Source organism: Pagrus major, chromosome 24, assembly GCF_040436345.1.
Source record: "Pagrus major chromosome 24, Pma_NU_1.0".
NCBI lineage: Eukaryota > Metazoa > Chordata > Actinopteri > Spariformes > Sparidae > Pagrus > Pagrus major.
This window is the reverse complement of record NC_133238.1, coordinates 16,882,738-17,026,916: the sequence shown is the minus strand read 5'-3', so window position 1 is coordinate 17,026,916 and position 144,179 is coordinate 16,882,738. Positions and strand designations below refer to the sequence as shown.

Here is a 144,179-nt window from a genome sequence, read left to right as displayed (position 1 = left end):
GCAGCTGATGTAATTTCCTGGGTGTGAGTACTTGAATTATAAATTGAATAAATTATTTATTCATTCTGGTCTCATGTTTAGATTTTCTGAGAGGTGGAGACCCCTGGTGTGTCTGTATTTGTGTCTATGTTGATGTAAAAGCAAAATTAAGCCATTTTTTTCTTTAAATATGGATTTTATTGTGTTTATTTATTAAAAAACGTGTTTTTCATTGCATTATTTCTCTGTTTTCAACATGCTCATTTAATTTTTAGCTAATGCATTAAAAAAATGTATGCATCTGTGTGTCAGTGCTCATGTTGTCACTTGTTGGCGGACACAGCATGAGCCTATTGCATGTTGTCTCCTTTACTCTCCTGTTAGTGTGTCCGGGTGTGATTGCCTCCGCTGGGGTCCCGGTGGCGTGGGGAGGCTACGGCGTCCCCGCCCACCCCGGGCCGGTTCCAGCCAATCAGGTGTTAATGTGCGGGGGGAACAGGAGAAGGGCTGCCTGACAGATGGCGGGCTGACCTGGAAAACCTGCCCCCTTTTCAGGGTTCAGCAGTCGGCAGATGACAGGTATTTATTTCATAACCCAAAGACTGGAGAGGGTCACGCACATAAACACACACACACACACTTTCACTATCAGTCTGAGTCGTTAACGAGCTGCTGAGTGATTTCCTGTTATTTTGCCATTTATTTCCATTTTTGTGAGCTCTTAAATTCTCAATCACACGCAGCAGAAATCTTAAAATGTGTTTATTTGAAGCAGATTCCCTGAATTCAAGCGCAGAAAACACACACACACACACACACAGTACACATAATTTCACACTTAGCCATCGACACACACACACACACATCTATCTGAGGCTCCAACCAGCCATGTAACTCTGATGTCAGGGCAAATCTGTCTGGCAGAAAGTGCTTTTTGATGAAGTCGTTCATAAATTTTAATACAACATGTCAGCTAACATGATGTATGGACTGGCTGCTCATTCATATTTCAAACAGCGTGCTGTTGAGAGAAACAGCAGGGGTTGTACCTTTGCTCTACCTTAAAGTGCTGTGTGGTGACAGCGAGCAGAGAAACGCGACCGGCATGTCTGTCACACTTCTGATTTTCAGGTACAGAGATTTCATTACAGCTCGATGTCAGGCTGCATCACACAGAGAGCTAGCTGCAAAAAAATCTGCAATAAGATAAGAAAACCTGATACATGTTGTTGTGTAACATGTCTTTTAAGGTTTATATCTTCTAATTTGTTGTAGGTTTCATTTTAAGAGCTAATGTTTTATACCACAGGACACACAATGTGGCAAAATGCTACATGTTAGCTAAAGGGGTAGGACTACAGTTAGTTTTTTGAGAAATTTTGCAACAAAAGTGTAAAAATGACGACTTATGTAAAAAAGTCAAATTATATTTGTTGTGAGCTTTAGATGTGCTAGTAGGCAGATTTTGTTACTTGTAGGCAGAGCCAAGCTAGCTATTTCCCCTGTTTCCTACTTTTTATGCTAGGCTAAGCTAACTAGCTGCAGGCGGTAGCTTGATGTTGAGCATATTTACCGCTAATCACATTAGCAGCAAGATAGTGATTTTTAGCTTTGAATTATACAAGTGACGCTTATCCTGTCTTATGTGTATAGCTAGTGCTAATCTGATTAACAGCAAGATAGTGATTGTTAGCTGTGAATTACACAGGTTAGGCCAATGCTAGCCTGTATGTATTAGCTATCAGATTAGCAGCAAGATAGTGACAGTGAGCATACATTAGGCTGTAGCTAGCTTCATATGTGTGAGCTACTGTACTATTCAAATAACAGCATGATAGTGATTGTTAGCTTGTCTTTAGCTCTCAAATACACAGATTCAGCCGATGCTAACTCCTACATGTTACGTGTTATCGGATACTACGAGCTACATGTTAGCTAATGTATCAGTTGTGTTAACATATATGTGTTTGTGTGTATATATATATATATATATATATATTTATGTGTATATATACTGAAAAAATGTATCTTTGGTCGTTTGGTCGCCCGAAAACATATTTTTTCCCTTGAAATTTTTCCAACCGAAGCGATGTAGCAATGAATTTTTTAATTCCTAAAGATGTCAAACATTGAGTTTTATAAACGTTGAGCATCAGAAAGAAAAATACGAGTGAGACAAATAATATTCACTGGGCGCTGCCGCTCTGACCGGCCGAGCTTCATATCGAATTCCCCTCCACATGGCTGCAGTGATTCTCGCTTTGCTGAGTCGAAGGTGGCCGATATCTGATTTTTTCCCCAACCTAAGTCTCTCGCCTTGTATGAAAATGAGACACATTACCGGTCCATTAATTGATCCGGGCGGCCCTTTGAAATGTGGACCTCCTTGAGAATCAGGAATTAGGGGCCGACTCTGGGGCCAATTAGGTGAGTCCTCGCCGCGTCTCCACCGGCTCCTCCGACGCATCTCAATCAGTCCAGACCGGCCGCAGGTGAAATGCCAGACGGAGTCGCCGGTCGCCGTCGTGAATGCTAAAGGCCGGTCCGAGGCGGTAATGCTATTCATGTCCGAATCATGCCATGCATACAGCACATGGGGCAGAGGCTAATAGTCTCTGATTGGCTGGTTTTTACCTTTGATGATCCTCATGATGTTCTTCACTCAGCGTGTGATACCTCCTCTTACCTTCCCTGTTTCATCTCCGCCAATAATAGCAGCAGCAGCACGTCTATGAATAGCAAAGAAGAAGAGATGGAGAGGTAATTATCCCTCTGGGAGGATCTTCCTCTTTCTCTCACATTTGAACATGTTATACAGAATTGATAGGAGTTATGTAATGTTTTAGTGAGTCCTGCAGGGGTACTTGTCTCTTTTTCTATCTTCTGCAGAGACGTCGGGCTCAGAGGTTTAACAGAGAACATATCAGGATATCAGGATAATAAATTGCCGTTATTAGCGGCGTCGGTGTTGTTGGTGTGCGTCCACGGCTCCGTCTGTCCTCGTCGTTGGACAGACGTGTTCGCCAGATGTCACGTCGTGCAGAAACGTTATTTAAATGATGAAACAGACATTCAGAAGATAGTTTGTGGTGGAGGAAGGACTCCCTAAAAACTTGGTATCTCGCCCGGATGGGTGTGGTTCTGCAGGACCGTGACCGTCTCAGCCCGCGCTCCGAGTTGTTGTTCGATAATTTGTGTATTTGACCTCATTTGTGAGCGTGGACGGTGATTTTCTGCCGTGTTTGAGACGTTTTCTGCTGGAAAACATTTTGGAAAGGTAGGTCTTCGGGTGAAACACGATAAAAAAAGAAAAAGTTGTATCATTATCAGTTAGATAAATGGACCGTGGACACTTTTTTGTTCTGTTTGATGGCTTTTATGTCAGACTTCAGGTATTTAAAAAGACTATTTCCACACAGTTCAGCCAATAAAAGTACTACGTTAGACTTGTTCTTGATTTAAATGAATAAATTAGCGGGGGAGGAGCAGCAAGAAGTGAAAATCATCTCTGTTTGACGTTACAAGTGAAATACCAGGTTTCCAGGGAGTCCCGGCAAAGAAATGTCACAATCTATAACACAAATATGTGTTTTTCCAATATAATAACACATTGTTCAGTCACAGAGGAGGAACATATTCACATTTAAGAGGCTGCAATCAGAGAATTCTGCCTTATTTTACTCTTACTTAACTTTTTCTGACAGTAAAATTTAAAAAAAAAAATCAAATATATACAAATAATTGTTTAAAAAATAGGTGTGAAATATCAACTTAACAGCTAATCGGGACAAATTAAAGGTGCTTATTCGGACTCTGATCAAATTAAAAGCAGTTTATTAAAGAAATACATTTAAAATAACTTTTCTGTGCACTTCTTACTAATCTAAATGAAGTGATCTATCTCCTTACAGACGCTGCCTCCTCCTCCTCGTCTCTGCATGGACCCTCACTGTCCGCCTGTCTGTCATATCTCAGCCATATAATTCTGCCGGGCCGACCATGTGCTGTGTTCAGATGTGTCCTGCCACTCTAAACCCTGTTGTAATCCCGCGTTCAGCCAGCGTGAGCCTTAATTGAAATAATCCCTGCCGTCGGAGCGGGGCGGTGCTGCTCGGGACCTGCAGCCGGAGCCAGTTTCATGATGGGTCCAGTTTAACCCACTGTGTGACTCTGACCTTTCCCTCGCTGCTCGCTGGGACCATCTGAACCCGGCCCAGTAAGGACATCTGGTCGGATACTGGGGAGGTCGTTTGATCCGCCTGGCTGGTCCCAGAGGCCTTTCAGAGGCTGTCAGACTTACTGTACGACGCTGAGTGCTGCTGGAGGGGGACGTGACACCAGCACAGATTAATACCAGCGAAGAAAAGAGGACGCCTTTCTCTCAAATAACCGAGGGGTGGCGGGGTCAGCCATCTATGACAAATTCAGAACTGCAGAACTGAGCTTTCAGTCACAGTTTAACAACAGAACAACAACGTCGTGCAACTTATTTATGTTTTTTATCTCCAGATCTCATATAAAATCTGTTTTTTATATTATATTCTAGCATTTTAATTAGCATTTTGCTGCAAATTAGCAACATAATAATAATTAATTATTATTAATATAATTATATAATAAAAACTGATTTTCCAGAGAATAGTAGTAGTCTGCATAGCCTGTCGATCAAGTGTACTTGTGTCACGATTATATTTATTTATTTATTGTTGTTTTGTTGGTTTGTAACCATGGTTACACAAAAACTACCGAAGAGATTTCCACTAAACTCGGATGGAGGATGAGTCTCAACCCAGAATAGACCCGGTTAACTTTTCATGTGGATCCGGATAAATGGACGGGACCAGGACTTTCTTTTCGTCTTCCTTCGATAATGTCAGCTAAGATGTTTTTTTAACATTTTTAATCAATTTCTTAGGGAATAATGTTTGGATCTGAATTAAAACATCACGTGTATTTAATTAATCAATCAAACTTTATTTGACCGGTGTACAATTAAATGCAGATCCTAATAAAAATCTGGATTTAACAGATTTAATTGTTATATCTGATATAAATCAATCAAACTATAGATACAGATGTGATATCTTGAGTAAAACACATAAATAAAACATAAGTCATCAGTAAATTAAAGGGACAAGACACTGTCATTAATTAAATTAATTACTTAATTCAAACGCTTTAATTAATGAAAATAATTATTAAGCTTGAATTAACAGGGACTGTAGGGCCTTGGCGGAGGTATGCGCTCTACTTTGTGTCGTTCTAGTTTTTATTTATTTGATTTTGTTTGTTTATTTTTATTTCAGCTAGCATAAATGCTTGTAAATTTAGCTAGCACAGGAAAAACTCATCACCAAAGCAGCAGTTTGATGTTATTTTATTAATTTATTTTTTTCATTTTTATTTTTTTTTAATCTATATTTGACCTTTATTACCTTTATATGTAAATATAATTAGTCCTGGTCGTCCATGTGTGTGAATAAAACTTAACAAAGGTGAGTAATTTCACTTATAGGTGGTGAAAAAGCTTCTGCATGGTTAGAAACATTTAATATTACAGGATATTTTGGGTACTACGACATTTTTGGATGCTTTCCCTTCACTTTAATTATGTCGAGAGAGCTCCCAACGACATCTTAGTTAGTTATTCTGTCTAAAAATACTCAAAACAATGAGAAAATCCGTCTTATTTAAAAGGGAAATCAGCCGTTTTTAACAATTATGTAATGAAGAGACACAATCCTCAAAACACTGAAATGATTTGTGAAATTTTCAAGATTTTGTCAAAACGGTTAAAAACAAAATACCTCAAACTGCATTCAGTCACACAGACGGTACATTTATTTACATTACTATACTGAATAACTCAAAACACAAATAAAATGCAGACGTTTCCAGATTATTTCATGCATGAGGACACTTTGTTTGTAGCATTGTGAAGCTAACCTGTGGATTCAGCTAACAGCACCGAGGCAGAGACATGAAGTTATCCAACAAACATGTATTAAATACTCTGACTTCTAACTTCTTTTTAACCTTCCACGGTCAATTAAACAAAAACCAAAAAACACAAGAGGAGAATTAATTCATGACATTTTGCTCGACTGGAGGAGACTTCAGGTCAGACGTTTAACCTCGGCAAAGTCAGAAAAGCACATTTCTCCATCTCTTTAACAACCAGTGTGATACATCGGGTCCCACTCAGGTTATTCTGCCTCAAAACCAAACAACACGCAGAGGAAAGTCCAGCTGAGACACGATCCGAGATGATTTGTGATATTTTGAAGACATTGTCAGCGGCGGTTTACACAAAACACCCCGAAGTGAATTCAAACATACAGAAAAAGACGTTAAAAACCCTCAATCTCCAGATTTATTCACGCATGCGTCGGTAGCGTTCGGATACTATGTTTAATATAAATAAAGGTCAGCGCTCTCGTCTCTGACTGAACGTTTCAAACACACATCTCAGCTCATAAACTGAGATAAGTCACAGCTACACGGTGTGTGTTTTTAAACACGCCGCGGCTTCTGTTTATAAAGCATCACCTCTGAATTATTATCCGGCGAGTGTTTCTGCACTAATGAATGTGTTTCTGGTGATTCTGCGTCTGAATGGCTCCGTCTCTGCCTCTTTTCCCTGCCACTGTATCTAAAACAGTGCATTAACATCTGCAGCCCATTTAGTGCTGCTGACACCGGGCTAATAACAGTGTGTGTGTGTGAGTGTGTGTGTGTGTGTGTGTGTGTGTGTGTGTGTGTGTGTGTGTGTGTGTGTGGCTTAAGCACCAGCCAACAAGCACAGCTGAAAGGTGTCACCGAGGCTCCTACGCCTCCTCTAACAGTTACTGATTCAGGGGGCGCTTGTTTTGTTTTTTTCCTCCTCTTCTTCTTTAAAGGAACATCCTTCAGTAAAACGCCGCATGTGTTCCACATCCAGTTCGCGGCGGCTGTAGCGAACGAGTTATTAGAGGTAATCAAACACCTCGGAGGGTCGACGCCCGCCTGCCGCCGAACACCTGAGGGACTAGTTTTTCACATGTGGAGGTGGAGAAAGAAAGGGAGTGATGGAGCTGGAAACAAACACATTTTTTTTAAAAACCCTGCTCCGCACCCCTCGCTCGCTTATTCTTCCTCGCTCCTTTTTCTCCGCATTGTTATTTGTCCATTTCGAATTATTGATCTTTTACAAATATTTTTCAAGGTATCTTAATTACTCGCAAAAGAAGCGGCGCCTTGGCCGGCGGACAACACAAATAAGTTAATTTGCATTTCTGTGTTGTGAGTGTTTTGGCAGGCGCCGCGCCGGTCCAGATTGTAACCCCTATTTCTGCCTCCAAAAACCTGCCTTGGAGGAGCGTCCACGGAGGGATTAGGGATTTAGTGGGGAAGGTAAGTGTGACTACAAGCTTTGGCTCGCCATCTGCTCCCCAGCAGAGTTGAGGCCAACCTGTGCAGCCTGCAGCAAAGACCTGGGCACTGTGCTAACTCTGGTTTGAGCCAACCTGGCGCCCGCGGCCCCAATCACCAACAGTCTGCTGATTAGTTGTAAGAAGCACTCCATATGTAGCAAAGTTTTTTTTCCCTGTCTGTCTCCTTCCCTTCCTTCCTTCTCCTCCTTATGTATTCTCCCGCCGCATTAAATAAATATGGATGTATGGAAGGTTTTTTTAGCGAATGGCGCCTCGCCTTCGCTTGAAAACCAGCCTGTTCTTCCTCCTTCTCACCTCTGACAGAACACCAAGCCAGGGAGGAGAAAAGAAGATGAAGAAGAAGAAATCCTGGCCGTCCTCCTCTTCTTCTTCTCCTTCCCTCCCCTTGCTCTCGTTTGCCTGGCAGCGCCCGGGAGACAGATGACAAGGGTTTGTGGCCGTCTGATCACCCCTGGGTGGGTATTTTTCTAATTTATTTAACGGCAGCTTATTAAAGGAGGGAGAGGGAAAAAACAAGATGAAGAAGAAGGAGAGGAGGAAGAATGACGAACGCAGGCGGGGAGGCAGGTCTCTCGCCCCGGTGGCCAGGGGAGCCAACCCAAGCCAAGGAAGAACCAACGAAGAAGAAGAAGAAGAAGAAGAAGAAGAAGAAGAAGAAGAAGAAGAAGAAGAGGATGCTCCGACTCCCCTGGTAGAGATATCCGAGAAGATCAAACGACACCGGAGGAGGAGGAGGAGGAGGAGGAGAGAAAACACAAGAAACATAATGCTCATTATTAAATTGCAGCCATTCCTGTTGCCAGGAACCTATTTCTCAGTATTAATTATTCATATTTTATTTCAGTAATCCAATACTCAGGTGAGAGCCGCTGCTCTTGATAGAACATGTAATTTCGAAGCTTAATGGCAGCAGGGCGGCCCGAGCAGAGGGATTAGAAACAGAGTATAAATCACTAATGGCTGCACGAGCGCACGGCGGCTTGAATCCGTCTTGCTTTGTGTTTACTTGTATTTTATTGCGCTACGTTGCTCCGAGGGAAACGCTCTGCCGTGACCTTTCAACACGACTTGAGCAACTGCAAGAGAAGGAGGGAGGGAGGGAGGTAAAAAATCACCCGGCAGAATGAGACGGTGTAATCTCCTGATTTGTCCAAACAAAGAGTTCATCAGCATCTTTCTCTCGCTGACAGTGAATATACAAAAAGCAGCGAGCAGAGGAGGCCTGATTCATACAAATTGTGTTTTTCAAGCAGAATAGCACCATCACTTACTTTTTGATCCGATTAGCTCCGGTCTCAACACCTCCATTTGTCTGCTCCATCAAACACTTCATAATAACAATTTATGGACTTGCAGGAATTTTTTTGGTCAAGATTATAAACAGGCGGCTAAACCGTAGAGCCCGAGGACGTTGCCTTTTTTGTTTTACGATCCCACATAAATGTCTCTGTCACCCCCCGTCACCATCGCTCTCAGACGGGCTGACAGTGCAGCAGCCGGTCGCTCCTTCATATTATCTGCTGTGGACATCACGAGGGGCGGCGACATGTTGTGATTTTACATAATGTCCCTTTAAATCCGCACAAATGGATCATTCATTATTCCTGTTCGCTTAAAATGAGAGTGGAACACGTTTACGTCATTTTCTAGTGAAAACAAATGTGGTTTAAAAGCAGTAATCAATGTTTTACACGTTAAAGTTGCATTGTGGGTAATGTAGGCGCCAGGTTTTGAAAAGCAGAACAAGAAATATCACCTTTCTTTTTCGCCTACATCACCCACAATGCAACTGAGCCACTGAGTGACATCACTGGAGGCAGTTTAAGAGTTTAAAAGCTATTAAAGGAATTTTTTGACATTTTGGAAAATAATTTGATACCACTCTCATGTTTATACATTAAAATATGAAGCTACAGCCAGCAGCGGGTTAGCTTAGCTTAGCATAAATACTGGAAACAGCTAGCGTGGCTTCGTCCAACGCTACAAGCGCCTCTAAAGAAAATCCTTACAAAAACCAAAGTGTCAAAACGTTTTCACACCTCACACTCTGTATGGACAAACACTTGGATGGGAGCAAGGCTAACGGTTTCCCTCTGTTTCCAGTCTTTGTGCTAAGCTAAGCTAACTGTCTGGTGGCTGTAGCTTCATATTTATCGTACAGACACGTGAGTGGTGTCAATCTTCTCGTCCCACTTTGAGCAAGAAAGCTGATAAATAGTGGAATGTAAGAATACATTTTGGGTTGCCAGGTTGTAAGAAATCCTTTTTATCAAAAGCATTAATGTGCTCATTACGTAAATATTGAATGTTGTAAGGGTTTCTTACTTTATTATCTAATGATAGACTCGATGTTAGAGTTTTTAATAATGTTTCATTTTACAATAATCCAACCTGAAAGCATTAAAAAGTCCAACCAAGTTTCATTCTGGAGGACAAACACGAGCTAAACGGTTTATTCATGACTTGGCAACCCGAAACGTACTCTCATTAATTGCTACAACTGATGTATGGAGGTCAGGTCAGGCCCTTTCAATATAAAATACATGCTATAAATATGTATATATGTATGTAGCTGTTTCCCTCTGTTTCCAGTCTTTATGCTAAGCTAAGCTAACTTTTTTTACTTTCTAATATAACTGCAGTCTTGATGTTAAAGTCATTGATCACAGTTTTTTTTTTAAAGAAGTTAAAGGAGGTTTTCATGACCTGGCAACCCCAACGTTATTTTTACTAATGGCTTCAAAGTGATCTGTAAAGTGTTGGTGAGCGAGTCAGAGGTCACCAGTGAGACGAGGAGGAGATGAAGAAAGTGTTGAAATGCTCTTCATCCTCATTTAACAAGCTGAAAACGCCTCCGCCCACGTCTGACAGTGTAAACATACTGTACATGTGCCGCTGCGTCGACTGTAAGACGCTTTAAAATGCACATTTCTGACATCCTGCGTCCACCGGGGTAAAGGGAAAGGTGCTGCGCAGCATTTAGCCACGCGAGAAAAAAGGCAATTAGGTCATAGAGTATGCACACATCTTGCATGCTCTCTGGTCTCCCGCAATTTGGGCTAAAAAAAGTAAAGGTCAGCCACGTTAGTCAGATTGCGCTCGACAAATTCTAAAAAGGCTCGCTGGTCACGCCGAATGTATTCCCTGCAACATAATTAGCCCCCTCAATTCCCTGTCGTGCCAGGCTACCGGGTGTCTCCAAAGCCCCACCCCTTCCCCCAAAATGCCTTTCACCTCTGCTTGCTCTGTGCCGATGCCCTCCCCTCCCCTCCTCTCCCCTCTCACCGCTCTATCACACATTGTTGCTACCCTAAACTTGCTGCAGATGCGGCCGGCTGATGCATAAATTAGTCATCAACATTAGCATTAGCCGGCGCGTGGCACCCGGTGCCAACTGCTCTCCGAACGGCCATAAAAGGTCATGTTTTGATGACTGAATGCCACACAGGCACCTTGGCTCCCCGGAGGAGGGTTCCCCAGGTGCACGTGAAAGGTTAAAAATTACCTACCCGCCACCGCCTGTCTCTGGCGAAGGAAATAATTAGGGGGTTTTTAGGGAGCGGCAGAATGCCTCGCTGTCAGATGACAGAGCGTTACCTAATGGTCGTATCTGGGGAAGAGTCAAGCGGCCTGTCATTCTCTTGACAGGACAAATGAGCATAATGGTGGCAGGGAAATGGGCGCCTGTTCCCCCCTTTTTTCCAGCCAGGGAAGAGGAGGAGGAGGTGGAGGAGGAGGAGGAGGAGGAGGAGGGTGAAATGGCAGCGCCTGAGCAGAATAACACAAGGACGTTAACCTTTTACATAAATCTGTTAACACGTGTATGAGTGCTGTTTAAAAGTGAGGCTTGATGCTCTCCTCCTCCTCCTCCGACGACGACCATGGTGGGCTCAGCCTGCTGCTGCTCTCTGACTGAATGTGTTGGCAGTTATTTTTATTTTACAGCTGCAACAAACTGAAATGAATTTGTGGAGAAAATGACTTGATACTGGAGAGATTATCTGCCCTCGCAGCAAGATCATGTTACCTGAGAAGAAGTCTTAAAATAAGTGGGTGTATAAGTGTTTAAATGAGTAAACAACTGCATGAATTAATAATTCATTTCATATTTTCTTTAAATCTTTGCAAGAACAGAACTTTTTACAGTAATAAAGAGTTTATATTTGTTCCATTTGAGCAACATAATAAGAAAATTGTAAGAAAAATCAGAGCGTTTTCAAAATAGAGCTACACACAGAAAACCAGACTCCATAAGGAAAATAACGATTTTTTAAAAAAATTCAAAATAATGGCTGCTTTCCTCTGTTTACTCTCCAAACCTCTCATCAATTTCTGTAAGGATGTACAAACTAAACACTTCCTGTAGATCCTTCACATTAAAAGCCTGACAAAAACAAAAATGATGACAGGTTTTAGTGTGAAGAGTCAAAGTGAGTGTGAAGGTCATAAACCAGACAGGATTCAGTCTCCGAAGCAGAAGGTGGCGACAGCGCGCCTCAAATGTTGGAAACCATCTGTGCATTAAAGTGACAGAAGAAGAAGAAGAAGAGGCGGAAGGAGCTGAAACTTGGACTGTTTTGGTGGATTTGCTTCAGTGAACTCCTGCAGGTGCTTCTGACAACATCATGGAGGTACGTAACACCTCCAGCACCAACACAGAGGTGATGCTCGACCTTGAAAACACACAGAGGCAAACAAGCAGCAGCTGTGAACTCACCTGTACACACACCTGGTCTCTGTCAGGAGGTGGTGAAGACACTGATAATATTAAGATGCAGATCCTTAAGAATAACTGTACACATGAAGCGAGGCACTGACGCAGCCTGCAGGGTTGAGGGATGCATTCCTCAGAGCAAGGCACCGTTGCAAGGTTCATTTCCAGGGTTTTAGCTCCTCTCTTAAAGGCCCCGCCTCTCAAAAAGCCAAATCTGCTCTGATTGGTCAGCTCTTGCAAACCACAGCCATGTTGTTGTGACATCACAACCTCCCAGACGTCCTGACGGCTCGTTTAAAGCCACAGTTTCTGAGTACGAGCGGTGTGATGGAGCATTTTGATCCTTTGACATTAGATATTGAGCCTGAACCTGCTTTATGATCACAAAAGACAAGAAATCTCACTTTCTGTGATACGAGACCTTTAATGTGCAGGTGTGTCGGCCTGGTAAGGACTCTTACCTGCTGCCTGTCTCAACTGGACCTTTGGACTTTTTATATTTTGACCTGAACATGAATATGAGTCTATCTTTCTTCACTGCAGTTCTCTGAAACAACCAGCAGGGCGTCACTTGTATCCGGCCTTAAAATGTGTGTAAAAAATCAGACTTTCCTTGTCGAGTCAAAATGAATTTAGAAATAAAGAGCGTCAGCGTGTTCTGCGGTGGCGAGCGGAGCTCAGGTGGATGTTGGATCAGACTCAGCTGTGCCGCTCTCCAGCCTGCTGTGCTGCGCCTCATCTAAACTCCTGTCAGCTTCACACCTCTGATCAGCCTCAGAGGTTTCAGCGAGGCTCCGAGGTGCAGTTTAACTCGGTGCCGCAGAGCAGTTTAATTCTTCCTGTGCCACATCCTGCATGCTAACAGAGGGGTTATTAACATAACAAACTTAAATGCCCTATATAAATAATATGTTCGCAGAAATGCAAACCGGCTCAGCTGACACTGTTTAGGCAGCGCCTCCAACATCTGTTTATGAGCACTTTGCCTAATGATATCATCCGATATCATTAACTGTGGCAGTGTGCGCCGCAGCAGCAGGTGCAGCTGTTTATGCCCCCCCAACACCTCCCCAACACACACACACACTTGAAGAGAAAAGACTTTCACAGTCTCCTCCAGCACCAGCACCAACCCTTCCCTCCCCTCCACCCCACGAATCGTCCAAACCGCTCATTAGGACAATTTTCCTCAACAAAAAAAGCGGCCCCTATGATTTCAATCTGTATATCACCTGTAATTGTAGTTTTTAGCGAGAGCCTGATTCCATACATTTAGCGGGAGTAAACTGCGACTGCGGGTGCGAGCGCTGAAAGCACGCCTCTCGCTGCGGCCGCCAGCTGCAGAGGCTGTTTTTAGATGGCAGCCGCTTGCCGTGGGGAGGCTCTCATAGGCCTCCTGGTTCTTCTGGTGGGAGGTGGAGGCGGCGCTTGGCGGGGGCCCCTGCTTTGTTTCCTGACTTGGTTTCGCTCTGTTTAGATGCTGGAAATTATAGAAAATTATTATTTCTGGCAGCAACAATGGAGGCTGCTTCCTCTTCCTGACCGGAAGGCCACGGTCGGGGTCTTCACAGGTTTCTCCGGAGCCGGATTTGATGGTACCGCTGCTGTAATTAGTCAGATGGTCGATTCAAATGTTGTGCGACACAGAAGCTATCTGTTGCGTTAGCGGTGCACCCGAGGCGGCGGCAGTATTTATAGATCCAAAACAAACAATGCATATGGCAAAATGTTATCTGGCTCCGTCTTCTGTTTTATTTCAGGGAAAGGAGGCAGAAGAAGAAGCGTCGGCTCTCTGATGACAACACGTCACAACATTAAAGGGCTAGTGCAGGGATTTTACCTCAAGTCACACATCTGACAGCTTAGTGTAATTCAAGAATCAACCGAGGCGACAAGTTAGGGGTCGACTACAGGTCTCATACCTGAGTGGATCCGAGTGCGCTCAGCTCTCAGAATGACATGTGGAGCATCCTGCCGCCATGTGGGTCTGTTGGGTCGGCTGGATTTGGGCCAAGTCCACAGGTGTTTTTTAAAACGTAGGTTCTTATTAAGCTTTTTGGCCTTTCGTACACCAGGGTGACGACACTCCCAGACTCGCCCAGTGCACGTGACTGATCATGAGATGTGTGTTTTCAGGTGTGTTTTATGGACGGAGCTCGTCCACCGATGTTTTCCATCGATCTGAAATTTGATTCACGGGTTCTCGAATGTTACGAATCAGCTGCATTTAAGTTTGGCAAACATACGATGACGAGGGAGAGTTGCACAGACCTGCTAAATGATATTCACACTGTAGGCCAGTGAATGGAAAGTACTCTTTATTACAAATGTCAGTGTAATAATTTTGTTTTCAGTATAAATGCTCACGATCCTCTGACTGAAATAGAGTCAATGTCACTTAATTTTAGGTATTTTAACTTTATAAAAGCGACGTGTCTGTAAACATCCACTTAATGGTCACGATTAATACAGAATCTATGGTATATTTGCTGATTGCTGCAGTTATCGTGCACATAAACCCTTTGACTTAAAATCAAATACTCACTTATACTTTATATATTGAAATTAAGGAGAAATGTGCAGATTGAGTCGCTCTGACAGGTTTAACAAGAGAACTTCCTCCAACCTGAGGCCTTAAATGAAGCCTTTTGCTCCTCATATCATTAATTCAGAGTTCGTAGGTTATGAAACAAAATAATCCAGATGTAATGTCACTGCTTTACTTTTAAAAGCACCTGTTTCTGCATGTTTTAGGATGAATCATTCAGGAGAAGTATGACAATGAGCCCTGAGGTCAGAGACCCAAACAATTGAGCTGTTTTTCGGGTCTTCTTCATAAAATATCATTAATATGTAACAATAAGTACATTTTCATTTTCTTTTGATACTTTGAAAGTGTAACTATCTCCGTCCGTCTCGTGCGTTGGTGAGGTTTCCTCGCTCTGACAGCTCCACCCGAAGACGAGCATGTTGGCACCCAGAGGAGGAGTTTTATTTGCAGGCGGAGACCCCGACACTGAACCCGCTCTGAGCGCTGAGGCCCGGCGGGGAATACAGGCCGACCACACACACACTCACACACACACACACACACACACGGGACGACGATGATGATGATGATGATGATGATGATGGAGTTCACGGGCTCGTATCTGCACTCGGCGTTTTACATGTGCGCACGAAAACACACAAAAGACAGATCAAATGTATCCGAACGTGAGAAACAACACATGTGCACAACAAACACACACTCCTCCTCCTCCTCCTGCTCCTCGTCCTCCTCCTCCTTCCAGCTGTTCTCTAAATGTTGATTACACAAGACACCGGGGGGAGGCCCTCCTCCTCCTCCTCCCTCCTTCCTCCTCCTCAATCCGGTAGCCGGGCGATTCCCCCACGAGGAGGCTGAGCGGGACCGGCTGACCCGAGGTGCTCGGTGACCCGGGGTTGGGGGTCCAGAGAGGGCCGCGGCCCCGGGGCCTCTTGGCTGGGCTCCTCTTCCCCCCATCTTCCCCTTCCTTCCCTCAGCTGTGTGTGAGCAGCACATCTCGGGATGGGCAGAGACAGCAACGGCCCGGGGACAACCGGCCGACGAGCCGGGCAGGAAAATAAGAAACTGATAAAACTCCTCGGCTGTCGAGACGCTCGGCTAACTTTGTGTCAAGTGAAACGGAGACGGGGGATTAAGGCGGGATGATTTTTATCCGACGTGAACATTTTCGAGCGTTGGAGGCTCTTAAGATTAAAGTGCAGGAGGCAACATGTTTATATGAAAACACTTTTTATCAGACTGAATCAGCAAGTGAAGACCGACTTTTTTTGGCTTTAAGTTATCTGCAGCAGGCGACTACAAATGATAAAATTAGAAGATTGAATCATCAGCTCTGGTCGTGGCCACGTTCCAGGGGCGCTACATGCTAACTCTACCTAATTAGTATGCAGAAGATTGGTTCTGCACTTGGTGGATTCATGTTTCTGTTTCCTCTGACAAACACTGGATAGTTAAGGATGGCAGAAAAGAGAAAGACATCATGGTTTGGGTCAGAATAACATATTCTGTGCATGACCCATCCGACCTCTTCCCGAATTCACTGGTACTTACACGCCTGTACGTAACTTACGTTTTTACACATTTTTATACTTTCTTAACCAGAACCATGATGTTTTCCGAAACCTAACCATACCGTTTTTCCACAAGCGGTGCTGATTTGCTTTTCCATCACCAGTTTTACTGCGCCGAGCTGAGCCAAACCGCGGTGTCGACTCAGAACTGTGACCAACCCGTAACAAACACCGTCTGCCCCTCAAATCAATACTCAGCTTGTGTCTGTACAGGAAACCTGAGAGAAAGACGACTGTTAAGTACTTTTGTAGCTCTTTAGTTTCTCTGTTCTTCTTTCAAACATCTGCTGTGTTTTTTGTGTTCAGTTACTGCTGCTGAAAACACGTTTCCTGTGAGGCTGCTTCATAATAAAAGCTTTTAAATGACTAAATAACGGGAGGCTTTTATTGTGAAGAAGTTACAGGAAATGAAATGTGTTTGTAGCTGAATTAGAGGAGCCACTTTGATAGTGCTGTGGGGATTGATACAAGCGCCGTCATCGGTTTCAGACACACCTTTATAGCAGGTAGTCTAGTTGGGGTGGAAATGCAAAATCCCAAAAAATGTGTTTTGAGTACATTATTGTGTTGAATCTGAACTTCACTGGATAGTTTGAATACAAAGAGAAGGTGGACAAAGATCCAAAACATCACACACCTGCATTATGTCCAGAAACAGTCCATTAAGAAACATTAAATCCAGTACAAAATGACGACATTGTTCATAATTTGCCATAAATCAGAATTCTGACCCGTCAACACTCAGTACTTTGTGTCAGTACGTATATTTATCGTGACGTTTTCAACCATTTCATGCCAGAATCAGACAACCTGACATTTACGTCTCCTCAGATTGTCACCTTGTCAAATTAGGCGATAATGACGCTTCAGAGGGAAACTGTCAGACGATGAACCCGTCGTCCACGAGCTGCGAGACGTAGAAAAGGTAAAGGAGGGTTCAGGAGCGTCAGAAGTGATGGCGTCTGAAGAGGAGACAAGGATCACGTCTTCTGTGACGCGCTGCTTTGAATAAAACTGTCCGGCTTGATGCTCCTCCTGATTCTTCGAGTCAGATCAGGTCGTTATTGGGCCGATATTGGGATTTTTATATGAAGCCGACCTTTACTTTGGCGGTACAGAAAGGCCAGAGTGGGCTTGAGTTTGTTCAGGAACAGGATCATTTCAGTTTTTATCCTAAATATTGATATTACATCATCATTTATTTGTTAATTATATTTTGTATTATCAAACTAAACATGTAAAGTAACTAGTAACTAATGTTTTGCATTACATGGCAGAAGTATGAAGTAGCAGAAAATGGAAAAGTAACAACAAGCAGCTAATAATTGTACTAACGTAAAGTAGAGTAAATGTACTTAGTTACTTTGCACTACTGGATACATAAGTACATAAGTACTCATCTACTGTACTGTACTTGCATTACACCTCTACTCCAACGTTTCAGAGGACTTTTTACTCAACGACAGCTTTAGTTACAAGTTACTTTGCAGATTATTTTACATCAGTGATTATTTTCATGAGTCATTTGGTTGATAAAATGTCAAAAATGGTGAAAAATGCGGCGCACAGTTACCCAGAAGCCCCGAAGTGAAGTGAAGACTCACATTTAAGAAGCTGGAAGCAGACGATGTTTGTCCAAGGAGACACTTTCCCTCTAAACATCTCACATAGTTTCATTTAAATAAAAAGAAAATAAAGCAGTTTGAGGCCGAATGAAACAAATTAATAACAGATAAAATCATTAAAGCCAGTTGACGCTCGGTGAACCTGGAGCTTTGTGGTATTTTCTGTGCGTAACAAGTAAAAAAACAGAAGTTAAAGTAGTTTTTTGAGAGGACAGGATTTACATTCATTCAGCATTCAGTTCCTGCATCAGCTGTCTGTCGGGCTGAACTTCCTGCTGGTTAATGTATGCTCACTGTGCGTTTGCACGACCTGTCTGAAGTGATTTCTGACGGCCTTGTTTAATTAGCCGTACGCCTGTGTACTTTTATACATATTCATCGGGGCGCAGATTTCAGGCCGATTGATGTTGTAATTGATTCAGACGGTTTTATAATTCCTGCAAAAAGCAGACCGAGAATTTCAATGACTTTGCAATTTGGGGGGAACAGGAGGAGGAGGAGGAGGAGGAGGAGATGTGAAGGCGTCTACACCTGAGGAAACGTCTCGCTCGGTGTGATTTCTATCATTTTTACAGAAGAAGACACAGGCAGAGGGATGTCAGCTGCTTTGTTGTTCGTCTTTCACGAGTAAATTACACATTTAGGATTTATTAAGACAAGAAACAATTTTCAAATAGTGAATCCGTGAAGCCTCCGTGGAGATGTGCTCATTACTCTGTAGCCCCGGGCCATGTTCACCGCCTCGAATGCATCCTTTTTTTTTCTCTCTCTCTCCTCCTTCTCCTCTTCCCCCCTCGGTCTGTGTTTGGCGGCGCTGCGTTGCCATGCCTGATGCCGTAATGTCACAGCGGTTTGTTCAAAGCTGCGACGATGATTTGGGCTCCCAGCAGGTGCCGCCCCGATGTCTGTTCAATTATTAAAGTGAGGGCCGCGTGGATGCATTACAGCCGCCGCACCCATTAGATAAAAAGACGACGTTTTTTTATTTTGACACGGCACATATTTCCTCTCTCGCTGCTGCCGCGGCCTCTTTCTTGTTGCTTCTTTTTGTTTTATTCATCACCATTCTTATGAGTTTTTTTTTTTTTTTTGTCTTTTGGTATGCATGGAAATATTAAAGAGCCCATTTGTTCCCTCTCAGTGTTGTGGGCACAAGAGCTATCGTGATCTTTTTTGATTCCCTCTCGTCAAAACCGAGGTCACGCCGGCTCCTCGCGGCTCCCTCCACTCGTTTTAACTTCCCAGCAGCCCCCCCGTCGGCCCCAATCTGAGCATGAAAACGGCCGCCGTGTTGATAAATAAATCATGCGGTGGACACAAAGTTGAACCTCGACACAATCGCTTCCAGCAGCCGTCTTTCCGTTCTCTTGTTCTTCTTCCTCGGGCGCTCAGATGTTCTGACTTTGATGGCGCCGTAATGACCGATCGATGGCTGAACAAAGTTGTCAGTCGATGTCATCGGAGCCTTTTGTGGGCGCAACGCTAAAAGATGTAACCTATGAATTGTTTATCTGTTATTTTTTTCTGATCTCCTCGTTCAAAAAAATCCCCTTCATCGGGGTGGCGGCACAAAATGAAACGCAGGGTCTGACAAACACGAGAGGAAGTGTGTTTTTTTTAAGCGGCGTGGTTTAAGTGGAAACCTGCGGCGTGCTTTCAGAGGAAGGTCGACAGGCTGAACCGATCCTGTGTGACGCAGAAGAGGAAGCTTCAGCAGCCTCTGTGTTGTCGCTTTGTGCCGCGTATGTTCGTCTTTTTCATTAAATCCGGTTAGATGAGCGGATTGTCTGACAGGAGCACAGATGAACACATTTAAAATAAACACTCCTCCAACATCCCGTTTCGTTTTAATCAGTCTGTACGACATAAATCAAGAAATTTACCAGGATTCAAATCTGTTTTTCTAACATTTCCACTGACGTCACTAAACATTCAGATATTCCAGATGTTCTGATCTTTAGTTGAGTCACATCTGGCTGTCACATGTCACAGAAACCACTTTTTAAAGGTAAAAATAAGCTGTAAATAAAGGATTTATAAGGGTTAGTAAGCGTAATGAATGCTTTATAGGTCGGTTATAAGACATTAACGAAATCAGCTTTTGGGTTGCCAGGTTTCACTTTGTATTTAACAGCTGTTGTTCCAGTTTTTAAGACAACAGCAGGTGAGAAGGAGCCCTGGACCCTTTGAGAAACTGGAGGCCAACATCCATTTATGAACAACACTTTAACATTTACAAACAGACTTCATAGATTGTTGTAAGAATTTGTTTACTTACAAACATTTCTGCAGACGATGACGAACTTTTAATGTCGAATTATTAGAAAATAAGAAACTAACAGCAGCTCCCCTTGCTCTGTAGCCTCTAGAGTAAAAAGCTTTGAATGTTTCCTAAGACGAGAAAAGCGATAATTAAGTAATCCATGTACGATTTACAGTTACTAGCATTTAGCAGTTAGCTTAATTTAGCAACATCCCTAAATCACCTTGGTGTTTATTCCTCATCATCAAACTTTACAACGTTTAATGACGTCTTAAGAGATGTCTGTCGAGAAAAAAATAAATGATGCAATTATAAAGGCAGCCGCCTTCAACACCAACCACACGAGACAGGTTATGTTGTCTTGGTTAAAGGTGCATTATGTAGAAATTTTAAGATCTTCATTGACTGATTTAACAAACTAAATAATCAAACTCTCTTTGTTTCATGGCTGAATAAACTGAATAAACACACTGACCTTAAAGGTTTTATTAAAACCTTTAAGGTTATAAAGGAAAGTTTCCCAAAGTTTAAATGGACTTCATGTTTTACCACCATTTCATGATCGATGGTGAGTATAAGCGAAGTCTATATGAGGCTACAGCCTGCAGCCAGTTAGCTTAGCTTAGCATAAAGACTGACATAGTTATTTCACGTTACATCGATATCAAAAACAATTGCCTTATTGCAGTTTGCTGATTGTTTTTAATGTTTACATGTGCTGTTATTTTCTCTAGTGCGTTACCGGCGACGTTATAAGAGACGAGACAAAAAACACTTAAAGCATTTTGAATAAAACAATCGACCTATTGCAGTTTGCTGATTTTAGCTACTAACAGTTTGATTCAGGTGACGCAAATAGTTTTTATTTCTCTGCTCTGCACTGTTCTTTGTTAGAAAAATGAAATTTCAGCACAAAGCACAAAAAAAAATGAAGGTGGAGGTTGTTTTAATATTAACGAAAACGCTTCTGTGCCATCTTTCAAAGTGAAGCAGAAAAAAAAAGTAGCGGAGTAGCATCAGGCCACACATGCAACTCTCGACTCCCACACCAACACACCCAACCTCTCCTCCTCTTCCTCCTCCTCCTCCTCCTCCTCCTCGTTTGATTCTTCACTGTGTTCTGTACATGCCAACAAATCCTAATTGCACCCCACACTCTTTTCTTCCCACCGATGCTGCGCGCTTCGTGCCACCAAATTCCTTGTGTGCTAATTAGGCACGCAACCACGGTGGATACACTCCTGACAGGTGCTGCTGGCCTGCCGGGGTCACACACACACACACACACACACACACAGACACACACATGGAGAGAGAGAGAGAGAGAGAGAGCGACGCTCGTGCTCACAGCATTAAAAATAAATGGAGAGAGGAGAATAACGAGAGAGGCAAGACGTGTTAATTTCTAGCTTCCATCTGTTATTACATAAGCACTGCCAACAACGACGCATCTCTGGAAGAACGGTGAACAGAGAAGAGGAGAGAGGAGGAGAGGAAGACGAAACAGCCATCGCCGAAAGTCCTCCTGCATGGAAGGAGAATTCCTCGGGGAGGCCGGCGGAGCACAAATCAGATTGATCGAAGCGAAACGCAAAAAAAAAACTTGAAGATGCATTTGAAGGTTTTTTCGCTTTCCAAAACAGTTTGAACGCATAACCTGGTGTTCCTTCGCCGAAAAATGTGGCAAGACAACAAAAAAATGTGTGTGTGCCGTCTGAAAATGTTTGGTGTTTCGTGAAAAGTGAAGGCCTCCAGAGAGCTGGTGTCTTCAGAAATGTTTAAAAGTGAGTTTTTTTGACAACTTTTACAGACAAGTTTGTGAAAGAGAGGAGCAAGAAGGCACGAGAAGTGTCGGTTATGGATTTAGAAGAAGAAGAAGATGGAAAAGTTTCTGGAGCAAATGTTTCATTAAACGGGAACAATTTTGATCTAACGAGCTTCAGGATGCTTTAACTTCATTTTCTGGCGGTTGTACAGTGTGTTCAACCTCATTTTAATGGCTTTTGTGGTTTTAAATGTTGAAAATGGCCACAGTTTGTGCAGCGATGGTATAAAAATTGATTATTATCATAATGTTATTATCATAATTCTACTGTATTAGTGCCATTAAAAATATAGTTTCTCAAGTTTTTAACAAGTTTCATGTCTGTCAGGATGTAATATTTTGTGAAGTTATGATAAAACATATGTTTATCCAAAAACAAAAGCTGGTTTTTGACATTTACTGAAAAATATAGTTTTATTGCTTCAAGAATATATAAGAAGATATGATGAATAAACGTTTTTAGGATAAATTGGTAATATATGGAGATGCGTTTAAAATATATGTTGCAGATATATTAAAACATATCATCTAGTAATTTTTACAATATATGAAAATGGCAATAATTGGTACATTTGCCGATATTTATGTAAAAGGGCGTATTGATATCAGATTTTCATGATTATCGTGGCCTAAAGAATCCCTGATTACGATATTATCACGATTTCTACGGAGAGGTGAAGTCCCTCGACCTCATGGGAAACCTTTTCCAGAAAAACATGTACAGTAGTGAAAAGTTTAAAAGATGATTTTCCAACTTCAGGAAGTCGAACTTTGTCGTAAGACTGTGAAAATACAAAGACGTACACTCATACTCACAGTATACGTTGATGACTGACTGCTGTTCCCGTGGGGCGCACTAGACGGGACTTCACCTCTCGATAGAGAATTAAAAACAAAGTGATGTTGCTTTGAGAAGATTAAACCACTCTTGTGTCTGTACTGTAAATAGAGCTGACACTATTTTCATCATCGATTGCTCTGCTACTATGGATGATATCACAATTAATCGATAAAAATACTCATCACGATCTCCCAGAGCCCAAAGTGACGTCATCAAGTCGCTTCTTTTGTTCGACCAACAGTCCAAAACCTAAAAACTCTTCATTTCCTGTCAGAAATGATGAAGAAAAGCAGCAAATCTTCATATTTAAGAAGCTGGAACCAAACAATTCCTGATGTTTTTTACTTGAAACAATTTATAGATTATCAAAATAGTTGTCCAGTAGTTTTCTTTTGATTTGATAATAGTTTAACCGACTAAACGTTGCAGCCCAGTTCATATGAACCCAGAGCTGGCAGACTGTTTCTCTCAGCTACAAATCCACCTACAAGCTCCTCTAACGCCTGGAAATGGATCCAACGAAGACACAGTGCAGAAACGAATACTGAGGCCTTCGTTTTGACATACGGACCTCTGTATTTATATTCATAATAACTATTATTTCAGTATTTGCAGAGACCAACAGTGATCCTCTCTCTGCTGAGACTCGCTGGTGTTTTCTCAAAGCTCAACATTTTCCAGCAGCTCTCTTCCCGCTCGAGCCGTCCTGTCAAAATAACCCAGTGACAGTGAAGACGTACAGTTTGTCATCTGAACAAAAACATTTCCCCGTCTGAGGAACAATGGGACGAGCTGAAAACAAAGAGCGCCGAGGAGTGACGAGCGCCGGGTCTCTCCGCTGAGTGTTTGGGTTGGGGATCTTTTTTTTCCACCGACGAGGCGCTGAGGGCCCGAGACGTGTTGATGTCCTGAGGTGGCGCTTGTTTCCTGTCAGCGCCGGTAGGACGAGGTGCGGCGGACGGGAACTCTGCCTTTTTTGTTTTTGTGGACGGAAAGACACCAGGAGAGGCGTGTTTGCAGGGACGGTGCAGATTCTTTCCCAGGGCGGAGGGACGGTACTGTCAAGACGCTCGCTGCCAGAATACACACCAGTCACCCATAGATCTCTGCAGCATTTCAACACTCCTACAGTGGAAGCTAAACAGCACAAAGCCTGTAGCTGCTCTGTGTCTGAGCGGCAGTGTGGGAACGCACATTATAATTGTTTGTTCAATTATTTTTCTTGGACGCCGCACCTGCACTTCACCAAGTGAACTCCTGAGACCGAAGCGCAATTAAGGCCCACAGAGCAGCGCTGACGCCTGTTTAAACAGCGAGGAGGGAGTCAGATAAATACCTTTTTAGCGCTCAAGGTAACAAGCAGAGGGTGACAGTGAGAAGGCTCGCAGGGAGCAATTTCCTATTTATTTGTCTTGTGATCTGACCTCTCTCTTGACAAGGTTTCCGGGGCTTATTACCGTATCTGTCCTGCGCTCTAATCGAGGCCCATTACAAATGTTCAGCAGGCTGGAAGTGCCAGATGTGGTGCGCGAAGGTTCGAAAATTTCACGGATAAGTAGCTCAGATGTTTGCAGGAATTGGAAATTGTGTTTTCTGACCCCCCGCCGGCCGTTTTAATGAGAAATTTGTGCAAAGTGAAGTGCAGAGGTGTGAAGTAGTTTCACGGGAAAGAGGAAAAAAGTTTTGTTGTGCTTTTTTTTTTGCTTCTGTGAGGAGAAAGTTCCTGCAGAGTAAAGAAAACATGATGTTACATTCAGAACTTCATTAGAAATTCAGTTAATTTTACAGATGTTTGTGAAATGAGACCAAAAAGATTAACTGAAATTAACTCGTCTAGTTTTATCTTTTCTGCTAAACGGCACCTGATGCTACCGCTCTTGTAAATTAAAGCAACAGTTCACCCAAAAATGAAAATTCAGTCATTATCTCCTCGCGTTGCAGCGTTCTCCTCCCAGATAACGACAGAATTTTCATTTTAGGGTGAACTTTTCCTTTAAGGGTGCAACATGTAAGAACTGACCACCTGTTAGCTGCTGCTAACGGTAGCTGACATCCGGTGGTTTGCTCTGTTAGCCTTGCAGCTAGCAGTCTGGAGTTTTGGACTTTGATGTGTCAGGGCTAGCTGGTTAGCATGCTAACTCCAGTAGATTCCTCTGCAACAATTCATAGAAGTCATGACATCAAAACAGTTTTTTGTTGACAACTGAAAATCTTACATATTGCAGCTTTAAGTGCCGTGTATCCAACCTTTCCCCTTTTTAATGTGCATCGTTTACATGTGCTGTTCTTTTCTCCTGTGCATTAGCGGCGATGTTATAAGAGAGGAGACAAACCACTTAAAATGTCCACTGAGTATCAGTTGATCGTGAGTCTCTAATATTCTCCTGTATGAGTGATTGTGCTGATAGTTTTGGCTTTCAGGTTGTTGGTCAGACAAAATAAGCAGTTCCAACATTTCCCCTTGGGCTCAATTTATAATTTTTTCACTTTTTAGAGACTAAACGGTCGTTCGGATAATACAGAAACTATTCTATGATCAAAACTGGTTTGTTTACGCTGTTGAGTTGAAGCCTTTGACCTTCTGCATTAAAAGCAGTCGCTTCCCTTTTATTTTGGCGATCAGTCGGCCTCACGGGGGGACGTCTAAACTCTCCCAGTGAAACTCTCCGTCACACTGATGTCTGCTGGTGTCTCTGGGAGTGACCATTTACATTCACAGCATATTTCCTGCTGGCAGTGGGCTCATTCTGCACATAGATGCCAGTCAGTGTTTTACAGCGCTGACTCTGTCTTCAGTTACACAGCTATCATCCCAGCCATGCATACCTCCCTCTATGCTTTCCATGCTCGCAGCCCTCCATGCATTATTCACAGCCAAATTAAAATACCGGGCCGAGAGTGAGAGTTGCATGTTAAGGCAGCTGAATCGGGGAGGTGCCGTCACAACAGCTGAAAGTGTCTGTCACAGAGTTATAACTTTTTTTTTTTTTTCCCATAGTTCCCCGGCAGTGCAGCTGCCTAAATGAGAGGGATTAAGTTAACTCCCTGCTTAGAGGAAGAGCAGGCCCTGGATTAGGGCACTGGGCATGGACACAGAGAGCATTCAAGCAGGAGCCACAGCTTTTTAAAAAAGAGACGTGGGGGAGAGAGGAGGCAGCGGTGCGCGGCCCTCGCAGGGACCCACGGCCGAGTTGCTTCGACAAATACATTGACAAGTGTAACGCCGCGCCCGCGACATGGAAAAGTGTGTCGGGGCAAAGAGGGGGAACACTGGCAGACACGCCGACAATCACAAATGCTGTTTTTTTCCCTCTCGCCTCCCTCTTCCACCTCCACCATCTTCTGCAATAACCTGCAAGACAAGAGATGTCTGCTCTCGTCCAGAGCGGGGAAATAATGACTCAGATCCAGGACTAATTTGGGGGTTTTACGAAATCAGATTAGAAAATTTCAGGACAGACTTTGACAAACCACAGATTCAGACTGAACATTTGTAAATGCTACAACGCTGTGCTTATGCTCTGGTTGGGTTTAGGCACAAAAAGCACTTGGTTAGGGTGAGAAGGACGTCATGGTTTGGTTTAAAATGGCTGGAAAATGTCCCAAGACCTCCTTAAAATACCAAACTACAGGTCTTAACTGCAGTAACTTGCTATGAAGCCTCATCACCTGCAACTCAACCACCATCCCATCACCATAAGGCTGAATTTATCGTGTTTTCTGCTTTGTACCTGACGGGTAACTAAAGGGCAACAGGATGTAAACACAGTGATCTGAGAGGGAACTAAGGTGCCATTTTGGCCCTGGGCCCTTGTGGTAGGTTAATGCGGCCCTGGGGAACAAGGAAGTAGCAAAAGATCTGCAGTTTTCACATTTGCAGCACACCTGGATGTCCTTGAATGCGTCACAGCATCCCATCTTATATTTAGGCTTCAAAAATTAGACATAAATCAGCTGTTTTAGGAAGATTTTACCGTCAAGACACAAGAAAATGATCTTGAAAAGGACAAAACGACACGTCTTCTCTCACCGTTTCACCTGACGGAGTAATATCAGGGCTGACTGTGTGCACACCCTGCTGTCTGAGGTCTGTAAAGCTCCTCACAGAGAGAGAAGAAAAAAAAAAAAAAACCTGGGATGGAGTAGAGATGAGAACAGGTGGTGAAACAGTGTGAGAAACACAAGGGAGAAAAACAACAGACACCTGCTCATGAAACCCAACCTGGTTCCTCCATCACATTCCAGCAGAGTTCAGCTGACTGAGCGCCGCAGACAGACAGACAGACAGACAGACAGACAGCGGCTGTATATCTATATATCTGCACACTAAGCACCTCTTTTAAAGTGGCATTCGGGCGATCACTGGACACTAAAACCTGCAGGAATCTGCTTTCTAAGGTCTTCAGATGCCTTTTTACTTTTTTAAAAGAAGCACGTTCACTCAGTAGCTTGAGTGTTATCTCCAGGTGTCTGTGAGCTTGAAGCCGTCGCCGTCGTCTTCTTCCTGTTCGTTTGTTGGCAGGTTCCTCTCCATCTCTTGGCGCGTCACCGCCGCCAACTGTCGGTGAAACCGTCGGCAGAAATGTGCAGGTGACATCTGAGTCCTCGTTGGCAAACGACACAAGGACACGCTCAGTAAAAACATTGCTCCACAGCGCTGCTAGTGGTCAAAACCTCCATGTTGGACCTTTAAGGTTAAAAAGTGTAGACCATAAACTAGTTTTCTGTGTTTATTAAGATAAAGGAATATGTCACAGAGCCACTTTACGGTTCTTACAAAGACTTTTGGATTTTTGTCCTCAAACTTTAGGGAAGCTTCTCCCCAAAGGATTCTTAAATTGGCCACTTTTCTTAAGGAGTTTTGAATAAGGAAGTAGCTCTGGAGCCGTTTTTCATTTTCACTTGCAGATCCAGTGATACAATATTCATTATTACGTTTTAATTGGTTTGTAATCACCTAAAACTAAGAATCGTTGACATCATTACCTTAAATTGGTCTGACTGTGTTGTGCTGAGCGGCTACTGTTGGGGGAGGGTGAGACGAGGGGTGTTCAGTTGGTTGCAATCTGCAACCTCACCGCTATGCCACCAAATACTGAACACTGGATGTTTTTAAAGGCATTTTGGATACGAAATATGAAAATAAAAGCCATTTTTGTAATCTGTTGTTCCTGGAAAAACAGGAAACATGAATATCAGTTAATGTCTACTTAATTTATTTAAGTTTTTTATTTAACATAAATGTTGTTGGTCCAATTGTTTGGAGACAGAGAACAGGGTCTTTTTCATCTAGTAAATATATATATATATATGTATATATGTATATATATATATATATATATATATATATTGGGAATTAGGTTGTAATATCTTCCATATCTATTTTTTGTATTTATAACAATTTATATTTACTATAAATTACTAAGACCAGATGATGAAACCAAAGGGCCCTGCACGCTGTCAATCACTTGTTTCACTCATTTTCTTAAAGGATAAGCTCCCTGAAAAAGTTAAATTTACTTATCATCTCCTCACCACCAGGCTGATGTAAAGTCATGTGAAGTGTTGTAGTCCACAAAACATTTCTGGAGCTCCACAACAAAACAGCTGCTGCAGCGTTCTCCTAAACGACTGAAGTTGCTGGAGACTTGTTGTGAAATGTCTCCATACAGCTCGTCCAGTGTAATCCAGGTCTCCAGACGCCCGGAGATCCCAAATCGATTTGAACAGACGTTATTTACCCCCTTTTTAAAGCTGAACTCTTCACTGTAGCTGCTAAGCTAAATGTGTTAGCATGGGTGCACGAGCTCGACGGCGTGTCGAGGGTGTAAAAACCAAAAGTTAAATACGTTTTTCCAGTTGTAAAATGTCACCGGATAAAATAAGTGGGTAAATATCAAACAGTAGAAAAATTAAAGGATTATGCTGCTAAAAACTCCAAATTAAGTAAAGTAACATAACTGATTACATTTTGTGAGAGCGTTACTAAAGAATCAGAGAAAACAGGCCACTGAAGGAGAACCGAGGCGTCGTGTGACTCGAGACAAGTAGATGATGTCGGTGTCACTCTCCCTAAACCTCGGCTGTGTTGTCGGCCTCGGCGTGATCAACCTGGATATGTGAGTAAATAATTAACGTCCTCTGATATTCTCTGTCTTGTTCCCGCCGCAGGGAGAAGAACCAGGCCTCGCTCACGTCAGCTCCGTGACATCAAAGCGACCGTGACACCGGAGCGGAGCGCCGATGACGGATGCCTTTTTGTCTTCTGCAGTCAGGCGGCGTCGCGTGGCCGCCGGACGACTGTAATCGCTCCGACAGGTGACACATCTGTGGAAACCAGAAGATGATGGGGCAGACTACTCGGATCATGTGACCTGCACCTCACATGCCTCCTCCGAGTACTGTGAGCGTCTGAAGGGCTGCAGTGTGACGGTAGGTGACATTTAGGAAACAAAAGGGCGTCCTTTAAAAACTGCCCAAATTTACACTGGAAGGCTGCGTATGAAGACGTTTAATCATATCAGAATTTAGTTAAAATAAGTAATAACTGTGCAGGATTTAGTCTTTAAAAACATGTTAAACTTCTCAAACAGTGACACCGTACATGTGGATAAACCAACCAACACAGCGTTTGCCTCTTAAAACTTAAACCAGTAACGTGACAGAGATTATTAAAGATAACCAGTGAACTTCAGAACTGAGCCGTCAGAAACGGGTCGAGCTGCCGTACAAAGAGTCACTTTGTTATTAAAACAGCCGTCCAGTCTCTTTGGTTTCACATGAAGCAGACTTAGTTTTGTTCGTACTCTCAATATTTCATTCTTATCATTGTTTTTATTTAAAAATACAACAATGTGGCTTTAAATGCAGCTAATAATGGATTATAGAAAACGGAGAGCGAGTCGCACTTACTGTCAGTTTACCTCATGAGTTAATAATGCGTCGGCCTCTACATGTTCCTGGATGAGCGAGGCGTTGTTTCAGCAGCTTAAACGAGGTTAAAAAGGACCTCAGACAATCACAGACAGCAGCGACACTACTTGTAAAACATCATCGGTGTGTTTTCTTGCCTGTTTCGCTCGCCGGACACGGAGCTCGCTCGGTGGGGCGCTCCAGAAGAGTACCAGGAACTGTGGGAATGAATGAAGCTGTGTACCGGTCAGCGCGGGCCGGCTGCTGCAGTGAGATTTCCCTTCGCATCACTTATCTTCAGCAGACTCCGCTGCTGTAACGCCGTCTTTACAGGCCTCTCTGAAGAAATCCATCAGACGGCTGCAGCTGACTCAGAACGCTGCTGCTCGAGTCCTAACAAGGACCAAAAGTAGATCGCATCACTCCAGTTCTCAGATCTTTACGCTGACTTCTCGTCTGTCAAAGAGTCGATTTCCACATCCTGCTGTTGGATGGTTTCTGATCTGCTGCTACGTTGTCACCTCTGTTAAAGACCTGTTTGTTTGCTGCTGCCTTTCATTGAAGCAACTTCAAGGCTCTGAACTGCACTGTGACTTTTATTCTTTAGTGTCGTCTCTTTTAAACCTCTTCTGTTTTAGCTTATATTCCTTATATGATTCTTCATGTCTTCCTACTTGTATTTAATGTTTTTTAAATGCAATTTATCATGTAGTTTTATGCCCCTGTAAAGCACTTTGTGTTGCACTGTGTCTGAATTGTGCTATACATGAAAAACTACAGCAGAGCGCAACTCGAAGTCCGAGATCTGATTTTTAAACTACCTGGACTTCAAGCAGTCGTTTGACGTCACGTGAAGAATGACAGCACCCACGTGGAGAGGGTATGAGAGTGTAAAATGAAATGTGTAACAGTCAGCCATGTTTTTTCTGTTTATTTCGACCTCTGATTTCGACCTGGACTCAGCAGAAGACGCCCAAACAAGAAGACAGAAGCTGCGAATGAATGCAAAAGTGTCTTTAGACCATATAGTGTTTTAATCTACACCGTGAAATGATCCAGGGTGAATTGTCGAGTCTTTTCCGGTCGATTCAAGGACGTGGATTTGTATATTTTTATATATTTTGGGATATGAAAGTATCTCTCTCTCTTTGCTGTGTATGTTCATTCAGTGCAACCTAATTATGACCGGTTCCTCTTCATTTATTCCCTGACCCCTGACAACAGCGCACTGTTTGAATCTGATTTTTTATATGTTGTTTGACAAACTTCAGACAAACTCTTCGTCGTCTGTGGCCCAATTAGCAAACAAATTTCCCAGCGAAGGGCTGAAAGTGTAGAAATATATGCTCTTGTAGGTAGATCATTAGTTAGAAATGAGTGAAAATCCCCCTCAACGCTGCGTCCTCACAGCCCGACTGTTTCAAAGAGCCGCAGCTTGTTTTTCTTCTGTCCAATCCCCTCGTTGTTTATTAGTCGGGGCGTCCTCGATGGGCGCCGCGGAACCGAATCTCAAATCTTTCGCTCCGGCTTCTCGTCTCAAACACATCTAAGCCGGCGAAGCCTGTGATAGCCCCGCTCTCCTTTTAAAACAGAGCAGAAGAGCCACAGGCCGGAGAGCGAGAGGCGGCTGGGTCCGAGCCCAGGGGAGGCGGGATCCGGTCCGATTTGTCAGAGCTTTCCGTCGTCACTTTTCATCGATGGACGGACGGACGGACGGGCGAGGGAGGCGGCGGGGGGGCTCTAATGTACTCGCGCCTTCTTCCTCCCCGCATGAGTGTTTTCTGTTTGGCTGCTGTCACTGAGAAAAGACACATAAGTACTCGCTCTGTATCTCCTCACACACACTTTGTCTCTCAAACACACAGTGTGGACGCGGCGATGTGCTCTCCAGGGCTGAGAATTTTCCCCTCTCTGTCTTTATCTGCTGGTAAATGTTGACAGACCAGTGAACCTTGATGTCGGACTGTGACAGGCTTAGCTGTTTGTAAAGTGTCGGGCTGAGAAAAAGGAGGAAACAAAGGGGCCTCTGGTGTGGTGGTTAGCCATCATGGCTGCTCAGCTCGCAGTGAAAGGACCTCTAACACCATCCCCGCTCCGGCGCGGAGGAGGCGAGCGCTCGGCTGCGCCCGGGGTCGGCCCGGCTCGCAGACCATTAGGGAAATGGCTGAAGGGTTCTCGTGTTTCAGAGCCGGCTGCACCGCTCAAATTAATGAGGGGATTGTCAGCATATCAGAGCTGATGGGTGTGACGAGCGAGCGAGCGAGCGAGCGAGCGAGGCCCCAGTACGATCCTGAAAACAAGAACGCTCAGGACAACATTTACTGGAGTGGAGGAGCTGGAGTGACTGTTGTCTTTGGCCTAGTTTGGTACAAACTTCAGTTTCCAGTTTGGGACGAAGAAGTACGAAGATTTCAATCAGTTTTCTAGCAGATTTCACCACCTGACTGACTTTTAGATCTGGATGGAGTCAACAAATGATCAAGAATGTATTTACTAGTAGGATTTTGAACATCTAAAGATACTAAAGATTCATTCAATAAAGAAGAAGAAGAAGAAAAACAAGGCAAAAGAGAACAAGATGATGATGAAGAAGAAGAAGAAGAAGAAAAGGAGAAGACGATGAAGAGGACAAAGAAGAAGTAGACTACAATGAAGAAAAAGAAGAAAACTGATAAAACAACAAACACGAGGAAGAAAACGAAGACGAAGAAGAAGACGACTAGAAAGATGACAAAAAACGAATGAGAAGACGATGAAGAGGACAAAGAAGAAGTAGACTACAACAGAGAAGAAAAAGGAAAAGACGGAGAAGAAGACAGAAGAAGACAGAAAACGGATAGGACAACAAAGAACATGAAGAAGAAGACGAAGACAATTAGAGAGACGAAGAAAACGAAGAAGAAGATGGAGAAGATGAAGGAAGAAGAAGAAACAGACTTGTGATATGAAGCTCTTTGGCTTTTGATGGTATAAATCATCACACAGATCTTTGAAAACATTTATAATATCTGTGTCAGATGGTTTCACATGCAGACGCTGAGTGTTCAGTGTCTCACATCAGACTTTTCTCCTCGTTGAAATTAAAAACATTTTCCTCTCATTGTCGTCACCTGAGGGCAAATATTCCACATTGTCTTCTGTCACTGATTTATTTTCACTTATGTCACATTAGATGTAATAATATAAGGTCATGAGTTAAAAAAGCTGTGGTCTGAGAGAAAACCCCGGATGAATCTCACACAGACAAATCAAACATGAAGCCAGCACGTATGAGACGCAGCAGCTGTGTCACCGCTCTCACCTCTCCGTGTTTGATATGCTTCCCCTGCATCCACTTCCTGTGGGAACCGCGTTTGTTGAGCGGCGTTTCCCCTGACGAGCCGGAGCGGGTCACGTCTGAGCGACCCCGCCGGTGCGACGGTCCATAAAGACACAAAGACACAAAGGTGAGGACAGACAATGAGGTGCGGAGCTCGGCGAGGTCTCGACCCGCCGGGGCGCCCGCGGCTTTGACGGTGACAGCGCCTTCCGCCGAGGATGTCGCCCTGACACGGCGAGGAGACAATGGAGGCCGAGCGGGAGGATGTAACTGAGCAAATTAAAGCCGAGTCACCGGGGTTTCTGTGAATGAGGATGAAAACGTGTCACACACCTCTGTAGTGTCGCTCCGTGGCTCTGACACGGCCCGCAGGGACCGAGGAGAGAAAATTAGATTCCAGCTGCTGATGTTTGGAGGACGTAAACGTGTCCTTGGTGTCCGTCCATGTCCACGTGCCCTTCAGCTCGTGACAACCTAAGTCTAACTAAACGGCATGTAGTGCTGGAAGATACGTACGCCCCTTACGTTTTCTAGATTTTAGATTTAAGTCAGGGAGACGTTTAATTTGGTTTAATATTCTAACATCTTGCCAGGAGCCTTCTTGAACGTGGGTTAAATATCCAGACATTTGACTTTGACCCCTGTTGGTGCAAAAGAGGTTAAATATCTAGTAAAACGCCACACCTGGACGTTTTTTTGTATGTTTGTGGACGTGCAAGAAAAGATGATATCTTCGCTGTCGAGCCAGAACTCCTTTTTGACGTAAACATCCATCTAAAGCTGGCATAGACCGTACGATTTTAGGAAATGTTAATTAAAACTCATACTGTGTGTGTAAATCGTCTGCGATGTAAAGCCAAAGCTCACGATTAATGTGCTCGCACTGTAGTTTGAAAGCTCCCAGGCAGGTATTAGCAACGATGCTAACACGGGCAGAAGCGTGCTGCCTTGATGATCTGTGCCGTCCTGCGTGCCGAAACCTACGTATGTACGTGTTGCAGCTCAAACACTGGATCAAAAACAGGTTTTTTGACAAACAGTGATGCACATTTCTGGACATCTTCAAAGGAATCATGTATATTTGTCCAATTTCAATCAAGCACGCTGCCTCTGATTGATCAGTTTGGTTGAGCCCTCAGCGCTCCGGCCTTTGGGATCACTGCGTGGTGATCAGGTATCCAACACTTTGGGGTTCATTTGCATCCACTTGTCAAACACAATGTCAAGACAGGAAGGAAGAAGTCGGACTCAAGACATGGAGACAACATCCTCCCAGTAGGAAACGTCTCGTCATGAGTCAGGTGATGGAGACCGTTAGATGTCCGGTCCTGCCTGCTGACCCCGTCTGATCTGAGCTCTCCTGCTCGTCTTTAGATAGCTCTCACACCGCTGAGCTCATCGTTTCTTCTTCCTGAACGAAGCTGTTTTCTCTCCACAATTCCATGCCTTTCCGCTTGTTTTCCTTTTCTTTTTTCTCTCCCTCTCTCTCTCCGTTCCCCCTCCATCTCAGGGAATTCACTTCACTTTAATTGTTTGACAGTCTTTTCCTGCCTTTATGCCACGGCCGCAGAAGGTGCCGAGGATTTTTTCCTCCTTTTTTGAGGCATTAATAACATTCCGCTCGACTGATTCCCCGGGGCACAACCTCATTATGGCTTATAGGCAGAAAAAATAAACTGTCTGTACCGCCTGGCAGCTTTTTTCCCTCCTTTTTTTCTCACAGAAATGAGGAGTTGGTGTAAAGTGGCTGCTTATAAAACAAGTCTCCTTGTTGCTAACTAAAACACATGTCCAGGGTGTTATCTGTTTCCATGACACGCGCTGACTGGCTGCTGAGAGACGGCTGCTGTTGACGGCCGTCTGCACTGGGTGGCAGCACTGTGGGTGAGATCACACAGGAGACGGATCAGGACTGGTTCTTGTGGTGCTGCGTCTTAAATAGGCACTTTTTCAAAGGGAGTTCTTTATTGGATTTTATACGCATGATAAAAAACACTTATTAACACACTTTAAACTACTATAATGTGTTGGTGAGCAGATTTAAAGTGTTTAAATGTATTTACCAACAATTGTAAATGATTGATAATGATGACACAAGCTCGTATCAATCATATTTAATAATTGATTACTGATGTCAAGTGACTTTAAACAGGTTTACAGATCTTTAGAGTATGTTACAGATAGATGAGTGATCAGTATAGATTTTACATTTATTTGACAAGTTTGTACATTACTGTATGATGGTATGGAAAACCCTGTGATATAAATTGCTGTTTGTTATGTTTTATACTTAAATATTGGGTTAACGTGCTTTATTTAGTAATTGATTAATAACTATTCTTAATAATCTAAGCACGGCTGTTCGCAGGAAGTAAAAAACAACAACTCAAAGACATTTCTTTGCGTTTTGGCCTCCTGTACACATTAACAGCATCAGCAACAACTCCTGCCAGGGTGAAAATATTCAGAAACACCGTTCTCAGTGTTGTTTATGTGTCGACAGGAGAACTGAGGCTTTTTTGGCTCGTCTCCTTTGTTTGACGTCAGATCGTGCGTCGTTATCTCCTAAGAGCAGTTTTCAGACGTGGCAGACGTATCCAAAATAGTGCTGGTTTGAACCGTCCCAGCAGGACTTCTCACATGTTCAGGTATAAATGTAGATCTACGTCCAGGAACAGAGGCGTCAGCTGCTACATCCTCCTACGACTCAGATATTATTATACCTCCGCCACCGTCGGCAGGTTTGGACGAGACCTGGTCGGACCTCTCGCAGGTGGGATCATTTATGCATGTCGAGGGCATCGCTGTCGTCTTTGAGTGACATCGCTTGACAGCCTTTAAATACCGTTGGTGTGGACGAGAACTTTTTATAAACCGCAGGAGGGAAAAAATGCATTTCTAAAAATACCTGTGTACGTGTAATATATGAGTGTTATTATCCCAAATGGCCAGTCATCATGCTACAGCTGCTGCTAACGTTTATGTCACGACACGCTGCGTAGGACCACTCTGATATGCAACAGAAGTTAATACAGTGTACGTAGGTGTTGCCGGTTCTGTCTCTCTGTTAGCTAACGGGTCTGTACTGTATCGTAGCTGAAACTGGAGTTGGTTTCACGTCAACAGCTCGATCTGGTGTTGTTTCAGTGGTTTTTACAGTTATTTCAAAGGTCGAGGATGAAATGTAATGCTTCATAAATAAATCGCTCATCAAATTAAAAACCACATTATTTCCCTGCATTGCTAATTCATGTTGAAGAGGCAACACTACGAGAAAACAGTTGGTATTTTAAAGTGTGAAGCAGGACTGATGCATAAATTATCTCAAGTTAACAAAAAGGGCATTTTATCCAAACTTCTCCCTGATGTCGAGCGAGTCTTCAGTAAACTCAAATGAACAATTTTAAAAGCATCAAATCTTCTGAGGGTTTGAGCGAGCACATCAGTATTTTCATCTCCTACACTTTATTCAAACTGGAAGCCGGCCAGTCCTTTGCTGCCGGACACGCAGCAGCCCGGGGTCAAGTGCCTTGCCCAAGGGCAGCCGGGGCGTCAGTAGGTTGAGTCAGAGAGTACGTCCTCATTGACACGGAGCGGGAAATGTGCCGGTTTAACACTAGAAAGGCCAAACGTGCGGTCGGCTGACAGCAGCTTTGAATTTTGCAAGTGGAAGTGTTTCAACTTTCAAAACGTCACCTCTGTGACTCTTCGGAGAACCCGCCGACATCCGTTGACCTTTGCCGCGACCTCGTGGTTATAAACCTGCATGTTCACAAACTCAAGTTAGAGCTGCTTTATTAAACAAGAAGATTGTGCTTGGTTTAGTTTAAGAAAGTAAGGAAGCTCTGCCCACTGTCAACACTAAATGTTACAGAAGACGGACCTTTATCCAGCACCAAACTCCAGTTATGAAACAGCATATTTACTGTAGAGCCTCAGGCTGCAACAACCATAAAAACAAAAGGATTTAAATAACAATTAGACAGGCAATAGTCAAATGAAAGATTCCTCAAATAAGTTCAAACAAGGGAGAAAGTTCAAATGTCATTTCCAGATTAGAAACAATCTGCATAACGAGTCAAGAAACATTAGCAAAAAAAATGTAACAATGTAAAAGTGAGATAAATTACATACAAAGCATTTAGACCATTTGTTCCATACAATAAAACAGAAATGACAATAACCTTAATGAAAATAAATAAAACACAAAAACAATGTACTGTGATCAGTTGCTGTTGAAAAGGAAGATATTGAAGGTAGCTCTAGTTTGAGGATGTTAAAATCCTTCTAAAATAGCAATTGTTATTTTTCATGATTTATTAATGGAGTTCTGAATGAGAAAAGTTTACTCTTGCCATATATGCAAAATGCAGCCGAATAGTCTGTAAAGCAGTATCATGGGGTCGCATGTACAAACCGTCCAGCTACGATTATTTTTGCATGATTTTTTTGAAAATGAAGAAATTCTTATTTTTCATGATTTATTAATGGAGTTCTGAATGAGAAAAGTTCGCGCTCGCAATTCAGTCAAAATGCAACCGAACAGTCCATAAAACTGTTTGAAAAAGTAGAATGTATCCAGATTTGTGCCCCTTAAATATGAACCCTGACATTTTTTGAAGTGCCGACTTTCGTGCTCAATTTAAACCTTGTTCAAGACAAATACACAGCACTCCACAGCTGAATGTGTTTTTATCTGTTTGTGACACGTTTGCATTTCAGAGGTGCAACTTTGTAAAGATATTAAATGTAGCTTCAGCGTGAGGATAATAAAGTCCCTCTAAATTGATTGAATTCTTAATTTCCATGATTTCTAAATGGGGTTCTGAATGAGAAGATTTGTACTAGCAATTTCAGCAAAATATGGCCTCATGGTGCATATAACAGTATCAAAAAGTAGAATTTATACAGATATATGCTTCTTATATATGAACCGTAACATTTTTTTGCTCTAGCCTGAGGTCAGCATAACCCTTCTAAAACAGCTAAAATTGTTATTTTTCATGATTTATTAATGAAGTTCTGAATGGGAAAATTTTGCGCTCGCAATTTAAGCAAAATGCAACCGAATAATCCATAAAACGATATCAAAAAGTAGAATTTATCCAGATTGTGCCCCTTAAATATGAGCCTTAACATTTTTTTGAAGTGCTGATTCCTTTTCATCCGTGTTTCCAGCCGACAGCGCTAACACGAAATGACTCACTCTCCAGATCAGGGTGGTTTTGTCTGTTTTTGACACGTTTGCATATCAGAGGTGCAGCTCTGGAAAAATATTAAAGGCAGTTCTAACTTGAGGACAATGAAAATCCTTATAAAATGATGAAATTGTTATTTTCTATCATTTCTAAATGGAGTTCTGAATGGGAAAATTATTGCGCTTGAGATTTCCGCAAAATGCAGCCTCATAGCCCAAAAAACAGCATCAAACTGTAGAATTTATCCAGATTTGTGCCTCTTTAATACGAACCTTAACATTTTTTGAAGTGCTGACTTCATTCTTTTTCATCCGTGTTTCCAGCCGACAGCTCTAACACAAAATGACTGATCCGATGCAAAGCATAAAAGTCTGAACTCTACAAACCCTCTCTCCTCCTCTTCAGCAGCAGCAGAAGCCACAGTTCCTCGCTGCCTGAATGCACACAGTGATTGAATATTCAATATAAGGCAGATTTATCATATATATGCTATATGAGTCGAGTACAGTGTCTTTTTTTGCTGTCCGGCCTCCGAGCCGTCACTATTTTAGTTGTCAGTGTCTCTTCTTCTTCCTCGCTGAGACAAATTCCTGTACACTAAATGTAGATTCGGCTTCTAAAAGCTTTTCTTACACTCAATTTATATTCATTCAGTTAAATTAAGGGTTTGGTTTGTTGGAGAGGAGTTAAGCGTCAATACGGCTTCAATCAGCCTGCATGAATTTCAGGGAGCATCCAGGCAAGGTCTGCATCAAATCCCACTAATGTGCCTCCCAAACAGATTTTAGCGTTGCTCTTATTGAGTGAAGGGTTGTAATTAAAGGCAGGTTCACATCGATGAATATGGGTTATTTAGCTCGAAAGATAATTTCTGGTGATGCTTTACATAATCCTTTAAAATACACAAGGAAGCCCCTGCTCTGCTCTCCAAGGAAAAAATATAAATTAATGGAAAAGCTAATGGACATGTTGATGGCATTTCAGTAAACCTAATAAGAATTGATTCTTGGTTGTGAGAACATTTTCATTCCTCAAACCTCCCCCCGTGCTTTACATGTGTAATGAACCTGCCTGAGCATTGATCAAAAACAAAAATTGGAGGAGTAAATCTGCTTAAAAAGCCCGTCTCCCCCTCGTCTGCCTGGGCTTTGTCCTGGCAGCAGGCTGGCCAGCACTTACAGAGGTGCTATATGTCTCTTAAATTACTAAATTGCCTTCTGGCCCCCGTGCTTTTTTTCCCCCCGCGATGGTTTGCGGGCATTAGTCGAAAGTTTTTCCCGCAAATATTTAATCCTTGCCGTGACTGACAATGTTGTCAGACCTCCGGACGGGTTTTACGCCGTTATTACAAGCGCTCCTCCGTCCGTGGCACTTTGGATTATTCAAGATTATGTTGTAATCCCTTTAATCCTCATTGCATTAAGATTTCAGTCAAAATACGGCAACAGTAAAGTAGCACTCAGAAGCAATGAGGTCTTAAGCAGGCGTCATGATTGGGCAGCCGCCTTCATTTCCTCCCTTTCTCTCTTTATTTATTCTCCGGTCTCTCCACATTGTCAATAAGCTGAGCAACAGATATTTGCTTTTCACAAGCGACAATGATTTATTCCAGGCGGTGAAACCCATCTCCAATCACGGCGGAGGAAAACACATATTTACCAGCTTGCAGTGTCGAGGCGAGGCAAAGACAAACCGAGGGCGGGGTGCGTTCACAAGCACACTGAGCATCCGAGTCTCCTCCAGCCTGTATGTGGGAACTTTTCTGATGAAATATTTGTCTCCGGCGGTGCGTCCTGTGGTTACTGTTCAACTCTTTCTGCCCCCCATCTGATGTCCTCCTGCTGCTCTATACAGCCCTTATCTCTCCTCGCTTGACTTCCCGCCACGCCAGAGAGCTTCCAGCAGACTCCTCTGTCTGCGTCTTGAATAAAACAACCTCCAACTTCCAAACTATGGCTGCTTTTTGTCATGTGTCTTTATGTTTCATAAAGACGAATCACGCAGCTTTGTGAGGCTTCGCGGGATGCAAATCCATGCAAATCCAGCCGGTTTGGAACGAGCTGAAGCCACTTTATTTACAAATGACAATAAAAGCGTGTGGCTCCTGATCGAATATTCAACAAATGACCTCCTGCGAGGCCTGATGGGATGGGTCCGGCCTTTCTGTCTCTTTCGTGTGTCCAAAAAATAAAGATGACGTTTGTTCCTGTCACTTTCTATCTGTAACCTTTGATCATCTTTTTTTTTTTTATCTCCCAACTCTTTCGTGCATCTCATTGTTTCAGAACATCTTTGTTGCACTTTGCATTTTGTGTTTTCCTATGATGTTTTCTCGTCTGACCGTACCTGACCTCAAAAATATGGAGCACTTTAAAAACCAGGCGAAACCAAACCCAAATTTTGTGTCTGAGACTTTGTTTTGTTCGATTATAAGGACTTTTAAAGAATGAAAATAAACACATAAGTGCACTGCAACAGCATTTTCATGATAAATACTTTTAATTTTACGTTTAATTCGCTGGAAATTATGCTGAATAATCTGAATAATCCTCCCCTCTGGTGTGAATCTCTGGCATAAACTAATATTCATTAGTTTTCGTTCAGTCATTCATTTATTGCTGGGTTTTTTAATAAAAATTTGTACATGCCGCTGCTCTGTGTTTGTCAGCATCTCTATGGTGATCGATGTCCGTGCGACCTCCATGATCGACCAAAAAATCGCTGTGCAGATGTAGCAGCTCTAGCATGAGGACAGTAAAGTCCCCCTAAAATGATGAAATTGTTAATTCGCATGATTTCTAAATGGAGTTCTGAATGAGAAAATTTTGCACACACAATTTCAGTGACTTTTTTGTTTTTTCACTTTTATTTAAACCCGTATTAACATGACAGAAATACATCCATCAGCACTGAAGAAGAAAGCGCAAGTTTTAGATTATGATCACTGCCCACAGCATCTTTCAACAATTGAAAACGTCACTTTCAGCAATTTTGAATTGCTGAAATTTGATTATTAAAATAATTGTTACTAGTTACATCGTCGAGCTCTGAGCTCAGGGTTTTTCTTCCAAGATCGAGAACTTTAACACTCAACTTCTTCAAGTCGGGAACTGAATGCATGTTGTACTACACAACTTTATCTTGAAGAAGTTGTTTCATATTTGTATTATTTCTGAGTGTTGAACAAACAGATACGTTTGTGCTTTACAGGGGGGTAGAAATATGTTAAAAATAAGGCATTGATTGAACAGTAAATTGATTGGAAGGAGACATTTAAAGGAAATATGAAGTATAAAAAGTACAAGTACTCTTACTTTACTGATACAGAACTAAAACCAGTTAAAAGCTTCATTAAAAGGACGATGTAATTGACTCTGAGCACAGTGTGAGGTCACATCTCTTCTGACCAGTTGCTGCGAACAGCTCGTCAGTTTCTGATCCGTGCACAGAAACCAGAGTAAGATATGAGCAGCAAGTCGTTATGTTGCTCCTATCCTTTCTGACATGTTTTCACCGGTATAGAAGAGCTCCGAGGCTCGAGAAAAAGAGTATGATCAGGTCTGAGGGAGACTTTTTAACAGCATCATCCTTAATGTGATCACTGACGCTCCACCAACCACAGAGAGAAAAAGCGTCTCTGCCTCCTGGAGATGCTCTGAGTTTCTGCCTTCCTCCTGCTTGATCTGGAAGACGCCTGACGATTCTGTTGTTTCTGGGGGGAAGAAGCGCTCCGAGGTGAAAGGAGGAGCGGGTACTCGTCGGTGCCGCGGCTCTCCACTTCAAACCCTATAAGATCTCCGGCACGCCTCAGAGTCAGACTTCAAACCGGCAGCGAGTCGTTGAGAGGAGACGAACCGGATGATCCTGAGTGGAGCGGATCTGGTTGTCGGTGCTACGGGCCAGTCGTGTCTCTGTGTGTGTGTTCGGCTGGATGCTGCAGTGAGGTTAGCAGGAGGGTCGCAGAGCAGAAACACAACTACAAAATACTTTATACACGATTCATTTCATTTGGCAGATGACATGTTTTGGAAGAAAATTGGTTCCTGGAAACCTTTTTACCCAAGACAGGAAGTTCTTGTTCCGTACAGAAGTCATAGGTAGATGGTTGAAGGTACAAACCTCAGGATCTTGATATAGAAGATCAGGGTTTCACACATTTTTTGAGGTGTAGGATACTAAACTGCTCCGCTGAGGTTCAGGGAAGAGTGGACTTTTGTTAAACGTAAAGGTCCTGTTTGTAAGAAAGTTGATTTTTGAGTCTCAGTTTTAAAACTCGTCAAACACGGACGCTTTGGGATTTGTGGGCCATCCCAAAAGATCTCAATATTTCCAAAATTTGGTGCAAGAACCCAAATGAATGTGGGGCAAATCATATCGGATCCATACTGACAAGTCGCCCAGCGTGCCGCATCTTTTTTCGCCTCCTTCGACCGAGTTTGACGACGTGTTCTGTGACGGTGACCAATAGGAGCGCAGAACGGTCGTCCCCTGTAGCACCTCCTCTTCTTCATCGCCTCTGCACGTCACACAAGGCACGAAAAATGGCAAACTAAGTGTTGATTGGTCCGATGATGACCTAATCTGACACAGAGACCAACTCAGTTGAAGTAACGCTGAGATCAGACGACACTGTTAACTTTTGAAGCTTCTGAACGTCATAACATAGCACTAGCACTAGCATGTGGCAGAACCGTCCACAAACTGCCCTCGGAGATTTTGAAGCTTTGCTATCTGATGTTTTTTTATGATCGAGTTGTTTCTGTTTCCTGTTTGTGTTCTTGTGAGTTCCTCGTTCTCAGTTCTCTCCTGTAAAATACATCTTAAATGCGCAGTATGTATTATCTGCCACTAGAGGTCTCTGAATCGAAACACAAGAAAAAGGACGTAGGGATGATGGGAGTTGTTGTCGTTTAGTTTATATTCGTCACGACTTTGAGTCGTTGAAGAGATGTTGAATAATATATCTTCTGCGTTTTAAAACGTGCTTTTATCATTATTTTATCCTCAAAACATTGACATAAAAAAAATCTTGGGTTCATGAAGATTTGGGAGCAGAGGGTCGAATGAAAGGTGCAATCGATTTGCATTATGGGTAATGTAGGCTCCAGTAGTTTCGGCGCTTGACGGCAGGTGAAAATATTTACAATAAATATTTTTTATCCGGCCTCTTTTTCAACTTTTGAAAAAAATCTTCCACAGTCTTCCTGCCGTCCTTATTAACAATTCAGCAACAAAAAATAGAAAAATAAAAAAGAAATACAGAACAGACCGGATAGTATTGTGATATTAAAGTGCCGGACTGCCCCTTTAAAAAAGTAATCTTTCCACAGCAGCTGTGGGACAGTAGGTGTCACTTTCCTCTGAGATCTTCGATTTTCCTCCTTTTTAAAAGTTAAAAAATCGAATCCATAGCGTAGCAGCATCTCATCGTCTCGGTATATAAAATGTATATTTTTTTTAGCTGCAGTTATGCAAATGACAGCAGCAGCCTGAGGGACCCGGAGCCTCCCACACTGAAACCAGCGGCACTCTGGGAACTCTCGGGCACTTCGGTCGATGCCCCAAAGTTTGATGAACTACCTCTTCTTCTCTCTTTTGGCCTTTTGACTTTGCAAAACAGAGCGTCAAGAGTTGACTCCGTGGCAGGATGTCTGACTGGATCACTGTAGCGTGTGTGTGTGTGTGTGTGTGTGTGTGTGGTGTGTGTGGGGGGTGAAAGTAGGTTACAGTTTGCTTTTAGGACATGTAGCTAACCCCCTGACCCTGGCTTGGATCCTGCTCACAGACCCCTTCAGCAGCAACAAACACACACTTCTCCCTGACGGTGGAGGCCTCCAGGACTTGGCTACTGGTGTCAAAGTGCACGGGCAGCCCGGAGAAGCTTTCACATAGTGGCAACACTCAAACAGCCGCCCTCTTCTTCCAGCCGCCACCCTACAGATGTGTTTTTCTCCGGCTTGTCCCCAAACTCCGTCCTGGTAACGACCGTCATCATCATCATCGTCGTCGCTGTCGTCTCTGAGGCTGAAAAGGTTTGAGTCGGGTTGAGTCAGAGCTGCGGCGAAGCCTCCGACGTTTTAGCCCTTCGGATGACCCGGATCGTGTTGACAAAAACAGCCGCGGCCGTTACACCTCAAAGACACAAAAGTCACTCTGGAAATGTCCCCGCGATTACGCCGAAGGGTTAAAGTGACATGAAGACGATTACAGAGTGTGTTTGTCCCCCGTGTTGTCCAACTGTATACAGTGGGAGCTTCATTTAGGAGCTGATCAGCGATTCTTCTTCTGCCAGCTTCTGTTAGTCAGGCTTCATATTTATCCTGAGATGTTCTGCTACATTTAGGGATGCTCCGATCAGGGTTTTTTGCCCCCGATACGAGTCCGAGTCCTTTGATTTTTGAGTATCTGCCGATACCGAGTCCCGATCCGATACTCTTATAATACATTTAAAAAATTAAAAAGATCGAAGAAAACTATCCAAGGTGTCCCTTATTTTTTATTATATTTTACCACCCCTCGATATCCCAAATTTACATATCTGACAGTTTGCAACTGCATCGTTCTCGTCACTCACTTTAAAATACTTCCACACAGCAGACATGGTGCGCCACAACTCGCCACTCCGCTTCAAAACAAACTGGCGTGCTGGTCTTCTGCGCATGCGCATGTCGTAAACGGTGGTAGTAAATACTCATTTTATTTTTTTTATTTTGAATCACCAATAGCCCATATATCAACAATCTAATACAAATAATGACTAAATAAATATATATAAAACCGATCTCTGATCGGGTCGTAACGTCCGAGTCCCGATCGAGTCTTCAGTGGCGTGATCGGCCTCGATTTCCGAGTCACGTGATCGGATCGGTACAACCCTAGCTACATTCTTCCTTTAATATTATACTTTGAAATCAGATCGAACAGTTCAACCACCTGCAAGTTCAGAGATTTAATTTAAATCTAATTCTTCTTTTTCATGCATTTTTGGCCCTGAGCAGATGGTCTGCGTTGAATTTTGCAGCCATGCAGATGCGAAAAGTATAAATTGGTGTTGTTTTTTTCTTGATTCAGTTACAGATTCAGTCACAGATTCAGTCACAGATGCTAATTTCTTGAAATGTTTTAAACAAGTCAGTTTCTACTGGAGATATCCATCATATGCTCTGAGAAAAGAAGGATTTAAGGGCTCAATTTTAGACAGAAAAGACTTGATAAGATTGGATTATTTTCCATAATAATCAGATTTTAAAGTCAAACATAACTATTTTCTGAGCAGTTTATTTTGAGTAATCTCATCAAGACATTTTTCTCTTTAATTTTGTCGTTAAAGTTTCGTTTACGTGATTCAACTTTTATATTATTCGTACTTTTAAAATTAAAAAAAGTTGCACTTTTTCTTAATTCTCGTGCAGCGACCTGCCTTATTGTTGGGGATCTCTGCACAAATGTGTATTAATTTAAATGTATTAATCACTTTTGTTATTGGCAGTGTGAGAGCGGATCGTAACGTGACGTGAAAAGTAAAATAAAATCAAATAAAGCCTGCGAACGATCTGGTGAAGTTGTTAAATGCTGCTGGACTGTGGATTTCTTTGTGAAGGAACTCAAGTCAGATTTTCAAACTGTGTTTAAATGTTGTTTTTTTCAACTTGAAATTTTATGACTTTTCCTAAAGTGACCCCAACGTTAGAGAAAGGGAAATATTGCCTTTATTCATATTTCCATGGAAGCTGTACACCACTGGGGAACAAAGATTGTCGTCTGGTCATTTTTGACTCGGCAGTAAAAATCACACACACACACACACACACACACACACACACACTGCTGATTGATCTTGACAGGTGCAGGTGTACCATCACCTCTCCACGACCCCGTACACAACCTTCAGAGATCAAAGTTCAAACAGTTTCAGACACAAACATCAAAGCATTGTTTACTAACACTTCTGCATTCACAGTGTCTACATGAGCTGCAGGTGACAGAACCGGCTACAGCTCACTTCTCCAGCAGGGAGAGACATGAAGACAGGAGGACACGTGAAGACAGGAGGACATGTGAAGACAGGAGGACACGTGAAGACAGGAGGACATGTGAAGACAGGAGGACACGTGAAGACAGGAGGACATGTGAAGACAGGAGGACATGTGAAGACAGGAGGACACGTGAAGACAGGAGGACAGGTGAAGACAGGAGGACACGTGAAGACAGGAGGACATGTGAGGACAGGAGGACATGTGAAGACAGGAGGACACATGAAGACAGGAGGACACGTGAGGACAGGAGGACATGTGAGGACAGGAGGACAGGTGAAGACAGGAGGACACGTGAAGACAGGAGGACACGTGAAGACAGGAGGACATGTGAAGACAGGAGGACACGTGAAGACAGGAGGACACGTGAAGACAGGAGGACATGTGAAGACAGGAGGACATGTGAGGACAGGAGGACATGTGAAGACAGGAGGACACGTGAGGACAGGAGGACACGTGAAGACAGGAGGACACGTGAGGACAGGAGAAGGGTTAAACAGAAGTTAAATGAATGAATGAATGAATTAAGTCTTCCACCGGGTTTGATTTTTCCCGGAGGAGGAAGTGCGTCGTCCAAAACAGGAAGAGGCAAAAACGAACCCCGCTGGTTGAGGAGGTGATGAAGGTGACCGAGGTAACACGGGAGTGAACGGACGGAGAGCGCTCCGGTGTTGTGTCGAAGTCTGTTCCCCCGTTGATATGTGTTTCCTCTTCTTCCTACTGGATCAGTGAGAAACAAAACCTGCCCACGTATCAATACACCCGGCTGTTTGCCTCTTCACTGCACTCAGATCAGGGTGTCGAGGTCAGACTGGGATTCTCACGGTCGTTTCTCAGCTTTGGACTGAAGCCAGGCTGCTCACACTGTCTTTGCAACAGAGGCATTAAGTTTTAAATCGGTCAGGTTGTTTCAATGCTCATAAGAGGGACAGATCTGATTGTCTTTAAGGATTATCTCTGGGGAACGGAGCAGAAGTGCAGCAGCTCTGGACTGAAGGTGAGACGTGACGTCCGTCTGCGTGTCTGAGGTCTGCAGTGAAGAAAACACAGGTGGTCTGTGTTTTTCGAGCTGGTATCCGGAGAGCTTTCCAGGGAGCACTTGCATGAAATGGGCGAGATGTTCCCCGCCAGCACGCTCGCCTTTTCTTTCCCAGTTTATACGAGTCCCAGTATACACATGCCATAACACAGAAATATTTTGTCAATAGGCATATACAAAGCACTCCTCGGGCCACAGGAGAGCCTTGAGAGAGTGTCCAATGTTTTTAAGAGGTCGATTCTGTGTTAAAAACAATGGGCAGTAAAAAAATCCCCTCGCCGGAGGAAAACAGCCACTTTCACCGCGGCTCCCAGGATGAGTGTTTACACATGCTCAGCTGGATCCGTCGGACCCCACCTCGCCGCCGACCTGCGCCGCCGTACAAATAAACAGGAAGGCCGCAGGCACTTGGACCGAGGCCACGCTCATAATTCACCAAAAGCAGTATATTTTACAGAGGAGCGGGCCGCTTTGGTGTGGCTCCAGCAAAAGGAATAAACTGTTAATCCATAAAAAGGCACGGCGGTTATGCGATACAGCACTTAGGTGCCATCTGAAAGCTCCATATCCTTTTAGCACTGGCCCTCTGTTGATTTGGATGCAAGTTAAAAGAGAATTGTTAACAATAGGGATCGTATAACATGGATGTTATGGTTGTTTTGTTAGAAGCGTATTTATGTGACTGCAGTTATGAAAGAAGCTGGACGTTTTATTGCCGCGTTCACTGTAAAAACGTCCAAAAACAGCTGGCAGCTCGCTGAAGTTCTCTCCACAAAATGACTATTTCCATCCAGCGCTGACTGTTCCCACATGTGATCCAGCGCCACGTCGAGATTTGTTACCTTTTTACTCGGGAAGACGCTCTGATTGACAGAGAGTGTTTATCTCGTTAGCGTGAGACAATGGCAGGAAATTGCCTCTAAAGCCGCCGTTTTTCCCCGACGCTTCAAGTCGTCTCGGAGCCGAAACCGTGCCACAAAAGAGAAAAAGGCGTCCAGAGCTCTCAGACAAAACGCAGCGAACATGAAAAGCAATCTTCAAAAGCTATCTTTATCCCTCTGCAGTTTGAAGTGCCGAAATTAAAGTTGCATATGGATGCCATCGAGACGCGAGCCACTCGGGGAGATTAACGACAACACGAGGCATCTGTGCGTTTCCTAAAGCGTGTGTGTCCCGCTCGCATCCACACACAGCTGACAGCGGCAGATCAGCCCGTGATAATCTGAAATTGCCTCTTTTCAAAGATCTCTAAGTCCAGGCCGGGTTACAGTACAGAGTCGTACGGTCAAAGTTACATGGAAGATCTGTGAATTAGCCGCCAGTCAGTATCAGAAGCGGCTCCTGCTGAGCAGAGGGATAAAACAACACTTCTTTTTTAAAGGAAATATAGTTTTTAGGGAGTTTAGAAGCAGAAGCAGATCAGTAATGACCTTTTTGATCTATTTAATGAGTTTGCAAGTATAAATACATGTTGAAAGATTGTTTTTTAAATGTTTTATCATCCAGTTGTAAGTCAAACTTGTGGGTTGCCAGGTTGACGGCGTGCATCTCAACCTTTACTGAAGAGGACGTAATTTATTAATGAAGGGTCATAGTTTTCTAAAAAGCCGTGAAACGTTAAGTTCTTATTGATAAAAGCTGTTGTTACAGTTATTGGACTTGGGTTAAAATGTTCTGCGGCACTTTACCACAAACGTAAATGGTCAAAAAGTCCGTTGGAGGCGTTTTTGTGACGAATTAAAACCCAAAAACAAAAGAAAGTTTTGCTCAAAAATCTTATATTTCAAAGCAGAAAAGGACTTTTCACAGACTGTGTGACAGGTGAGTGGATATCAGCAGAACTTGAATTCAAAATGTGCGTACTACACCTTTATTTCAAACATATTTCATGACAGAGTTGTTTTGAAGTTAAAGGTAGAATCTGGAAAAAAATACCCGAAGATGTTCTGAACCAGAGATAATCACCGTGATGATCCACCAACAAGCAAACAGAGAAGCAGTACGAGATGTTTCTCCAACGTGTCGCAGTTTAAACTCTCCGTCTTTGACATGGCCCGACTCTGGTTCTGAGTCAGTTCTCAGCCCAGCAAACCCAATGAATAGCGTCCATGTTGGATCATTCTGCACCTCATAATTTACGCCTGATGCCAACAGGAAAGTAAAGGTGACTGGAAACTAACATGTAAGATCGTTGACACTGAAGGATGACAGAAATTGTCTTACAGGTTCCTGTTATCAGGAGCTGAGTGGACCTGTGGAGACGTCTACCTCAAGGAAACAGAAAAATACATCCAGGTGATGAGTTCAAGAGGCTTTTCTTTAAAAAATGCATAAAAAATCTCCTTTAAATGCTGAAAAATGAGTCAAATATGAGCAAAATACAACAATCCCTTCAGCAGCATCCTTATAAAACCCCAAATACGGCATGAAAAAAGCATAACAATCATTTAAATACTATAATTTACGACTACAAATCTACCAAAATGTTCTGACTCCACAGCTGAAGGTGCATTCTGGGATATATCAGGCGGGTCAGGACATACCGGCCCGGGCCGCGGCCGGGCAGCAGGAAATATTTCACAATTAAATACACAGCAGGACGGCGGAGAGGAGAGGGCTTACAAAATACACCTCTTTTGCAATCTAAACAGGATTTTCATCTAAACTGTGTACACAGCCGCAATAGTTCAGCTGGAGAGCCTCAGGTCTGAGCTCACTAATATGGCAAACAGCATCGATGCGGATATCACTCACGCACTAAAGTAAATACAAGCCGGCCATTCATCCAAGGTAACAATTGAGGTTGTGTACGATATGATGGAATGCACAAAAACCCCCCCATTAAACGCTAGTTCAAATATTTATATTTCTTTTTGGTATAAATATAACAGAAAGTTTCACAGTTCTGGCATTGTTTGGAGCCGGCTCGCGTTATAAATGAGCGCTCGGTGACAGGTGGCGATGCAAAAATGAAGAGCGCCGGGGGCCCCGAAGGTAAACACGAGCGCCGCAACAATACGGAGCGATGGTGTTTGGAAGCGGAGCAGCGGACCGCAGCGACGCGCCCGACACATACTTCACCAGGCTGAGTCAGAGTTTTACTGCCTCGGAGAGAGAAGGAGCGGCGAGGCTCCTGGATGGATGTTCTGTTCCTCCTTCACGTCCAGATTTAAACAACTGCAAAAGGGAGAAATGTGTGTGTGAGCTGCAAACACACACATTTATATATATATATATACAGTCACAACGTATGCAGCTTGATCACACACTCTCACCCTCACTGAAATAACCCAAAATAACCAATATTACAACAAACTCAGACTTCTATCTTCAGTTATCTGACCCAACCCTTCACCCTCAGAGGTCCTGACATCTGTGTCATTGTGCCACACCTGTCAGGTGGATGGATTATCCAGAGGTGCTCACTCACTCACAAATTTGTGCTCCAACTTTGAGAGTAATCAGCCTTTTGCGTGCACAGAAAAAGTCTTGTGTTGCGTTTATATTTCTGAGTGTAATTTACAAAGTGCCGACTCGGTCCACATTCAGAGGTGGTCTGGGCCACTTTGACGTTCCGCCTACTCAGCAGACGTCCTCATCAAACAGCTGTCTGATTTCCATGTGGTTCACTGTACTGCGAATTATGTGTTCAGGCTCTCGTGACCTGCCAGTGATGTTTGTGAATATGTCTGTTTCAACTGATTTCACCATTTACACTCTCCACTTCGTCGCAGGTGGAGAAAGTCACCAGACTGCCTTTAAAAATCGCTCATTTTTAGGAGTTGTCCAGTTCAGAGAAACTTTATAAACTCTGTGAAACGCTGCCTCGGACAAATTCTTAATTATTTAGGTCTTCTTCTTAATTCTGCAAATGTTATTTTCTTACTTTGTGAAATAAAACATCTCGTCTGTTTGTCCCAGATGTGATATTCGTGTTTATTAGCATACAGAGCGAGGAAGTGAGATCTGAACGCAAGTGGCCAGATCTCACTGATCTGTTTTATGATGTGAGCACTGGAAAGCATCTTAAATTTGAGAGAAGGTTCAGCCTCTGCAGGACGATCTGTGTTGTGAAAATGGATCCAGCTGTTGGCATCTGACACGCGTCAAAACAACAATGTCCATCGTTTTCTACGTGGCTTGCTAAAGGAAAGGTGAACCATGATGTTATACCGACAAAAGGAAACCAAAAAGAAGTACAAGTCACAGGTTTTCTGGTCTTTGCTGATGTTTCGTACGCCAAACGATCCACCTGAAATCCTCCAGAAGTTGTCTTGTGGCATCTTGTCACACTACCTCCACCTTGAACTCTGACCCTTAACCTTTCAATCCTAAATCCTACAAATCCCTAAAAGAAAATCTTAGATCCTTAAAACTACAAACACAATCGGATCTCTCCGCCCTGTGCAGCCCAGAATTTGGGGCAAAAGAAAAACCCAAACCAAACGAGCTCAGGCGACATCCTGACACACGTTACTTTCATGGCGTCTGGTCCTCATAATGAACCGGCGCTGAGAAAGTGACTCCGTGTGTCTGTCTGACTGGCCGACCTCGCACGAGAGCGGGGGATCAATAGGAGGCGGCTTTGATAATTGCTCGGCGCTTCATTAAAAGCGCGAGGATGCCCCTTCTTCTCGTCCGCGTCACATCAGAGGCCAGATTAAAAAACACACGCACAGTTAAAACTTCTCCGTGGCCGTGATGGTAAACATGTTCTGATTGGCTTTAGGAGGAGATGAGCGAGGTATCAAAGCCAGTTAATTTGCCCAGTTTGGAGAATCTGTCAGCGCTTAGAAAAACCTTCAGGAGGGAGGACAGTGTCGGCTTAAACCAGACGTGACGAAAGCCGTGACCATCTCCATCTCACACGCACTTTTTTTTTATAAATGTGCGTCTTTGTGAGGTTTTGGACGCAGCAGCAGCAGAATCGCTCTAATCAGCTCGTGAATTCTCTAAAATTTGCTAAATAAAAAAAGAAACCTAATACTACTGCTGCAAGTGAAATGAGGTTCATTAAGGTTTTGATGTGACTGGATAATCACCCTTCAAAATATAAGCAGCGCTGGTAAACATGAATTATCAGGGGAGGAGGAGGGGGAGAGGGGGAGGAAGGGGAGCAGCAGGACCTCATTGGTAATGCAAAACTTTAATACTGGCGACTGAGGAGGCTCGACGTGCCGAGGTGTAATGTCAGCGATCGATTGATCGGCGGTCGGGTGTCTCAGTGTCAGCCCACATTGACATTCTCTCATCTTACGATGGAGGGAGCGCGGCGGCGGCGGGGATGTGCCGGGAAACTCCTCCTCGTCTTCTTCTTCTTCTCCCCTTTTTTCTGGGAAGGTAGCGTAACGGATCTTTCTCGGCGCGTTGGCCGCGGCTCGGGCTGTTGACTGTAAGTGCAAAAGGCAATTGATCACCTCACTCCCCCGTCGTGACACACACACCTCAATATGATATAATATAATGACACACACACCTTAATATGATATAATATAATGACACACGTGCAAACAGCCGCCTTCAGAGAGATGTAGACCTGGAAACTCTCCCAGGTTTGAGCTCCTGCTCAGGTTTTTGAGGACCAGAGCTGATATTTTTAGACGAAAGACACCAAATCCTGCAGCATCTTTCAGTTTTGAACAATCTAATGCCAAAAAAATGACATTAACTCACTTGTTCCCCATGATTTTCTTTAAAAGAGATGCAAATAAACAGATTATATAAAGAAAATGTCTCATAGAAGATCGAAAGTCGGTCAACGTTTTGAGGTAGAAACTCAATTTCAAGTCAAATTCCTCGCTCCCTCAGTCAAAAATGAAATGTTTTCGAAGGCCAGAGCTGATTTTTTTAGTGTTAAGTAACCAAAACCTGCCAAATCCAAATCCTCCACTGGATCCTACACTTCCCATAATGCAACTCAGACGTTTAGCATCACTTCAGCAGGCCCTCTCTGAGTATTTGTGTTATATTAGTCAACATCAGTTCATCAAAGTACATTTTCAGTAACAGTAACACTTCATTTGCAGCCTGATGTTTGTTGGATTAATATTAAATAAGTTGTCAAGTTGATGTTTTGTAAATTCAGATGGATTTTGATTAGCTGTCGTTCTGGATCCCAACGAGATCGTTCGCCGCGGTCGTTGTCGTCATAGAACGATTTTTAAAACTACATATTTGTAGTTATTGTTCTAATTATGGTTCTTGGTGTCAGCGGTTCATCTTGGTGTCCAGTTCTGTTGAAGTGATCTATTTTTATGTAACCTCTGAAGATCAGCAGCGTTTTGCTCTGTCTTGTTTGGGAGCAGCTGGTCCAAATGTCATTTTCGGTTCAACAGGATGATTCTGTGGGAAACATGTAGTGTTACAGTCTTTTTCTAACCTGCCGCTCTGTCGCGTCCTCCTTTACTTCCCTCCCTCCTCCACCTCTGCCTCCCCCCTCAGACGCTGACCTCCAGTTTATCACGTCACGTATCACACCTCCAAAACTCGCTCTTCATGCATGCATGCACGCCTGCACACGGCGCATATGTATTTTCTCAAAACAAACTCCCAAACACCCGGAGCGAGCGCGTGTTGTTAGGTGACAAGTCAACGCCGCCACCCGCTCTCCCCCCTCGCCACTGCCTCCCCCCTCGCCACTGCCTCCCCCCATCTGTACAAAAATAAAAACACACAGAGAGGTGGGTGGGGGCGTCTACACCCCCCCGGTCCATCGCTCTCAGCAGGGGTTATTGATTGTGACGTGCGCTCGCAGTGCACCTTCCCAGTCGCCTGTCAGCCAGATGCATGCTGGCAGGTCCGGTCCTCCCCCCCTTGACAGCTCCCGCGCGGCACAGAGGTTGTAGGGGTGGCGTTGGTGTTGGAGGGGAGGGAGGCGTTTGTCAGAGAGCAGAGCAGAGGGAGAAAAACAGCTGGCGGGGGCCGGGGCCTCCATTCCTCCCCTCTCTGCTGCTGCTGCTGCTGCTGCTGCTGCTGCTGCTGCTGCTGCTGCTGCTGCAGAAGGTGAACCCCGACCCCTCCACCTCGCTCTTGTTGGCGTCGTCGCTACAAGGTGAGTGGAGCTGCCGGCGTGGGTTAGCCTCCATTTGAGGATCCCCAGGTCTGTCACGCTGCATTTTTTCCGCTTTTCCAGCCCGAAAAAGCCCCTCAGGATACGGATGAACCGTTTCAGCCTGCACTCCGCATTACTGTCGCCTTTCACCGCCACGTTTAGTGCGACAAATCCTCCCCCTGCCCTCCCCCAAGCCGACCCCCCACCTGCGCAGCTTGTTTAACGCCAGCGTCTCCAGAAGGTGCATCCTGTGCGCGCTCGGCGGCTGAGACAGGTAATGAGTTAGCTCGGGGGAGGCCGACATGACTGCACGCGTGTGAGAGTGTGAAATTACCTGACACAGCTTTCATCGGCGCAAGGTGCTTCCCCCGTCTGTGTGTTCGCAGCCGTGGGATCTGTGCACACATGTTCACACGGAGAGAGCGGAGGGGAGGAGGTGGGAGAACACAACATATGCCGTTTGGTGAACGCTTTAATCCAAACCGCCCTAATGGTGGCGTGAGTGCACGAGGCTGTGGTGGCTGTGTGTAACAAATACACACAAATACTTCAGTGTTGGTCCTGCATCAGGATGTTTATTCAATCAGGTATCTTCACAGTGGGAATAAGAAGTTCAAGGTTGTAAAAAACCTAGAAATATAAGTCCTGGAAGGTCGCAGCTGCATCCTGGTCCTGCGTCTCATTAAGTGTGTTTGTGTCATGCAGAAGGAGTCCTAGTTAAAGCTAGTAGTGTTTCATATTTAACCAGAGGTATGAAGCAGTGACCTTAAAGTCGCCCTGTCTGCTGTCACATATGTCAAGTCAACATGTTCTCGTCAGATACAGCAGCTTCCTCCGCGGCCTTAAGCTTGGAACGGTGACGCTTCACTGACCCCTCACACATTGTGACTTCTGGACTGTTAAAGTTGTGAAACGGTTTGGTTAGGTTTAGGAAAAGATCATAAATAAACTAGTAATTCAGTAACATAACTTTTATGTAAGGTAAGTTCAGTCAGGGTGAAGATTTATCGCCATGTGTGCAGAAAGAATGAGAAAGTTTGACGGTTGGACCCCGAGACACCGGTGGTGGTGATGGAGGAAGTCTTGTGTTCGACCCCCTTGAATTTTTAATTACTAGAGGGCCGCCTTTCGTAATGACGCTGCAGAGGTGACTATGATAAAATGTGGCTTTGTACTGTTGTGCAAACCACAGACACCAACAGCTCATCAACTTTTCTGTGTTGTATTATGTTCAGTTCACACGTACAAGGAGTTGGAGGAGATGGTTTTTGGCGTGACGAGAGAGGCCAAGTGAAAGACCGCCGCTCGAGACCACTTCAACCAACAAAACTGAGCATTTCAAGCCAAAACCAGATCTTTTCCTGAGCTCAACCCAGTGGGTTTTGTGCCTGAACCTAACCAGAACATAAGCGCAGCGACATACTCGTAGTTTGCAGAAATGTCTTGGATTGCACTGAGGCTGTGCAGGTGTAATCCCCTCTTTGTGAAGACAGGTTATCTTATTTATTCTGTTAAACTCGTTCAGCTCTTGTTGTTTGAAGCATCGGCGTGTTGAATCCACTGTGCAGCACCAGAGGTTGGACTGAGAGTAATAACCAGCACGTGTCGGGAACAAGCCCCAAATACTAAATGGATCATAAGTAATAATCACCCCGGGGGTCGCAGACAATAAGCGACCCCCTCCTCCCTCCTCCTCCTTCAGTATCTCAATCCATTCGTCTTGGAAAAGGAAATTACTAAATCCAATACAGTTCGATAAAAATCTGGCCTGTCTGGATCGGCTGCTGCAGGATAATGCGGCCTGATAAAGGCGCTCGTTTCCGGCCGCGCGCCATCCGTCATCCGGGGGTCGACCCCCCCCCCGGTCAAGCTGTCTGCTGCTCCAATGGTAGATGACAGCAGCTGCTCGCTCCGCCCGCCCGCCCGCCCGCCGCCTCGTGGCCTCCGCTGCAGGGGTTATAAAAAGTTTAGTTGTTTGGAGAAAGACGGGCAAAGTGTGTGAGGAGGTCAGTCAGCTGATTTTCACAGCGCAGCATCGTGATAACAAGTGTTTGACTCTCACTTCACTTCAGTTACTCAGGAAGAAAAGATTAATCTGCTGTTTGCATCACTTGAAGTTGTTCTGGATAACAGTGTGAGCTCACTGACTGGAAGGTAAATGTTCATCAAAGGATCATAATCATGTCTGATTGTGATTTTCTGTCTCATTCAGGTCATTTTTCACTTTTTGGGAGATATTCTGATCAGTAAAGGTTAAAAAACTGAAGCTGCTTTTGTATTAAGACAAATTGTTCTTACAGCTAAAGCTCATACATCAACAACAATATCTCTGACTAAAAGTTACATAATACCACAAAGATTGCTGAGATCTAATGATTTAATTAACAGAAAAACTAAACATTTATTTCCTTTTTTAAGCTTTTCTATTCCCCATTTTGAGTCACACATTCGATGTTGGATGATTTCATCTTGTGCATTTCTCTGTGAATTTCCAAACAATCATTCCTGATTGTATTTGAGAATGCACCCATATTTATTTATTTATCTAATCAAACTATAGTGAACTCGAGAAGGGGAAGCGAGAGATGAACTACGAGCTCGGCAGCAGTCGTGAGACGTGACGCTCGCTCGCTCGATTGTCTTGATCGTATTTCAAGGTGTCTTCATTTCTAGAAAATCCGTCAGAGTAGATGTTTAAAATCTGTTTCCACCTCTGGTTTTGCAGCCTTGCGTGACCTCTGACCCTTGCAGGCCTCATTACTTTGTGTTTTAAGAGTTTACATTCCAGAAATGTGAGCGTGTTTCACTGTTCCAGCAGTTTGAAGTGGCTCTGGATGGGAGCTTCAGCCTGAATACCTGAGATGTAATGTAATCCAATGTGCTGTAGATCCTCGAGCTCCTCGCGGCTGTCGTTGGCTGGAGAGCCGTGTGAGCGCAAACACACTAACAGTGAGCGCAGAGCGGCTGTACGCTGTTAAAGGTCCAGTTAATTCAGGGTTAAGAGCCACTTAACACCTGAAAATCATCACTGAGGGCTCCTGGAGGAACCTCTGGACGTTGAGGTTTGTCTCAGTTCTTGTTTCACTGAAGAAGTCCTCTATGAAGTCACACAAGGAGCCGGTGTGTAGGAGCAGGACGGAGAAATGAATACTAATCGCCTATTACGATGCAGATTTGCTTAACAAGCCGCTCTCGGCGGCCTGAGGGAGAACAGGATGTGTCGTCTTTTACTTAAGGTGCTGCGCGACCTCGCCGCGACCCGCTATTAAAGAGGGACAAATGTTGCTGCTGTTAATGAGCGAGGAGCAGCGGAGCTCATAAAAAGGTGTAAATATTGGGACACCGCCGCAGACGGAGAGAAGAAAGAGTGGGAAGTGTAGGGTTAGCAAATTATAGCTTCACTGTATGGAATTAAGGAGAGAAGGGGAGCAGAGGGAGGCGATCACTAACTTGGTTTGTGGTTTAAAGATGTGTTTAATAGATTTTAGTTCCACAGTTTACGTTTGAGATGACGAAAGCAGGAAGTCAACACTTGCATTTACCCACATCCATGAGGTCCTCAGCGGCCCTTTTGTGTGGCCGCTCCGAGTTGACAATCAACTTTTCAGAAAGGCTCTGGTGACGTCACCGTGGCTCGTTTTCTTTTTCCGGATCATATTCACCGTATTTTTGTCTCCTAATGATCGTGTCATCAGCCACATCCTCCTCACTCTGATGTCCCGGTGACAAATACAAAACAAACAGATAGTAAACCACCGGTTCATCTCGGCGCTCCTGACCGCACAGCCAGCGCTTTGTCTTCCTCGTGGATCCTCGACAGTACAAACCTGCACATTACTGTTGTTTTATATTTCTATAGTTTTAGGAGTTTTGCTGCTTCAGACCTCTAAAATCTCAAATGATCAAACTTCTTACAAATCACAGACGAGGGGTCAAAACTGGACGTTGCATTAAGGGTTCATCCCGCCAATTAGCAATCAGGAACGCACCAGTATCCACGGGCTGATGCATTCACATGCACACAAAAGTGCCAACAAATTATCAAATCGATCACACACATTTGCATTTTGTGACACCTTAGCACTTTAGCTGGTTGAAAAGAGGGCGAACAGACAGTTTATCACCCAGTGTTCAGCTAGAAATCAAGGTTGAAATCCAGGTTGGTGCTCGCTGGGAAAAGAGAGTAAATATCGGACTTAAATTCATAAGATAGACGCCTTCCTGCCTCGGCAGCTTCATCACTTTAAGGCTCAGTAACAGACAAAAAAACGTCTTTTTTTTTATCTCTAAGAGGACGTAAAGTGGATAAAAACACCTAAAGTGTCTAAAATGAGGCCAGATTTCACTTCAGTTTCAGATCTGATCACATTCAACATTCAGTTCCTTCAGTCTGTTAAAATCTGCAGTTTCCACAGAGGTGTTCCTGCAGTCCTCTTTGTTTTAGTCAACACGGACCGACTGTGAGTGATTTGACTCGAGAGGCCACTCCGGTCACCCGCCCACCCTTCTGAAGCCCGCCGAAGGCCGAATAATGTGAGCGTCTCGATTCGATCCACGTCCCCGCTGCAGCATTTCAAAAGACACTTAATTTCATACTTGTTTACGGCTCTCTCCAGAGATCTAAAGTTCAAAATCGCATGCATTTTTAATTCCAAATTAAGCCAGGCAAGAAGGAGGAGGGGTTGAGAAAATGTTCACTTCGCCACATTTTGACAAACATGACCTCCCCTCGCTGGGGTGGAGGGATTATGTGGAACAAAAGTTGGCCCACTCGCCGCACCACGGCTTAAGGCTATTGGGGCGACAGATTAGAATATCTTTCACCCTCTCAAGGAGATAAGAGAGACACAAGCATCAGAAAACGGTGCAAAACATAATGAACTCGTGATCTCCCACCGCCAAAGAGCATGTGTGAAGTTGAGATTCATAAATCTTCAAAACAGTAATGCAGATTTGTGGATTTTTTTTTCTCTACTTATGCGTCTCCTAATGCTTAAAACATGATCTGGGTTATCAAAGGTTGGAGAAATCTTCCTGCTCATTGTCTTTTCCCGGAGAAGTCCACTCAGCCTCGCTCAGTTTGGCTGTTTTGTTGCCGTATTTCGCTTCTTATTATCCCAGATAATTACAAATATGTCAGACGTGTCACCGTATGACGTCTGCTGACGCCGGCGCGGTGGCGAGCCAGGCGGCTGAAATGACACGGTGATACATCTCACCCTCTCCCGCTCTCAATTAGCTCCCGGTGCTCCAGGTTAATGGAACTTTTGATTGGGGAAAACTCGGGTTTCCTGGACGCCCCGGTTGCCTCGTTGATGGGACGTATGGGGGGTCGACCTCGTCCTTATCTGCTGTTGCAGAAAGCCGAGTTGCTCTGCTGCTCTGCTGCGTGTTTCCCACTCCACCTAAGTGTACGCAGCCACAAAGCTTTTTATTTGGATTCCTTCACATGAAACTTTGCCGTCTGTGCGATGAAAGCAAGCTGGAAGTACACTGTAAAAAGTAATGTAACATATTTTAGGCAAAAGCTGCTGCTGTGACGGATTTAAAGGTCATCTAATGCACCAAATAATCACATTTAACACCAGTTATGACCTCACACACAATGTATTGCTTCGTAACAAATGATGTAATGATTTGATGATACAGTTAAATGTTATTCATGCAGGATAATCATTATAATTTGCAGTCTGTAACATGATATTGATGATCTGATCTTATTTTCAGAAGCACTTCACAGCATAAATTTGCATATTAATGAGGAAAAACTGGTTGTTTTGTTTTGTTTGGAGTGATAGATGTAAACAGGACATGATGCTTTGGTTAGCTTTATTGATTGCACTAGCAGAGACATGCCCTGATGCACTAAAGTTAAGCTCCATACAAGAGGAATAAATTGACTGTAAGCCTGGCGGAGGTGTTATAGATAGATAAGATAATTATTATTATGGGTCCCACTGGTTTTCTTGCGAGACCCGTCCTTCTCCGCCTCTGATTGGTTGCCTTTGCTGGTTGCTTTCTCTACACTGGACTCATAGTGTAGCTCTGGTAATGTCTGTTTTTCTTTTTGTTCAGATTCAGGGGTTTACGAGTGGTAGTTTCCCCTGTAAACACACCAACCTCTTCAGCGTCAGTCATCCGACAACTGAAGAGGTCGGTGTGTTTACTGGGGAAACTACAGCTCATAATTAAGTATCAAAAATAGAAGTACAAGAAAATTACACATTTATGTACATATGTACAGTATAAACTGTATATTAGAGGTCAACTAATCGTGTCCAAAATTCAGCAGTTTTTCCAAATATTGGAATCAGTGTTTCAAATAAAACAAGTAATTTTAAACATGTAATCTGCAAAGTAACTAGTAACTGCAGTTGTCAAATAAATATAGTAGAGTTAAGTATGATATTTTCCTCCAAAAAAGCAGAAAATGGAAAAGTAATGTAAAAAATACCTTTAAATTGCACTTAAGTAGAGTTTTTGAGTAAATGTACTTAGTTATAGTCCACACCTGGTAAAAAGGCCCCGTTAGCTGCTAATAAATGCATAATAAAGTATGTATTAAACTAGAAACTCAAGGTTTTTATTAACGTTCTTAAGCAGTCTGTAAAATGTTTCTAGAAGTTCTTTGTAAATATATTAACTGCACTAATAAGTTTATGTAAGTAGATATATATATTTAAGTATAAATGTCTTAAAATACAACAATAAATGTGTTTATTATGCTATTATTAACACTCATAGTCATTTTAATGTTAATAATCATCTATAAAAACTTACATGAGCCTTATTACCAATTAACTAACACTTATTAAAAGCACCTTAATATAAGTACACTATAAGTACTTTTGGATTGAATCAGAGCACTTAGAAGCCAAATATCCTGTTTTTTTAAGAGTATTTGAACACATCACTGTGGGATATATTAAAAACTGTGTGTCCTGGTCACTGGTGAGTTCAGTGTTTTAACAGCCTGTGTGACTATTTGTCACCAGACACAGAGTGTGGAGGGTAAATCTTGGATTACCGTCCACCTCAGCTCCACTAAGTGACCAGCAGAGACTCGGCCTCACACGGTTTCCTCCTCGCCGGCTGGACAGGGAGGTCAGTGAGATTACTGGACACACAGTCAGCCTCGCGTTCAACATCCCTCTGCACAAACCTCCTCCGGCCAAACAAAACCCGCTATCAGAGGATGACACGAAACACCAGCCCGCCGGGCATCCTCTTCCTCCTCCTCCTCCTCCTCCTCCTCGTCTTCCTCCTTCCTCCACCGCTCCGGCAGCAAACGCATCACTGAGTTTCACTTCAGCTTGTTTGCGGCCATGTTGGAGGCAAGGTGACAAGAGCAATACAAGAGAAACATTCCTGTAATTTCCCAAAAAAGAGCTTAAGGTGGAAATCGCTCTCTGAGGGGGCAAAAAGCTGCCACCTCTCCCTCTTCTCCCCCTTCCTCCCTCCCCTCAGTTTACCTAACTCACCCAAAAAGAGGGGGGGATTTATTCACACACACACACACACACACAAACACACACACAACCCTCCTGAGGAATGGCTGGCGAGCAGAGAAGAAATGCGCCCTGACAATCTCCCCTTCCCTCCGGCGGCTGGATGCCAGAAACGAGCGCTGTTTCTTCGGAGAGATCTTTTACCGAAGATGCCAGGGATTAAGAAAGAAAAGACTGCAGGACACTGCTGTGTCACCTAGCATTAAACAGCCCTAAACTCTCCGGTTATGAGATACTCTGCGCAAAATAGGTCAGGCCGGGCGAAACGGGAGAGAAAAAAGGAAAAAGAGAGGTTTTGATTTCTTATCTTTTTCTTTTTTTTTTCTTTTTTCCTCTGAGCCCTGACGCCCCTGGACTCTTCTGTTGGTGGTCGGTGCATTCACACACTCATGTAAATAATCAGAATCTCTTGGCAAAGAGCGAAGAGAGAGGAATTAAATCAGTTTGATGCATTTTGAGTGAATTAAATTAAAATCTGACTACATACGTGAAGAAAGAAGATACATTGTCTTTAAATCTAAAGAATCCTGCAGCTGATCTGTTTCCTCTGCTCCAAGAAGAGTTAAGAGTCTGCAAAAAGCCCCAGATTTAATGAATGATCTTCTGTTTTCACAGGTGTCAGAGGTTAAGAGGAATATTCTGATACATACGGAGAGAAATCAGGACTCAAGTCGAGGTGAGCTAAAACATTCAGGGAAGTTATCGATCAACATCTTCCCCACGTCCAAAACTTTTTGGAGTAGCTTCTGAAAAACATCTTCGCTGGTTAAACCTCGTCTTGTTTTTGGTGTTTGCAGAAAAATATTAGAAGAATGTTCTGCAGTAAATCACAGCAGCTCAGGTTTGGTAAGAAACTGCATTTTTTTTTTATTCTTGTGGAGGTTTGTTGAAATGACAGATTTCAGGTTCGATCATCACGACGATGATGTGACGTATTTTAAATTACGGCCTCAGTGAACTGGATACTGCACATGGTCATATTGCATTTTGGATCATATCTCGATTAATTGTGCAGCCTTATTTCTTACAGATTGTTGTTGAAATTTCAAGTTTTAATTGTTTTTTTTATTTTACATCTTAAGAACAAATCTGTGCAGTGTGTTAAAAGTTGAGTGATACAAACTTCTGCTTATGAGGATTATTTTCATTCTTGATGAATCATTATTGTCATTTCCATAAATCCACAGTCATGTCTCTGTGTTCTCCGTCAGTCCAGGTGAATGATTTGGTTATAATGTGAGACAGTTAAAAACAGCAGTTTCTAATATTTGAGAGCCTGAAACCATCAAATCTGTTATGGATTTCCTACCAGTCATTCTGCCTCCACTCTGAAAACTGCACGTTTTACCATTTCAACTCAGTCCATCTTGTATTTCCGGGATTTTTCAGGATCAAGTTGCACTTTTTACACGAATGCGGTGCAAAAGACGTCCACTGAAGAGCCAGAATCAAGGTTTTTGCCGTTAAATTTTGCCTTTGGATGTCACGGAAGAGGAGCCACTGTGAAAAAAATATTTGAGTTCTGACTTTTCACAGATTTCTGAGATTGTAGTCAGTATTGGGTCTTTAGTTCTGACTTTTCTCTTCTCTCTTGGTCATAATTCTGAGCTCAATCCAATTTTTTTCCAGTGGCCCTGATCCTCTTCTGGTCTCGTCTGTAATTGAAGCTGAAAAAGTGTCTAAAATATCATTTTGAACACTGTCGTGATGTAACTTGGACGTCTATAGTGAACGCTCAAAGAGGTGTCCCAAAACTTTGGTTCTGGCTCTTCGGTGGACGTCGTCTGGACGTGTTGCTCAGTGGGTTGGCCCGAACGGCGGTCTAATTTTTCAGCTTTGGCTTTTAAAAGCAACACTTTCATTCCAGTTAACTCCAGGTCCAGTTAAAGTGTTTCAACTCGCAGCTTCTCCTGAAAGAAACATCTTCACTTATTGTCTGTCTTGTCTCTATATGCAGTCGATAGCTGAGAGACGGCCATGAATCTCGGGGCTGTATGAGGATCTCGTGCAGTAAGAGTCTCGCTGTCGCAGTTATAATACGTGTTTCTTCACCACTAACGTCGGCCATCGGGATGACCTAGAAAAGGAGCTCTGGTCTTTCTATTCTGAAAGAAAAGAAGCCAAAAGTTTCCTGTCGTCTTTGTCGTCTTCGCTCGGCCCGCTCTGAATAATTCAGCGGCTGCCTGCTCGAACGCAAACAAACGGAATAAAACATAGATAGTTATGAGGCATAAATATGAACAAACAGCATCTAACGGCATTAAGGAAACACAGAGTGTCGGGGCTTTGGAGCGACACATGAGGACAGTGTGTTTGACTGGCTGGACGGAGTCGCCTCCACCCCCCCCACAACACACACATCTCATTCACCCCCCTAATGATGTGTGGCCTGTCAGAGAGACGCAGCCAAATTACATTCAGGACTACAAAGCCTCCGTCCGAGGTTTGCTCTTTCTGTGCAACACCCTGCAAAACAATAACTGGGATTCAGCAGCTGCAAATTGCACTAAAATTTCCCATTCTCTCTCTGTGAATTATTAATGAGAGCCCAACCAAAAAAGACAAAAAAAGAGAGAGAGAAGAAGAAGAAGAAGAAGAAGAGGAGGAGGAGGAAGGGGGGAGAGAAATATCTGCAGCATGCCCGAGCGGTGGAGAATGCTATAAAGCCGTAATTATGCCAGAGAATGAGAAATGGAACAAAGTTGTCGGAGCCAGAAAAGGCGAGGCAGAAACTGAAACTAAGAGCTGGAAATTTAGAGCTCAGAGGGTGAAAAGGAAAGTAGTTTTTATTGCATATGCAAAAACGCCAAAGCTGCAGGATCGACACACAATTAAAACGGGGATGAACAACAGTATTTGCATTCATCTCCGTCAGGTTCGCGCGGGGGGGGGATGTGTAGACAGAGGAGACGAGGTCGAGGTGCCAAAACATACAGGAGCTGCTTCACAACTGCAAATATGTCGAGTCTTTAAGGAAATAGAGAAGAAGACTGGAGACTGAAACAGAAAAGGAGGAGCGACCGGCAACCTGATGCTCCAAAATCCAAATCAGTCCCAGTAAAGTTCTTCACCTCAAACGTTTAATTGTGAATAAATTCAAAGGAAATTAAATAAATAAATCCAACAAAGAAAAACACTCAGCTGTATCTGCTGAAGCTCTTCAGATATCTGATGCTTTATAAGAGAATTAAAGCAGCAGAGTGTCAAAACATCCACATAGGTGAGTAATAAATGATAGAAAGGTAAATAAAGTCAGATTTTGTGCTGTGTGAATCGTTTAATGTCGTATTTTAAATGATTTTGGTCTGTTTGATTCATCATAGACAGGATTAAATATATATATTTACTATGTATACTCGGTGTGCAGAGTATCTATACACACTCGTCTGAAGCCTCTTAACTGCAGCAGAATAAAGGTGTGAAGCAGAAAGTGGGGCAATAACTGTACTGAGATACCTTCATTATTTTTAAATCTCCTCGACAGCGCTTCATAAATGCTCAGACTGAGTGATAAAAATCAAATAATCACAATAATTTTACCTCGATTTTGATATTAGGACAAATTAGTCGGGATGAATGTTGTATGTTAAAGGTGCAACTCGTCAAAAACTGACGCTTTGTGATCGTGGGACGGGTCGGACGCCGTCCCAAAGCGTCAGTTTTTGACAAAATGGCACAAATAACACGTTTAACACGAGATATCTGCTCAGTAATCATCAGTAATGTGGATAAAATGACTGAGTGAGTGAAGACGAGTGTTAGAAGAAGTAAGCAGATCAGAAAATGACTTCACTTTACTGTAATGAGCCTTTAAAACCAAGGATAATAACGAGTTAATATTGATAAACTGTGATTGTTTTTACTGAATTTACACCTTCAGTTCCATTAAAACGTGTTTTACTGTAACTATTGAAGGCCACAATGACAGAAATTCAGAGTAAACAGTCATCTCACTGTTCTTCGGTCGTTGTGTTCGTGTAAGTTGAACAGTTTGTAGCGTGTCAGGACGTCGAGGCCACAGTTTTCCTGACAGAAGATCCACTGGATGTTGTTTCTCCTCAGTCTGGCCTGGAGGACACTTTAACCCTCCGGACGCCTCCAGCAGGCTCAGCGGTCCGTCGTACATTCATATACTGATGCGTCAAATGTGGATGGACATATGTTTTCAACCTCAAGCTAGAAATAGTGTTCATATTTGTCTTTGTTTAAGTTGACAGTTTAATTGACCTAAAAATGATACATATTTAAATATTTTCACCAGTTTGTCGTGACGTTTCCGACCCTGATGTGTAAATTCTGACGTGTTATTTGTAATATTTGTCATTTTTTTGGCTTCATACGATTCAGATGTAGATATGTAAAAGGTGCGTGTTCATGTTTTCACATCAGACCTGCACATTTATCATCAGTCACACTTTAAAACACGGACCTCTCCCGCAGGATCTTTTTCTGACAGATCACAGCTCCACAAAACATCGTCTGTGAAACCTGAAAGATCCCGTCGAATATCGAGTTATGTTTTCTGAATCACATCTATGTTTCTGTTTTGCGTCTGAGTTTGAAAACACAGAGTATTTGTCAGTTTTTGGCTTTAAAATGCACAAATCATTAAAAAAAAATCCAAAGATAATTAAGTCAGGATTTGTTCTTTCAATATCTCGTTTAGTGCAACATTAAAAAACCTCAACTTTTCACACAGTGTGTGTGAAAGTGTGTGTTGTTTGTTTGCTTTACAACAGACACACACTCATTGTTCTGTTGTCTTTTGGCGCATGTTTGAGAAAGTGCCAGCCAGAGTATCTCCCCCTGTCACACACACACACACACACACACACACACACACACGTGGTTGGAGCGAGGGCCTGGCATGGATCCTGGGCTCACAGGAGGCAGCGGCGTCCCTCAGGGATCCATAACCAACCAAATAGCTCTGAGAGAGAGAGAGGCAGCCGCTAGCTCACCCAGCTGGGCCTCCACACTCTCTCTCTCTCTCACTGTGTGTGTGTGTGTGTGTGTGTGCGTGCGTGTGTGTGTGCGGATAGTGTACCAGATGACACAGTCGACTCTCGGTACACTCTGGGTGAAATTAGGTCGTTCACCTGCTCTGGAGAGAGAAAAAAATCAGGAGTTCGACTGTAAAACGAGGCTGTGAATGTGGCCAAAAGTATGTGGACGCCCGATATTACACTCTTATGTGATTGTTGAACATTTTATTCGACAACTGTTTGCATTAATCTGCTGCTACGACACACAAGACGAGAGATTTTGAATCCTGGCTGCAATGATTTAATAGTATTTAGACACACGGTAGCATCAGTGAGGTCCGGTTCCTTCACTCCACACTGGGAGAATAACTCCTTGATGGAGCTGTCAGTGCAGCTGTCTGTGCACGGGGACATCGGCATGTTGAAACAAGAGAGACGGACACAAACTCACGAAAAATGTCTAAAATGTAACTCTACGCTGCAAGATGTCCTTTAAAACTAGAAGAGCAAAGGTGTCTGCAAACTTCTGGCCATATTCTGTAAGTGAGCTTGTTAAATGTAAAGCCGGATGTCAGTTTAAATGATTGTTAACAGGAGATAATTGTTTATATTTTAGATAAGAATAAATGATGAAGTTTGACTGTTTTTGGACGATAAACTGTTAATTTTCTCGCTGAATTCTTTGGAAACGTCACTCAAGACCTTATTTTTGCTCCGTTGTTGTTAGACGGAGACGCCGCAGCTTCAAACAAAAGCCTGTTTGTGATAAGATGAGGAAAAATTAGGTTTAAATAATTCAAAATAGAGAATTTTTTGCAGCTTTTTTGGGAGATTAATAGACGTTTTTTTTTGTTTAGCAGCAGAAAACTTTGAGATTTGGACCCAAAAGTCAGATTTTCTGTCTGAAGTCCACTTCATGGTCCCACAGTGACGCTGCTTTGAACGATCTGCAGCTCAGAGCGAAGGTCAAACACTTGAAAGTGTTCACCGACACACCAGATGAGACGGGGCTTTTTTTAAACGTATAAAAGTGAGTTGGTGACACAGCTCCTGTTAGCTCCACCCAGCCGGGGTTAAAGGTCACCAGACTGTGTGTGTGTGTGTGTGTGTGTGTGTGTGTGTGTGTGTGTGTGTGTGTGTGTGTGTGTGAATCAGGGTTTTATGAACTCTGCTGCCGGTTGAGACACACTGGTGTGTTTCCTGGTGCTGTTCTGCCCTCTACTGGCTGCTGAGAGGAAGTGTCACAGCCGGGGTGAATCATACTGTGTGTGTTTGTTTGTTTGTGCAGGTTTTTTTTATTTCTTTCTGTTTTCTTGCGTCTGTGTCTTTAAGTTTAATGTTTTGAAACGAAGGTGAGTGTTTGTTTTCATGCTATCTCAGATCCTTCACATGTTCGGTCTGTTCACGTCGTTTCTTTCTGGATTTGTTTCTCTGTTTTTAACCACAAAGATGAACAAACAAAAACAAACTTGACTTCTCTCTAAGTGGAGAAAATCCAACCTTTCAGCTTTACAACAAGCTCTTCTGTACCATCTGAAAGCTAGTTTTAGTTCCATATATGAGACTTTAAAGGAAAAACTTTCATTTCTGACTTTATTCATGTTTGACACGTGTGTTTTAGTCCATTTTGAGCATGTATTGCACATGTCAGTGTTTTTATTTGTGTTATCTGTTCACTTTTACCTGATTTGATGTTGTAAATGATATATTGTGAAGCACTTTGGTATTTCCAAATGATTTTATCCACACGACAAATGGAGGAAAACCTTAAACTCTAAATCTTTAACCAGTTTCTGTAGCTCTGAATTTCACTTGTCATTTACTTGGACGCTAACTGTGGTAGTAAATAAACACAATACAACAAAATACAACACAATTAACTCATGTCAAGTATTCACAACAAAGCAATGTAGAATGAAATCAGTGGACTTTAATGTTGTTTAATGTGGTCGAAGTGAAGCAAAGAGAAATCGTAACGTGACTAAAATCTGAAACATGAAAAGTAACTTGTGACGACAGTCTGGCTTTAAAGTTCATGTTCTGGAGTAAAAGTCTAAAATAACATGAAGTTGAAATACTAAAGTTAAGTAATCTTTTAAAACTTTTGCCTCATCAGCTTCATTTCAGGTGTTTTCTGTTGACTTGCTAATAATGTCGCGCTTGTTGTTGTTGTTTCCCAAAAGACATTCAATAGAAAGTAATGTTGTTATTGTTAAGATGAAGCTAGAAAGGTGGCAGGGTCCGCCACATATAAACAAAGTAAAACAGTATAAATTGTGTTGTCCTTTAAGATCAGTTTGTTTATTCAGTTCATTCAGTCATAAAAACAAAGAGAGTTTGATTATTTAGTTTGTTTTAAATCAGCCAATGAAGATCTTAACATTTCCTCCCCAAAATGCAGACTGCTCCTTTAATTTTCTGTTACATGTATATTTGCATTAAAAATGGGAGTTTGTCATAAAGTAGAGCTGCAACTAAAGATTATTTTCATTATTGATTCATCTGCAGGTGAGTTTTACGATGAATTCAGTCTGTAAAATGTCAAAAGATTGTAAAAAACTGTCCCAACACCCAAAAACTCTTCATTTACTGTCATAAACAACAGAGAAAAGCAGCTGGAACCAGACAAAGTTTAACATTTTTGCTTGAAAACACCTGAAACTATTAATCGATAATCAAAACAGTTTGCAACTTCTCTAATTGTACATTGATTTTGAGTCATTTATCACAAAAAATGCCATAAATATCCTCATTCAAGCTTCTCAGATGTGAGGATTTGATGCTGAACCAACAATTATTTTCATCCGTTAATCGTTTAATCTATAAAACGTTGGAAAATTGTGAAAAAATTCCCATCATGACGTCTTCACATTGCTTCTTTTGTCCAAAAACCCCAAAGACTCTTCATTTACTGTCATTAAAGACAAAGAAAAGCAGCGACTCGTCACATTTCAGAAGCTGGAACCAGACGATGTTTCACTTTTTTCCTTGAAAAACGCCTGAAACGATCAAATAGTGTAAACATCATTATTTCGTGACATGCGTGTTGCAGTTACAAACAAACGTTTAACAGCCTCACACAACTTTGATAAGTTTATTTGTTGTTGTTTGTGGATTTGCGTCTAATTATTTACATCATTTTTTAAACAGATTTGTAAGTTTTGACATGTTTGTTCGACTTTTTCATCATCCTTGTTTGTATTTATGAAACCATCTTTATGTTATTAGCATGTTTACAGTCAGCAGGTTCGTCTGACGGAGGTCTGAAGAAGTCCTACGCAGCATTTTTCTGCTGTTTTGTGACATTTGAAGCAGCATTTTGGTTTATTTGCTTATGTGGCTGTGTGTTTGTATGAACCTGTGTACAGTATGTGAGTGTTTCAGAGCTCCTGTCACTCCTCCTCCTCCTCCTCCTCCTCCTCCTCTCAGAGTTCAAGGTCGTCGTGCGGCTATTTCCAGCTCGTCTTGGCTTTGATCCGTGTCGCAAAATGACAAGGTAACGCAACTCGGGGGGTCAGCTGTGTTACAGGAATGCTTCCACGGATCGGGAAAGAGAAAATCAATCCTGGCTGACAGTGTCTTCAGGATACTCCGACCTGACTGGACCATGACAACTGCACACACACACACATCAACACACAGATAAACACTTGAGCTCACACACATGTACACAAAAAAGCACTTGTCGTACACACAAACACAGGCTGCAACCAAATATAGTTCACACACACACACACACACACACACACACACTGCAGCTGTCTGCGTGTCTGACACAGACGACCTCTGTCAGCTCCGCTCCGTCTGTCGTCTTGTCAAGGTGCATCAGAGAGACAAGGTGTCGGCCAAAAACTTCATCAGCCGCTAACTGCTTCTGAAAAGTTCAGCTCCGAGTGTTTGGAGGGAGAGAAAAAGAAGTTAAACCTTAAAGTGTCTCAAAGACTCAGTCAGAGCGGTGTAATAACAACAGAGTCCTGGAGGACGACTTTCGTTTGTGGAACTGAGGTGCGGTTCTGAATCTGGAAGTTCTGACGAGGAAAAGTTCAAAGTCAGATTCATCGAACTCTGTGAACTGCACCAACTTATCTGAAACTGCCATGTTAAGTATTTAAATGTAATGACATGACGTTAGACTATCGATTAAAGAAATGTCTTCCCTGGTTGTTCAAACCTCCACAGCTGACCAGTCACTTACACCATCAGAAAGTATTTGTGTGTTATTAATGTTGTGCTCTCTCCACACCTGATGTGTTACAGTATGATCTTACAGTGTTGCAGCGTCTTCATCACTAAGCGTCTCTGCTCTCTGAGGGTGTAATATCTGCTGTTTCTGTGGCCAAACAATGCCTGTAAGCACTGGCAGCCATTAGACTCCCTCCCAGGTCATTGAGCATTCCCTGCTAGCTAATTACAACAGGGCCTGTAGTTGTCTGCACCCCTGCCTCCCTCCTCCTCCCTCCCTCTCCTGTCTGGAAGCACACGGGCAGGGGCAGGGGTTGCGAGGGGGACATATTTCTGACAAATGTGCCATCTCCATAATTAGCTCCGAAGCAACATATGAAACATTAAACACGCCGGGCGCTGACGACAATCAAAACATTTCATTTGTTGTCAATTATTCATTACTTTGAAGGTTCTGAAGGGGTCGTTAATATGGAAATAAGCCTCCGATGCTAACAAGGTTGTAGTATCTGATTCCAAATCATCCTTTTTTTTTCTTCTTTCAGGCTAATATTTAGCCTTTTCTTGTCTTTTATTGTGGTTTCTTCTCTTATTCATGAAGCGCCGCTCTTCAAACAAAACCATTTTCCGACTCAAAAACAAGCGGCTTTTATCCACTTTATGAAAGAGAGGAAGTGTGTTTGATGGAATTCTTTGATAGCTTCAAGTTCAGAACGAAGTTAAACCAGCCCAAAGCTGATCCAGTGAACGTTGTTCTGACAGTTTCCTCTCTGCACCTGGCTTTATTAACGTGTACGTCCCCCTCGGTGGCTGTCTGAGCAGACCTGCCAACAGAGCGGCCACTAAAGTTCCCCTGTCTGCAGCTTTTCACGCTTTACTTCCCCTACAATTAATTAACGGGATGAAAAGTCCCACGCAGCACCTCGCCGCCGCGCCTACCTTTGCCAGCTGTCAAATTGGAGAGACGTGGACTGGAAAAATAAGCCCGAGGCTGGGGCTATTTAAGGTAATTAGTTTTGATGCATGCAGCTCTCAATCCCTATTACCTGTCCACTGCTGCTGCCATCGACTGCCCAGGGCGCCGTTCAGTCGGGGAGTTCGGCTTAACGTGTCCCAACACATGATGACACCAGGCTGGAGATGTTTTACATCCACTGAGTCCATGTTGGCCGAGGAAGGATGTTCGAAACTGTCATTCATATGTGAATCATGGAAGGTTATTTTACAAAATATGTTTGGAGCAACAAAAACTTGATTTGTAGATCAACAACCATCGACGCCCTCCTCGTCTCTCTCACTGGGTGAGTCTAAGGTGTTTCTGGAGGGATGAAAGAGATCAGGTTAATCCTTAAAGTCCTCTCAAAGTGTTTCAAGTGTTTTAGGAAAACGTCTCCTCGACCTCGACTAAAATTCATTGAATTCATGTCAATGATTTACCTTGCAGAGCCCTTAAGTAGAAAGAGTCGTGTCATCACCATATACTCCAATGGACCTTTTTTTTTTTAAAGCAATGGCGGATAATGGAGCATCTCAATAGTTCCCAGAAGTTTGCTGCAAATGCTATCAACCCAGTGCTGTAAATTAATTGATCAATCTACGTTGTTGTCTTCGCTGTTAAAACATTGAATTTTCTTTTTTTTGCTCTCATGGGTTCCAATCCCAGAAGAAAGGGCATGAGCTCAATTCTGAGATTGAAAGATCAAGTCCCAGCTTACCTACCTGGATTTTCAGTTTTTGCCTCAGTAATTTGAACAATAAATACGAACCATCTTTATTTGAGCTTCAGGTGTAGCTCAGTCAGATAAGGTGGAGGGATCAAATCCAGCGTGTTTTCTAAAAAAAAAAAAAAAGCAACAACAAACCTGACAAATAGCTCAGAGAGATCTAAGATTTGGAGATGTGAGCTCAAGTCCTGGTTGGACCCCACCAGCTGCTGGGTCAGCTCAGCTTTATTTACCCAGAATACTTAAAGCTAGTCCAGAACTCGTCAGTTTTGTGCCACACAAAAATACAAAAACGGTAAAATCTTTGTGAGACTGTCCCCAGGCTTGAACTTAAAAGTAGGATGTTTTAGTGTTTTTACCACCTCTGATCTTTATATCCTTTCATAAATGTCGCTGTTTGTTTTCTCCATCTAACTCATGCAGATTTACTTTTCTTCTTCTTCCTTTTCGATCAAAAATGTCCACTTTCCTCAGCGGAGACGCAGCTCTCTTTGTATTTTCATCCTCAGACACTGTATGTGTGAAACCAGCGAGCCCACGGTCATCATTAAGACAGTAAATCTGCATATTCAATCTTCTTTTTCTTTTTTAACAGTACAGTCACTTTAAGCTCAAGTAGCCCAAGGAAAGACAATACCCAGCATCTCTTCAATTATTTATTCTCACATCATCCCAAAAAGATGACAAATGCTAATTCAGGTCCATTCCCCAGCTGGGCGTCCAAGTGCTCATTAGTTTTAAAGAAGGTTAATCCATTTAGGTTTTGCATATTGATATGCCAATTATGTCTAATCGTGGAATAGGCATCCGTCAAGGTAATAGTGCATAAACACATGCAAGAACATTAGGGAGAAGTCAGCGTTATAATAAAGTAGGTGTTAATTGGTGATGGCTAACTCATGTGTGTAATGTACAGCCGGGTGAGGAGCGACGAGGGGGAGGAAAAATGGGGCTTTCCCCCAAAAATCATGTCATTTGCAAACCCCCATGCTGCGAGCTCTCTGGGTGTCGCGCCCAAACGCTCGGCTGGAGAGGAGGGTCACAAGGGCAAAGGACTGTGGGAGGTATTACTGTTGTTGTTTTCAGTGTGTTTTCAAAGAGCCGTTTCCCACTGAGTTTTGTTTTGGTGACCTGCAGATCAGAGGACATCCAGCTCTTTGTAAAAGGGTTCATCTAACTACTGTTTTAAAAGTGTTTTATTTACTATTACAGTGTGTAATTAATGCTGAAATGCTGACAAAACAACAATAATGTAGACATCTAAAAACGTACACTTTATGTATCTGTTTATCTCAGACATCAAGTCATATATTTAAGTCACCTTAAATGTCACCAAATCATTTCTCATTGGTCTCATCACTCAGAGATCTGTAGTGTAACATCAATTGGATGCTGATATGTTTTCATTTTTTTTAAATATGCTGCATATATCCAACCTAATAGCCAGAATAAAACCACAGATATTGTTTAAATACAATACAAACATTTCTTTGGGTTCAGTTTTTTTTATTTTATGTTGTGACAGTGCTATGCTTTGGAAAGGTTTCACACATGAAAAAAAAAATCTGCTTATAACTGGCATATGCCGCCACTTACTGGCATATGCCACTTCTAAAAAAATTCTTCTGAATTATTCTGAAATTATTTTTCACTCAGTTTCACACATAAACCTCATTTTTTTCCTGAAATTCTGAAAATTTGTTTTCACTCACACCTGAAAATGTTTTTTGTCTCCTGTCTCAGAAGACAAAAAAGAGGTTTCACACATGGAGAAATGGTTTCAGTTGGTTTTCACTGCAACCAAAAATTTCCCTCATGAAAAAAATATCTTTTTTTCCACTGCAAAAACATTGTAAAATTTTGAAAAAGAAAAATTCTTCTGAATCTAAATGGCATATGCCGCTTCAGAAATTCTTCTGTTTTTAAAAAAAATCACCAAATCATTACTCATTGTTCTCTTAATATATACTGATATATTGTGAAACACAGGAGGCATATAACACAAGTATGTAGTGTACATGAGTATAATTTTGTTGTTTTGTTTTGTTGTTGATATGTTTTAATTTTGTTATAAAATATATTGCTTTGTCTCCTGTCTCTTTTTTTCTTTCGCTGGGTTTACATTTCTTTGAGTTTGTCAATGTTATGTTGTGACAGCACTGTTTATGCTTGGAGAGGTTTCTCACATGAAAAAAAAAAAATGCTTCACATGCTCACACATAGAAAAAGGTTTTCAGTTGGTTTTCACACATGAAAAATAAATGTGTCTCCTGAATTGGCATATGCCACTGCTTATGCCACTTCTAACTCAAACTTCAAACACCACTTTCGAGTGTTCACAAGTTGTATGGTGCTCCATCGGGAGTGGTTTCCTATTTAACAACGGCATACCACTCAAGCGACATGTTGCTAAAAAATATTATTCAGAATTTTATTTCACTCAGTTTCACACATTTTCACTGCAAAGAAAAAAAACTTCTGAAATTCTGAACATTTGTTTTCACTTACACGTGAAAAAAGAAAAAAATGCTCCTGAAATATTTGTCTTCTGTCTCCTTTTTTTCTTTTACTGGGTTTGAGATGGAAAAAAAACTGTTGTCACTGCAAAAAAAAGTAACTTTTATTAGTTCACACTGACACTTGCAACAACTGATACTAAACATCAGCACATAATAAGCAAAGGTCAGGGAGTCATTTGGCTTCTACCTAGTCTTGAACCCATGCTTGTGATATTCCTGCTCAGCACCCTATCAGTTCTGCTGTCCTAGAGTACATATGCCACTTATTACTGGCATATGCCGCTTCTAACTTGCATACGTCACTTGAGTGCCATTGTTAAACAGGAAACCACTGCAGATGGAGGGTAATATGTTGGAAAGCAGCAGCATACAACTTTTCATACATACAATGGAGTGGCATGCCAGTAAGCTAGTAAGCGGTGTTTGTGAAACACCAAGCACCAAGCTGGACTTGAACATGTGACCTCAAAGTCACAAGGCTGTGTTTGGACAACTACACCGACATGTTAGTGGCAACAACTGATACTAAACATCAGCTAAATTCTGCCTATGATTAGCAATATAGTGCATTAAGGTCAGGGAGTCTTTTGGCTTTGAACCCATGACTGTTCATGATTAGGATGTTAACCACTACCCTATCCACTATCAGCTCAACTGTGCTAAAACCCATCTTGGTGCAAAGTTGTTCACACATTTTCAGAGAGCAACAGAACAAAGGGCCCCTGGCCAGGACTCGAACCCTGGGCTGCTGCAGCAAGGCCAAAGACTCTGTAGATGGGACATCTGCTCTACCAACTGAGCTAATCAGACAGCAAAAATTTTGAAATTCTGAACATTTGTTTTCACCAAACATCAGACAAATTCTGCATTTCTTCTAGAAAAAAGTGCATTAAGGTAATTTGAGAGTCATTTGGCTTTCACCTAGTCTTGAACCCATGACTTTAAAGTTCCTACTCAGTATTTCAACCACTGCAAACACAATAAACTGAAATTCTGAACATTTGTTTTCACAAAACATCAGCCAAATTCTGCATTTCTACTAGCAAAAAAGTGCATTAAGGTCTTTTGAGAGTGATTTGGCTTTCACCTGGTCTTGAACTCATGACTTTGAAGTTCCTACTCAGTATTTCAACCACTTTTAACCACTATCCTACATGTCCCAACATAACAACACAAACCTGTCCGACCGCAACTGACGAAGAATATCAGCTTACTAAGGGGATGCCACTTTTTACTGGCATATGCCGCTTCTAACTGGCATATGCCACTTCAAGTCCAGATTGTTGCCAAGTTGTTCATTATGCAGCTTCTGTTTCACAAGTTGTATGGTGCCCCATCAGGAGTGGTATCCTGTTTAACACTGCATACCACTCAAGCAACATATGATGCAAAAAAAAGTTCTTCTGAATTCAGATTTTTTTTTCACTCAGTTTCAAACATTTTCGCTGCAAAGACAATAAAACTGAAATTTTGAACATTTGTTTTCACTAAACATCAGCCAAATTCATGGCAACGGCAACTCAAGTAAATTCATGACGCTAAACAAAATTTTTCTGAATTTTCTTTCACTCAGTTTTTTTTATTTTGGCCTTTATTGACAGTAAAGGTTGAGATATGAAAGGAAACAGGATGAGAGAGGGAGAGCAACACAGCAAAGGGCCACTGGCTGGGACTTGAACCCTGGGCTGCTGCAGCAAGGCCAAAGACTCTGTAGATGGGACATCTGCTCTACCAACTGAGCTAATCAGACAGCAAAAATTTTGAAATTCTGAACATTTGTTTTCACTAAACATCAAACAAATTCTGCATTTCTTCGAGCAAAAAAGTGCATTAAGGTCATTTGAGAGTCATTTGGCTTTCACCTAGTCTTGAACCCATGACTTTAAAGTTCCTACTCAGTATTTCAACCACTGCAAACACAATAAACTGAAATTCTGAACATTTGTTTTCACTAAACATCAGCCAAATTCTGCATTTCTACCAGCAAAAAAGTGCATTAAGGTCTTTTGAGAGTCATTTGGCTTTCACCTGGTCTTGAACTCATGACTTTGAAGTTCCTACTCAATATTTCAACCACTAACTTATATTAACCACTATCCTACATGTCCCAACATGACAACACAAACCTGTCCGACCGCAACTGACGAAGAATATCAGCTTACTAAGGGGATGCCACCTTTTTACTGGCATATGCCGCTTCTAACTGGCATATGCCACTTCAAGTCCAGATTGTTGCCAAGTTGTTCATTATGCAGCTTCTGTTTCACAAGTTGTATGGTGCCCCACCAGGAGTGGTATCCTGTTTAACACTGCATACCACTCAAGCAACATATGATGCAAAAAAAAAATCTTCTGAATTCTGAATTTTTTTTCGCTCAGTTTCAATAAAACTGAAATTCTGAACATTTGTTTTCATTAAACATCAGCCAAATTCATGGCAACGGCAACTCAAGTAAATTCATGACGCTAAAAAAATTTCTTCTGAATTTTCTTTCACTCAGTTTTTTTTATTTTGGCCTTTATTGACAGTAAAGGTTGAGATATGAAAGGAAACAGGATGAGAGAGGGAGAGCAACACAGCAAAGGGCCACTGGCTGGGACTTGAACCCTGGGCTGCTGCAGCAAGGCCAAAGCCTCTATAGATGGGACATCTGCTCTACCAACTGAGCTAATCAGACAGCAAAAATTATGAAATTCTGAACATTTGTTTTCACCAAACATCAACCAAATTCTGCATTTCTTCGAGCAAAAAAGTGCATTAAGGTCATTTGAGAGTCATTTGGCTTTCACCTAGTCTTGAACCCATGACTTTAAAGTTCCTACTCAGTATTTCAACCACTGCAAAAACAATAAACTGAAATTCTGAACATTTTTTTTCACTAAACATCAGCCAAATTCTGCATTTCTACCAGCAAAAAAGTGCATTAAGGTCTTTTGAGAGTCATTTGGCTTTCACCTGGTATTGAACTCATGACTTTGAAGTTCCTACTCAGTATTTCAACCACTTTTAACCACTATCCTACATGTCCCAACATGACAACACAAACCTGTCCGACCGCAACTGTCGAAGAATATCAGCTTACTAAGGGGATGCCACTTTTTACTGGCATATGCCGCTTCTAACTGGCATATGCCACTTCAAGTCCAGATTGTTGCCAAGTTGTTCATTATGCAGCTTCTGTTTCACAAGTTGTATGGTGCCCCATCAGGAGTGGTTTCCTGTTTAACACTGCATACCACTCAAGCAACATATGATGCAAAAAAAAGTTCTTCTGAATTCTGATTTTTTTTTCACTCAGTTTCAAACATTTTCGCTGCAAAGACAATAAAACTGAAATTTTGAACATTTGTTTTCACTAAACATCAGCCAAATTCATGGCAATGGCAACTCAAGTAAATTCATGACGCTAAAAAGAATTCTTCTGAATTTTCTTTCACTCAGTTTTTTTTTATTTTGGCCTTTATACGGCTTTATTGACAGTAAAGGTTGAGATATGAAAGGAAACAGGATGAGAGAGGGAGAGCAACACAGCAAAGGGCAACTGGCTGGGACTTGAACCCTGGGCTTTTGGCAGCAAGGCCAAAGACTCTGTAGATGGGACATCTGCTCTACCAACTGAGCTAATCAGACAGCACAAATTTTGAAATTCTGAACATTTGTTTTCACCAAACATCAACCAAATTCTGCATTTCTTCGAGCAAAAAAGTGCATTAAGGTCATTTGAGAGTCATTTGGCTTTCATCTAGTCTTGAACCCATGACTTTAAAGTTCCTACTCAGTATTTCAACCACTGCAAACACAATAAACTGAAATTCTGAACATTTGTTTTCACTAAACATCAGCCAAATTCTGCATTTCTACCAGCAAAAAAGTGCATTAAGGTCTTTTGAGAGTCATTTGGCTTTCACCTGGTCTTGAACTCATGACTTTGAAGTTCCTACTCAGTATTTCAACCACTAACTTATATTAACCACTATCCTACATGTCCCAACATGACAACACAAACCTGTCCAATCGCAACTGATGAAGAATATCAGCTTACTAAGGGGATGCCACTTTTTACTGGCATATGCCACTTCAAGTCCAGATTGTTGCCAAGTTGTTCATTATGCAGCTTCTGTTTCACAAGTTGTATGGTGCCCCATCAGGAGTGGTTTCATGTTTAACACTGCATACCACTCAAGCAACATATGATGCAAAAACTTTTTTTTTTTTAATTCTGATTTTTTTTCACTCAGTTTCAAACATTTTCACTGCAAAGACAATAAAACTGAAATTCTGAACATTTATTTTCACTAAACATCAGCAAAATTTTGCATTTTTCTAGAAAAAAGTGCATTAACATCAGGTCTTTTGGCTTTCACTTGGTCTTGAACCCATGACTTTAAAGTTCCTGCTCAGTATTTCAACCACTAACATTCAACCATTTTCACTCCAAACACAATAAACTGAAATTCTGAACATTTGTTTTCACTAAACATCAGCCAAATTCTACATTTCTACCAGCAAAAAAGTGCATTAAGGTCATTTGAGAGTCATTTGGCTTTCACCTGGTCTTGAACCCATGCCTTAAAAGTTCCTACTCAGTATTTCAACCACTAACTTATTTTAACCACTGGTCATGCTTTACATGGCTACTTGACCAACATAACAACACAAACCTGTCTGACAGCAACTGACGAAGAATATCAGCTTACTAAGGGGATGCCACTTTTTACTGGCATATGCCGCTTCTAACTGGCATATGCCACTTCAAGTCCAGATTGTTGCAAAGTTGTTTATTATGCAGCTTCTGTTTCACAAGTTGTATGGTGCCCCATCAGGAGTGGTTTCATGTTTAACACTGCATACCACTCAAGCAACATATGATGCAAAAAAAAAATTTTTGGAATTCTGATTTTTTTTTCACTCAGTTTCAAACATTTTCACTGCAAAGACAATAAAACTGAAATTCTGAACATTTATTTTCACTAAACATCAGCAAAATTCTGCATTTTTCTAGAAAAAAGTGCATTAACATCAGGTCTTTTGGCTTTCACCTGGTCTTGAACCCATGACTTTAAAGTTCCTGAGCAGTACAGTGAACATCTGTGGCTCAGGAATAGAGCCAGTGTCTTGTTATCAGAAGGTCCCTGGTTCGATTCCCAGTTATCTGGTGCCCCATCAGGAGTGGTATCCTGTTTAACGCTGCATACCACTCAAGCAACATATGATGCAAAAAAAAAACTTCTGAATTCAGATTTTTTTTTCACTCAGTTTCCAACATTTTCACTGCAAAGACAATAAAACTGAAATTCTGAACATTTATTTTCACTAAACATCAGCAAAATTTTGCATTTTTCTAGAAAAAAGTGCATTAACATCAGGTCTTTTGGCTTTCACTTGGTCTTGAACCCATGACTTTAAAGTTCCTGCTCAGTATTTCAACCACTAACATTCAACCATTTTCATTCCAAACACAATAAACTGAAATTCTGAACATTTGTTTTCACTAAACATCAGCCAAATTCTGCATTTCTACCAGCAAAAAAGTGCATTAAGTTCAGTTGACAGTCAGGAATCTGTGGTTCAGGAATAGAGCCAGTGTCTTGTTATCAGAAGGTCCCTGATTCGATTCCCAGTTGCCCCATCAGGAGTGGTATCCTGTTTAACGCTGCATACCACTCAAGCAACATATGATGCAAAAAAAAACCTTCTGAATTCAGATTTTTTTTTCACTCAGTTTCAAACATTTTCACTGCAAAGACAATAAAACTGAAATTCTGAACATTTGTTTTCACTAAACATCAGCAAAATTCATGACAACGGCAACTCAAGTAAATTCATGACGCTAAAAAGAATTCTTCTGAATTTTCTTTCACTCAGTTTTTTTTATTTTGGCCTTTATTGACAGTAAAGGTTGAGATATGAAAGGAAACAGGATGAGAGAGGTAGAGCAACACAACAAAGGGCCACTGGCTGGGACTCGAACCCTGGGCTGCTGCAGCAAGGCCAAAGCCTCTGTAGATGGGACATCTGCTCTACCAACTGAGCTAATCAGACAGCAAATATTCTGAAATTCTGAACATTTGTTTTCACTAAACATCAGCCAAATTCTGCATTTCTTCTAGCAAAAAAGTGCATTAAGGTCATTTGGCTTTCACCTGGTCTTGAACCCATGACTTTAAAGTTCCTGCTCAGTATTTCAACCACTAACTTATATTAACCACTATCCTACATGTCCCAACATGACAACACAAACCTGTCCGACCGCAACTGATGAAGAATATCAGCTTACTAAGGGGATGCCACTTTTTACTGGCATATGCCGCTTCTAACTGGCATATGCCACTTCAAGTCCAGATTGTTGCAAAGTTGTTTATTATGCAGCTTCTGTTTCACAAGGTGCCCCATCAGGAGTGGTTTCATGTTTAACACTGCATACCACTCAAGCAACATATGATGCAAAAAAAAATTTTTTGGAATTCTGATTTTTTTTCACTCAGTTTCAAACATTTTCACTGCAAAGACAATAAAACTGAAATTCTGAACATTTATTTTCACTAAACATCAGCAAAATTTTGCATTTTTCTAGAAAAAAGTGCATTAACATCAGGTCTTTTGGCTTTCACTTGGTCTTGAACCCATGACTTTAAAGTTCCTGCTCAGTATTTTAACCACTAACATTCAACCATTTTCACTCCAAACACAATAAACTGAAATTCTGAACATTTGTTTTCACTAAACATCAGCCAAATTCTACATTTCTACCAGCAAAAAAGTGCATTAAGGTCATTTGAGAGTCATTTGGCTTTCACCTGGTCTTGAACCCATGCCTTAAAAGTTCCTACTCAGTATTACAACCACTAACTTATTTTAACCACTGGTCATGCTTTACATGGCTACTTGACCAACATAACAACATAACAACACAAACCTGTCTGACAGCAACTGACGAAGAATATCAGCTTACTAAGGGGATGCCACTTTTTACTGGCATATGCCGCTTCTAACTGGCATATGCCACTTCAAGTCCAGATTGTTGCAAAGTTGTTTATTATGCAGCTTCTGTTTCACAAGTTGTATGGTGCCCCATCAGGAGTGGTTTCATGTTTAACACTGCATACCACTCAAGCAACATATGATGCAAAAAAAAAATTTTTGGAATTCTGATTTTTTTTTCACTCAGTTTCAAACATTTTCACTGCAAAGACAATAAAACTGAAATTCTGAACATTTATTTTCACTAAACATCAGCTAAATTCTGCATTTTTCTAGAAAAAAGTGCATTAACATCAGGTCTTTTGGCTTTCACCTGGTCTTGAACCCATGACTTTAAAGTTCCTGAGCAGTACAGTGAACATCTGTGGCTCAGGAATAGAGCCAGTGTCTTGTTATCAGAAGGTCCCTGGTTCGATTCCCAGTTATCTGGTGCCCCATCAGGAGTGGTATCCTGTTTAACGCTGCATACCACTCAAGCAACATATGATGCAAAAAAAAAACTTCTGAATTCAGATTTTTTTTTCACTCAGTTTCCAACATTTTCACTGCAAAGACAATAAAACTGAAATTCTGAACATTTATTTTCACTAAACATCAGCAAAATTTTGCATTTTTCTAGAAAAAAGTGCATTAACATCAGGTCTTTTGGCTTTCACTTGGTCTTGAACCCATGACTTTAACGTTCCTGCTCAGTATTTCAACCACTAACATTCAACCATTTTCATTCCAAACACAATAAACTGAAATTCTGAACATTTGTTTTCACTAAACATCAGCCAAATTCTGCATTTCTACCAGCAAAAAAGTGCATTAAGTTCATTTGACAGTCAGGAATCTGTGGTTCAGGAATAGAGCCAGTGTCTTGTTATCAGAAGGTCCCTGATTCGATTCCCAGTTGCCCCATCAGGAGTGGTATCCTGTTTAACGCTGCATACCACTCAAGCAACATATGATGCAAAAAAAAACCTTCTGAATTCAGATTTTTTTTTCACTCAGTTTCAAACATTTTCACTGCAAAGACAATAAAACTGAAATTCTGAACATTTGTTTTCACTAAACATCAGCAAAATTCATGACAACGGCAACTCAAGTAAATTCATGACGCTAAAAAGAATTCTTCTGAATTTTCTTTCACTCAGTTTTTTTTATTTTGGCCTTTATTGACAGTAAAGGTTGAGATATGAAAGGAAACAGGATGAGAGAGGTAGAGCAACACAACAAAGGGCCACTGGCTGGGACTCGAACCCTGGGCTGCTGCAGCAAGGCCAAAGCCTCTGTAGATGGGACATCTGCTCTACCAACTGAGCTAATCAGACAGCAAATATTCTGAAATTCTGAACATTTGTTTTCACTAAACATCAGCCAAATTCTGCATTTCTTCTAGCAAAAAAGTGCATTAAGGTCATTTGGCTTTCACCTGGTCTTGAACCCATGACTTTAAAGTTCCTGCTCAGTATTTCAACCACTAACTTATATTAACCACTATCCTACATGTCCCAACATGACAACACAAACCTGTCCGACCGCAACTGATGAAGAATATCAGCTTACTAAGGGGATGCCACTTTTTACTGGCATATGCCGCTTCTAACTGGCATATGCCACTTCAAGTCCAGATTGTTGCAAAGTTGTTTATTATGCAGCTTCTGTTTCACAAGGTGCCCCATCAGGAGTGGTTTCATGTTTAACACTGCATACCACTCAAGCAACATATGATGCAAAAAAAAATTTTTTGGAATTCTGATTTTTTTTCACTCAGTTTCAAACATTTTCACTGCAAAGACAATAAAACTGAAATTCTGAACATTTATTTTCACTAAACATCAGCAAAATTTTGCATTTTTCTAGAAAAAAGTGCATTAACATCAGGTCTTTTGGCTTTCACTTGGTCTTGAACCCATGACTTTAAAGTTCCTGCTCAGTATTTCAACCACTAACATTCAACCATTTTCACTCCAAACACAATAAACTGAAATTCTGAACATTTGTTTTCACTAAACATCAGCCAAATTCTACATTTCTACCAGCAAAAAAGTGCATTAAGGTCATTTGAGAGTCATTTGGCTTTCACCTGGTCTTGAACCCATGCCTTAAAAGTTCCTACTCAGTATTTCAACCACTAACTTATTTTAACCACTGGTCATGCTTTACATGGCTACTTGACCAACATAACAACACAAACCTGTCTGACAGCAACTGACGAAGAATATCAGCTTACTAAGGGGATGCCACTTTTTACTGGCATATGCCGCTTCTAACTGGCATATGCCACTTCAAGTCCAGATTGTTGCAAAGTTGTTTATTATGCAGCTTCTGTTTCACAAGTTGTATGGTGCCCCATCAGGAGTGGTTTCATGTTTAACACTGCATACCACTCAAGCAACATATGATGCAAAAAAAAAATTTTTGGAATTCTGATTTTTTTTTCACTCAGTTTCAAACATTTTCACTGCAAAGACAATAAAACTGAAATTCTGAACATTTATTTTCACTAAACATCAGCTAAATTCTGCATTTTTCTAGAAAAAAGTGCATTAACATCAGGTCTTTTGGCTTTCACCTGGTCTTGAACCCATGACTTTAAAGTTCCTGAGCAGTACAGTGAACATCTGTGGCTCAGGAATAGAGCCAGTGTCTTGTTATCAGAAGGTCCCTGGTTCGATTCCCAGTTATCTGGTGCCCCATCAGGAGTGGTATCCTGTTTAACGCTGCATACCACTCAAGCAACATATGATGCAAAAAAAAAACTTCTGAATTCAGATTTTTTTTTCACTCAGTTTCCAACATTTTCACTGCAAAGACAATAAAACTGAAATTCTGAACATTTATTTTCACTAAACATCAGCAAAATTTTGCATTTTTCTAGAAAAAAGTGCATTAACATCAGGTCTTTTGGCTTTCACTTGGTCTTGAACCCATGACTTTAACGTTCCTGCTCAGTATTTCAACCACTAACATTCAACCATTTTCATTCCAAACACAATAAACTGAAATTCTGAACATTTGTTTTCACTAAACATCAGCCAAATTCTGCATTTCTACCAGCAAAAAAGTGCATTAAGTTCATTTGACAGTCAGGAATCTGTGGTTCAGGAATAGAGCCAGTGTCTTGTTATCAGAAGGTCCCTGATTCGATTCCCAGTTGCCCCATCAGGAGTGGTATCCTGTTTAACGCTGCATACCACTCAAGCAACATATGATGCAAAAAAAAACCTTCTGAATTCAGATTTTTTTTTCACTCAGTTTCAAACATTTTCACTGCAAAGACAATAAAACTGAAATTCTGAACATTTGTTTTCACTAAACATCAGCAAAATTCATGACAACGGCAACTCAAGTAAATTCATGACGCTAAAAAGAATTCTTCTGAATTTTCTTTCACTCAGTTTTTTTTATTTTGGCCTTTATTGACAGTAAAGGTTGAGATATGAAAGGAAACAGGATGAGAGAGGTAGAGCAACACAACAAAGGGCCACTGGCTGGGACTCGAACCCTGGGCTGCTGCAGCAAGGCCAAAGCCTCTGTAGATGGGACATCTGCTCTACCAACTGAGCTAATCAGACAGCAAATATTCTGAAATTCTGAACATTTGTTTTCACTAAACATCAGCCAAATTCTGCATTTCTTCTAGCAAAAAAGTGCATTAAGGTCATTTGGCTTTCACCTGGTCTTGAACCCATGACTTTAAAGTTCCTGCTCAGTATTTCAACCACTAACTTATATTAACCACTATCCTACATGTCCCAACATGACAACACAAACCTGTCCGACCGCAACTGATGAAGAATATCAGCTTACTAAGGGGATGCCACTTTTTACTGGCATATGCCGCTTCTAACTGGCATATGCCACTTCAAGTCCAGATTGTTGCAAAGTTGTTTATTATGCAGCTTCTGTTTCACAAGTTGTATGGTGCCCCATCAGGAGTGGTTTCATGTTTAACACTGCATACCACTCAAGCAACATATGATGCAAAAAAAAATTTTTTGGAATTCTGATTTTTTTTTACTCAGTTTCAAACATTTTCACTGCAAAGACAATAAAACTGAAATTCTGAACATTTATTGAAAACTAAACATCAGCAAAATTCTGCATTTTTCTAGAAAAAAGTGCATTAACATCAGGTCTTTTGGCTTTCACCTGGTCTTGAACCCATGACTTTAAAGTTCCTGAGCAGTACAGTGAACATCTGTGGCTCAGGAATAGAGCCAGTGTCTTGTTATCAGAAGGTCCCTGGTTTGATTCCCAGTTATCTGGTGCCCCATCAGGAGTGGTATCCTGTTTAACGCTGCATACCACTCAAGCAACATATGATGCAAAAAAAAACCTTCTGAATTCAGATGTTTTTTTCACTCAGTTTCAAACATTTTCACTGCAAAGACAATAAAACTGAAATTCTGAACATTTGTTTTCACTAAACATCAGCAAAATTCATGACAACGGCAACTCAAGTAAATTCATGACGCTAAAAAGAATTCTTCTGAATTTTCTTTCACTCAGTTTTTTTTATTTTGGCCTTTATTGACAGTAAAGGTTGAGATATGAAAGGAAACAGGATGAGAGAGGTAGAGCAACACAACAAAGGGCCACTGGCTGGGACTCGAACCCTGGGCTGCTGCAGCAAGGCCAAAGCCTCTGTAGATGGGACATCTGCTCTACCAACTGAGCCAATCAGACAGCAAATATTCTGAAATTCTGAACATTTGTTTTCACTAAACATCAGCCAAATTCTGCATTTCTTCTAGCAAAAAAGTGCATTAAGGTCATTTGAGAGTCATTTGGCTTTCACCTGGTCTTGAACCCATGACTTTAAAGTTCCTGCTCAGTATTTCAACCACTAACATTCAACCATTTTCACTCCAAACACAATAAAACTGAAATTCTGAACATTTGTTTTCACTAAACATCAGCCAAATTCTGCATTTATACCAGCAAAAAAGTGCATTAAGGTCTTTTGAGAGTCATTTGGCTTTCACCTAGTCTTGAACTCATGGCTTTGAAGTTCATACTCAGTATTTCAACTACTAACTTATATTAACCACTATCCTACACAAACCTGTCCAACCGCAACTGACGAAGGATATCAGCTTACTAAGGGGATGCCACTTTTTACTGGCATATGCCGCTTCTAACTGGCATATGCCACTTCAAGTCCAGATTGTTGCAAAGTTGTTTATTATGCAGCTTCTGTTTCACAAGTTGTATGGTGCCCCATCAGGAGTGGTTTCATGTTTAACACTGCATACCACTCAAGCAACATATGATGCAAAAAAAAAATTTTTTGGAATTCTGATTTTTTTTCACTCAGTTTCAAACATTTTCACTGCAAAGACAATAAAACTGAAATTCTGAACATTTATTGAAAACTAAACATCAGCAAAATTCTGCATTTTTCTAGAAAAAAGTGCATTAACATCAGGTCTTTTGGCTTTCACCTGGTCTTGAACCCGTGACTTTAAAGTTCCTGAGCAGTACAGTGAACATCTGTGGCTCAGGAATAGAGCCAGTGTCTTGTTATCAGAAGGCCGCTGGTTCGATTCCCAGTTATCTGGTGCCCCATCAGGAGTGCTATCCTGTTTAACGCTGCATACCACTCAAGCAACATATGATGCAAAAAAAACCCTTCTGAATTCAGATGTTTTTTGGAATTCTGATTTTTTTTCACTCAGTTTCAAACATTTTCACTGCAAAGACAATAAAACTGAAATTTTGAACATTTGTTTTCACTAAACATCAGCCAAATTCATGGTAACGGCAACTCAAGTAAATTCATGACGCTAAAAAAAAGTTCTTCTGAATTTTCTTTCTCTCAGTTTTTTTTATTTTGGCCTTTATACGGCTTTATTGACAGTAAAGGTTGAGATATGAAAAGAAACAGGATGAGAGAGGGAGAGCAACACAGCAAAAGGGCCGAGGCCAAGACTCGAACCCTGGGCTGCTGCAGCAATACCAAAGCCTCTGTAGATGGGACATCTGCTCTACCAACTGAGCTAATCAGACAGCAAATGTTCTGAAATTCTGAACATTTGTTTTCACCAAACATCAACCAAATTCTGCATTTCTTCGAGCAAAAAAGTGCATTAAGGTCATTTGAGAGTCATTTGGCTTTCACCTGGTCTTGAACCCATGACTTTAAAGTTCCTGCTCAGTATTTCAACCACTAACATTCAACCATTTTCACTCCAAACACAATAAAACTGAAATTCTGAACATTTGTTTTCACTAAACATCAGCCAAATTCTGCATTTATACCAGCAAAAAAGTGCATTAAGGTCTTTTGAGAGTCATTTGGCTTTCACCTAGTCTTGAACTCATGACTTTCAAGTTCATACTCAGTATTTCAACTACTAACTTATATTAACCACTATCCTACATGTCCCAACATGACAACACAAACCTGTCCAACCGCAACTGACGAAGAATATCAGCTTACTAAGGGGATGCCACTTTTTACTGGCATATGCCGCTTCTAACTGGCATATGCCACTTCAAGTCCAGATTGTTGCCAAGTTGTTCATTATGCAGCTTCTGTTTCACAAGTTGTTTAACACTGCATACCACTCAAGCAACATATGATGCAAAAAGAAAAATCTTCTGAATTCTGAATTTTTTTTCACTCAGTTTCAAACATTTTCACTGTAAAGACAATAAAACTGAAATTTTGAACATTTGTTTTCACTAAACATCAGCCAAATTCATGGTAACGGCAACTCAAGTACTCATGACGCTAAAAAAAAGTTCTTCTGAATTTTCTTTCTCTCAGTTTTTTTTATTTTGGCCTTTATACGGCTTTATTGACAGTAAAGGTTGAGATATGAAAAGAAACAGGATGAGAGAGGGAGAGCAACACAGCAAAAGGGCCGAGGCCAAGACTCGAACCCTGGGCTGCTGCAGCAATGCCAAAGCCTCTGTAGATGGGACATCTGCTCTACCAACTGAGCTAATCAGACAGCAAATGTTCTGAAATTCTGAACATTTGTTTTCACTAAACATCAGCCAAATTCTGCATTTCTTCTAGCAAAAAAGTGCATTAAGGTCATTTGAGAGTCATTTGGCTTTCACCTGGTCTTGAACCCATGACTTTAAAGTTCCTGCTCAGTATTTCAACCACTAACATTCAACCATTTTCACTCCAAACACAATAAAACTGAAATTCTGAACATTTGTTTTCACTAAACATCAGCCAAATTCTGCATTTATACCAGCAAAAAAGTGCATTAAGGTCTTTTGAGAGTCATTTGGCTTTCACCTGGTCTTGAACTCATGACTTTGAAGTTCCTACTCAGTATTTCAACTACTAACTTATATTAACCACTATCCTACATGTCCCAACATGACAACACAAACCTGTCCAACCGCAACTGACGAAGAATATCAGCTTACTAAGGGGATGCCACTTTTTACTGGCATATGCCGCTTCTAACTGGCATATGCCACTTCAAGTCCAGATTGTTGCGAAGTTGTTTATTATGCAGCTTCTGTTTCACAAGTTGTATGATGCCCCATCAGGAGTGGTTTCATGTTTAACACTGCATACCACTCAAGCAACATATGATGCAAAACATTTTTTTTTTTTAATTCTGATTTTTTTTCACTCAGTTTCAAACATTTTCACTGCAAAGACAATAAAACTGAAATTCTGAACATTTATTTTCACTAAACATCAGCAAAATTTTGCATTTTTCTAGAAAAAAGTGCATTAACATCAGGTCTTTTGGCTTTCACTTGGTCTTGAACCCATGACTTTAAAGTTCCTGCTTAGTATTTCAACCACTAACATTCAACCATTTTCATTCCAAGCACAATAAACTGAAATTCTGAACATTTGTTTTCACTAAACATCAGCCAAATTCTGCATTTATACCAGCAAAAAAGTGCATTAAGGTCATTTGAGAGTCATTTGGCTTTCACCTGGTCTTGAACCCATGACTTAAAAGTTCCTACTCAGTATTTCAACCACTAACTTATTTTAACCACTGGTCATGGTTTACATGGCTACTTGACCAACATAACAACACAAACCTGTCTGACAGCAACTGACGAAGAATATCAGCTTACTAAGGGGATGCCACTTTTTACTGGCATATGCCGCTTCTAACTGGCATATGCCACTTCAAGTCCAGATTGTTGCAAAGTTGTTTATTATGCAGCTTCTGTTTCACAAGTTGTATGGTGCCCCATCAGGAGTGGTTTCATGTTTAACACTGCATACCACTCAAGCAACATATGATGCAAAAAAAAAATTTTTTGGAATTCTGATTTTTTTTTCACTCAGTTTCAAACATTTTCACTGCAAAGACAATAAAACTGAAATTCTGAACATTTATTGAAAACTAATCATCAGCAAAATTCTGCATTTTTCTAGAAAAAAGTGCATTAACATCAGGTCTTTTGGCTTTCACCTGGTCTTGAACCCATGACTTTAAAGTTCCTGAGCAGTACAGTGAACATCTGTGGCTCAGGAATAGAGCCAGTGTCTTGTTATCAGAAGGTCCCTGGTTCGATTCCCAGTTATCTGGTGCCCCATCAGGAGTGCTATCCTGTTTAACGCTGCATACCACTCAAGCAACATATGATGCAAAAAAAAACCTTCTGAATTCAGATGCTTTTTTCACTCAGTTTCAAACATTTTCACTGCAAAGACAATAAAACTGAAATTCTGAACATTTGTTTTCACTAAACATCAGCCAAATTCTGCATTTTTTCTAGCAAACAAGTGCATTGAGGTCATTTGGCTTTCAACTGGTCTTGAACCCATGACTTTAAAGTTCCTACTCAGTATTTCAACCACAAACTTATTAACTTATTTTAACCACTGGTCATGGTTTACATGGCTACTTGACCAACATAACAACACAAACCTGTCTCACAGCAATTGATGAAGAATACCAGCTTACTAAGGGGATGCCACTTTTTACTGGCATATGCCGCTTCTAACTGGCATATGCCACTTCAAGTCCAGATTGTTGCCAAGTTGTTCATTATGCAGCTTCTGTTTCACAAGTTGTATGGTGCCCCATCAGGAGTGGTTTCCTTTTTAACACAGCATACCACTCAAGCAACATATGATGCAAAAAATAATTCTTCTGGATTCTGAAGTTTTTTTTCACTCAGTTTCAAACATTTTCACTGCAAAGACAATAAAACTTCTGAAATTCTGAACATTTATTTTCACTAAACATCAGCAAAATTTTGCATTTTTCTAGAAAAAAGTGCATTAACATCAGGTCTTTTGGCTTTCACCTGGTCTTGAACCCATGACTTTAAAGTTCCTGAGCAGGACCGTGAGCAGCTGTGGCTCAGTAATAGAGCCAGTGTCTTGTTATCAGAAGGTCCCTGGTTCAATTCCCATGTACTGCTCCCCTGGGGTTCACATTCATGAATCATAAACCACTAACATTATCTGAAATTAATGGCTTATAAAATGAGCTTTAAAGCATTAAAGACCTTATTCAAATTCTGCATTTCTACCTGTCTTATAAAGGCTGACCAGTTAGGGTGTTCACATTGTTTTTATCTGTTAATTATGATCATTGGTTTAGTTTCTTTCTTTTTTTTAGATCCTCTGTGTTAGTTTTTAACTTCTTAGCACTGTCATAATACCAAACGTTTGGCCAAGTGCCTTTTTAATGAATTGTTTTCAATTCAAATATTTTGTGTTTTAGATTTAAAATGTCGAAACTCTACATCATAGTAAAAATGTAGATAACGACTGTCGATAAGGTTGCTGTAATGAGGGAAAGCCTCTGAACCCCAAACTCCTCCCAATGTTGATCGGCATCTTGCATAGCACACTAAACATCAGCCAAATACTCCATTTCTACCAGCAAAAAAGTGCATTAAGGTCATTTAAGAGTCAGTTGGCTTTTACCTGGTCTTGAACCCATGACTTTAAAGTTCCTACTCAGTATTTCAACCACTAACTTATTTTAACCACTATCCTACATGTCCCAACATTACAACACAAACCTGTCCGACCGCAACTGACAAAGGGGCTGCCACTTTTTACTGGCATATGCCGCTTCTAACTGGCATATGCCACTTCAAGTCCAGATTGTTGCCAAGTTGTTCATTATGCAGCTTCTGTTTCACAAGTTGTATGGTGCCCCATCAGGAGTGGTTTCCTGTTTAACACTGATGCAAAAAAAATCTTCTGAATTCTGATTTTTTTTTCACTCAGTTTCAAATATTTTTACTGTAAAGACAACAAAACTGAAATTCTGAACATTTGTTTTCACTAAACATCAGCCAAATTCATGGCAACGGCAACTCAAGTAAATTTATGACGCTAAAAAAAATTCTTCTGAATTTTCTTTCACTCAGTTATTTTTATTTTGGCCTTTATTGACAGTAAAGGTTGAGATATGAAAGGAAACAGGATGAGAGAGAGGGAGAGCAACACAGCAAAGGGCCCCTGGCCAGGACTCGAACCCTGGGCTGCTGCAACAAGGCCAAAGACTCTGTAGATGGGACATCTGCTCTACCAACTGAGCTAATCAGACAGCAAATGTTCTGAAATTCTGAACATTTGTTTTCACTAAACATCAGCCAAATTCTGCATTTCTTCTAGCAAAAAAGTGCATTAAGGTCATTTGAGAGTCATTTGGCTTTCACCTGGTCTTGAACCCATGACTTTAAAGTTCCTGCTCAGTATTTCAACCACTGCAAACACAATAAACTGAAATTCTGAACATTTGTTTTAACTAAACATCAGCCAAATTCTGCATTTCTACCAGCAAAAAAGTGCATTAAGGTCTTTTGAGAGTCATTTGGCTTTCACCTGGTCTTGAACCCATGCCTTAAAGGTTCCTACTCAGTATTTCAACCACTAACTTATTTTAACCACTGGTCATGGTTTACATGGCTACTTGACCAACATAACAACACAAACCTGTCTGACAGCAACTGACGAAGAATATCAGCTTACTAAGGGGATGCCACTTTTTACTGGCATATGCCGCTTCTAACTGGCATATGCCACTTCAAGTCCAGATTGTTGCCAAGTTGTTTATTATGCTGCTTCTGTTTCACAAGTTGTATGGTGCCCCATCAGGAGTGGTTTCATGTTTAACACTGCATACCACTCAAGCAACATATGATGCAAAAAAAAAAATTTTGGGAATTCTGATTTTTTTTTCACTCAGTTTCAAACATTTTCACTGCAAAGACAATAAAACTGAAATTCTGAACATTTATTTTCACTAAACATCAGCAAAATTTTGCATTTTTCTAGAAAAAAGTGCATTAACATCAGGTCTTTTGGCTTTCACCTGGTCTTCAACCCATGACTTTAAAGTTCCTAAGCAATACAGTGAACTTCTGTGGCTCAGGAATAGAGCCAGTGTCTTGTTATCAGAAGGTCCCTGGTTTGATTCCCAGTTATCTGGTGCCCCATCAGGAGTGCTATCCTGTTTAACGCTGCATACCACTCAAGCAACATATGATGCAAAAAAAAACCTTCTGAATTCAGATGTTTTTTTCACTCAGTTTCAAACATTTTCACTGCAAAGACAATAAAACTGAAATTCTGAACATTTGTTTTCACTAAACATCAGCAAAATTCATGACAACGGCAACTCAAGTAAATTCATGACGCTAAAAAAAATTCTTCTGAATTTTCTTTCACTCAGTTTTTTTTATTTTGGCCTTTATACGGCTTTATTGACAGTAAAGGTTGAGATATGAAAGGAAATAGGATAAAGAGGGAGAGCAACACAGCAAAGGGCTCCTGGCCAGGACTCGAACCCTGGGCTGCTGCAGCAAGGCCAAAGCCACTGTAGATGGGACATCTGCTCTACCAACTGAGCTAATCAGACAGCAAAAATCTGGCAATTCTGAACATTTGTTTTCACCAAACATCAGACAAATTCTGCATTTCTACCAGCAAAAAAGTGCATTAAGGTCCTTTGAGAGTCATTTGGCTTTCACCTGGTCTTGAACTCATGACTTTGAAGTTCCTACTCAGTATTTCAACCACTAACTTATATTAACCACTATCCTACATGTCCCAACATGACAACACAAACCTGTCCGACCGCAACTGACGAAGAATATCAGCTTACTAAGGGGATGCCACTTTTTACTGGCATATGCCGCTTCTAACTGGCATATGCCACTTCAAGTCCAGATTGTTGCCAAGTTGTTCATTATGCAGCTTCTGTTTCACAAGTTGTATGGTGCCCCATCAGGAGTGGTTTCCTGTTTAACACTGCATACCACTCAAGCAACATATGATGCAAAAAAAATCTTCTAAATTCTGATTTTTTTTTCACTCAGTTTCAAACATTTTCACTGCAAAGACAATAAAACTGAAATTCTGAACATTTGTTTTCATTAAACATCAGCCAAATTCATGGCAATGGCAACTCAAGTAAATTCATGACGCTAAAAAGAATTCTTCTGAATTTTCTTTCACTCAGTTATTTTTATTTTGGCCTTTATTGACAGTAAAGGTTGAGATATGAAAGGAAACAGGATGAGAGAGAGGGAGAGCAACACAGCAAAGGGCCCCTGGCCAGGACTCAAACCCTGGGCTGCTGCAGCAAGGCCAAAGCCACTGTAGATGGGACATCTGCACTACCAACTGAGCTAATCAGACAGCAAAAATTTTGAAATTCTGAACATTTGTTTTCACCAAACATCAGACAAATTCTGCATTTCTTCTAGAAAAAAGTGCATTAAGGTCATTTGAGAGTCATTTGGCTTTCACCTAGTCTTGAACCCATGACTTTAAAGTTCCTACTCAGTATTTCAACCACTGCAAACACAATAAACTGAAATTCTGAACATTTGTTTTAACTAAACATCAGCCAAATTCTGCATTTCTACAAGCAAAAAAGTGCATTAAGGTCTTTTGAGAGTCATTTGGCTTTCACCTGGTCTTGAACTCATGACTCTGAAGTTCCTACTCAGTATTTCAACCACTAACTTATATTAACCACTATCCTACATGTCCCAACATGACAACACAAACCTGTCCGACCGCAACTGACGAAGAATATCAGCTTACTAAGGGGATGCCACTTTTTACTGGCATATGCCGCTTCTAACTGGCATATGCCACTTCAAGTCCAGATTGTTGCCAAGTTGTTCATTATGCAGCTTCTGTTTCACAAGTTGTATGGTGCCCCATCAGGAGTGGTTTCCTGTCTAACACTGCATACCACTCAAGCAACATATGATGCAAAAAAAATCTTGAGGTTGAGATATGAAAGGAAACAGGATGAGAGAGAGGGAGAGCAACACAGCAAAGGGCCACTGGCTGGGACTTGAACCCTGGGCTGCTGCAAGCAAGGCCAAAGCCACTGTAGATGGGACATCTGCTCTACCAACTGAGCTAATCAGACAGCAAAAATGTCAAAATTCTGAACATTTCTTTTTCACTAAACATCAGCCAAATTCTGCATTTTTCTTGCAAAATAGTGCATTAAGGTCATTTGGCTTTCACCTGGACCAACATGACAACACAAACCTGTCTGAATTGGCTTTATAAGCTGATAAGCTTATAAAGGGGATGCCACTTTTTACTGGCATATGCCGCTTCTAACTGGCATATGCCGCTTCAAGTCCAGATTGGTGCCAAGTTGTTTATTATGCTGCTTCTGTTTCACAAATTGTATTGTGTGCCATCAGGAGTGGTTTCCTGTTTAAAAACATAAGTCGCTTGAGTGGTATACACATGCAAAAAAAATGTCTTCTGAAATTTTGAAAAGCCAAATTTAAGTCATAAACACAGGAGAGAAAACATTTTCAGACGTAGAAACATGGAACACCAGAAAAAAATGTCTTAACTTGCCCCTCAGAGCTTCAGTAGATTCTTATTCTTGTTCTTATTTTTATATTAAGTCCTGTTTTTAACATAATAATTCAGTCAGTGATGTTATTTCAAGTGTCATTTGCAGAATGTGCTCGTGAGAAATAAAAACTCTCATTATGCAGAACAGTATTTAAATGCAAACTTTTATTTTTTAATTAAAAAAGTATAATAAAAAGAATAAAAGTAATAGAAGTAGCATTGTATTGTTTATCTGTGTGGGATGAAATCAGTTCAACTCAACTCAAGAGAAAAAGAAACGATTGAACTCTGCAGACTGGAAAAAAATGTTTATTTTCAGCCAATTCATGTTAAAGTTCCTGAAACAGACAAACACTGATAATAACCTGAGTGAGGTCTCAGTGATGCAGTAAGGCAGCAGGTGAAAGAACAGAGGTGATGGTTGTTTTTCAAGTACAAGGTCAAAAGAACAAATGTGTCGCATTTAAAACAATCAATAAACAACTTTATTAAGTATGAGCAAAGTTCACATATCTGAGAATAAAGCTGTTCTGGACCTGTCTGAGTTTACAGCAGTCAGTGGATTTAATCAGCGCTGTAAACTTTCACCACTCCTGTCTTCACTCATTGGCTGCCAGCAGCGAGCGCTGCTCCCAGTGTTTCTACAAAACGATGGACGTCGCTGAAGGAGTTGTAGAGCGGCACCGGAGCGATACGCAGCACACTGGGCTCCCTCATGTCACACTGAACAACAGAAAGTCACAAAGTTAATGTTAGAGATCATGAAAAGAGAAATCTCCTCTTTTGGAGGGTTATTTTCATCTTAAAGCTGTTAGATTATTTAGGATCTACTCACAGCGACGCCCCTCTTCTCCAGCTCCTGGAAGACCTTTCGGATGTGGATGGAGAAGCAGAGTGAGAGCTGGCAGCCTCTCTGCTGGGGGTCGGAGGGCGTGATGATGCTGACGTGAGGTTTGTGAGGCTGGGCGGGGTCTTTGGTGTAAAAATGCTTGATCAGGTACTCCAGGTAACCCGTCAGCAGGATGGACTTCCTGCGCAGGGCCTGCATACTGGTCATGTTGAACACCTGGAAGAATGAAATTGAGGTGAAGTTAGTTAGTACTTTGGTGGAAAAAAGTTTTGCCAGGATAATCTTTCAAAGTTTCTCTTTTTTTTCATGTGTAAAACCGGATGAAAAAAAATGTTTTCCAGTAGAACAAATTTTTCCAGGAAAAAATTTTTTCTTGAAAAAAAAGAAAAAAATTTCTTGTAAAAAAAGTTTTTCCTGGAAAATGTTTCCCAGAAGGATTTATTGACATGCACAGAAAAAAACATGTTCTTTCTACAAATTTTTCATGTGAACATATAATCTCTTGAAAAAAACAGATCATTTGTTTTTTTCATTTGTGAAGCTGAGTGGGAAAAATATTTTTCTGGGAAAAAAAATAAAATTTTCCGGGGCAAAAAAAATTCTGAAAAAAAAAACAGGAAAAGAAAAATGTTTTTCATTGGAAATGATTTTTGATTTTTGACTTGCAGATATTAAAGACATATTATTTTGTGATTTATCAATTCATGCACAAAAGGGTTAAAATCCATTCAATTATCTAAAAAATGCATTGGTGAAAACATGGATTTTCTTGATTCTTACATATTTTGGATACATTCTCTTCAGAGACAAAATGTCATTATCATACTTGATGAAAATTTAGGTTTTATGTGCAAAATTCCTCATAGACAAATCCTGATATTTCGATAAACAAATAACTAAATTACAGAAATTTAGATGAGAAGTAAAACCAGGTGCCAAAAGAATATTCCCAGTTGTTCATGTTGAGAAAGTTCTTCCATTAACCCATTAAATCCAGTATGCTGCAGTACCTCCAGACTGGCCTGCAGGGGGCAGACCAGCAGGATGGGCTGGTTGGACAGTCTGAAGCCGCTCACTCCAGGCTGCAGCTCCAACACTGAAAACACATGCAAACAACACTGTAAACTACACTAAACACGTGTAGCCGTCTGAGGCTTTAGTCATTCATTTACTGTACAAACAGAGTGTCTGTGTTAATACACAAATGTGGCAATACTGCTGATGTAATATCCTGTGAGACCACAAGATGGCAGCAAACGGCAACTTTAAACTCCCAGCACTGGCCTCAGAAATGTGGAGGTGAGTGATAAAATCTTTTAAAAATGATTTCTGCTCACCGTTACTCATCTGGAAGCGAGTGTGCAGGTTGTGTCCCCACCATCCCATCAGCCTGAGGAACAGGATGTTAAAATGATGAAAGCAGTTTGACTCAAAAGTGAAAAATAAACCTGAAACATTTAGAAGAAAGGCTTTGGACGAAGCTCTCACGCAGGTTTGATGGTGTCTTTGTGTTTCTCGTGGATAAATGCAGCGCCAAGACCTCCAGCACCTGAGTTTATATACTGAGAGCAGACAGTCGTCATCAGTTACATACACACTGTATACATTAACTCATATGTGGAGGATTCTTCCTGTCAGCTGACCTTGTAGGAGCACCAGCAGGCGAAGTCGACCCCCCAGTCGTGCAGCTTCAGCTCGGCGTTTCCTGCAGCGTGGGCGCAGTCGAACCCCACGTAACAACCCTGACGGACAAAAAGGAAAAAAAATTATATTCTCCTGTTCTCATCTGTTTTATGATGACTAGTATAAGGGATCAAGAGTTAATTCACAAATCACATTTTTCTCTTAAACGTCTGATTTTTGCAGCACAAAGTATTTCTGCACTGACTTGACTGACACACAACAAGGGAAAACAGTGTGTTTATAATAAAAGTAAAAGTCTGAGCGATCGATAGATAAAATACAAAGTGCATCAAATAACAAAACATTACAAGAAAGCATAAATAAATCTAGCAATATTGGAGGACTGAGGATCTTAAATGTCCTCAAAAACACATTCACAGTTTTGTATCTTTGCCTTTGTGTTTCAGGGTTCCCAAGAACTGTCCAGAACTGATTCCCTCAAATTTAAGGACCCAACACAGCAAAGTTTGAGCCGTGGATAAAGTTAATTACTTTTTACAACACTAAGATTTTTCATAATGACAACGAGCAAGCTTTAAGGTCTGCTTAACGTTAGCTTTCTTGCTTGCTGTAACCTGCATGATTACGTGACCGCTCTGCTTTCCCCGAGGCAGCTGGTGCGCAAAACAACGATGCAATAATTAAAATTTTAATGCACAAAAACATATAATTTCAAGCAATTTGAATTTCTCAAATTAACTGAGTGGTATGCCGTTGTTAAACAGGAAACCACTCCTGATGGAGCACCATACAACTTGTGATGGAGTGACACAGAGCAGTGTTTATGAAACACAAGAGGCATAATAAACAACTTGGCACCAAGCTGGACTTGAAGCGGCATATGCCAGTTAAAAGCGGCATATGCCAGTAAGCAGTGGCATCCCACTGTAAGCTGATATTTGTCAGTTGCTGTCAGTGAAGTTAATGTGATCTCGTTTTTTGTTTTTCTCTGCTGATAAAGTAGTGATTACATTTAACCCTTGGTGGTATTTGCATGTCTTTCTGTTACCTTCCTTTGGCCCGCCTCAGTGATGGCGGCCATGTTGAACAGCTGACCGGTGTAATACTGAACTCCGCTGAGCATCACCACAGCGATGGAGTCGCCCTCCTTCTCGATCACCTCCAGGATGTCCTCCGTTCTCAGAGTCTCTTCTCCCTGAACAGTGATCAAACACAGTTTTCACTCCCCCTTCTCAGTTATTGTGTCCTGAGGGGCGAGTGAGGACGTTTTCTTTCTGGTGATCCATTTTCTAAGTCTGAATAGTTTTCTCTCCTGTTTGTGACTTGAGAACGAGTGGAAAAAAAGGTTTACCAGGATAATAAGGAGCCAAGATTCAAGGGGGTGAAAGTTCAAGAGAATTTCTTCATTTTTGATGTTTGAAACCGAGATTGTTTTTTACTCCTGACTTCTTTTCCTTCACACATGAAAAAAATAAATCTCCTGGAAATGTTATCAGACTTAGAAAATAGATCATCTGATTAAAAAAAGTCTTCACTTCCCTCCCTCCGGGCTTCCATAGCAAAGTACTTTGTTTTCCTAAATATGTAGCTCAGAGGCTAATGCTAGCTCGCAGCAAAACAACCGAACTTTGTGCTTGAACTGTTTGCTCTTGTACCGGTCTGGCTTTCAGCAGCAGCATGCTCTCCTGAGGGTCGAATCCTCGCAGCTGGATCTGAGACTCGACGGCGTACTGAGGACAGAAGAGACAGGAGTCACGTTCATTTGTTGTTTCTGTGTCGGACCGCCAGCTTTTAGCATCCAGTGAACCTTGATATTCACAGTTTTTATCTGAGCTGGAGTCAAAGTGCAGCAGGGCTACAACCCTGTAGCAAGTAAAAAGAGGATTTGTGGGTCAATAATTCAAGCAGATTTTATAGAAACTGGGTGTTTTAGTGCCGGTTCAAACATTTGTGGTTTAACTCACGTGGTCTGAAGGAAAGGCTTTGTCTTCGAGGAGGATTTTGTGGCGAGCCGCTGTGGGTTTGTAGAAGGAAAGCTGCAGAATAAAGACATGAACTGTCATTTTGAGTCTTTTCTAACGTCTGTTTTTCCTTTTTTATTTTTCTTCCAGTTGTGTTCTGCCGTCTTCTAAATGCTGACAGATTTGTTTGTTTCTTACCATCAGAAGGTGTAAATTAACTGTCAGGCCGTTCATCAGTGCCACCTCCTCAGTTTTAGCTCCTGTAATGGAAAGAGAACGACTTCTCATTTCATACATCGGTGCTTTTCTCAAGGATCACTGAAGATCCGCTGATATTTAGAAGAATCACCAATCTAATTTATCTTTAACGCCGTACATGCTGGATCAGTCCGGTGAAATCTTTCATTTCTTCTCGTGTTATTTACTTTTTTTTTGTCTTGTAATATTTTTTAATAAATTGAAGCAAATGTGATGAAAAAAGTCAAAATGTAAAGTTCTGTTTGTTTAAAGACCCGTCATGTGGACTTTGGACGCCACGAAAAGTGCAGTGACCCAAACATCCGTTTGATTTAAAAAATGTTTGACTGCACAACCCAGTTTGGCAGCCTTGAAACAACATGATTAAGCTTAAAATACCTGTTTTGGTCGCAAAAAAAATGGCTGGAAATGTCCCCACAGACTCGAATTGCAGTCGCACATTAAGCAGCCTTGAAATGTCATTGTTTGGCTTAAAATACCTGTTTTGGTCGCATGAAAAACACCTAGAGATGGTCCGACTTCCCATGAAAAATAGCCGGTTGTGGTTGGCACTAAAATAGCTGGAAATGTGGACACAGAAATGTTTAAAGTACAGCGTCTCTCACCAACAACATTAGCCATGAGGTCCTCGATGTTGTTCTCAGCCCAGGCCCAAGGTCGAGAGCCTCCTGTGTGACCGTGGACACCCCTGTAACAGAGTTGATTTTACACACTGTAACTGAACATTTACCTCATAAATGATTGATAAACGATGAATATAAGAGTGAACACGTACGTTTTGGCCCACTTCTCCAGCTCCTCTTCCAGGTACTTCCTGGCCATTTTGGGCTGAAGCCCCAGTGAGTTTCCCACGAGGTAGATGCATTCTTTGGTGCCATCGACCAGCAAAGGATCAGCTGCGGAAACACCAAACAGGAACTAATGCAAATTATTTTCATAGGCTTAAATGACTGAGCTACTATTGAACATTGATATGTAATCACCAATTTTTCACTCACAGGGAGGCAGGTCTGCTATTTTGGGCACCAGGAATTGCTCCCTGAGATGTCTCAGTTGGTCATGTTTGTCGAGGTATGCAGCCACGTCTGCAGAGGTCGGACTGCAGCCCAGCTCGGCTGAAACTCGCCTCAAAGTTTCTGTCACTGTCAAGCCGTCATACGGGTCCATTACTGTGAGGCTGCTGGCCTGCAGAGAGACAAAATACTACACTTTTTATAAGTTCAACATATAAATTCAGCCCAGTTAGTTACGTGTTGGAATAGTATGTTTCTGGAAACCACAGAAACAAGACTGCTGCCAAGAGGAAAAACAGCCCACACAGGGTGATTTCATTCAAGATGTTGAGACTTTTTGCAGCCATCTTTGAGTCGATGAAACCAGATATTTTTGACGAGATGTCGGGACTTTTTGCAGCCGTTTTTTGGTCAACAAAACCAAATAGTTACAGCACAACGTCTTTTTGCAGCTGTCTCAACAAGACATTGGGAATCTTTGCAGGTGTCTTTAGAGCAACAAAATTGGACATTTGTAATGGCATGTCAGGACTTTTCACAGGTTTGCAGTTTCCCCCTTGACAAGAAATCCTGAATTAAAGGGGGAAAAAACGCCCCAAAACATCTGATTCATTCAAAACTTCTTTTAAAATGGCCACAAAGTATTTTGGATGTTGTCACTCTCCAGTGAAATAAGAACTTAACTTTTCAGGAACTAAGAAAACGGCACATGCACTCTTTTTAGTTAAGCTTTGGACGAGGATCAAATCATTCATCAGTCATCTTTTCCTGTCTTGATTTCCCCTTTTACTCGCCTTCATCACTGCCCTGGCAGCAGTTCAGCTTGTTCAAAAAAGATGCAGCAGCTCGGCTCTTAGCTTGGCTCACATTACACCCATTCTAGCCTCACTGCAAAGGTTGCCAAAGATTAATTTGGTTTAAATCTTCTACTGAAATTTAAAAGATTGGCGTTGCAGCAAAACACATAAATCTGCAACCATGCGAATGACATTTTCAAGAATGTAATCTGTGTTTGTAGTTACATTTTTGTAAGTGCACATTTGGATATATATCTCAATAAACATGCTATAGAGTTTATTCTATATAAGATATGAGTTTGTGTACAGAAAGGCCTCACTTTTCACCTCACCTGTTCACTCATACATCAGCTGCAGTTTGTTAAAAGTTGTTTAAAAGTGTCTAGTATAAATGCTGCTTAAGAAAGTCTACTTCACTATGAAATGTATATTTGTGGTGAAACCTGCGAGCTTACTTCCCCCGTAAATACACAGAGTTTTACTCTGCTGCATCGACACCGATAACAGTCCAGTTTTTACACAATCAAATTAAAATGCTGCTGTTTACATTCAACACGTGTGACTCGTCATTCATGCTTTCCTTCCATTAAACATTGTAACAAAAGACAAAACTCACAGTGTGCAGATGAGCTTCCTCTCCACAGTCAGCTGCTGGACTGAGTGACTCTGGAAATGTTCTTTAACCTCTCTGATAACTCGCTCAGGTTAATCATTGTTCTGATGAACAAAGCTCGAGATAAAAACAGAGAGGAACATGTCCTCCGACCCTTCACCGAAAGTGATCCGACTGATTCCTGATATCTGGTTCTGTGCCGCAGGCAGAAGAGAGTGACTTCCTCATTTCTCAGTTTCTTTTTATTGTGAAAATCTAAAGTTAGAGTGTGAAGTTCCACATGTTGTCAAGAAAACACACCCAAACATGTGACTCGGCTGGTTTCTGTCTTTTCATCAGTTAAATCAAGTCAACACTTTCTTGTTGTTAAAGTGACACTGTGTTCCTTTTACTCACTGCAGCCACAAGTGGAAATTATAATATAATGCTAAGTGTCTGTTAGCCAGACTGTTGAATATTTAGCTAAAAAGCTAAATGAAAGATGAAAAAGCGGAATTCTTCACTGTAGCTGAGCTAAAATCACATCTTTTCAAAGCAATTTGGGATCTCGGAGAATGCTGCAACAAACTTTTCCTTTAAGCTACTGGTCACACCAGACCATGTTAGTGTATTGTATTAAACAAAAGTGTGTTTAATGCTCATTAATGTTACTTTTGTGAGATGAAGAGTTTGTCACTTTATCTCACTGGACAAGCATCAAATTCAGAATGAGTTCATATTTACAAAACAGATCAAGTTTACCAGTTTTAACGTTAAATCTAATGTGTTCAGTTGAATATAGGTCAGAAATATATGTTAGGGTTTACTTGTTAAGACTTAGTTTGACAGAGTTAAGTCTGCATTTTCTTCAAATCTCCACTAGATAGCAGCAAATAACAGTCAGTCTAGAAGGAGATTAATTTAACTGTTAAGCTGTCAGGTTCCCTTAATGTTTCCTGTGATTATGAAAAATGATTAACAATCACTACAGTTAATATAAATGCACTCAGACTATGAATTACAGATGAGGTACCTTCTGTACAAACAGATTTGCAGAGGTTCAACATTGAAAAAATTCAGTTTAAACATTATGATGCTGACACTGTTAAAGCAAATCCATGCAGGAATATGTAGAAATGTCTTATTACATTATAGAGATCAATAATTGGACGAGTGTATAATATTTATGTTTAGTGGACTGTAATAGTTTTTTAGTGTTTCGTTGTGTTTTCGTATTTTATACAAAGTTTTAATTGTGTTCAGGAATGAACTACCATCTCTATCAGTGCTGCCAAAGGGCCCGCAGCCAATCTTTGCCTGCCATAAGGTTTGAGTTGACCTGCCAGATGTTTCAAGCAAAAATATTTATACATGATTCAAAAAATTGTAAAATGCATTGCTGTTTTTTTTTGTGTGTGTGGGTAAAAATGCTCTGCTATTAATTTGAGGCAAAAGATTTGTTTTTGTATCTCTGCTGCTTTTTATTGATTAAATGTGTGTATTATTTACATAACTGCATATTTTATTAAGTTTGAGTCTAACTCTGAAGACCTCTCGTCTGACAAACTGTTCTAATATTCTCATAATGTGACTTTAAGGAGTGAGATTTGGCTAAAATGATGATTGAGTTGAAGTTTCGAGTGTTGACCTTATTTTCTTCTTCTTCTTCTTCTTCTTCTTCTGCCTCATTGTTCCTCCTCACAGCTCACAGCTGTCTGCTTTCATTTCATCACATTAGCTGCAGCTGAAGGTGATGGTGATTCCATCCACACTGCATCAAACTGTGTTGGAACATAGAATAATACAAACATGTACAGCATTAACTACACAATATTGTTTCTCGTGAATATTTGAAAAAGGATCAAGATTACATATACATGTATTCGTTGTAAGGCATCAAAGGACTTTAACTTTGTGATGAGAGCCAATCAGAGCCAAGTCCAGAGGTGTTGAGAGGTGTTTTTAATCACCCTTCACGAGTAAGACAGATTGTTTCCTCACAGTAACCTGACATTACCTCAGTGACACCTCACTGTTTGGGAAATGTCTCATTATCAACCTTGACAGAGTGAGAAAAGCCAAAGGTTTATAGGTGGTACTGTACTCGGAGTACCGGACACGGAGGTGTAACCATCACTCAGTGAGGCCCAGCAGTCTGTGTTTTGACTCAAAGTGAGGCCAGAACCTTCCGTCAGACACCATCTCTGGAAAACCTCCTGAATCAACACCATGACTGACAAACTTCACTGTATCTTCTGGAGATTTTCAAGAGGATCCGAGAAGGTGCCCTGAGGAACGCCTTCAACACAACACAGCACAACACAGCACAACACAAGGCAACATAACACAACACAACACAAGGCAACATAATACAACACAACACAAGGCAACACAACACAACACAAAACAACAACACAACACAAAATAACATAACAACACAATACAAAACAACACAACACAACACAATACAGCACAACATAAAATAACATAACACAATACAACACAACACAACAACATAACATAAAATAGTATAACACATCACAACAGAACATAAAATAAAATAACATAAAATAACTCAAAATAACAAAATATAACATAATGTAACATAACACAATATAGCATAACATACTGTAATACACCATAACATAACACAACATAATAAAATATAATATAACACAACAAAACAGAACAAAACATACTGTACCACAATATAACATAACATAATACAACATATCATAATAAAATATAATATAACACAACATTACAAAATAACATAAAATAACATAACATAACACAACATAATAAAATATAACACAACACAACATACTGTAACACAACATAACAAAATATAACATAACACAGCACAACAAAACATAATAAAATATAGCATAATAAAATATAACATAACACAATATAATATAACGTGAATAAAAGTTTAGTTTGCTGTATTGTCCCTTCATGCACATACACATACACATACACACATACACATGTATATGTATATGTGCCTTTAACTATACATGTTGCTCCTACAGCTTCATGTGCATGTTGTCAAGACAAAACTGCTCACCTTATACATGACCTTCAGGAAAACTCAATAACAAGTGCCCTGTAGGTCAAGCTGATTGACCTTTGACCCCATTCACTCTGCCCTCTGAGTTTAGAGTTTACAGTTGAATGAGCATTTTTAGGTCATGGTGGTTTTTCGTTCTCCACAAGAGCTGGAAACAATAACTACAAATGAGCTTGTCGTCTCTAAGACAAGCTGACATAATCAAAGCAACCAGAGCCTTTTTTTTTGTTTTAATCTGACTGCACTCTTAAAAATGACGCGCTATTTTAAAGACATCAGGACGGCACATATTTGAGCCGTGTTCTCACACAACACGTAAAGAAAACATGTATAGATTGCGCGTGTGGTTAAAAACACGGCATGTTTTAGAGAAGAAGACGTTGGTGTTTTGAAAGGCTAACAACGCAGACGTGTTAAAAATGACTCATGGTTTTTAATAGTGCAGAAACAATATGGTTGCAAGATGTTTGTGGGCATTCGCTGACATGCCTCTTGTATGTTCCTCCCTTGTTTTTCTCACAGTAAAGAAAAGGATGTGTGACATCTGGAAGCGCTCAGGAGGCAGGACTGAAACTTCCCCCCGTGTCGTTTCTCAGGGCACAAACATCAAAGGAGGCGGCAGATACTGTCTCCTGTTCAGAGACGAGCCACCACCACCGCCGCTGCAGTCTCAAGTAAACCAGGGAGGGTTTCAGGAGGTTCTCAGGAGGCTAATGTTGGTGATGCGGCACTTGTGAACACATGCAGGACAGGTGTGAGAAGGCCGAGAGCTACAGGACAAATTGGGGTTTGAGAGCAGGAGCAGCAGGGAGGACGACGGGGAAGGAAGAGATTTTAGTTTCTGGCCCCTGTGTCTTGAATTAGGTTTCTTATCTCACCACTTTTCACTAAATTTTGAATTTGTTACCAAGAGAAACCAATATTTCGCTTTCTTGTTAATTCCTTCAGTGTCTCTGGTTGTATTACGGCGATGTTGCAAGTTTTTATGCAATGAAGCACCTTTATTTTTAAGGTTTAAGCCAAAAGCTTACACAATCAATCACAACCAGCTGGTAAGGAGTTGTGGATGTTAAAAAACCCCAAACTTACCCAAACATGTCCGATCCAGTGAAATGTTACTGATGTGTTTCATTTTAGTTAATAGGTGAAATGAAATGGTATCATTACTTCCTTTGTGTGGTGTATTTCCTGTTGAAACAAGTCACCAAGGGGTCAACCTCAAGTGTAAACCAACCAGCTTTTAGTATGTGAGAGAAAGGTAGTTAGGTGGGATCAGAGAGAAATCTGTGAATACTTACTGGGTCGGACTTTTTGTTACTTGAGGCTGTTTCACAGTCAGTGTTGGGATTTAAAGTTGCAACTCTGGGCTCATCAGTGCTCTTCATATTTGTTTTTATTGCAATTGTTTGGAAATGGGGATGAACTGAACTGAGCTTTTCTAACATGAGAATTGACAGTTTGTTTAAATATTGCATCTGGCAACTTTTCTGTAAAGGCTTCGGTATACTTAAATCACAAAAGTGTTAACAGCTGCTCCAAATGGCAACACTTGGAGGCAGGTTGGATGTTGGTTTCAGAAAAAGTTGCAAAACCAGGGCTGAAACTTTACATTTCTTTATGTTGCAACTTTTGCGAATCTCTATGTTCAATTTTCTTTGTTTCTTTTTTGTGCTCTGGTTAGATTCAGGCACAAAATCTAAAACATTATGTACAAAACATCAAACATCAATACCTGAGTCTGTTGCTACGAGAACAGCTGGGAAATGTGCTGTCTGGTTAAAAATATCCAGTAGTTTCACACTTACAAATGTTTAAACCCAGTCTTGAACAGTGGTCTCTGGCTTGGCAACCTTCTCTTAAAGAACAACATTTTATTCTGGTGTCAGAATCCCGAACAACAAAGAGTTTAAGACACGACGTGTTTCAGGTTTTAAATGCCTGAAAGTGAAGCAAATCGCTTAAAAACCACCTGCACCACTAACATCTAACGTCTCAAACTGACTTTCTCACAGTGCTGAAGTCTGAATGAAAAGGCGAGCGCAGACCACCTGCTGCTCCTCTCAGGTCCTTTATTTAGTGGAAAGGTATGTCTTTTTGTCTCAGTGGCCTCCAGCACCTGATATTTACTCTTCAGTCGGGAGGCCGACCTTCTCTGTTTCAGCTCTGCGGGCTCTCACTTCCCCCCGCAGTCAAATCATCTCAGTCACAAACTGTTTTCAGTCACATGAAGAGATAATGAACCGAGCGAACAGATTAGGCCTCTACAGAGGGCAGCGTTTAGAGTCTAACCCACATTTTAGAAATGGAAAACAATCTGCTTTAAAGAAAATACAGTTTTTTTTATTTAAACTAAGTAAATAAGAAATTTAGTGTCATGTGTCAATATTTAATACTGTCTTCATACTGTTTTGCTTTCTTTACTACATCATGTGTGTATATATTGTTTGTGTTTGTATGTATTTCTCTTCTGTGTGTTATGTGTTTTGGGAGAATCATTAAAAATTAAACCTGCAAGCAGCTTTGAACAGGACCTTGTACTTCTGTGTAAGTTGGACTCTAAACTTTCACGTCTTTGTGTCACTTCCAGTTTCCAACAGGAATGTGGCGTTATTATTATTATTATTACTTATTGTGTGTTATGTTTCAGTATAACAATAGTTAGATAGTGTACACCACACCTTGAAATTTTGAGTAAATCAAATGATAAATGACACACAAGGTTTACTTCCTGTTGCCATTTGGTGGCACAATGACTAACACTTTTAATTGGGATGGTCCTCAGTATTCTTGTCAAACATGTCCAATTTCGTATATTTAAAGCAAAACAACTTCTGTTTTCAGGGCGTAACATTGAAAATTCACCACATCGCCACGGCAATGGCGTGTCTTCATTCCTCAACCACTGAATAGGAAGATTGTCAGGTAATACCCATAATAATAGCCACTCAAAATGTTAGTTTATGTAATAATTTCTCCTATAACACTATATTAAAAGGCAGTATAAAATATTAGGTACACTGTAAAAAGTCATTACAGAATTTAGTGGAATCAACTCAACTTTTCTCATTAACTTAACAAACATATACAAGTTTTATTTGTTTCCTGTTTATTAAATTTATAGTTTTTTTATTTTTATACCACACTTATAAACATGAGTTATTTTAACTCGAAGACTTTTGACTTTAAATGATGCCGAACAGTCGTTGAGTCAACTTAATATCTTAAGTTAACTGAAGATGAATTTTCAAGTTCAGCTAAAAAAGAAAGAAAACTTTAAACAAACTATTCAACTTAAGTTAACTCAAATATTTAAGGCTGTAATTAAACTGGAAACAGCCCCAAATTATTTACAGTGTACAAAAGTAGCTGATAGATAAATAAGGTTAAAAGAAAGAGGTTTAAAAACAACAACAATGTGTGATTATCTTGAATGAAGCCTGTCCTCCACTGTTAATAATTCCTCTCATGTGCATCCTCTTATCCTCGTGTTGCTGCATCATAAAGCCTGACTGGACCTGACTTCCTGCACAGCTGCTGTCGTGCTGTGAGTGTATACAAGCAGGCGGACACGCTGAGCACATACAGCTGCGTGTATATACAACGCAGTGATGTGTGAAGTCTGCTGCACCGATGTCTCAACTGTCGGTTCCGAGTCCGGCGTGAAAGTTTGACTCTGGACCAAGTTTACTGAAGGTGTCCACTGGTTCTGGAGGAGAATGAATCAGACGTGAGTCAGTGAGTTGGCTGCAGATAAAGAGCAGTTTGGTTTTGTTTGGATCTGCTGATTCTCGGGATGTTTCAGATCCTGTTTGTTTCCAGTTGCAGCTCAGGAGCGCAGAGAGGACCGCAGCTCTTGATTGGGATCGTTATTGATCTGAATCCACGTGATGTTGATGGAGAGACGCTCGTGAGGACCCACCTACAGGCAGAGACTCCGCGGTGCTTCACTGCCTCCTCCCTCCTCTTCTGTTGTCATCTTACGCGCTGCGCACTCACAGCTCGCAGTCTCATGTCAGCCTCTTTCCTCTAATTATCCAACACTTTGCGCCACTTTCCCAACAAACTTTCAATGGGACCCGACGACTGAAGCCAGCCCGCTGCATCTCTTTACCCCCCGGAGGAGCCGCAGCCATGGACTGTTGCGCATTTGGTTCTGGATTTTTACGCATCGCCTTGCTTTGGGTCGTGCAGTTTGGAGCGTTTGCGCAAAATGGTAAGTGGATCAAAAACTTCTCTACAGCTCAAAATCCTCCAGCTGGTGCGCAGAAGATGCTTTAAGACACAAAACCACTTCATGATTTGGGGCATTTGGAATAAGTAAACATCTTTTAATGGTTTATTCGTTAAATATAAAACAGATAAAGGAACATCTTGCCTGTGACTGTGCAGAGCTGCGGGTCTTGGCCTGTGAAGCTGCATTCCGATCACTCAGCAGGTCCAGCAGAGGTTAGATGGACCTTCAGAGACAGAAAGAACAAACCTGCAGTCACATTCAGAGGACAAAAGCACACTGAGACACCCGACTCAAAGAAAGACAGATATTTAAGCTGAATGAATGTGCCAACTTTTGATTTATACGCAAAAGTTCTTTAATTGATGCATCAGCTCTTTATAAATCATTAATTATCACTTCACTTAAAGAAAATTAAGTCCTGGATGTAAACTGAACTCAATTAAAACTACAAATTACTGAAGAAAAGAAAAGATAAAATGCTTCAGAAACAACATGAACAGAAATGAAAACAGTCTCTGAGAGAAATCCTCATAACAACGCAGCTTTAATTGAAACAAGACAACAAAACTGAGTTGTGGTGACTCACTGCACAACATGTAACACTTGTTGCTCAATGTAAGACTTCTCCAATCATGCTGTCGTCGTTCTGCCAGTTCTGACATCACACATGTGCCCCGAATTTAAAAAGACAACTGTAAAAGATTCACAAAACCTTTCTGATGTTAGCCCAAAAACTCAGATGTGATTCTTCTGTGAGCTGTTTGATTCACAGAGGAGCAGCTGTCGGGAAAGGTACACCAAGGCAAATGTTCGGGGCTTCCCTCAGTAACATTTGGGACAGATATATTGGCACATTTTGCAGTGACGGCTATAAACCTCCCATGACGGCACTATACTGCACCGCTGCTGCCTCAAAACCAGAGGTGGCAAAAGTCCACACACTGATTCAACTTCTTTACTCAAGGAAAAGTAATAAAGTACAGGCTCTGAGATGTATTCAAAGTATTAAACTCATATTAATATAATCCAAAGACTATTAAACTTAAAGGCAGAGTCAGTAGGATTTGTCCCAGCTGTTCCTAAACTGTTATTTTTCATTCCCAGGACGTCAAACAGCCACATTCAGGGCTGGTTAAAGCGTCCTAACGAGCCTGTTTTGAAAATGTGAAGAGGAGAAAGTTCAGATATTGAAACTTTGGTACAGTAACAAAGTATTTGTACTTCGTTACCTCCCACCTCTGGTTGTTTCACATAAAATTGCAGCTTCTGCGATCCGGTTATATTTAGATAATATTTAGATTATTTGTGCAGCTGTAAAATGTTCGACTTCTTCAGGCAGTGAATAAAGTTCATGTCGTCTTGAGTTCTTTGCTCAACTTTATGTGTTGATAATCACTGGGTATATAACATGTGACAACACTCAAGATGTTAAATCATTAATTTGAGATTTAATTGTTATTAATACACAGAAATGTTATGAATCACTGAACGAGGTTTGGATTTGACATATTTTTCGTTGGTGTCAAATTATTTCTAACATAATGGTGACGAGCTCTGATCGGAGGGACCGGTCGTGAATCTTTGCTTTGGGCCCCAAGAGACTACAGAAAAAACAGTGTCTGTTCACATTAGTGTTATTAATATTAACACATGTTGATTCTGAATAACTGAAACAGTTTCAATACTCGACAGCATATTGACACAAATTATTTTCACAGGCCTGAAACAAATGTTTCCAAAAAAAGTGTGATATTTAACATTTATGTCCAGTCTGTCTGCTGTTCCCTGCTACAAGCCAAGAAAAAAGTTGTACCTCATTGTCTTATATTATATCTTATTTACCTTTTGATAAATCTCAAATGTGATGTTGTTTCAATCCTCTTGGTTTCTAAAATTCCAGTTTTGTGACACAGTGGGTAAAAGTAGAGATGATGCAGGATAAAATGCAGGAAAAGATGCCTCGGATAATTTATAGTTTACTGTTTCAGTGCACTGATGTAATGTTAGACGATAAAGTTCATAGTTAAACTGTAAAATATCCTGCCTGTGTTATATATCTTTGTCACAAGTGTTTGGTTTGGTGACCACATGTTGGAGGTCATTGCAAAAAATGTGTTTATATCAGCTGATGTATCAATATCGGAATTTTTCACTCCCTAATATCGGCATTGGCATCGGCCCAAAGAGTTGAGTATCAGTCGGACTCGAGCTGAAAGTGTTGAAGGACACAAACAGAAAGAAAAAAAGTTAGTTAAAGGTCCTCTTTGTAAGAAAAGATGATTTTTGAGTCTCATTCCAAACTTATAATACTCAATACTGGCGCTTTGGGACGGCAGCCAACGTGTAATACAATCCAAAAGCTTCAGTATTTGACGAGCTGGGAATGAGACTAATAACCGACCTTTAAATTCAAAGTAGAAGTCTTCTAAAAGTGGTGATTTTATGACTGTAATCTGGTTTTTTCCAACCAGTTAATAATGTAAATATCTGATACAAGAGGAATCTTTGACTGGAGCCTGAAATCAAGCAATGTGAACACACTGACTCACGCTTTAAGTCTGATTAAACTCAATAAACATATTATTATTTTAAGTGTTAATTAGTCCTCAAATGTCTTGTTTTGTCCACAACCCAAAGATATTCAGGAAAGAAACCAGAAAATCAGAGAAAGTGATTAATCAAATATCAAAATAGTTGGTGATTAAGTCGATTACTTCTACTTGACTATAACAAAAGCTGTCGTCTCAGTCCGTCCAACATGCCACCCTGTCTTCCCTCTCGCTCATATCTTTGTCTCCAGGACGTCCAACGACACATCAAAGCACGCGCTCGTAAAACTTTAAGGCAGCCCGTCGTAAAAAGAACCGCTGTGGGTCGGCAGAGCTCTGCAACAAGAATACCAGGCATTTCTGTGCCAAAACAAACTCAACTCCTGTAACCGGAGGAGACGCATTTTCACACAAAATTCAAACAGTATTGGTTCAACAGGCTGAAAGACGCCTGTGAAAACCAGCAACAAGTCTTAAATTCTTCTCCAGGTGCTTAAAACGCCTCTAACCTCACTGAGCCCTCAGTTCATCAATGAAAAGTCATGTTGTGACACCAAACATCGTTCAGACCCACTGGACTTTAAGTCTAGACAAGATACTGAAGTTTACTGAAACCCCAAACATCTGCCAATATTTTGTATTTGACTATCTTAGTCAATAACAGCTGCAATAATGTGTTTTTCTGATTTTGGGAACATTTAAGTCCAACTGTGAGTCAAAAATGAAACATTTCTGGATCTCAGTGTCGTGTCCTACAAGACAAAACTCAAATATCTGGTACTTTAGTAGCATAAAACAAAAAACAGAGGCCGTTTTGCATCTGTTCGCTAATTGTTCTGCGCCTTATGCCTTTTTCAGGTTGAGGTAATTCAATAACTTGATTACAAAGCCATGCTAGGCTGCACAAAGGGGGAGTGGGGCTTTGAGCTAATGCTAACATGGCCACAATAGAAATGCTAAACTGCTAATGTTTAGCAGGTGTAATATTTAGCATTTTCACATCAAGTTAAGCGTGTTAGCATGCTAACATCCTCTAATTGGGAATCAGAACGTACAGCATTTGGTCATGCATTGCACATTGAGAGTTTAAACAGTTTCCAAAAATTCAGGACTGTTCACCCAAATATCAAAAAACCTGTTTTCATTATTTATTTTGCCACAATGTTTTTATCTGCGTTACCAAGTTTTGGAGCTGAGCTATCGGGTGTAAAGATGTCTGCCTTCTCTGGAAAATAAGTTCACGTCAGAACAATTTTCTTTCCACTGACTCACTGCTGACTTTTCAAAATGTATTGTTTTTTTGGCGCTTCGAGCACCAGAAGCCATGTGACGTCTAGTTTTATTATATTCAAGAGACGTCTCTCTGAAAAAAACATCTACAATCTTTGCCAGTGGTAGCGTGAAAAAAGAAAACACAGCTTCAGGAAACTTGAGAGCAGCCGTTCCAGTGACATTTAGAGCGTAAAAGTGAAAATTCTGGCTTGATGGCAGGGTTACAGAAAAAGGTCAAGTGGTCATCCTCTGGGGAAACGTAAATGTCTGAAGAAAATTTCACGGCAATCCATCTGATGATGAGATATTTCAGTCCGGACCAAAGGGGTCAAAGCGGCTACTGTATGTGAACCCTTTCAGTTAATTGATTCTCCCGTGTCCTCTTCTTTTATTTACGTCATAAATGTGCTTCTTCTTCCTCTTGTGCAGACTTTTATTTGACAGTTTGTGTCTCTCACAGGTATGAATGCTGCTTTTTCACTTGTAAAGAAAGACACTCTGGACAAAACATATATTTTGTGATTTAGATGCAGACGATCAGTCACGTTAAAGTGTTATCTACCACAAAACATATTTAATGTTGTTAGTCATGAGTCATGTTAACACCACGCTCTTTCAAATGTGTTTTATTTCCTGACAAACTAGAGGATTCCCCGCAGAGTCCCTGCACATCTGGGCTGCTGAGGGCCTCCCTCCCAGTGGGATCTCCTCCCGCCCGGGGGGACGCTTCATTAGCTCACCCCCTCCCCGTCAGCTCTGTAAACTCATTAAGCCGCCAATTGGAGTAGTTTAGCCAGCAGCCAAAGTCTCGCCGATTGTCCTCCTGCCTGAAAAACCTGGCTGTTTGGACAACCTGTGACCTCGAGTCTTGTCAGCGGAGCTTCCAGACGAGGTATAAACAAAAGCATTTGCTTTCAAGGGGCTGTCAACGTGAAGACAAGCCCATAAGACCTTGTTTAGGTTTGGGATCACTGGCAGTAACTTCGTCCTGTCCATTCAAGGCTTTGACGGTCTCGAGACATCCTAAATACCCAGAATGTTTGTCCTCCCTGATGTGGCTTTACTCAGCCGCCACAATCAAACTCAAACAGGAGAAAGGGAACTTGTTTAGTCCGCTGGAAGTGAAAGAACAGCTTGTTCTTGTTGTTTGGCTTCTGTTGACGACTTCGACCCCTTTCACTTCACAGATCTGAAGCTTTTGAGAGTGTGCTAGTGTGGAAAACTACATGTTCTGCTTCAAATAATTCCCCCGGTTGGTTTCAGCCTCCAGCTGCAGGCGGTGTTCACAGGCCTGTCATGCGCCATTGGCTTTAGCGTCCTTTCCTGGGGCAAGTTTAGAGAGGCGAGAGGCGAGAGGCAAGAGGCGAGAGGCTCACAGGAATGTCTGTTATTCTTAGCAATTTAGATAACCTCCGGGGGTGAAATGATCCTTCCTGCTCACCTCCTCAACGCCTACTGGCAGTTCAAAGAGCAAATGGTACACATCATTTTGTCACCTCTTCCGTGCTACCACTTCTTGTCATTTGCTTTGATAATGAGTGGTAATTTCTACGATCCGAGAGTTGTTTTGGTCCGTCTGTGTTGTTTCTGCACTCCAGTTCACAGTGAGCGCCTGTCAGCCAAACGGCCTCTCTGTGTCATTTCAGCTACTGGCGTCATCGCTGCTCATAGTTAATACACTGTTGTACAAATGTATCTGCATACCATACAGTACGGTGGCCCTGAGGGTCAAAACACAAGAACAAATCAGAAAACAACAATATTTCAGAAAACATGACAATATTACAGAAAACACAACTTTCATCCAACATTAATAACATTAATAACATTAAGACTTAATAATTAACTTCTAAACTTAAGGTAGTTTATTCATATAGCACCATTCTGACAGAAGGGGATTCAAAGTGCTTTACAAGGCATAAAAACACAGTAAACATAAGACATTAAGAACATTAGAAATTGCATTTAAAAGACAATAGTGGTTTTATGATTGTTGATCTGTTTGGGTATCACTGGTCAACAACTGTAGCTAGCAATGAAGTCTGGAACGGCAGATGTTGTGTAATCCACAACAATGCACACTTGTTAAAAGTTACTTCTCTCACTTTAATGATAATAATCACACGCAGCAGTGGTGGTTTAATTTTATTTTCAGTGGTCAGTGTCTTTTATTTGTTGCTGTTAAAACGGATATAAAACTTTGGTTTTCATCATTAAAGTGAGTTTTACTAAACCAGATCACTTAGAGCTGTTGAGTTTATGTTTAAATCTGTTTTTTCAAACAATTAAAGTCCAGCAGAGCAACAATTAACCTAAGTTTGATAAAATACTTCACTTATTAGCTTCTCTGGAGTCTCATGGACGCTTCAATAGATGTTTACGTCGAGGTATAATTTACGATCTCTACCCATATATCATCCGGCCAAAGATAAAATTAAGACTAAGATTGTTTAAACTGCTATTCTCAAGACCAACAATAAACTTTCACCCTCCAGTTTAAATAAATCCTTCTACCTACAGCGTACTGAGGGAGATAAGACTTCTTGGTCAAGCCAAGGACACTCAGACATTTCCCATGACAGCATGAGCTGCATTTGTTTCGTCTATCTTTGTCATGTCTGTCCTCTCTATACAAAACCAAACAGCCGGACTCCGTCAAAGATAAAGACATGACTCCGGGGTAAACCCGCTCATCTGAGAGTCTTGAGTTTTCATTTCCTCTTCATTAAATTGACACATCTGGAACTCAAAAAGAGAAAAGAGAGGAAGAGATTGATATTTCATTAAAGGCGAGCTTCCAAAAAGTTTTCTACGGTGAAGAAAAGGAGCCACAATAACACTTAGTGTCTGTTTCTCAGCCTGGAACAATCCATTCTTCCTTTTTTACTTGTTTTGAACTTTAACAGACTAACATCTGCTGAATGTCCTCTTTCTCCTCCTCTCAGCTCCAGAGTGTTTCCCAGGAGGCCATCGGACTCTGCGTAATCCCTATCGCAGCGTGGACTTCGACTCCACAGAGATCCAGAACAAGGCCATCCAGGACCTGATCTGTGACCACTCGCTGTCGCCGGGCTGGTACAGATTCAGGATCAACAACAAGCCGGCGGAGATGCCGACGACCTGCGTTGAGGTGAGTCAAAGTTCAGCCAAAAAACTCTCTCCCGTGTCTCCCGTCTTCTGCCAAAAAATATCCTCCTCTGCCAGTGCAATCATCCAGCATGCAGCAGAGTGGTTTAATAAGCAGCTTCAGTCCAGGTGGAGGGTATAATAACCCCCTCGCTGCAGGTAATGACTGTTTCTGTCGACGCCCCTCCTGCAGATGAACCGCTGTGGTACTCAGGCTCCGGTGTGGCTGTCACTGAAGGACGCCTCCCTGCCGCGACCCGGCGAGGTCCGCCAGCTCTCAGCCTGCGCAACCTGGCAGTTCTTCCACGGCAGCACCAAGGACTGCTGCCTCTTCAGGATCCCCGTCACGGTGCGCAACTGCGGCGAGTTCCTGGTCTACTACCTGCAGCCCACGCAGGGGTGCATGGGATACTGCGCTAAAGGTGAACATGATGCTAGTCTCAGCCGCTCTGTGCTGTTAGCAAAGGACAAAGTTGTACATTACTGTCTTGAGGCCAAAACCTACACTGATATTTACAAAATCTGATAGATATACAGGCCAATATTCGCTTTTTAACTCGAACACTTCAGATCCAGACATATCACAGACATTGCCAATGTATCGAGAAGCATGTTTCTATAGTTTATGTTCTTCTTTTTGGAAACTCCAATGGATGACCCCTAATTTCATGTTGGTCAAAGTAAAAAAAAAGTTGTTTTAGTTCCTTTAAAGAGCCCAGTTTGGAAGTAGGTACATGGTTATCACTGGATAGCAGAAATGTGGACTCAAGTCACTGTTTTCATGACCTGCGACTTGACTTATAAATGACTTGAGACTCGACTTGAACTGGAGGCATGATGACTCAAATGACTTGTCTCCATTTTTTTGTTTTTTTTCAGTTTAGCTGTTTAATCTGGCTGTCAGTAGTTTGTTTCACTGAATATCAATAATTATAAGACACTAATACTTCGTCTTTTCTCTTTATAAAGACCAGATAGTGCAGGTAAGACTGCAGGGTCATTACTTGACTTGGACTCAATGACTTTGATCACATATGTCTGATAGATATTGACAATATCTTCTACTAATTCATTAGTAATATAATATCACATATGCTTATAATAGCCATAGATATGTAAATCATGTTAATGTGGACGGGAGCTTTTATTACAGGGTGTTTATGTTTAAAGTTTAACTTTTTGTTGCTTGAAAAAAGTACATAAAAACTTCCATCAATCCAATATTTGATCAACATTTCATATCATGTACGACGGCCACTGTGATGCTCTCATTTTAATGAAGGAAGCAAACTAACCTAACTTTAGTTTTTTAGTTTTGTGTCATAATAATGAGAAGAAATCTGATAAATTTCATGTTTCAGTTGCTGCAGATTTGGGACCCAGACTCTGTCCGCCAGGTGAGGTCGAAGTCAACGGCCGATGCAAAGGTGAGACTTCCTGAGACTGTAGAAGAAGTGTAAGAAAATGAGAGAGAAAGATGTCCATCATAGTCTCCTTAACACAAAGTCCACATCTTCAAATTACTTGTTTTTTGGCCAACAGTCCAAAACAACAGCATCAAAATTTCATCCAATAAAATCTGATTTATTGTAAAACTAAAATCTAATCGGTGTTGTATTTGATCACTGTGTTACACTTCTTTACTCCCCCGTCTGTGTTTTCAGCCGCCGTCCCGGCCCTGCCGTCCCGACCAGCGATCACCCCAGAGCTCATCGGCCAAAGCGTCCACCTGAGGTGCTCCTTCGTCCCTCCGCCGTGGAGCCAGCCGCTGGGCTTCCAAGTGGTTTGGGCCAGACACATCGGCCACAGCATGAAGGCCGAGATCAAGCAGGAATCCACGCTGAAGCCCTTCTCTGTGGTGGAGATGGATGGTCTTCACTTCAGGCTCGGAGAGACGGTAATTCCTGCCAGACCTGAGAGTGCAGAAAGTTTCAGGGAGCACATGTGGAGGGTTTGACCCCTCCAGCGGGCAGCGTAAGCCTTGGATCACGCTGACCTCTTTTTGGCTGGGTTCAGACTTACAAAGCAAAGGCAGAGAGGCAACATGTGTCGTATCCCGTTAAGAGAAAGCAAGAGGAGGGTGGGGAAGTTAAATCAGTTGCAGGTTGGGAAAGCCTCGCTCCACATGCTTCTTGTTTAAAACTCTCCATCCAAATCTCCACAGTGAATTCTAGTGACGTTATATTTACATGGACAGATGCACATTCATACAATAAAGTTGTTGTGTTACACAGTTTTCTCAACAGCTCAGCACTTCCACAGTGGAGTTACCTGTTCATGGGCATTCGTCTGGCTGTTTTATTTTGATGGCACAGGTTTTGGGTTCGCTTTAAGAACGAGGATTAGCGTCCTCTTACTGTGGAAAACATCCCAGAAGCGTGCCCACATTCGCGCAAGTTATCATGGGAAGCTTTTGAATAAAATTGCAGATCGGACTGGAGAATCCACAGTTTGGCAACGTTTCCTCAGTCGTTGGTTGTTAATGAAGTTGCTTTTGTATCTCTGTGGTAAACTTGAAACATTAACAGTTTCCTGCACAGCCTCATTCCCAAATAACCAGAACCCAGAGGCTGCTGACGGCTCTCATTTCCCGGAGAAATTATCAGTTGCCAGGAAACATTAAGTAATTAGATTTTTTAAAGTGATGCTTTTTGAAACCGAGGTGAAGTCACCCCGCCACAGCTGTGGACCATTGTGCTGCCATATTTGGACACCAGGGTTGTATTAGCTGTGTCTGGAACGTGTTGCAGAGGGCCGTCGTTAACACATGTTGATGTAGCAGCTGAGTCGGGTCAGAGGTCATCTTCATGTTTTTAACCGTGAGAGTGAGTCAAATGTTGGAGCTGTACTGTGAGCTACATGGGGACATGTTTGGATAAATCACAAATACCACGTCTGTCGTACATCGTTAGTCTTTCTCAAGACTAACAAGCACAACTTTAGTCTCTGTCACTTGGAATTAGAATCAGAAAATGGTCATGTTAGGTTTTGTAAAGCTTAAAAATAGATAGTAGCAGAAATTTAAAGTTTAAAAACCCAACCGGAGTTCGTCTATGCAGGGCAGGTTTGTGTTTTAAAGACTCTGTTACACCTTTATCTTTCACTTCTCTTACACATATGTGATTTTAAGGATTAAGACAAGCATCAAATTATGTTTTGCTTTGCAGTTCTCCTGCAGTGTGTCGACTTTCAGAGTCAACTCCAGCCACAGCAGATCTCCTCCAAAAGAAAGCGAGAGTTTCTACGCCGGATTGAAGGTAAACGTTCCAAAAGTTAAAGTTTTCCACTTTATAAACAACAAAACCCAATGTAGGTCGACACATTATGATAAGAAATTGAAGAAAAATTAACATTGGCTTTTCATTATCTTATGTTTCTTTCTTTAAGTACATTTTTAAAAAATGGTTCATGCAACCACTTTCTTTCCAGAAAGGTGAAACCATCAAACAATCCCCTAATAAATACATTTCCTGTTTCCTTTCTATACCTCCAGCAATAATTATCCTTCATAGGTCTCATTCTTGAAGTTTCACTGGAATATAATAATACTGGTGTATGATGCGGTAATGTGTAAATATGCCCAGTGTATCTCTGACAAACCACCTTAAATTTGTTGCTGTTTTTAGCACCAATCTACACCAAGTACTTGAGAGCTCCTGTTGGAAAAAACCTTGGAGTTGAAACCTTCCCCCAAACTCACCAAAGTCTCTTCTTCTTCAGTTTTCTCCAGACTCGCTCCACATAGCCGAGAACAGTAAGGAGCACCAGGTGACCGTCCACAGCACGGTGCCCATCCCCTGCTACGACCCCGACCACGGCCACCAGTGTGGAGTCCCTCTGGCTCTGAGCGTCCATGACCCAGGTCAGACCTGCAGGAAACCTGGAGTCATCAACCTTATCTTCTCTTATCTATGATGGGGACAGTTGATACACATTAACCATCTTGTTATGTTGTTAAACTGAGTGGATTGAGCCACAGCTGACCAAACAAACCATTCTTTAGGCCTCAATATCTCCTTAGGAGGAGTCACTACAGGTGGATAGGGTAACATGTTTAACTAACAGATATCACCACGAAACCTTGGAAACCTTGGATATATATTTTTATCACTCCATAAATCAGACTGTCAACTGTCAAAAAAAATCATTTTTTGCCATGTTATATCAAATCAGGCTGTGAATGATATATGAACAAACCCCTCTGTAAAAACCTTCAGGATATAGTTAGGAATAAAACAGGAAGGTTTGGTGTATGTAAGTGCTGCTGGAGTAAAGATTTCTGGCACAGAGTCTGAGAAAAAAACGTATTGTTCATTAAATTTGCTGGTGCATGAAAAAATGGTGTTTCATCTGTAGTGTCTCCCCGTAACTGGACAATGATATTCAAAACACAAATTAGAGAAACTGAAAATTGAGACCTTAAGATCATTTTAATGCTGTCATCCCTGAGAAATCCAAATGTCATCACATGCAACAAGATCAGAGAAGACTCCTATTTCGTGCAGAAAACTCTTTGGCTCTTCTTCTCTGCTCCGACTTGCCCTGTACATCACATCAAAGCCAGCTCAGAAAGACATTATTACAGTTCTGCAGGCAGCTGTGCATCGTCCGTTAACACTAACTTAGTCCTGTGTTGACGTCCACAGACAGTCTTGGACATGAGGCCTCTAACGTGGCGCTGTCCGCCTGCCAGGTGGAGCTCCGGCCTAATGCCTGCAGTGACGGCAGCTGCGGCCGGGCGGCGTTTTTTGTCACAGCTGTCACCGATTTCACCAGAGACGGGAATCGGCCGAGTCTGATCGGTGTTTTGCCCGGACACAGCGCACCAAGACTCTGGAGAAACTACAACCCAACGTCCCTGAAAGTGAGTTCTTTGGATGTTCAAGGATAAACATGCATAAATCTGATGTTATCTTGTTTATTTGATTCTCATTTATGATGAAAAGTTGATTCAAAGTCAGCTCTATTTTACTTTAATACTGTGTTGTCCATGCAGAAGTTCATGGGATTTGATTTGGAAACATCCAAAGTGTAGAGAAAAGTGTCCCTTGAGGGCAGTTCAAGAGATCCTTCAGGGTTTTCCAGGAGTTAATGAGGAAGTTCAAGTTATTCTTGAGGGTGTTCTAGGGATCTTTAAGGGATCCTTGTACAGGTTTTAGTGGTCCCCAACAAGGATCAAGAGATTCCCTCATCCTAGATGGGCTTCCAATTGTCTTTGATGGAGATTCACAACACCTTAAAGAGGTTTCAACATCCAAATTTTAGCGAAAGTGTCCCTTTGGGGAGTTGAAGAGATCCTTGAGGGTTTTCAAGGGCTTTATGAAAAAGTTTGAGTTATTCTTGAGGGTATTCTTTGGATCTTTAAGGGATCCTTGTCCAGGTTTTGTGGCCCACAAGGGGGATCAATAAATACTCCAAGAGATTCCTGTCATCCTTGAGGGACTTCCAGTTGTCTTTGATGAAGATCTTGGAGAGAAAATTGGACCATTTATCGACTTTAAATCCTCTTTCATAGTTTTGGAGAAACTGAAGAAGCTTTAGGAACCCATTCCATAAGTAAAAGAGGTCTTCGTGGTAATAGAGATCCTTTTGGATGTTTTAAAAGTAATGTTGTGCCATGGATCCTTGATATTAAGGTCCGTTGGTATGCAAACTGCATTGGAGGTGGTCCTGGAGGGGTATCATGAATCAGTTAAGAAGGTACCAGGGTTAAAAAAATAAATGAAGTTTAAAGTAAAAGCAGTGCGATATAATTATGTAAATATTACTGTAATCAGAGAGGATTAAAAAGATGGCTGTAATTGCAGGTTTCTCTGTCGTACTGTTTACATATACACAGTGCTTTTTAAAATGAAGGGGAGGGTTCAGGTTTAGTGCCAAAAGTGTGGCTTTGACATGATGTTTAAAGAGAGCTGTTCAGTGTGGTCATTACTTGCATCCATACAAGCTATTACGTTACGTAATACATGATGTCAGCCCTCCAGACATTGTGTCTCTGAGGAGCCTCTTGCAGAGGAGTTTTCCCATCTGTGTTTAGTGAAAACATCAAAGCCAAAGGTCGGCGGGTCAACGGGTGGAGCCCCCCCTAATCTTTGCTCGACTGACTTCTGCCCTCAGGTCACGGTCCAGGACGTTCCCACTTCCATCTGCTACTCTCTGACTGACCCACATGTTATTACCCTGGACGGCAGGTAATTTACCTCCTAATCGGTTCCCAGCAGACTCCAAATGGGAGTTTGAGCTTCAGTTTGGCATTAAAGCACAGGAGTGTCACGATTCTCCAAATCTATGGATGGTTCGATTTAATTTTCAATTTAAATACATTTCTGCACTGACGGCTCTACCATTGTTAGACTATCATATCTGGATTGGTAAAGATGAATAGATCATTGGTTTTATTTCCTGCCTGATTAGATATCAAATGAAATGAGTATATTTAATGCTAGATCTGGATTTTTGTGTGGATCTGCACCAAAAGTAAATGGGATCTATTCTGGGACCCATCCTCCAAATCCGAGTTTTGTGGAAAGCTGTTCAGTAGTTTTTGTGTAATCCTGCTAACAAACCAATCAACCAACAAACGGACACTAGCGAAAAACATAACCTCCTTGGTGGAGGTAAAGATAGGCATACTTACAACTTTGACTTTAACCTGTAGTCTTTTTGCAGGTTATGGTTTGGCATGTTGAAATAATATTCACCGAAAATAAAGATTCAAGAGTTCGACAAAAAATACCACCCTGAGAAATGATAGATCTCCTTAAACAAAATTAATAAAAAACATCTGAAATAGAAAAACATCTCAGATGATGTCAGAGTTTCCTCCGGATGTTAATCATCTTCTTGCAAACAGAATAAGTGAGGCTGCAGGCTACCACTAAGCTAGCTGTGCTGTCTTTGAAAGTGTTGTTGATTTCGATGATCAAAATTGAAAGCTAATATCCATCGGTTTTCAATGTAGAATCAAAATAGTGACACCCCTATTAAAACACAAGATGAACTCAGATATTGACATATTTTGATATCCTTCTGTCAATCAGGCGATATGAAAACCACCAGACTGGCACCTTCTTCCTTTACCGGAGCCTCGTCAGGGACTTTGAGGTCCACTCTCGTCAGTGGGACTGCGGCAGCCGACACTACGCTGTTGCCTGCAACTGTGGCGTTGCGGTGCGAGAGGGGAACGACATTGCTGTTTTCGACATGTGCAATGGTCAGCCGCAGGAAACCAGGCCACAGCTTACCCTGAAGAACGTGGGTGACAGGGAGGGCAGTCGGGTCAGGGTCCTGGAGTCCCACCAGGGGAAGAAGGTCACCGTAGGTATCCGAACATTTTGACACTGGTATAGATTTGTTTGGAAAATCTTTACATGCTGTTTGCTTGAATCATGAGTCAGTTGCATGAGGCATCTTGGAAGGAAATTTGATCAAGAATGCAAAGAATTTGCATCAGGAGATTTTGTTAACTAGCTACTGGATTGTGACTCTCCTCTTGTAGTTGATCTTTCCCTCCGGGGCCTTTGTTAGGGCTGATGTTGGAGATTGGGGGATGAGTCTGTCCGTCCGTGCGCCCAGCGTTGACTACAGCAACACGCAAGGCCTCTGCGGTACCTTCGACCGCAACGGCAACAACGACTTCCTCGGCTCTGATGGTGTCTCCTTTGCACCCGATGACCTGCAACGCTTCATAGAGGCCTGGAGGTCAGTCCACAGCAGCAATTAGTGTGTTTGTTTCGCTTTAAATTCATGATTGATTCTTGATTCTTTGTTCCTTTGTGTCTGTGCTAGGATAGCTCCAGGTGAGAGTTTATTCGACAAGACACCTCCTGGGACAGTGGAGGAGTTCAGGAGGCCTTTCTGTCAGTGCCAAAAAGGATACAGCACTTCTCATCACAGTGGCAGAGGGTTGAGGGACTCGTACAGTCCTTCCGCTCACTCCGACTGCATAGCGTACAATAATGTGGATTACACATCTGTGTTCCCTTTCATGGATACAACAGTGGAATACATCAAGAGTCCAGAGACAGAGGAAAGCATCCTGGATATGTCTGACTTTAACAGTCATCCTCTGGAGAGGAGGCACCTTCAGCGTCACAGCGAGAACAATAAAAACAGTGAACTGGACAGTGAGTTCCAGGAGGATCTTCTGCTGTCTGTTGACAGGCCAAAGAGACAGGCTTTGTTTGAATTCCAGCCTGTCTTTGCGGCTCAGAGTCTCAGCCAGGCCGATCTGGAGAACCTTGCATACTTCTTCCCTGAGGATCATTTGGCGGAAGCCCGTCCGGAGGTGCAACCTCAGTGGCCCACGCCAAGTGGCCTCACCTCGGCCAAAGCTCTGGAGGTGTGCCAGATAGCTTTGGCCAACTCCACCGTTGGTGCGGTGTGCCGAGGACTGCTGGGACGCCGCCTGGATGAGGCGGTGGATCTCTGCATTTTGGACCTGCAACTCAAAGACGACCTGGGCTGGGAGGAGGCGCTGCTGCCATACCTGGAGAACGAGTGTGAGAGGAGGCTGTTGGAAAACCGGACCCAGAGAGCGTTGGAGGTGGGTGGTCCAGAAGGAGCATCCAGGGAGGTGGTGACAGCGCTGCGCTGTCCCAACTTTTGCAACGGAAATGGAGAGTGCACAGAGTGGGGTTGCCAGTGCTATCCCAGCTACAGCTTCTACGACTGCAGCCTGGCCATCAGTGAGTATCAAGAGACAGATGTTCCCATCCTTAATGGGTTTAGCAGATCATTAAATGATTTTACTATGCTCAAACTACACTGCCTTACCACAGTGTACAACTGTAGAATCATCCTCAGTATAGTGCATCTATGTTTTCCTCAGGTAAATCCAGAATAAAGCTATGAATTGATCACAACAAGGTTCATGGAGTCAATTTCAGAAAACCTAGCCCATGAAGATAGATTAACACCCTTAGTCCAGCAGCTGTAGAGAATACAGATCCCTTCTTTGTAGAAGTTGGTGTCTTAGACCTCCAGAAAGTGGTCCACAGCAACTATAACGTCATCATAACTGTCAAAAGGCAACCACTGAGCTTCTTCTTCATGTTGGAGAAGAGGTTGTAGACTAAGGGGGCCAACTCAGGTGAATAGGACCCCAGGAGGACTAGCTGGCTTCATGACGTTAGCTGATCTAGATCCTAATAAACTAATAAATAAATAATTGGGTGAGTGTTGGATAAGCTCTAATGTGTGTACCTAGATGGCAGCTATCGGCACTTTGGACTTGTGGACTTTTTTCTCAGACAGTGCTGACTTGCAGAAATACTGCAACAGATTATTAACCTCAAACTTTCTTCAAAGAGTTGAACTGCACGTGCAACGAACAACAGCTGTTAATCTTATCTCCTTCTACCTTGGTCCATGAACTCATCAATCATCCCCTGAATGTGGAGCTTTCATTTGATTAGCTTGTAATGTGCTCATGAACAAACAAACAAACTTTCCTCCAATAGGCCAGCCAGTAGAGATAACAGACTTGGAGAACGGTGGACTGTGCGACATCCGAGCCTTCAACTGTCGCAACATTCGAGTCTTCGGCCTCGGCTTTATTGACTCTTCGGACCTCAGCTGCCACGCCACCAGACTGAAGGTGAGGAAAGGCAAAGTCAAAAGTACAGCTGATTTTTTCCAAATATTTTCTCTGAACTGTGTTGATCCACCTCCACAGTACATGAACGGAGTTTGGGTTCCAGGAGAAAAACAGAGAACCAAAGCCACCTTCCTCAGCTCGAAGGCTTTGGACTGTGCTGTACCATCCCTGAGCAACACTGCCGTCAACACAGAAGACTTCATGATGGATGACAAACCGTATGCACGCTGGGAGATCAAGGTCTCTAAAGAGTCTTTTAGTGTTTGTTTTTGTTTGTGACCATTTTTAGAAGTGTTTTTCAGTGTCAGCTCCCTCCTGTTCCAGGTAACCAATGATGGCTCCCAGTACAGCCAGGCCAAGGTGCTGACGATCTATGATGGCGTTTGCCAGGTCTGCGAGGCGTCGCGCTCAGGACTCTGTAAGTTAAAGGTAACTCACCAATAAAACGACCCAACAAAATGACCCATGAGAGCGTTTTTTTTTTTTTGTAGGAGGAAGACAAATGCATGTTGTGGTCGAATACTCTTTTTTGTTTGGAAAGATTTCTTAACTGAAATGATCTGGAAGTTTCTAATGGGGATATTTTTTTTTTATTCAGCACTTTGAGACTTCTTGCGATCGCTTTTTACCGACAAACCCCCTTTCCCCCCCAAATAAGCCTGTGTTAACGTTTCTTTGTGTTCAGGTCTCAGTACTTTTATAAGTTTCTGTCCTGCGTCCCCATTTGTACTGCCAGATCTGCTTTATTTTACCGCCTCGACATCTTTTCTTGACTTCATGACGCTTTCTATCAGAGTCAAGGACTGCTATTAAGGACAAAACACAGGAAGTACATTTTTCTGACTATTCAACCCTGCAGTACTTTTTTTCCTAGTTAGAGGTGCAACATGTACAAATTTTAGGTGGAAACATGAAAAAAATAACAAAAATTATTAACACAATGTAACAAATTAACAATTTCAACATTATGCTAACCAGCTAGCTACAGCCTGTCTCAGTCCAAAGCTCCTGTGCTAGCCATATGCCATTAAACAAACCATATAAACACCAACTCTCTCTGAGCTCTCAGTCTGGATTGCTAGCTGCACAGCTAACTTAGCTAAGTAGCTGACGGTAGCTACATAGGTAACAGTTAGCTGTTTTTCTGGTGATACACTGCGCCATATTTCTTTTGAGAATAAATTCGCAAAGACGCCAATTCTCACATACTTCACCTTTAAGTGATTAAAAGTATGTGGTTGAGAGAGGAAAAGATCCTCGTCATCGTTAGAAGAAACCAAGAACTGTTGTTTGGTGTGTCAGACACAGACAGTTTTTTTTTTTTAAAGGAGGACAGTGATCAAACACTGGAGTGTTTGAAATTTGATTGCAGGAGACAGATGTGATTCAGTGGGTGTTTAGAGGAAAAGTGTGGGGAAACGTTTAATATGCTCTGTTAGAGCTGCAGAATCCACGCTCTGAACAACTTGTAGCTGTTGGATGACTAATCCAGAGTCAACAGCTGGCAAAAAAAAAAACCTTTTTCAAAAAAAGGTACAGAGGGGGGTGTGTTGTTACCGGAACAGCTTTTTATGGGACTGGAGACAGGACAACAAGTAACCTTACAAACAATTTAGAGTGAACGCATTTGCATGTGTCTGCCAGAGCCGAGCTAAATTGAATTAACTTCTGCAGAGACGGAGCAGACGGTGTATTTAAAGCTGATTTCCTGATACTTACCTGACACCCCGGAGAAAACCACACAAGGAAAACAAACAGCTGGGAAAAAATATGTTTTATACGGTTGTAAAGCTGCCCCAACATGTCAACATTTTAAAAAACACTGTAAATATGAGTACACAAACAAACCTTGTCCTTTTTGTTGTGTCTCTGGTTGCCAGGAGAGGACATGTAACATCGACGGGATGTGTTTCACAGAAGGAGACTCCAATCCCAGCAGCCCCTGCCTCCTCTGTGACCCGGACACCTCCAAATTCATCTGGTCTGTCAACCAAGGTACAAACAACTTATTACGTATCTCATCCTACGAAAAGAGAAGCTTTTTTCCAAACACAACCATCTTCAAAATAATGAGATAACCTGCCTGACACTTTTAATTAGAAAGTACAAATTTGCTTTACAATATATAGCCAAAAATATGTTGACAAGTGCGTCCTGTAACCTTTCTGTGTATTATAGTAGTAGTGGTAGTCTAGTGGTACTTTTCATGGTTTCGGCTTGGCGCCTTAGTTTCAATGAAGAGATAATTTTACTCTTGGGAATCAATAAGGGATTATCTAATCTTAAAGGAAAAGTTCACCAAAATATCAAAATTCAGCCAACATCTGGTGGAAATACAGATTAAGACACATGGTGTCAAAAATCATACATGGGCATACAGTTTGGGTTTTCACATATTGTCTTTGGCTGATATAAGATCAAGACCCTAATCTGGTGCTATCATTGATTTTGTACGACTTTTGTTCATTAATTCACAAACTGACTGAGAGATCAGAGGTGTTTGTGATGAACAACAGTTAAAACAGTGTTTACCTCACAGTGGAAATGGTCTGTTAGTGTGGTAGCTGTCCAACTGTGGTCCTGTTTGTCACCATCAGCAGATCAAAGGAGCGGATGTTTAAGTTTCCCAGCGTGCCCTGACCTGTCGCTTAACCACTGCGAGAGAGAGCAGAGGGGGTACATCACATGGTTGATTAGCACAGCTACGCAGAATGACAATCATCCTTACTTAGACTCAAGAAACCACACGTCAGTTGTAACAGTGAGGCTGTAAAAGCCTGGTTGATTCATGTTGGATGCAAGTGGGAATATCTCACCACAATGCCAGACTTTTAACTTGTTTCTAGACAGTTAGGTTTGGAATTCAGTAATCATAATAATCCTCTTAATCAGCAAGTGTTCTCTTGTCAGTAACTTAACATATGACTATCATGCTGAGCAGGTGTTTCCTGGGATTATCATTACTTTCTTCCGATTAAACATCTGTGGGGGAAGCGTGATCTCAGTAGTGGATGCTACATGATCCTGTTGAAATGGCCGTTGAGAGCTTCACTTGGAAAGACAAGCTGGAAACCCCTCGAGCCACGGACATGTGTGTTTACAATGATCCTTCCAGGAACAGCCTGGAGGAGTGTTTTCGCCAACTTGTAAAGAGTTTATTTCAGGACAAGAAGTGGAGTCTGTCACCAAAACACAAAGACGTGAAGTTGTAGATGTAATAGTAAATAAGAAGGTGGGAAAAACATGAGCAAGTGTTGTTGCCTGCATAGCTCTTGGAATCAACTCATTGCTACTTCCCTCCTCTCTCTTCAGTCAACGAGCCGCCGGCCTTCCACCGACCGCAAAGCGACCTGCGGACATTTGCCGGGGAGAACTTCGTCTTCCAGTTTGCAGCATCAGACCCGGAGGGTTCAGCGCTCCTCTTCCAGCTGGAGGAGGGGCCGAAGGAGGCTGTCCTCTCCCCTGCCGGCCTCCTCATCTGGAGGGTCCCGTCGGTTCCTGAGGAGGAGGGACGACAATCGAGCCGCTCCTTCCGCTTCATGCTGTCGGACGAGTGCAACGCCCAGAGCACCGTCACCGTGGAGGTAGAGTAGAAGGAGAGCGCAGAGCAGATAAACTAAAAGTATTATTTTACAGCTAATTAGGTTCCTGTTAGGGGAAATTAAATCCTGTGAGCAACAGTAACTCAGTCAGTGAGCAACAGTTAGTAAGAACAGCAAAATTACTGCTGTTCACTGACTAGTGAACAGGGAATGGTACAGGAAGCTCAAGGATTTATGGGAAATGTGGTGTGAATTTTTTAAGGAGACATTAACACTCACAGCACAGTACTGCTTGCATATGTGGGCAGCTAAATATTGTCACCAGCAGGTGCTTATGAATTATAAAGAAGCATCCCTGTTAATTTAAATATGTTAAATATCATACATGAAGCAATTAAAAATATAAGCCTCAGCAGCATCTCTCTCTTCCATCTGTAATACAGATTGATGTGGTGCCATGTGGGTGTCAGCATGGAGGTACATGTGTGACGGATGTCAACTTCCCTGCTGGCAGTGGGAAGTACCTGTGTGTATGTCCTGAGGGGAAGCAGGGTGACCTCTGCGACGAGGACGTAGACGAGTGTTTGTCAGCTCCGTGCTCAGTCGGAAAGTGCATTAACACAGCCAGTGGGTACAGATGCGAGTGTCCTGCAGGGCTGAGAGGTAAGATTTAATAAAAGTCCTTCAAATCCATCTGCTGCAATTCACAGAAAATACAGCTCTTGATATAGAAAACTCACAAGAAGAAGATTCAGTTTACCTCTGTCTGGATCATCTGGCCTCACATGTTTCCAGGTGTAGTAGATCAATCTCAGTTATGGTTTATGATCGTAGAAACCGTTTCCTGTGTGTGTGTTTTTGGCAGGCATAACGTGCCTGGAAGATATCAATGAGTGTGAAAGGCAGCCTTGTTTCCAAGGAGTCCAGTGCTTCAACAGCTTTGGCTCTTATGGCTGCGGCCCGTGCCCTAAAGGCATGATGGGGAATGGGACGACATGTACAGGTAAGCATTAGTAAGGCGTGTGTGTCTTCCACAGTGACTTAAACCAAAAACCTAAATACCTTAAATACCTACAAAGCATGGACTTTTGTAAATGCTTTGCAGATATCCAGTAACAGGTTTGCCAAATCTGGCGTCCAGTCGTGAGATCTGAAAGCCAAAGACCATAAAACAGCCTGATCACTACATCATGCGAATAAAATGATAACTTTTTTTACCCTCCACAGGTTTCTGAGATGATAAAAAATGAACAGATTGGTAAAATTACACTGTAAAATCGTAATACTTCATACTCTGTCTTATTCAATAAAGCTAGATTTGATTCAGTTTTTGATCAAAAGTACATTTTCACTGGATCCTAGGACATTACGATTTATAAATTGCAATAAATTAATCATTATTATTCTAAAACTATTGAAAATAATAGAGAAATAAATCAGCCAGGTTGTTGTTTTTACTTTCTTTCTTTCTTTTTTTATTTGACAAAAAGAAAAAGACTGGTACAATAATGGAAATTCCTATAGAAAATACACTGTACACATTCAAGACTACCTGTACATGATGACATAGCTCCTATCCCCAAACCTGGATCCCATTAAAAGCCATGAGTTTATCAGATACTGATGTTCTTTGAAATTGCGAATTCTTAGGTCTCACATAATAAAAAATCTACTATCATATATGATCATCTGTTGGAGGTTGTGATGTTGGCTCCAATATTCTTTGTGATTATTTCCACGCAACTCCAAAAACATTTGAAGATTACCAAGTAAATCACTTTGGATCAGAGCATCAGCAAACTGCCCAGACTGTGAAGGTGAATTTGTTCATCGCAGTCAAGCGTCTCTAAGGAACACTCAGCAGGGATGCAGTACTTGTGCTGAATGGAAACCAGATGGCTGATGGCAGCTGATACCACTGCCTCCCTCCATGTGCTCACTTTGTGTAGCAGCGAACGCTAACTGGAGTTAATGCTTTGAAAACACTGACGCTGTGGGAGGAAAACCTGCTTCCTGCCAAGCTTAATCGTTCAGTTGTGTATATTCATGTGTATGGATGTGAAATCCACACAGTAAACACGACACTAACAGTTGTAATACTGAAACGCCTGAGATTCATAAAAGTGGTAGCTCCTGTGTTCACTGTGAAGCAGCTTCAGGCACGCAACAGTCTCCCAGAAGCTGAAGAAAAGGCTGTATAAATGACAGACTTTCTGACTGAGGGCTATAGTTAGTTAGTTGGTTGGTTAGTTGGTTGGTTGGTTGGTCAGCAGGATTACACAAAACCTGAATAGACCCCATTAACCTTTGGTGCGATCCGGATAAAGAGACAGATCCATGAATTGCTTAACATCCACTTGCTTTAACATGAGATGGGGCATTTGTCAACATTTTCTTTAATTTCTATCCACTACTACAACTAACATAAACAGACACACAAACAAACAAGTGGACCCATATGAAAATATAACCATAAAGAGGTAATCAAAGGCAACAGATTAACTTTAAGTTGTTTTTGAGTTGCTTGCCAGTTAAATGCAGAACTTGTTTCTCCAGCCTAAGAAAAGCTTTAAAATGTTGACTCACTTCATGGACTTCATTTTGAGTTGAGCAGCTTGGTGCCACAGGTCTATTTTAAGTTGGTAATAAATGGCTTTAAATCAAACCTTGGCTGAATAGCATTTGCAAATCATCATCAGTGTTTGCTTTTACATGAGGACCTTCTACATCACATTTCCATTGTTGTCCTTTGAGTAAACAAAGAATGTCAAAACCTGGCATCTGAGCAGCTGAAAATCAAATCAAGTTGTCTGCCTCAAGACATTATTATCCCTAATGGAAGAACTGGCTCACGGCAATGCACATATCTTAAGTTACAGTCAGTTATACAATGTTTGTCATTTTTATGGAACTTTGTAAAAGGATACTCATGAGGACAGAGCCTTGGATTCCCTCATCCGCTTTGTTTAACTGCATATTCATCAGTCTTCTGATCTTCTCGCGCAAAGGGAATTTGGTTTGACTTATTTGACCCCCTCTTTCAGTTCGGTGCAAAAGATACACAACTTTGTGTGTCAGGGGCCAACAGGAGCTGCACCAGGGGTCACACTGTGAAGTTCTTAAATCTTAAATGTTCTGGACGCAAAGCAAGCTGTGGCGAAGGGTTTTCCTCGTCTCTTGTGGTCTTTTTTCTGCTGTTCCCTGTTGCGATCGGGCCTGCAGTCAAAAGCAGACGAGTCGTGTCTAAAACAGAGGGATGAAGACATCTTGATTTATTGCCAGTACAGCCCTTAATCACAAGCAAGTGTCTCAAACTGAAGACAGAGAAGAGACGACGACGAAGAGAGAAGAAAACCCAAACTAGAATCAGTAAATGAAGGATCACAGTAAGAACAGAAGTGCAATCCATGTGCTATTAAAGATAATTATAATTACATTGCAATACAAAGAACATATCTCTACAAATCTACAAATGGATCAGAAGAAAGAAACTTCAAAAAGTACAATTGACGTTTGACAAATCAATCAGGCGTAAGTAAATTCAGCTCTAAAAAAGTATAAACAGATGAGAGTCGCGATGTCGAAACTGAAAAAGTTTCATCTGCTTCGGCTGATTTAGAGTCAAGCAAGAAATGCACTGTTGACAGCGCTAATGCAGCATAAATCAGATTCAGGTTGCAGTCATGTCTGCAGTCTGTCGTCACGAATCACTGACTGTTTCCTGCTTCGCTCGTGGCTTGTAAATGTGTTGATAGGCTGTGAGTGGTAATCATGCCTCGTTGAGATCTTTACACAAACTCGTTCCAAAGTCTCGTCTCTTGCTGGGCGTCTGTCTCATAAAAAACAACCTTCTGAACCTTCCGGGCGACAGTCTTCAATCCCTTACCTCTGTGCAGTTGGTTTATTTCAGAGTGGGTGATCTAGAAATTCAATAGGAAGTTAAAGAATCAGATAAAGTCGTCCAAAATATAAAAAAAAAAAAATCTGTGTCTTTCATCCTACAGCAGTCGTCAGGCCAGTCCCCATCTCTCCCACATCTGCTCCTCGTACGACTGTCTACAAGATACCAGATGTTCTGCTGCAGCCACCCAAAATAAAGCCAGACACTTTCCGGAAGACCTCAAGTGGTAGTTCCCCGCAGACGAGGGCTGAGGTTGGGAAGCCGTTTCCAAGGATTGACCCAACCCGATTAAAACCTAAGACCACCACTTTGAGGAGAATTCCAGGAATAAGCCAGAGTCCAGTGCTCTCTACGACGGAAACTAACAGGAGCATCACAGCGGTTACACCAATTGTTTCTCAAGCAAAGACCGATGTTTTGAGACCGAACCACGGAATTAAACTTGACCCATCCACAGGCACTTTCAAGAACATCTCAGGGGTAAGACTGGACCAAGTTAGGCCTGATCCACCAAAAATCAGCGACACTATTGCCAAGACATCCACTGTCACCCTGCCTTTGGGAAATGGAAAACCAGCTTCAGGTAAGCCCAACATTTCCAACCATCTCTACCAAACTTTACTGGGTTGTAGTGCACTTGATGAGCCTATTTCGGGGCATTTTCAGATGAAAATGTAAGAATAGGATGAGTAAACTTGAAAGAGAAGACTTTTTTGGAAGCTCCATTATATCTGTACAGAGCTGCAGTACATTGGGAAACCTAGGGTGGAGTAGGTGATTCTTTAGAAAGATAGTTAACTGTTGAGTCTTGTTAACCCAAAGCGTCAGTGTTCGACGACCTGGGAATGAGACTCAACAACATGTTCTCACTCCCAACTCGTCAAATACGGCAGCTTTATCAGTGACCTTCAGTTTCAAAAGATGATGCTCTAGGAAAAAGTAATGGAAGCTTAGAAGGGTTCTCATTATAGTTTGTGTCTCTCAGGATCTGGTAGGACTTTGGCAGTGAATGTCTCGGCTACATGTGCCAGCAGACCCTGCTTCCCCGGGGTTCAATGCATCAACCGCAGGCCGCCACATGTCGGTTACGTCTGTGGCCGTTGCCCACCTGGCCTTTATGGCAACGGACGTGTCTGCATGAAGAACGCCAAAGCTGGTAAGGACTTTGCCGTTTTGTAAGAAAAGGCTCTAAAACCTTTCATTGTTTTAAAGCACCTCTAAAGCTGAAACATACTGGAGATCTATGGAAGAGTACTTGACTCGGCCTAAAGAGACTTTTCCGTGTGATTGTTGGGGATAAAAAACATTGTGGGCTACTTTAAAGATCTTCAAATTTGTTGTTATGATGGTTTCCCTGATGTTGTTTTATTTTTATGTGTTTTTCTTGGTGGAAGGAATGGCATTTATTGCAGCAGATAAATCAGTTAAAGTACTTAGAAACCAGAGCACCACCATTGGTACTTGGCTTTTTGACTCAGTGCCCAGCCGCAAAGTTGTGACTGAGTTTGCTTAATGTTATTTTCTCATGAAAGGAGAGGGGGGTCCTAACGACACAGAAGGGACAGTTTCATTCCAACTTTGATCCCTTTACTGTAGATCGGTCTGTCTGGGACAAAGTGTTTATGCAGATGAGTCACTCAGACTCAAAACAAGACATGAATCATTTAAAGTGTTTCATCGATTTAGTGACTGTAAATTTTCTCTTCAGATTTTATTCATCCAAGGTCTGGTTGCACGCTCTTCCTCAGCAACATGGCATATAAACAGATTCCTTTCCCAAGTCCGGAAAGAGCAGGACAGACCCAATAAAAGTTCCCTACACTAGAGTATGAAATGCGCCGTAGTCCTTAGAAGTAGTTGGTTACTTGGGGTCGATTTGTCTAAGGCACTGATGTCACCTCCTGTCTTCCCTCAGCATCCAATCACCTTCCTCAGCAGCAGACGGTCATTAAGACCAGCCGATCCGCTCAGGGAAGCAGCAGCAAAGTCTCCCAGCTCCACCTGCCCAACCTTCCCACCAGGCACAGCATCAAACACCTGTCCCTGTCTGTCACAAGAGCGAACCGGGATAATACACCACAGCAGGTTCCCGCCTCAGGGAGGGGAGGCGGGACAGGGAGGAGAGAGGCGGTCACTGCTTCAAGAGATTTTCCAAGAACGTCAATCAGTGCAAACACTTACATCACCCGCCAAGGTGTAAACCTCAGGACATACGCCAGATCTAGCACGACTTTCTCCAGAGAGTTTACAGTTCCCCATGTGACGGTCTACAAGGTGAGTTCACCATTTCTGTTTTGTGTGTCAAGTGGACATAAAAACATCTTCCTTCTTTCATTCTACGATTATCTCCCAGCAGTCTGAAGGAGCATCAACTGGCACCACACCTTCCAAGGTAACACTGTCCAGTCCTCACCTCTCCACTCAGTCTGCCAAACAGACAACCCAGCCCCAGCTTCACCATGTGGCATCCACTCAGTCCAAACCGTGGACCCCTCCAAGACCGGCCCTCCCTCTTACAGCTGCCCTCACCGCTCTGTCCTACTCGCTGTCTGAGTCAGAGTTCTCTGCAGATGGAGATGAGGCTGAGCCTGGATCTGAAGGGTCAGAGATTTTGCAGGTGGTCCCAGCTTTGACCTTCACAGCTCCTGGCAAGACTGTCTACAGCAGCCCCCTGCTGCAAAAAACTACCTCATTCCAGCCAGTGGATAGGACTGGCACGACAGTGCATGTGACGACCTGCGCCGACCGGCCATGTTTTCCTGGAGTCCTGTGTGAGCCAGTGATGGATGGGGGTTACCACTGTGGGAGGTGTCCAGTAGGATACACTGGAGATGGACGGGCATGTCGAGGTAAGGCCTGACAGGCTGTTCACTAGTGCTGTGCGGATTGAAATGGAAAGCTGTATACAGGTTTAACAGTACAAACGTCTGTTTTCAAGCTGTTTGCAGACATACATGTGGCAGGAACATGGAGTGTGCTGCACCAAATACATGCCGCTGCAAACCAGGATACACTGGATTCGACTGTCTGACAGGTAAACAAATAAATGTCTTACATAAATTCTTTAAGTCATTATCTCTCTCTGTGTATTCATTTGTTTTTATATTTCTTCTCAGCAATCTGTGAACCGAATTGTATGAACAGCGGTGTTTGCATCGCTCCGGGTGTGTGTCAGTGTCTCAAAGGTTTTCATGGAGAAACCTGCCAGGAAGGTAAAGCTCGCCTCCTTTGTCCCGGTTAATCCAGTCACAGATGTCTTCAAAAATATGGGGTACGATAATAAATGTAGAACTAATTGAAATGTATCTCTGCAGCTCTGTGCAGGTTACCGTGTGAAAACGGAGGCACCTGTGTTGGATTGCAGACTTGTTCTTGTCCTTATGGGTTTGTTGGACCTCGATGTGAGACCAGTAAGTTCACATTTCATCTTTTTATCGATATTTACTGGAAAAAGTTGATCGCTTTCATCATGATCGTGATAAATATTGTTGTTGTTTTTTGTTGATTGCAGTGGTGTGTAGCCGTCACTGTCACAACGGAGGCCAGTGTGTGTCTCCAGACGAATGTTGGTGTCCGTCAGGGTGGACTGGACCGTCCTGTGAGACCGGTGAGTGTGGATCTAGTTTTTCTACATTTGTGGGGTCCCAAAACTGGGAGCCGACTCACAGTATGGAGTTCAACAGCTTCGTTGAGACCAAAATGCTGGATTCCATTGTGTATATCATTCATGAGTGTTTTGGTGTTTGTGACCTCTCAACGCCGATGCTTTCATCTCTCTTTCTTCAGCTCTCTGCTCTCCTGTCTGCCTAAATGGAGGTTCGTGTGTTCGGCCGAATATTTGCGAGTGTCCTCACGGTTTCTACGGTGCCCAGTGTCAGAACGGTAAATCTACAACTTCAGACATCAATCAGTCAATAAGTAAAACATCAATTCAAGCATTCATTGAGTTATTCTTTGTCCTCCTCCAGCTGTGTGCAGTCCTCCCTGTAAGAACGGCGGTCTGTGCATGAGAAACAACGTCTGCTCCTGTCTGCAGGGATACACCGGGAGGCGATGCGAGAAAAGTTAGTTGTTCTTGTCTAATTTTCTTTGAATTTCTTTGTTCCTTCTGTGGCGTTACCTCAATCATGACGTTTTAATCCCTTTCCTCCACTTGTCATCATCCTCCTCTTGATTCCTGCTTCCTCACGTCTTCCTTGAGCTTCTTTACTTTGGCATCGTGATGTCCTTCTTCTTCATCCTTGGCTCTCTTCTTCTCCACACGTCCTTATCCTCCTCCTCCTCTTCAATGTTGTTTAATAAGGATACTTGGAAACAGTCTCCTACAATTTCTCTCTCTCTCTCTGTTTGCAGGTGTGTGTGAACCCATGTGTATGAACGGCGGCAGGTGTGTCGGTCCAGATGTTTGCGATTGTCCGTCAGGTTGGCGAGGAAAGAGATGTGATAAACGTAAGTGCCTTGATCCAAGAATCTGAACTGAATCATCATCCTCAAGACCACCTTGTTGGATCCCACGATGCATCAGTGTGAACACCTGAAAACATCTGCTTTTCCTTCCCTCTATAAAGTACAAAGTCACACCACCTAAAATCTAAGCCACTGATGTATGGGGGCGACTCTACTGTTTTCTGGTTTCAAAAAGAAGATCGCTTGTATGTAAGCTTTTGAGAAAATGATCCTACTTCTCACTTGATTTATTACCTCAGTTAACAGTTTTCTAATGAGTTTATGTTCTCAATCTTTAGTTTCAAGTCTTCTTCAACACCGCATCATGTTCAGTTTGTGAATTAAAGTCCCACTTAGAGTAAAATAGATGATAAAGCAGGCTGTGATTTAAGGCGTGGCAACCTTGTGATTGACAAGTCGCTACTACAGCGATGTGTCCTCGGGTTCTCAGACCCTCTTGGCCAAATATGGTCACTTCTGGCTCCAAAAAAGCAAGATGGTGATTGCTGTAATGCCAAATTAAGAATTAATGACTACAGATTGCTGCCACAATTAAAAAAAAACATTGATGACTGTTGGTAGAAGACAGAACGGGAACAGCAGCGCCAAGAGTCAAGGTCAGAAGCTTTTTAGGATCCCAACATCCTCTCTTTGTGCCACTACTTTTATTTCGTCACTACTTCTGAGACATTCATTATTTGTTTGGTTGTAGCGTCCAATGCTGTAGTTATTCTCCACCCTCTTGTCCAAATACGTGTGGTCACTTCTGGCCCCCAAAAAACTAAATGGTGATGGCTGTAATGCCAAAACGGTAGTCCAAGAAGAAATGGATGACTTCCCAGTTGGTCTTGATTAGTGAAGTCAGTCTCTCCAGAAATCATCTCGCCAACAAAATACGCTTAGAAGCATTAATCATAAGACTGCCAAGCAGTTCAACTGTTAGGTTCATAAAACATCAAAAACTAGTGAAAAATGTGCATCATAAGAGGGCACATTTTCAAATATAGTTGTTTGATGCAAAATCTATAAAATAGAGAAAAACAGAGAAATCCTCACTTTGGAGAAGCTGAAATCAGAAAGTGTAAACAATTAATCGCTAATCAAAATTAGCGTCAATTTTTCGTTGTTTACAATAAAGTCATAAATTCATAAATTAACCAAAGTAAAGTCATGTAAATTGTTGCTACATTGCTTCATTGGTATGTTGACATAAGATCTGCTCGTCAGTGAGGTCATGTGAATCTTGGCGACAGAAGCACTTTAAATACCACAGTTTCTACATGATCTAAAATCTTCAGATCGTTCACCCTTCACTTAACCACAGCCCCACATGGATTTAATATCAAAACCTGAGTCAGGAGAGGAGGTCTGACCTTACAGTCAGACGATCATACGAGAACGTCAGAGCTTTTCATCATCTCTGTAGAGCTCAAACTGAAGCAGAAACAGGCTCGGTGACACCGTCCAGCGTCTCCAGTCTCTGCTGACGGATGCTTCCACAAAGGCGCCTCCCATATGGAAACCATCAGCTGTAATGTCTGCAGGGTTTTATGGGGCTGACCTTCGCTCTTCTCAGCAAGACGCTGCTGAAGAAACGGTTACCTAAAAGACATCCAAACACCAGGGAAGAGAGGATTAACGGCAGATAATCTTTATCTGTTGAAGCTATCCTTCAACAGTTGACAGCTGTCGCTCATCGGCTTGCTTGCTTTTGTCTCTCAGCCAGCTGTCTGCAGAAGTGTCTAAATGGAGGAGAGTGTGTGGGAGCAAACACCTGCCACTGTGCACCAGGGTGGCAAGGCATGTTGTGTCAGATCCGTGAGTATCCCAACAAAATGCACAAAATGGTTGGTGGAAATTTGGTCTCTTGGCTGATTCACATGATGCTGAGTTATCGTTTGTTTTCTCAGCTCTCTGTGAACAGAAGTGTCTCTACGGCAGTCGATGTGTCCGACCGAACGTCTGCGCCTGCCGGAACGGATTCTCAGGTTCTCTTTGCTCCCAAAGGGTAAGAACGACTGAACATGGAGCGTTACGTTAACTCAAGAAGGTGTCCGGCATGTGAGGAGGATCCAGGACTTTTTAATGACTCTCAATCACTTAAAATCCTTCATTACTTGCTTGTCAAGTCCTCAGGTTTCACCCCAACATTTCAGTTACTTTCACTCCTGCATGTTTCCCAGCCGGTCCAAGATTCACACATGTGTCGGTCAGAAGACTCGCACATGAAGAAAAACTGGAAACACGTGAAAATGCATCCAATCTCATGAACTGACCGGTTACAGATGGTCAGATGATGATGATGTATTGAGGCGCAACGAACAAAGCTGAGCCAAGTCCAAAAAATGTGGACGGAAAGTTTGCAGTAATCAAAGCAAAATTGGTTTCGGTGGTGAAGCTGCTTTTTGTTTTGTTTTTTTTGCATCTGTGCAAACATGTTTCAAACTGAGCCTCATGGTGCACCAGAGAAGGGCCTCGAGGATTCATCGATTGGTTGACAACTATTACATTTTGATCATGTTGTGTTTTCTGATCCGTCACTCATTATAACACCTTTATTCTTGTTTTTCCAGCTCTCTGTTGCTCAAGGCTGAGATCCGGGTTACAACCGACAAACACCAGACAGTTGGAGCTCAATCAGCACTGATGAAAACTTCAGGTGATCCAGAGCCATCGACACAGACCATCATCAGAAAACAGGGGTGTGTTTCATCTCTGTGCCTCCAGTACAGAGCCTAACGTAGCAAAAAAGACCGGAAGCTGGAGGAAACTGTATGTTTTTATAACTTGCATCCAACAAAAGCTACAGAAATTGTTGCTAGTTGGAAAAATGCATGAATGAAATGAAATTACCCAGAATGTAAACAAGGGCGCTTTGGAGCTAACAGTTCCCCCTTGCTTCCAGTCTTTGTGCTAAGCTAGGCTAACGATAAAACCCAACATTACGTGCATTTCACCGTTTGGTATCAAAGAAGAGTACGAAGACGTGTCGCCATTTTCTCCAACACTTCGATGTCTTCTTATTTTTGACCAAAGTCCAACTTGTGGTTCACGATCAGGATTTTTTTTACGAGCAGCTGTTTCCTTCCACGTTCAGGCCGGACAGAGTTTTCACTGTAAATGTCATCGAACCAAAAACCTCTGTATGAGTATTTATTTATTTGGTTGTTTTATATTGTCGTATATATATTTCTTGTTGTATATTTTTTAATCACTGTGTAATCGATGTTATTTCTTATTAAAGCTTGTTTATTGGCCGTTTTGTAAGAAAACTAATAAAGATCCGTTTAAGGTGATGATTCCTTCAGATTCCTTCGACTGGCAGGTTAAAATAATTTACTTCCTACAAAAAAAAGATGGTTTCTACTTCTCGTCTGCTCAAAAAACTTTAAGTATTTTAATTACAGGAACATTTTGCGTCAATAATCTGAATAATTATGAGTAATTATAGCTGTTAAATAAATATAATGGAGTAAAAAGTACAATATTTTCCTCGTATTAGATACCACAAATAAATCAAGTTCAGCACCTGAGTAAAAGTACTTAGTTACATTTCATCAAGACGTACTGCGGTGCTTTACCTTCTGTATCTAGAGATGGTTTGAAGTACTGCATCTGTCTCTCTATACCCATAATCCCTTGTTAACAGCTGTTCATGGAGCTGAAGACCTCCAACATGGCCGCCAGAGGAAGTGTCACATCACCTGAAAGTACAGATTGGATAAAAGATGATGATGAAGCAGCCACGTAATGTTTTATAACATCTGTGTTTTATGATTTTAGCTGCTTCAGAGATGTTTTTAGTTCCCTGATGTTCCTTCAGGTTTGGTTAGTCGTCGTCAGCAGCAGCAGAGAAGCATTTGACTTTGCTGCAAGGGGCCAGACAAGTTCACGGCCAGCGGGTCGGGGCCACGGGGGCGGCGAGGAAATGAGGATTAAAAGATTAATGAGGCCGCATTAGATCCGCACCAATTAGGATTCCTGTCTCCACAGAGCCGGTTGACTTTTTACAAGTGATTAGGATGAAGCTGGACGCTCGGTTGAGACGCAGCAGGAGCAACAAGCTTCAGTCTCTGTTGATATTTGTTGCCGTCACTCTGATTCCTGTGAGGCAGACGCTTGAAAATAAAATCAGGTCTTTACATGTTCTAGAAATCCAAATAAATCTCTTAAATTTACTGTCTTTTGACCTCAACAAATGATTTAATATCTCATGTTTTAGTTGCTGATTGATTGTAGAGAGACTTCTAAATTAAAACCTTCTGGAGATTATCTTATTCTGCCCTCTGGTGGCTGCAAACATATAATCTGTTTATTAAATCCACAGCTCAACAAGTTAAAAAATCTTCCTGATGTGATTGGAACAAAAATTGACAACCTGTGTCGACGTTCCCTCTGAGCTGTCACAGCAACACACACTCGTCCGTTCACAGATATTTATATCCACCCCCCCAAAGATGGCACTGGACAAGGTGGAGCAGGAGGGGAGGGGCGGGGTGAGAGTGTGTCCGTCCTGGTGGGCACAGACAGACCAGGACGGGACCGGCGGGTCCACCTGGACTCTTCACTCAATAGACGCTCCGAGCCGCCGGCCAAGGCAGCAAGGTTATCCTCCACCCTGGATGCCAACAGGCAGGACGCACGTAAACACACACGCTTGTTATTAGTAACCTACAGAGGTCTGAAGCAATGAACTGCTTCATTAGAGGCCGAGATGGCGTATCGATGATTTCATTCATGTTAGATGAGCTCTGTTTCACTGGGGTTGCTCCCTGATTGGCTGCGGTAACTTACAGACAAGTGAAATCTGTCTAATTGAGCCAGACTGCAGCATTCATCAGACTCTTGCAGCTGAATTTGTCTGCTTAGCTGTGAGGGTCAAACAAGACGAAAGTTTCATCATCTGCTCACTGAGAGGGTTCCCACCAAAGTTTCTGCCATCATCTGCAATTTACGTTTCCACAAACCACAAATATGTTGATACGGTACAGTCTGGTTAGGTTTAGGCACAAAAACCACATGGTTAGGGTTGTGGAAAAGATCATGTTTGGGCTTAAAATTCCTGTTTTGTTGCCACAAACACGACTATAAAATGTCCTGACGTCTCATCAAAAATATCCAGTTTTATTACCAAAACATTGCCGACGTCTCATTAAAAATATCTGGTATTTTCACCACAAACACGGCTGCAAAATGTCCCAGCGTCTCGTAAAAAATGTCAGGTTTTGTTTCCTTAACACAACTGGAAAAGGTCCTGACATCAGAGGTGAGGTCTCG

General features: G+C 41.8%; 2 protein-coding genes across 2 annotated transcripts; one reads left to right on the top strand and one right to left on the bottom strand.

The window, feature by feature from the left end:
* Positions 1-96,335: 96,335 nt before the first annotated feature.
* On the bottom strand, positions 96,336-103,270 carry kynu (kynureninase). The gene is made up of 14 exons (XM_073462193.1): positions 103,186-103,270; positions 101,758-101,944; positions 101,535-101,655; positions 101,365-101,447; positions 100,700-100,761; positions 100,505-100,576; positions 100,196-100,270; positions 99,589-99,735; positions 98,540-98,638; positions 98,385-98,458; positions 98,234-98,286; positions 97,907-97,992; positions 96,882-97,112; positions 96,336-96,769 (listed from the first exon to the last, which is right to left on the bottom strand). The coding sequence occupies exons 2-14, from the start codon at positions 101,924-101,926 to the stop codon at positions 96,650-96,652; spliced, it is 1,392 nt and encodes a 463-aa protein (XP_073318294.1). The 5' UTR covers positions 101,927-101,944; positions 103,186-103,270; the 3' UTR covers positions 96,336-96,649.
* Positions 103,271-110,365: 7,095 nt separating this feature from the next.
* LOC140991939 (von Willebrand factor D and EGF domain-containing protein) lies at positions 110,366-141,524 on the top strand. Its single transcript, XM_073462112.1, has 33 exons — positions 110,366-110,447; positions 117,235-117,419; positions 117,609-117,837; positions 118,777-118,842; positions 119,080-119,312; positions 120,583-120,672; positions 121,136-121,277; positions 122,062-122,279; positions 123,533-123,606; positions 124,456-124,732; positions 124,914-125,116; positions 125,204-126,102; positions 126,877-127,013; positions 127,092-127,253; positions 127,338-127,442; positions 128,894-129,008; positions 130,326-130,597; positions 130,999-131,218; positions 131,421-131,558; positions 134,914-135,039; positions 135,442-135,612; positions 136,372-136,730; positions 136,813-137,305; positions 137,395-137,490; positions 137,573-137,668; positions 137,771-137,866; positions 137,968-138,063; positions 138,243-138,338; positions 138,425-138,520; positions 138,810-138,905; positions 140,625-140,720; positions 140,813-140,910; positions 141,476-141,524. Exons 1-33 carry the CDS (start codon positions 110,366-110,368, stop codon positions 141,494-141,496), a joined length of 5,883 nt encoding a protein of 1,960 aa, XP_073318213.1. The 3' UTR covers positions 141,497-141,524.
* Positions 141,525-144,179: the final 2,655 nt, after the last annotated feature.

Excerpts from the sequence above, each read along its gene's own strand:
- LOC140991939 (XM_073462112.1), top strand. The coding sequence starts at position 110,366 with ATGGACTGTTGCGCATTTGGTTCTGGATTTTTACGCATCGCCTTGCTT. Across the intron at positions 127,254-127,337 it reads ATGCACGCTGGGAGATCAAG|GTAACCAATGATGGCTCCCA; the intron begins GTCTCTAAAGAG and ends CTCCTGTTCCAG. Across the intron at positions 140,721-140,812 it reads AGGCATGTTGTGTCAGATCC|CTCTCTGTGAACAGAAGTGT; the intron begins GTGAGTATCCCA and ends TTGTTTTCTCAG.
- kynu (XM_073462193.1), bottom strand. The coding sequence starts at position 101,926 with ATGGACCCGTATGACGGCTTGACAGTGACAGAAACTTTGAGGCGAGTT. Across the intron at positions 101,656-101,757 it reads AATAGCAGACCTGCCTCCCT|CTGATCCTTTGCTGGTCGAT; the intron begins GTGAGTGAAAAA and ends GTGTTTCCGCAG. Across the intron at positions 96,770-96,881 it reads TGGAGAAGAGGGGCGTCGCT|TGTGACATGAGGGAGCCCAG; the intron begins GTGAGTAGATCC and ends TCTGTTGTTCAG.